At 35.9% G+C, this 144,179-nt stretch overlaps 7 protein-coding genes across 9 annotated transcripts; 3 read left to right on the top strand and 4 right to left on the bottom strand.

The window, feature by feature from the left end:
- Positions 1-3,427: 3,427 nt before the first annotated feature.
- LOC117340002 lies at positions 3,428-65,919 on the bottom strand. Of its 3 annotated transcripts, none has more exons than XM_033901744.1 (11): positions 65,784-65,919; positions 26,387-26,557; positions 21,272-21,360; positions 16,094-16,243; positions 15,228-15,420; positions 14,014-14,952; positions 12,289-12,567; positions 10,899-11,081; positions 10,532-10,620; positions 8,653-8,793; positions 3,428-8,159 (listed from the first exon to the last, which is right to left on the bottom strand). In XM_033901744.1, the coding sequence occupies exons 2-11, from the start codon at positions 26,528-26,530 to the stop codon at positions 6,431-6,433; spliced, it is 3,936 nt and encodes a 1,311-aa protein (XP_033757635.1). In that variant the 5' UTR covers positions 26,531-26,557; positions 65,784-65,919; the 3' UTR covers positions 3,428-6,430. The 3 variants fall into 3 exon arrangements, with proteins under 3 accessions (XP_033757635.1, XP_033757637.1, XP_033757636.1); XM_033901746.1 differs by lacking the exon at positions 65,784-65,919 and adding an exon at positions 54,346-54,497; XM_033901745.1 differs by lacking the exon at positions 65,784-65,919 and adding an exon at positions 36,387-36,498.
- Positions 65,920-71,064: 5,145 nt separating this feature from the next.
- LOC117338874 (beta-1,3-galactosyltransferase 5-like) lies at positions 71,065-72,255 on the bottom strand. Its single transcript, XM_033900237.1, has one exon. It carries the CDS (start codon positions 72,253-72,255, stop codon positions 71,065-71,067), a length of 1,191 nt encoding a protein of 396 aa, XP_033756128.1.
- A 3,400-nt stretch (positions 72,256-75,655) lies between these two features.
- LOC117338875 (lactosylceramide 1,3-N-acetyl-beta-D-glucosaminyltransferase B-like) lies at positions 75,656-78,560 on the top strand. The gene is made up of 2 exons (XM_033900238.1): positions 75,656-76,178; positions 78,415-78,560. Exons 1-2 carry the CDS (start codon positions 75,656-75,658, stop codon positions 78,558-78,560), a joined length of 669 nt encoding a protein of 222 aa, XP_033756129.1.
- Positions 78,561-83,725: 5,165 nt separating this feature from the next.
- On the top strand, positions 83,726-98,604 carry LOC117339315 (endoplasmic reticulum-Golgi intermediate compartment protein 1-like). The gene is made up of 9 exons (XM_033900842.1): positions 83,726-83,821; positions 87,495-87,629; positions 88,077-88,168; positions 88,660-88,790; positions 89,705-89,818; positions 90,484-90,538; positions 91,118-91,218; positions 94,236-94,357; positions 94,947-98,604. Exons 1-9 carry the CDS (start codon positions 83,802-83,804, stop codon positions 94,978-94,980), a joined length of 804 nt encoding a protein of 267 aa, XP_033756733.1. The 5' UTR covers positions 83,726-83,801; the 3' UTR covers positions 94,981-98,604.
- A 2,659-nt stretch (positions 98,605-101,263) lies between these two features.
- Positions 101,264-106,691, bottom strand: LOC117339759 (C-factor-like). The gene is given in 5 exon segments (XM_033901474.1): positions 101,264-102,040; positions 102,484-102,606; positions 102,609-102,660; positions 104,140-104,539; positions 106,472-106,691. Coding segments are annotated over 4 exon segments (783 nt in total). The 5' UTR covers positions 104,467-104,539; positions 106,472-106,691; the 3' UTR covers positions 101,264-101,759.
- Positions 106,692-107,569: 878 nt separating this feature from the next.
- On the top strand, positions 107,570-111,104 carry LOC117339758. Its single transcript, XM_033901473.1, has 3 exons — positions 107,570-107,703; positions 108,697-109,608; positions 110,511-111,104. The coding sequence occupies exons 1-3, from the start codon at positions 107,674-107,676 to the stop codon at positions 110,694-110,696; spliced, it is 1,128 nt and encodes a 375-aa protein (XP_033757364.1). The 5' UTR covers positions 107,570-107,673; the 3' UTR covers positions 110,697-111,104.
- A 1,929-nt stretch (positions 111,105-113,033) lies between these two features.
- LOC117339508 lies at positions 113,034-123,158 on the bottom strand. Its single transcript, XM_033901151.1, has 6 exons — positions 123,025-123,158; positions 120,104-120,267; positions 119,648-119,847; positions 117,273-117,360; positions 116,505-116,705; positions 113,034-115,372 (listed from the first exon to the last, which is right to left on the bottom strand). Exons 2-6 carry the CDS (start codon positions 120,204-120,206, stop codon positions 115,209-115,211), a joined length of 756 nt encoding a protein of 251 aa, XP_033757042.1. The 5' UTR covers positions 120,207-120,267; positions 123,025-123,158; the 3' UTR covers positions 113,034-115,208.
- Positions 123,159-144,179: the final 21,021 nt, after the last annotated feature.

A 144,179-nucleotide genomic window follows, 5' to 3' on the forward strand; every position in this document is an offset into this window, starting at 1 on the left:
ACTCGAGATCCTTGTGTCATAGTTCTAATCTAATCGAAGACCGCCTGCGAACCAATATGAGATAGCACACGTGTAACGTTAATCCTACCCAGCGATAACATTGCCCTATTCCAGAACCTGAACATACAGCTTTCTTACACAAAATAATTTCTAAACCCAAACAACCGCAATAAATATTTGGCAGTCAATTGACCAATTACAATCCAGTTACTTCGTTGCAATGGCCCTTTTCTGGTCCAGATGTACCCGACTCTTCTCTGGTTCAGACCTGTATGACCCTCCTCTCTGGTTCAGACATGTATGGCTCGATTTTCCCTTGTTATGACATGTATGACTCTCCTCTCTGGTTCAGACAGTCATGACTCTTCTCTCTGGTTCAGACATGTATGACTTATCTGGTTCAGCCATGTATGGCTGTTCTCTGGTTCATACATGAATGGCTCTTCTCTCTGGTTCAGACATGTATGACTTCTCTGGTTCAGACATGTAGGGCTCTTCCGTGGTTCAAACATGTACATTTTTATGGCTCGATCTTCCCTTGTTCAGACATGAATGACTCTCCTCTCTGGTTCAGACACGTATGAATGACTGTTTTCTTGTTCAGACATGTACAACTCTCCTCTCTGGTTCAGACATGTATGGCTGTTCTTTGGTTCATACATGAATGGCTCTTCTCTCTGGTTCAGATATGTATGACTCTTCTCTGGTTCCGACATTTATGACTCTTTTCTCTGGTTCAGACATGTATGACTGTTCTCTCTGGTTCAGACATTCATGACTCTTCTCTGGTTCAAACATGAATGACTCTCCTCTCTGGTTCAGACATGTATGACTCTTCTCTCTAGTTCAGACATGTATGGCTGTTCTTTGGTTCAGACATGAATGGCTCTTCTCTCTGGTTCAGACATGTATGACTTCTCTGGTTCAAACATGAATGACTCTTCTCTCTGGTTCAGACATGTATGACTCTTCTCTCTGGTTCAGACATGTATGGCTGTTCTTTGGTTCAGACATGAATGGCTCTTCTCTCTGGTTCAGACATGTATGACTTCTCTGGTTCAAACATGAATGACTCTTCTCTCTGGTTCAGACATGTATGACTGTTCTCTGGTTCAGACATTCATGACTCTTTTTCTGGTTCAAACATGAATGACTCTCCTCTCTGGTTCAGACATCCATGGCTGTTCTTTGGTTCAGACATGCATGACTTCTCTGGTTCAGACATGAATGGCTCTTCCCTGGTTCATACAGGTGGATAGATAGTACATCATTACGAAAGCTCCACATGGTAACACTAGATGTGTGGTTTCTTTCCAGGTAACATGAAGACACCATTCAGGATGTTTACCAACAATCCTACTGAAAACATGCACAATTGGAGACCTGATTTGTTTTATCATAACAGTGACTGAAGATATGACAGTGACATGCCGCACAATGTAAAGTTAAACAAAAAAAACCATCTTTAAAGACTGCTAATGAGACTGGCAAATAATAAACTACAGAAGAAAGGAACTTTAATTTACCGGTGTATCGTACGTAAGACAGTGGAGGGAGTATTTACTTCAATGGGGATAGATTAAAAGAAGGTGCATTTACTGGTCGATTCTGGATTGCTATAACTACTTAGTGTTGAAGGATACATCCTCATGATAGATGAAAAACAAATACAGAAAAATTGGCTTTAACAAATTTCATGGAACCTTGAGAAATAATTTGTTATAACTGAAATTTGTTATAGAGTTTCTGAAGGTTAACATCCTAGTGAACGTTTAATACTTCTGCCTCAGATTCCACATTCAAGCTAGACTAGGCCTTAACATACATGCACCAGCCTATGTAGTGATTTGCTAGGTGATGCCTAAATATGGAGGAAACCTGTCATCAGTCCAATCATCACAGGACCAAGTTTAAAAGAACGGTCTGAGAGTTGTATGGTCTTTTCATACAGACGCTGATGGTAGTTTAGGCAGATCTAGATTGTTATCACATTCCACATCACATGTAGAAGACATCACTGATACGGAAATGCTACAGTAGTTTTAGCGATAAGATTGCGGTTCATAGTCACACTCTATTTCATAATAAGACATGGAAAAGGGATGGTTTGTTATGGATACACATCCTGTATATATATTCAATGATATAATACTTGAATGCTATTGTTATGGTATTGTTATAGAATGTACCCCCTCAGGGTAGTCTAAGCCATGAGGTTACAAGAAACAGGAATGTTTTTCTATGAATCCTCCTCGTAAATGTCACTGGTAAAAGAAGGGTTTCACCTCCCTATAGACAAAGCCCAAATTGAAAGATATTAGTTTTGAAATATTCAGAGGAGCAATTCAGGCCAACTTGGTTATTGTATCAGAAACTGATCATCTAACTGGCTTTTGTTCAAAGATACATACCGAGGTACATGGTGAACTGCATTTGGATAGCAGATAATTATGGTCAACATCACTCTGCCTCCTTTAATATCACAAAGCATATGACTATCCCTATTGTGATAAACCAAGAAAGCAGGCCATATCCAACATCACATGCTACTCCACAAGAGGAAGGTCTTAAAGATAGTCAAACCATTTTGGTCCATACATTATATTACCAAGAAGAATGACTGTTGTGAACGATGTTGTATACTGTATACTTGGACAGTGTAATTGTGAACTTCACCTTGTTTTTTTCCTTATAAATGCTATACTAAGACAATGTGTAATGTGACACCTATGTTGATTGGTACAATAAATTAGGTTTTGAATTTTTTAACGTACGTACTGTAGACGATCATGTGTTAGAGTCAATCATATTTTAGTGTTTTTTGGGTTGAAAATATTCCGCTAATGAAGTTATGATTACAATAATTGTAGTTTCTGTATCAAAATACTTTTCCTCTACAGGTACTTTGGATGTGCCGAATCATTATTGCCAAAATCTACTTAAATTAATTGATGTGAGAAAATTTGAGTATGGCTAAAATAAATATACTTCTAGTATGTCTTCATTTATCTGCTCCTTGCTAGGGTGTTCGGCTGATGATAAAATAAAAAAAATGTATTTGTCTGTACATTTTTTTGTCCATCATCAATGTGATAATGAAAATCCAAGAAGACAGGTGATTGCCACCTATGTATAGAGATGTACATATGTAACAGCATGCACATTTATAACACTTTGGTTTGTTTGGTTTGTTTTTGTTTAACGTCCTACTAACAGCCAGGGTCATTTAAGGACGTGCCAGGTTTTGGAGGTGGAGGAAAGCCGGAGTACCCAGAGAAAAACCACCGGCCTACGGTCAGTACCTGGCAACTGCCCCACGTAGGTTTCGAACTCGCAACCCAGTGGTGGAGGGCTAGTGATAAAGTGTCGGCACACCTTAACCACTCGGCCACTGCGGCCCATCTATAACACAATTTCAAAACATGTATATATTAGAAGCACAGCTTTATTTTTAATCTACATTGTGTAACAACTATAAGTAAAAAGCATAAAAATTGAATTTGAACAATATCTAACATGAATATATATTATATAAGATAAAGGCAAACTAGTGTTTGTTATGCATTGGTGTTAATAAGTCATACCATGAAACAAAAACAAGAGTTATCCCCCTTCTTACAATATATGGGGGTAGATTAAAAAGGAAGGTGCTGCATTGCCGACAAAGAGTAAACATGATGGATTTAAGCTTTTGTATATTCTAAAAGGAAGGTTTGATCTTCTCTTTTTATGTTTTAAATTTGTATTTATTTCCCAAGAAATTCAACATTTAGAATGCTGTTTATTAATTGATTTCATTTTTTGGTGTTAATGATATATCATATAGGTAACATATTATGCATTTTGTGACCAGCAGTGCATATATGCTGTCGGCAATGTAGCATATTCAACCAAGTGCTATGAAATGAAACTTGAGCCATATTTGTGAAATAGGTAATCATTACACAACAAAATGACTTTCCAATGCCCTAGAACGATTTTCACCTTTATGAGTACAACAAAATGACTTCCTTATGCTCTAGAAAGATTTTCAGCTTTCTGAGTAAACAGACTTTGTTTTTGAGGAATTACACATACAATGTATTTGAACTTGTTGTTTGATGACATCCTTGATGGAAAACTCTCGTGCATAAATTTTTAAAATTACTCTTCTTAGATTTGTTTTAATGTCCAATGAATATGAAGAGGCACATAGTGTTGGAAAGCTAACAAATTGTAAACCAACATTTCTTGCACCTGTGGCAGGAACAATACTGTAATAACAGAATTAGTTGAGTATATCCTCAAAATATCTTTAACAGGAAGGAAAAGATGATGAAGAATGGTGGGTTTATGTCATTGTAATTGTGTAGGATTGCAAACATAATATGTAACAGACATAACTAGATCATAACATATAGAACCATGGTTTAAAAATAGTAGTTTATATCATTTGGTCCAAAGGATGTGAAAGTCATCAATTTTAACTAAATTTACATGTTGTTTCTCTCTACTACTAAAAACTGTATATTTGATAAAAGAAGTTGTAAAAATCAGTAGAAAATCTGAAGTTTACATTTCAACTGTTTTTGGATTTTTTTTAATGACAATAACAACCTCTAGGATTACAACTATTCCAGGAAACAGATAGGTTTTATATATATAGCTTCCTCCAACCCAAAAGTAGATAGTCTAATGGCAGAATTATTTTCTATAATATGTCATAGAAAAAAAGACGCAAGATTTATAGTTTTTGTATTTGGGATTTTCTTATTTTACAGCAGCAAAATCAGGAAAGAGTTTATATCGAGCCTAATATGATAAAGACTCCACTATTCACAAAAAATTGGCCTGCTAATGAAATTTGATCAACTTGATGATAAAGTGGCAACACATTGATAAGAAAGACCTTTTCAAAACTTGTGAGTGGTAGAAAAATGGCAGGACTTTATGTATATATTATATTGTAACTAATATGGTTGTTTAATAGGTAAATATTTTAAAGAACAACTTTTATGTATGAGACCATACTGGAGTAGCACTTCCACATCCTGATTTCTACAAAACATCCACCACAAAGCATTCTATAAAACTTAAACAATACAAAAAGTAATAAAAACATTACATCATATGAGCAAGCAAAATTATACCAACAAATAATTTACTCCAATATAAGAAGAATATTTTCTGTATCATAGTACTTATTTGTACTTTACACAACCTGCGTATATAAATGCCTCTAGTTTTTCCTCCGCGGATCTTCACCACTCCTTCCAACAAGTGTTGTTAAGAAAATTCCACAGCATATGTAATATACACCCTGTGCCTAGGGGAGACAACTCTGATCGCAGCGATTTAGGGCACCAAGTTTAACCGTTTTAACATTTATTTGGTGAAATCTGGTGATTATACTATCTGATTTATAAAGATATTTAATCAGTATTGATGGAATAAAATTAAAGTTTTGAAAATGTCTCTTTCTTTTTATCATGGAGTAAACTGAAAAAAACACACCCACTAATATAATAAACAATATGTGATCTAATATGTTTGCCATAGACCAAAACATATAAAATACATATAACTATATTGTCTTATGAGCACTTGGTGTGATTGCACACTGGAAACAGATAATTGGCAGGAGTTAAATACACAAGATTCATCACATTTTACTTCAATTCTTACAAAACTTAAATAGGCAAGAATTTAATTAAATCTTAGTTTTGTTTGAAAATATAACATCATTTTGTATTTAGATTTAGCAATCTTATTTCTAACAGAAATCAATTAGAAAATCCTGGAATATTTTCCAGTTTTTTAAAACAGTGATATTCACATCACAGAGAAATGTCAAATTTTCTTTCAAGTAATAATTGTTTTTTTAACAAAATACAAGCAAAACAGTAACTTTGACTTCTTCAAAAGCCACCATTTTCTCATCCTTATAAGAAATTTCCTAGTTGTCAATCCATTTCAACATGTCGATTTTCACATAAAGCATATTTTCACATATAAGAAAGTACTGTACCTAGTTGTCGATTTTCACATTAAGACTTCTTCACCATCAAACATACATTTTCTTATCTTCCTGTTTAAATCAAGAATTTCCACGTAGACGAAGTAGTAGTCTAGCTAGTACACATTTGGTACCTTTCAAACATCTCTTCTTACAACAGTCCTTAGAAGTTGTTTAAGTCAAGCATTTCCAAGTAGACAACGGAGTGGTCTAGAAAAACTTACAAAATGAATATCTCTCCTTACAATAGTTGACAGAAGCAAAAGGGTTCTACTTGTCATACAGCAGGATGTCATAGTATTGTTCAATTGTAGATATGTTCTAAGAGGTGATATAGTAAGGCGGATGAAGTTTACCAAGCAGGTAGAGTGTAAATTGTTCTGCGATAGGTAGTTATTGTTGTATGTTCCTACATACAATCATTAACAAGCAAGTCTATACATCAATATTGTATTCTAAAAGCGTTGCGTAATTGGTGCGGTCACCTCCATAATTTGCGTTTAAAGTGACCTTGACCGATTTGTTGTGATGGTTCTTAAAACTGACATCTCCTTCCCAGATTCCTGGCTGGTTGCTAGACAGGTGAGTCCAGTCTGAATCCACAACCATGGCGGCTGCCTCAGCACGTGGAATGAGGACACGGAAGTTGGCGATGCGCTCTGGACCCTGAAGCATTTCCCTGTATAGGCGTGTGGGAGTCCACATGAAGCAACCCTCTTTCCACTGGGCATACTGTTTGGGGAAGGGATGTGGCGCCTTGGGGGCATTCTGACAATTGAGGAGATAATTGTACACACCTGGCAGCTGCTGGCTGGGATCCTGGGCAGGGATGGCATACAGTTGTAACTTATAGAAACCAGTCGTGGGGATGGTGACCATGAAACTTATTACAGAGCCTTGCGTCTGGGTGAACACAAATTCTGGGAAATCCTTTTCTTGGTCAACGCTAATCAAGTTAGCTGTGACACGCATCTCAGTGGCGAAATCAAACTGGATCTCTATGTAGTTAGTCTCCAGGTGGATTACAGGATCATGATGGCTCAAAGTGTTTAATCCATACTCAGAGAATTTAGACTGAGCACCGAGATAGCCAGGTGGTAGCTTGGGTAGGGGCGTAGTTTTCACATCCTCATGACATTCCACTAGATACTGTGCAATATGGAACAGGGTTTTACCTTCTGTACTGGGATCATTTCCATAAATTTCTAGTCCATACTCACCACGTGAAGGGACAGAACAGGTAACATGGGCGGTATTACCCACAATTCTGTGCATAACATAACAATCCAGATCAGCATCATCGTAAGAGATGTGCTTGAGTTTGGCCATAAACTGCATCTGTTTCGGGATGCGGATCTGTAGCTCAACCTTGCCCTCTCTTGTGATGATATTTGCAGTTTGTTGATAAGTTGCCAGACCGTATTTAAAGAAGGCAGAGCCAGGCCCCCAGTGGAGTGTGGCACAGGGAGGGAAAGGCTGGGGAGGAGGACAAGAAACCTCCTCCTGCACAATCTTGTATTCGCATACCTGTGCATAAACATTGTCTGTGTTTTCTGGTGTATCCTCTTTAGCATATATGTACAAAATGTACGACCCTTTCTCTGGTAGACGAAGCCTGAATGACCCAATTCCACCAACACTTTCATGCATGCCGTACCTATTTAACTTCATACCCTGGAATTCTTCCTCTGAATTTTCATACTGAATTGTGAAGTTGAAGGCAGCAACAAGCTTATGAGCTGGGTAACGTAGTCGTACATTAATTTCTCCTCGGCCATAAATAACAGCAGTCCTATGGCTGACAAATTCCAGGCCATATTTGAAGAACTGCGGTTTCATGTGAGGCATGTTCTCAAATTCCTCCAGGCTGACAGGTCGGTCGAGCAACTGCCATTTTGGATCATCTGGGAAGTGAGTGTAAATGAGCTGATGTGGGTCAGGCAGGAAGAAATATTCATCCAGCTGGTAGTGGAACTCTTCCACCTGGGCCTGTTTACCAATGATACGCCGAGCTGCCCAATGAGCATCAAGTAAACACCAGGTTCCGTAAATGTAGACGGCCGTCCAAGAATGCTGATTAGAGCCGGGCATAAACTTTTGTCCCGGACGATAGTCAGCTCCTTTGGCATAACCGCTGATGATCTTTGAGTGCAGGCCGGCATAACTGGAAAAACACAATGGGAATAAATGATATAATGTCTACAAAATGGAAGTGCTAATGTAAACAGTTACACTCTTTTTTCTAACTTTATTTAGAAATTAAACAATGTAATTTTTTCTACATCCTTTTGTGCACAGTATGCAAATTAGTCAATGTTTGATATATCAAATGGGATTCATTGCATTAATTTCTTCTGTAAACGTTTTATCAATATCTAATGGTCAAACAATTTTCAAATATTTTTTTTCTATTAAAAATCATTTGAAACTATAAGGTGGCAATAGTTTAGATTTTTCCCGACTTTTCCAGTAAAAGATTAAGATTAAGTCACATAAACTGCAGAAATGTTTTATAAATACTGTCAGAAAAAAATATGCAATTATCTTCACAAATTAAAAAGTTTAGGATGCATACGATCTTTAACCTCCCTAACATCTTTGAAAAGGATTGGGTAATAGTTATGTCAGTCTCATAGATTTAAACTTGATGGACATACCAGCACATTGTATCAAACACCATGGCATAAGTTGTCTTTCCAGTCTTTAGGCCCATCAACACCTCCTCTGGACTTCCCTTTTCCACATTGTTAAAATCGATCTCCTTCAGGTTCTTGGTGGCTAGCCAGCGGAAGATTACTCTGTAAAATATAAATATATAAATAATATATATATATTAATAATATATGATGTGACCTGTATTACAGTACAGTATGTTATGATGTGACCTGTATTACTGTACAGTATGTTATGATGTGACCTGTATTACAGTACAGTATGTTATGATGTGTGACCTGTATTACAGTACAGTATGTTATGATGTGTGACCTGTATTACAGTACAGTATGTTATGATGTGTGACCTGTATTACAGTACAGTATGTTATGATGTGACCTGTATTACAGTACAGTATGTTATATGTGACCTGTATTACAGTATAGTATGTTATGATGTGACCTGTATTACAGTACAGTATGTTATGATGTGACCTGTATTACAGTACAGTATGTTATGATGTGTGACCTGTATTACAGTACAGTATGTTATGATGTGTGACCTGTATTACAGTACAGTATGTTATGATGTGACCTGTATTACAGTACAGTATGTTATGATGTGTGACCTGTATTACAGTATAGTATGTTATGATGTGACCTGTATTACAGTACAATATGTTATGATGTGTGACCTGTATTACTGTACAGTATGTAATGATGTGTGACCTGTATTACAGTACAGTATGTTATGATGTGTGACCTGTATTACAGTACAGTATGTTATGATGTGTGACCTGTATTACTGTACAGTATGTTATGATGTGACCTGTATTACAGTACAGTATGTTATGATGTGTGACCTGTATTACAGTACAGTATGTTATGATGTGACCTGTATTACAGTACAGTATGTTATGTGTGACCTGTATTACAGTACAGTATGTTATGATGTGTGACCTGTATTACAGTACAGTATGTTATGTGACCTGTATTACAGTACAGTATGTTATGATGTGTGACCTGTATTACAGTACAGTATGTTATGATGTGACCTGTATTACAGTACAGTATGTTATGATGTGTGACCTGTATTACAGTACAGTATGTTATGATGTGTGACCTGTATTACAGTACAGTATGTTATGATGTGTGACCTGTATTACAGTACAGTATGTTATGATGTGTGACCTGTATTACAGTACAGTATGTTATGATGTGTGACCTGTATTACAGTACAGTATGTTATGATGTGTGACCTGTATTACAGTACAGTATGTTATGATGTGTGACCTGTATTACAGTACAGTATGTTATGATGTGTGACCTGTATTACTGTACAGTATGTCATGTGACCTGTATTACAGTACAGTATGTTATGATGTGTGACCTGTATTACAGTACAGTATGTTATGATGTGACCTGTATTACAGTACAGTATGTTATGATGTGTGACCTGTATTACAGTACAGTATGTTATGATGTGACCTGTATTACAGTACAGTATGTTATGATGTGTGACCTGTATTACAGTACAGTATGTTATGATGTGTGACCTGTATTACAGTACAGTATGTTATGATGTGTGACCTGTATTACAGTACAGTATGTTATGATGTGACCTATATTGTATGTTATGATGTGTGACCTGTATTACAGTACAGTATGTTATGATGTGACCTGTATTACAGTACAGTATGTTATGATGTGTGACCTGTATTACAGTACAGTATGTTATGATGTGTGACCTGTATTACAGTACAGTATGTTATGATGTGTGACCTGTATTACAGTACAGTATGTTAAGATGTGTAATCTGTATATTACCGTACACTTTGTTATGATGTGACTTATAAGTACAATATATGTCACAATGTCACCTTACCTGACTTTTTCGATCTCGTTTGTAATATTCTTGGAGTAGATCAAATCCCACACAAGGTCTCTAAATGTTGGATGCTCACTCTTCGATACCTAGATCACAAACATAGTTGGAGAGTGTTATAATTTGTGGCTGGAACAGTTACTATACTTGTGTATTAAAAGTTACACATGTTGCTGTATCTATTCTACAGTATGCCCAGGGACCAATATATCAATGATGATAAGATGGACTTATTATTAAAACAAATGCTGATAAATACAATAACTATCATAGCATTTGCTCTTCAGATGAAACCCAGGTGTTGTTTCATTTTTTACTAACCTTGTGTAAAATATCATTTCCCCCCAAAACAAATAGTTTGAAATACCTGTATCGCATGGTCGTCAACTGTATGTAACACCTGGCGATCAATATTCTCCAGACTGGGCTTCTGCTGTGCTGGGGCTGCAGGGGCTGGGGGAGGTCCTTCCTCGGTCTCCATCTTGACTGGGATCAATTTGAACTCCTGGGGTGCCGAAGGTGGTTCCTGGCCCACCGAACGCTTCTCAACCTGAAGCAGAGGCAGATTCATTTCGATTAATGATTAACATGAAGTTCTATTGTTTCCAATATATCATCAAAGCATGGAATTATTACTTATCTTTGAATCAGTGAAGTAAACAAATGATAAAAATCCATTATGTTTGACTTACTTTGATACTGATAACACACCATCTATGTAAACATGCATCATTTCAGTTGCATTTTTTGCTGTCAATCCAATTAAGTTTTAAAATGTATTAATGACAAATATTGCTACATATCTCACAATCAAAATTTAGAAATGGCCATTTACTGTTATTAAGATTTTCTTTTTGGAATAATGAAATGAAGAAAGCAACAGTTTTCCTTTGTACAATATTTCATAATAATACACAATAAAATCATCACTGTTTATACCCTACATCCCCACCAGTATTTTGCAAGCGGATAGACCATATGTGGATTAGGATTTATTGTAAATGATTAATAAATGAGCAGTATATATTTACCATTTTTCTTCATATACAATGTAAATTTGAAAATTTTCTTCTTGATACTAGATTTCACAATTAAACAAGAATAACATGTGATTATATGTCACACTTGTCCTTCTTTGTCAATGTAGTAAGTTTTAAGCAAACTCCGAAATTCATTAAGATTTAAGTATTTAAAAAAAAAAAAATATATATATTCCCCACATAAAAGTATGGAAGCACCCTGTATACATTATAGACATGTGTAAAACATATATCAAATATTGGAAAATCACTTATTTTCAAAATTCACCTACATATGTCATTTTTACCCCAAAAATAACTTTTTTTTGAAAAGTGAGAGGAAAATAAATCTGATTGATAATAGAATTAATATTCCAATTAGGCTATAATTAAATAAACTAATTGTAAATCAATTGGAGATGCAGTAAATATTTATTTCTCAAAATGTTATGTTATCTGTAGGGTGTGTTGTATGATGTCCATAAACAGAAAATAACATTGATACTTTTTGAGAAGCTGAGCTAACATAAAATTTTAAAATCCGATTCCCTGCATCACTAATTTTCAGTCACTTAACTATCAATTCTGGATAATAATCTGTAAATGAAGGCTGTGTTGAGATGTCCATTATGTGGTCTAACTATATCCAAAGTTTGGTTAAATTTTGACTGATACTTTTTGAGAAATGGATCTAAATGCAAAACCTATTGTTATTTATTGCCCATCAATGATACTTACCATGATTGGCTGACTGGGAGGAATGTTGATGACAGTCTTTTGCTGAGTGGGGGGTAAAATGACATTGCCAGCACCTGGGGTGAAGGCAGCCTGACCCCCGGGCTGGTTCTGACCGTGGGGTTGGGACATTCCGGGGTAGTGACCCTGCTGACGACTGTCGGGGACGGTGCCGTACAGATATTGTTGTTGTAGGAACTCAGGTGGTGGGGCAGGTAAACTGTCCAGGTCAATCTCGTTCTGACCACCACCCATGTTCATATCGGATACATTCTGGGCAAGCTGTAAAAGTTAATCAAACAAAGCTCATCATAAAAAACTTATAAACATACTTCTAGTCATCCTTATACACTGAACAAAACTTTGAAGCTACATGTAATCTTTCAGTTTAATTTAGAAAAAAAAAAAAAAAATCACCGTGGATACATCCATAACATCTGCAACAGATAAAAACTTTAAATAATATCTTCATAATCTTACGACATGCCAGAATATAAGAATATTTGTAGTGTTTATTTGGGATGGGATGAGTCAACCAGACTTAAATATTGTTGTGTGTGACGGAGATGGCTGAGACATAATTCTCTTTGTAAGGCTTATCTAGTGTCAACAAGGCTCACTGATCCTACGACAATAAAACACTTAGATGCTATAATGCTCCCCATACAACCACTCCTGTCAAACAAATCCACATCATAAATCTCCACTTAACACATTACTGCAAGATTTACACAATACTTAATTTTTTACTTAATATGGAAAAATATCTGCCATCAGGATTTGAATTTGTGTTGACAATTGCATACCTTTAATGAACTTTTAACCAATCATTTACAGACAATCAAATTCACCTATGTAAACTCCAGTACCTCAGATTGTGAATTATTAATACTCTTCATAGATTGATCAAAAAGATGAATTTTCATCATTTCTGCTAGTGTAAATTATTCATATACTAAGCTGTCTGTTCAGCAATTAACTGTCTAATATATCCTATACGTCTTTCAAAATATGGAATTTTTTAAAGGTAGTAAAGCCAACGTTTCCATAACTCTGGTCAGTCAATGCTCGATCACATGGTATAAGTCAATATGTTTATGTTACTATTTTTAGTAACAGTAAGCCAATAGCTTTAAATGATGTCATTTTGATTGTGATGTCACATTGTTCCATGCTAAACAGTCTTTTTCTTTGCACAATTTTCTTACTTTTCATCTTGTCGAATAATACCAGATACCACCCGAGTTCTGATAAAATCAATTGTCTTTTTTAAGGTAAAAAATATATAAATATATAAAAATAAATGCTGACACTTTAATGTTGGAGCATGAAAGTATGAATTTGAAATCTAAGGGGTAATGAAATTCACAATTTTACAGGTTACCATTTATCCATCAATGAAAGTCCAAATGTGTGTCTGAGGAAGATTGATGAAATGATAGATACAGTTATTAAAAATGTAAGTACGCCCTGTAATGACCAACCCGATCTCCGGACCTGTGGTTTTGTGAAGGTCAGAAATATCAAAACACCAACAAACTGTCATGAGGTCCCTAGAGGGCAAGGACCAGACAATTTTCAATTTTGATTTACCTATAGAAAGTTCCTGCAAGATGTTATTAAAACTGATTAAGGGGTTCACGAGAAAATGTAAATTATTTATGGACATGTGGCACACTATTACATCCAATCATGTAAACATGAAAACAAACAAAATGGAAACCATACCTGGTTGGGGTTGACGTATGACAGGGTTGCCTGGTGAGCATTTGGTACCACACGCCTCTGAGGAGCCTCCTGGTAGAATGCTGTGGCCTGTTCCTCAGGTTGAGCATAGTGTACAAAGTACTGGCAGATGTGTGTGTAGGTGTCACCATCTTTGGAAGGGTCATTCCCGTAGATCTCCAGGCCATATTCACCTTGCCTTGGTAGTGTGGCTGTCACATGGATCTCGTCACCTATTTCTGTTTCCGAAATGCATCTTTCAAGAGCTTCATCACCCATACCAGGATGGCGGAGTTTACAAAGAATGTAGGTTGGCCTTGTCTTTCTGAAGGAGAAGGCAACATTTCCATCAGTGGTAGATATAACAGCATCTTTCTGGCTAGGAACAAGGCCAAGTTGACTGACAGGTACTCCGGGACCCCAGTTACTGTCTGAACAGTTGGGGAGAGGACTGGCGTCATGCGCTGTTGTGTCAGCAACAACCTTGTATTCTGCTGATGCGGTAAAGACATTCTTTACGCCAATGTCGCCAGTCAAGAGCTGAGCGAAGATGGTCAGGTAAAAACTGCCGGCCTTGGGAGCTCGAAGTACAAAGGTTGCCTGGTTGTTCTGCGTTTCCTGCAGAGCATAATTCTTCAGCTTGTGGTTATTATACATTTCGTCTCCATTTTCTGCCATGACAATTTTGTATGTGAAATTTGTTGGCTTCACAAATCCACAAGTGATGGCGATTTTACCATTCTGTGTCTTCACAACTCCCTTCTGATGTGACATGAAGAACATGCCACACTTAAAGAAGTAGGACTTGACCAATGGGAGGTCCTCAAATTGAGCCAAAGTGAGGCTCTGCGAAAGAAGTTGCCAGCGTTCCCTCTGTGCCCAATGGCTGTAGATCAGCTGCTCTGGGTCGGTCATGAAGTAAAAGTCATCATATTCATACACCTATAAACAAACAAATGATATACATGTAATATAATAGAATAATATTGAATTTAAATAGATACATAAATATTTTTGTAACTTCAAAGGGAGGTAATATAGAAGACACATTCCTGTGTTAGAGTGTACCTCCCTAATAATGGAATCCAAAGTCCAAGATTAATTTCAGGTTCCTTACAATGGAACCTTTCAGAAAACAAGGTACATGTAAAATTCAGTAGAAGTTATATAATAATAACATAAATCCCAGATTACTTTTTTCATTGACATGCACTTACCAAATTTTCTTGAGAGTTCCTTTCAGAGATGAGATAGCGTGTAGCCCAGTGAGAATCGACGAGGTACCAATTTCCATCAATGAAGCAAGCGTTCCAGCTATGGTTATACTCGGCCCCCTTAAACTTATCCCCTGGGTGATAGTCCAGTCCTTTGGCATACCCTGTCAGTACAGCACAGTACAGGCCTGCATACCTAAATCAAACAAGGGAGATAATCAATAGAAATCTAGAAAAAAGTTATATTTAAGATACACCTACTAACTTCCACTTTTTATTATTCACCTATTCACTCAACTTAGCATCCCATGCTCTAACAAACTCCTTTTCATTCTCCAAAAAGATACATGTGTGCCTTAAGTGCCTTGTTACTCACTCAAATTACAAGCATTCTGACAACAGAAAATAGTCAAGGGAGGTAACAGTGATAGACATGTGTAGAAGTTCACAATTATTTTGGTCTTATGATGCTAGATATTTTCCTTTGGTCAACAGCCAATGACTTATTGGAGAACAGGCCATGATAAGTCAAGCATGCTTATGGCCTAATAATATATGCATGCACAATACATCACACTATTAAATCTCAAGTGAGATGGTTTAATTGATGTTGTCAGAATATAATTATAAGTTATGCATCAACCATCATTTTCATCCCTATATATTATTTTATCACATGTATTAAATATTTTCAAAATAACTGCCAAAATAGGATAAGATTATTAACAAGTAGCTCAATAAATTTCGTCCATCTTAATATGGAAAACACCTCTTCAAGTTGTGGTTTTTTGTTTGTTTTTGTTTTTGTTTTTACATTTTATTCTAAATCTCAGTCCAGATACAAATTTAAACTACTACAGCTTCCTTACCCACACATGGTCTCAAAGATCCTGGCATATGTGCCTTTCTTGTTTTTGAAGGACAGGAGAACCTCCTCTGGTGAACTCTTGGCAGGATTGGGTACATCCTTGAATTTCAATGTATGCATATTCCTGCAGGTCATCCATCGAAAGATAACTCTACAAAAAATAACAGAATTACATGTACATGTATGCCTCATCTGTCCATGGGCTTTGTCCATAAACTCCAAAATTCACAAAAGTTTCAATATTTTTCTAAAAACAATCAAAACAACCTCCACTTGATAGCATGGAAGCACCCTGTATACATTATAGACATGTGTGAATAATGATGTATTGAAAAATAAATATAGAATTTTGCAAAATCACTAATTTTAAAATATCAATATTCTGTCATACTCGTGAAATGGGAAACTATTCAATTTTCTTTTTATTGCATTTTTATGAGAAAAAAAACACCAAAATTTAAAATATCGAAAAATTAATAGTGGCAACAAGTGTGGGAATCGTTAACATAATTCATGACGTCGTCTCTTTGTGATGTAACTCATGTCATCATGACAGCGCCATATAAGCATTTTCTGCTGTTATTGGAGAATCTGTACATGAAAAAACGTCAGGTGAGTATTTTGTCAAAACCTCAGTCTGAATATTTCTGAAATACAGCAAAATAACCCATTTATCTATCTTCTGACACCAGGGCTGGGGTCAACACATACCACTGACACCAGGGCCGAGGCTAAGACATAACCTGTGACACCAGAACCTGGGCCAACACAACCTCTAGATCTGACACCAGGGCCAAGGCCAACACATAACCTCTGACACCAGAGCTAGGGCCAACATATACTGTAACCTTTGACACCGGGACCAGGGCCAACACATACCGTAACCTTTGACACCGGGACCAGGGCCAACACATACCGTAACCTTTGACACCGGGACCAGGGCCAACACATACCGTAACCTTTGACACCGGGACCAGGGCCAACACATACCGTACCCTTTGACACCGAGACCAGGCCCAACACATAACCTCCAAGACAAAGTAAGGGACAGGGCTATTTCCAAAACAATGAAATTACTTTTTATCAATTCTAATGAACATCAATATGTATGGGTGTATGAACAACCTTATCACTAGGCATGGGCTTACTGCATTATAAATACGGTAATTTTACTAGCCAAGTTGTAAATACCCCTACTCCTTCATAACTATCTCGCTATGAATAAAATAGATATTTCAAGTACACATTCTGACCTCTTCATTTCCAAGTCTTATCTCATGTCAAACAAGATTTTATACTATAAAGTTTAGTACTGCACAAAACCTGCACAGAACTATTTCATCACTTCCAATAAATTTTCTAGAAGCAGGGGAGTTGATAAGATGTCATAGTTTCTCTGGGACTCCCTACAGCACAATATCATGCTATAGCTTACAAACGCTGACATGCCCCTCAGATGTATAACTAAAGTGTTTATTAGAGAGAGGTTGTATACACAATTTTATTACATGGTCGGCATTGCTACCAATTTTTTTATCACACATCAGATAATTAGAGACATGTCTGGAGATCTTTGATCAGACTCTCATCTCCATATACACAGCTCAGAGATATCAAGTGCTTTACACTCTACAGCATCTGTATGTTCTATGTCCTGACTAAAACTATTTTAATGATAAAGCCAGGAAAATGACAGACTTTCAATATTTCTCCATAAAACAGATGACGAAAGGAATATGAAGCACATTCATTTTAAGCTCAAGAAAGAAAAATAAGAAAAAAAATGAAGACTATTTGGAATGGTTCATCAAATCACCTGATGGTTGTTAATTTTGAATATTTGGGAATGAAATGGTGTTGGATAACATATCATAAATATTAAAATGTCACAATTCAATACTGACATTAAATAATGTAGAACCAATCAGGGAAGAAGTGTAGTAATAAAAGTAAAATTTTAACTTCATTATGGCCCGACTTGACAGAGTCTGACAAACCATGACCATAATACAAAATGGGGCAAACTTCAATCTTAAATTTTCCTCAGTTTCAGAAGAAATTGACAAAACACAAGCGAACACAATATTTATATTCCATGGAAAATAGAGAATTTGACATGTTTCAAACACAATACATGGGTTGGTACCACCACATGGCCAACAGGTAAACAGTTTCTACCGATTCTTACCACAGCTGTTATCTGGCTGTGTAAACAGTTAGATGGATGTTTCAGATCACAAACTCCAAACTGATAGAGTTACATATTCCCATCAACCTCAAAGATTCTTGGAGTGCTCTGTAGAACCTATGGCCTATTTCAGTTCAGAATAAGAAGAGTTCTTACAACCAAAATCCATCACTTGATGAAATACAGATGTTGTGTCTATCTGAACAGATATATTATTTATAAACACATTTTAACTAATTTGACTTGACTCCATGAGATTATGATGACCTTACCATTTCCTGATACATAATATACCAGTATACGTATCTCTAATCTACATCATCTTTGAATTTTTTCTTCACGCCACCATCTCTCTCTTCAAAATTATAACACAAACTCTATATAGCTTAAAATGCGTTCACTTCTAACCACATGTAATAGAATGAGATATGTCAATTATGATCATCCAATTTTCTATTTCCAATTTGTGCTTTACTTTTCCTTTTGAAAGTCATCGATAAGTGATTTGATTATCAGATTGTTGTTCCCCTTTTTTTTCATAGAAATTATTTTTCCTTTCGCTAATAAGGTCATTAGAGGTAGTTGCATTGACCTAATTAATGTGATATCTAGCTTCAACCCCATTTAGACCTACTTAATGTAATATCTTATACCTCACTTTGACCTAAATAATGTAATACCTTAATCACACTTTGACCTTTTATGAGACTTAATTCATCTGACAAGGGTCAAAAGGGAACACAACATCATCTGACAAGGGTCAAAAGGGAACACAACTTCATCTGACAAGGGCCAAAAGGGAACACAACTTCATTTGTCGAGGGCCAAAAGAAACACGGACTTCATCTGATACGGGTCAAAAGGGAACGACAACTTCATTTGACAATTAAGGGCCAAAAGGAACCACTGACATCATCTGATAAGGGTCAAAAGGGAACACAACATAATCTAACAATGGCCAAAAGGGAATATGACTTCATTTGACAATTAAGTGTAAGGGCCAAAAAGTAACACAGACTTCATCTGACAAGGGCCAAAAGGAAACACAGACTTCATCTGACAAGGGTCACAAGGGAACACAGACTTCAATTGAGAAGCTTGACTTCATTTAAGTTTATCAAAAGACAACGTAAGGGCAATTGAATCATATCATATTAAGGAAGTGAAACAAGTTTTTTCAAACAACAAAGCTACAGGTTTTCTGTATATCGTCCAATTGGTAAACACTTAAAACATGAATTATCCAATTGATCTCAATATTTCAGAAGACACACATTGTTTTGTGTAAAGTCAGGATTCAGATGGATCAAGGAATTCAGACGATCCCTGAAATGTAGAGCAGCTAGTCAACATATATTGCCCCTGATTTTAAGCAATAAGAAGAAGAGTAAACAAGAAGGTCCCATCCCTCCATTTCCATAATAGTTCTTGCCGATCATTGTAAACGAATGATTCAGAGGCCACCAAGAATGCATTATCATGAAATTCCTTTACAACCTTCACACCGTAATGACATTACAGGGATAGCATCGGAGGATAGACTGCCAAGGGAGGTTTTATCATAGCCGCTATGTCTGCCAACAGACAGACAAGACCAATGGTCTATTTGAAATGGAGAGAAATCAGTTAAACATGTTTTGCTGTGGAGTTGGATTTTTCACCGAAATACCTATACACTATATATATGATCTCAAATGTTGTTTTTTTTTTAATTTCATATCGGATTTTATCTTGTGAGTCTAACAAGTTTTTATTTTTGCAAGCATTGGCAAGTAAAAAATTAAAACTTTGAGACAAGTTTCATAAAATCTCACATGGAATGAAAACAAACTTAATTTTTTTTCATTATGACTTAACTCAGAAAACTTACATTTTGACAGGTTGCAAAGACAAAATGTGGAGGGCTTAATCAAAAGGAGACAGCCATTTTGTTGCGCCATTCACAATTCATGACATCACGTCATTGTCGTTATTACGACGTCACAATCAATTTCTGACTGACACAGCCAATGAAAAATGCTCCGGGTATATAACACAAGTGACATATGTAACAAATATCATGTGGGTGAATTCACTGGATAACTGATTGATTATGTGATAAATAATCATGTAAATTTATATATAATGGAGCTAATCCAGTCACCTTCGTTATGATACAAATAATGTTGGATTAATGCTACTGTTACATTTGTATAAAGGTTTGCCTTTTGTAATTCTCTGCCATTATTCTCATGTTGCAAACCTATCACTACCTAATGTTCTTACATAATGCAGTCCTGGCCTGCTAGAAAAAAACACAGATTTCTGAAGAATGACTATGCTGTAGAAGCAAAATTGCACTACTGGATTTTAATGGGACAATGCTTTTACAGTTGAGTAATCAGTTCACTTTGTCTCCTACTGTTCTATGTGTGTTACATCATCATGTTGTGATTTTTTTTTTATTCATTTTCAATCCTTCTATGAGAACAAGGCCCAACTTTTGTTTCTGCTGTAAGAAGACATCCAATACTTTTACCAGGGACTAAACAGCTGCCTTTGTTCATGAAAAGTAATAGACGATACATGAAACAAGTACTACATCCATACTTTACTCATCGGCTGCAAGCAGATGTAATTTAAAAGCTCTGTTGTAAAGATAATTGTTATCTGGTTACCAAAAATATCAAGTGAGAGTGAGGATATAGCCGGTAATGCCTTCCGTCACAGGTACTTACGGAAACCCAGCCCTCCTTGGAGCAGACGGGGCCAGATAGCTGGTGACCTACAACATATCTCTGTCACATAAACTATACATAGGGGCACTGTATGTTATACACAAGTGTTCTGGATAAAGTGTTTCACTACTTAAAATGATCCTTCCCTTAATAAAACCTCCCTTCTCCTTAAACCATTTCATCACTCTATACCTGGCCTCTTCCCTGTATAGACATTTCCATTATTCAGCTGGAAATCAGCAGAAATTGGTAACACAGATTTGAGTTGCCTTACCTGGCTTTGTCAAGCTCGGCCTGGAAATTTGGGCTGTACACCAGGTGATAGATCAGATCACGGAATGTAGGATGGTCTTGTTGTGATACCTGGAGAAAAACAAGCAAATTGAAAACTGTGTTCATGTATATTTATCTGCAAATAAGCCAAAAATAAGCCCCTGCCTACAAATAAGCCCCCATTCTCATTTGGACATGTACTGTTCCTCATCTACGATTCCCTATCAAGTAACAATCACTTTACAGTATAAGAATGGTAAGGTGGAAGGGTGTCACAGCGGTAGGGTGTCACAGCGGTAGGGTGTCACAGCGGCTGGGTGTCACAGTGGTAGGGTGTCACAGCGGCTGGGTGTCACAGCGGCTGGGTGTCACAGTGGTAGGGTGTCACAGCGGTAGGGTGTCACAGCGGTAGGGTGTCACAGCGCCTGGGTGGCACAGCGGCTGGGTGGCACAGCGGTAGCACACTTGCTTTTCACCTATAGGCGGCCAGGGTTGAATTCCCCTGATCAGACATGAAAAGGACTTGTTAAGGACTTTAACAACATACCTTGACTGAGACCATGGCTGAAAAAAGGGCCAAAAACTAAGTGGAGAGACTGACAAGACAGACAGACAGACAGACAGACAGACAGACGGACAGATAGTCCCCTGGTTTCACAGGTAGGGGACCCCTGATCATAAACAAGAGGCCCTGGAGACTTAACGGTCACCCGAGTCCTGATGTGTACACTCATAAACATTGTCTTGCTTTTAAACCAATACTAAACACATCTCAGCCCTGTTACCTTGAAAGTAGGTCAAGGCCATTCATTTGAACAAACTTGTTAGGCATTTATATCTGCATACTCCTGGACCAATATCATGACCCAGGGCCTCTTGCTTATTGAGAAGAAGTTGAAAATGTATATTGTTTGCGATGCACAATGCTGGACAAAAGGCGATTGCAATAGGTCTCAGGTGACCTAATAAAGTTTACATTTACAGAATAAGAATTATGAAGTGTTTGAAATGAATTTATTGCAGTTCCACTTATCAGTAATACCCACACATGAATCTAAATATGCTGCAAGAAATTAGAAAATTTTGAAATGTCTAGCATCAATATGTTGAGAAATGGAGAGAGAATAGCTCTTGAATCACTTTCTCTGAACTATCAGTAAAACATTACAGTGGTGTACCAGTTTACATTATGTACAAGCCTGTTTGCACTTAATCATAGAATATGTTGTGATTGGCTGCAGTGGTGGTAATAAATCAGAGATAGTGTTTTGATTGGTTGAGGTAACTTGTCAGACATGGTAACTAGGTGTAGAGAATCGCTGATGCCACGAAGTTCCACCAGATAAGATAGCCAAATCATTACAATAAATCTTGTCACAACTGGAGCACTTTTTTAGCCTTCTATTTATTGTTACAATACATCGTTTTTGGTTTTGTTTGTGATAACAGAGGCTAGAAATAGAAGATGAGGAAGTACTGTCAGTGAAGGTTTATATCAAAGTCAGAACTACAAGCCTTGTTAGCTGGCAAAAAAGTCATTGTCAGTCAACGTATCTACCTATAGTAACAGCCTTTGTTGCTCTCCATATTTACCTATAGGAACAGCCTTTGTTGCTCTCCATATCTACCTATAGGAACAGCCTTTGTTGCTCTCCATATCTACCTACAGGAACAGCCTTTGTTGCTCTCCATATCTACCTATAGGAACAGCCTTTGTTGCTCTCCATATCTACCTACAGGAACAGCCTTTGTTGCTCTCCATATCTACCTATAGGAACAGCCTTTGTTGCTCTCCATATCTACCTATAGGAACAGCCTTTGTTGCTCTCCATATCTACCTATAGGAACAGCCTTTGTTGCTCTCCATATCTACCTATAGGAACAGCCTTTGTTGCTCTCCATATCTACCTACAGGAACAGCCTTTGTTGCTCTCCATATCTACCTATAGGAACAGCCTTTGTTGCTCTCCATATCTACCTACAGGAACAGCCTTTGTTGCTCTCCATATCTACCTACAGGAACAGCCTTTGTTGCTCTCCATATCTACCTATTGGAACAGCCTTTGTTGCTCTCCATATCTACCTACAGGAACAGCCTTTGTTGCTCTCCATATCTACCTATAGGAACAGCCTTTGTTGCTCTCCATATCTACCTATAGTAACAGCCTTTGTTGCTCTCCATATCTACCTATAGTAACAGCCTTTGTTGCTCTCCATATCTACCTATAGAAACAGCCTTTGTTGCTCTCCATATCTACCTACAGGAACAGCCTTTGTTGCTCTCCATATCTACCTACAGGAACTTCCCTTTAATTTGTTGGCCATTGTATCAACCAAAGGAAACTGCCCCTGTTGGTCTCTCTGTCCACTTTATGAAGCTACCCAAGTTGGTCTCTCTGTCCACTTTATGAAGCTACCCATGTTGGTCTCTCTGTCCACTTTATGAAGCTACCCCTGTTGACCCCCACATTGACCTTAGGATACCCTTCAGTTGGTTTCCAAATCTATCATTAAATTGATGCCCTTATTGGTCTATATACCAACCTTAGGGTACCTCTTAGCCCTAGATCTACCTGCCGTTAACTGTCCCCATCTGCCTCCACATCTACCGTAGGCAAATGTCCCTGTTGACCTCCACATCAACCTTAGAGAACTCTCCCTGTTGACCCCCAACTTGACCTTAGTGAACTGTCCCTGTTGACCCCCACATCTACCTTAGTGAACTGTCCCTGTTGACCTCCACATCTACCTTAGTGAACTGTCCCTGTTGACCTCCACATCTACCGTAGGCAAATGTCCCTGTTGACCTCCACATCTACCGTAGGCAAATGTCCCTGTTGACCCCCACATCTACCTTAGTGAACTGTCCCTGTTGACCCCACATCAACCTTAGTGAACTGTCCCTGTTGACCTCCACATCTACCTTAGTGAACTGTCCCTGTTGACCTCCACATCTACCTTAGTGAACTGTACCTGTTGACCCCCACATCTACCTTAGTGAACTGTCCCTGTTGACCTCCACATCTACCATAGTGAACTGTCCCTGTTGACCTCCACATCTACCTTAGTGAACTGTACCTGTTGACCCCCACATCTACCTTAGTGAACTGTCCCTGTTGACCTCCACATCTACCTTAGAGAACTGTCCCTGTTGACCTCCACATCTACCTTAGTGAACTGTCCCTGTTGACCTCCACATCAACCTTAGTGAACTGTCACTGTTGACCCCCACATCTACCTTAGTGAACTGTCCCTGTTGACCTCCACATCTACCTTAGAGAACTGTCCCTGTTGACCTCCACATCAACCTTAGTGAACTGTCACTGTTGACCTCCACATCTACCTTAGTGAACTGTCCCTGTTGACCTCCACATCTACCTTAGTGAACTGTCACTGTTGACCTCCACATCTACCTTAGTGAACTGTCCCTGTTGACCCCCACATCTACCTTAGTGAACTGTCCCTGTTGACCTCCACATCTACCTTAGTGAACTGTCCCTGTTGACCCCCACATCTACCTTAGTGAACTGTCCCTGTTGACCTCCACATCTACCTTAGTGAACTGTCCCTGTTGACCTCCACATCTACCGTAGTGAACTGTACCTGTTGACCCCCACATCTACCTTTGGGAACTCTCCTTGCTGGCCTGCATATCTACCTTAGAGAACTGGCCATATTGGACCCTACATGAAGCTTAGGAATCTGTCCCTTTTGGCCCCCACATCTACCTAAGTTAACTACCTTAATTAGGTGTAAATGCTGGCCTCTGTTTCCATATCCTCTGTAAGGAACTTGAGTTGGGTTCCATTTACATCCTCATCATTTTGGTATCAATATTGACCTGAAGGGATTGATATGTCCTTTACAGGTCTTCTATGTCCTCATTCTTTTAGTATAATCTATCATTTGTCTTTTAAGCTAGGTTAGTCAAAAGCTCTCTAAAAGAGCATATATCAAGGTAATATTCAAAAGTTTTGCCTTCTTCCTAAACTCTGCAAATACCAGCAATGTTACTTTGACACAGAAGTTATTATTACAAACGTAACGATAAAGTGTATTGTTATTATACATAATATGAAATCTTCGAGCAAAAGTGCATTGCAAAGCAAATGTGGAAAACACATTCTCTTTGACCTTGACAAACATAGTCAATGACCTTGACATTTAATTTTCCATTGCTTTGATCCCTGACAAAGTTTCAGTGTTTGGACAGATGTGGAAACCCAGAAAAAACATAAAATATATATAACTGTTGTTTGTTACTGCAATCAGCCTGTCTTATCTTTCTGTGCCAGGGAAGAATGCAGCCCACCTCAATCATTAGAGGGGAGGCAATGGCAACTTGAGCTGGCTCGGCTTGGTTCTACAGTTCTAGACCATCATTCTCCGTGCCAATTTACATAGTCTTGTGTGCTTAACTACTTTCACACAACATCAAACAATTCCATTACCTTTCAGCATTAATTTGTTTATGGAATGTAATGTACATGTAAATATTCTATGGTATTTTCCCTATCTTTTTATTGCCAATAACAGACAAGTTTTACATTACTGATTTTCCAAGAACAATTATCAGAATACAAACACAGAAAAACAAGTTTCATTGTATTGTTGCTTTCACAGGGATTTTCAAATATAACAATTGCTTAAAGAGTTACATGTACTATAATCCTAAATAATTAGCCAACAGTTAAGGGAGCAGAGAAAAGTGGCCTTCATAGAGAGGAGGTATAATATGCAGGTTCAAGGAATTCTCATTCTGAAGTTTTAAGTTGATCAAGACAACAAAGAATGCTAACATAATGATGAAACCATATTCCAAGCTCAAAATTGATTAAGTGAATGCAAACAAAAATATAGACTGCATGGAGACTCAAAGATATTCTCTTGAAATCTGCCCAGATAATCCATGCATAGTATGTGTACATTTTGACAGCTTCTGAAATCCTAACTAATCAAGTATGAATGCTTTTGTCAACCATCAAGTTCACTCATGAAGATTAATTTTGAAGTTTGAAATCCTAACTTTTTAATATTTCTGACAAATACCAGTATGTATTTTAAGAAATAACTTTTTAATCTTTGAAAAGACTGCAGTGAACTAAGTGAAATATACCTCGATGGCATGTTCATCGATGAGTTTGAATGTCTTCACATCGGGATAGATATCAAACTTCCTGTAGCGGGAGCGGATCGGTGGGGGAAGCTTGGTGTCTGGGGCCAGGATGGTGGCTGGCTGGAAACTACTCGGCGCCAACATCTTGTCACTGTCCAGCAGGCTTCAGATCTGTAATGTACAAGAAATATGAATCTTTATTATAAGACTGGAAATTGCTCAAGTTTAATACAGAATTTAGAAGAATTATAATTTTCTTTTAAAATTGAATTCTTATATATCATATTTGAATTTGTAGGGAAAATAGATATATGATACTGTGTCGAAAAAATGTGGACTCAAGTGGAACATTTAATATATATTAATGTGATAAGATCTTTAATAAAATCACATTTAGTTGAAAAAAAGGTAAACGCTGAGTTTTGTTGGTAATGCAATGATCACCACTAATCTATTTGTCTGAGCCAGTGATCTAAGGTCTTTTCTATTCCATACCAAATGCCCAGTAATTGAGAAATAACACAATCCTGTCATTTTATCTGGAGAGGAAGATGACTTAATTGATACCCCAGACATTGACTAATTGTAAATGAAAATGTTGCATCACTGAAGTATTTCAGAAAAAGACCAATTACAAAGTGTTAATTTGCATGTAAACATGCAAGAAAGCCATTCATTGCTGTTTGTGGTTTTGAATAACCCTCTGGCCTGCCCTGTCCAGAGAGCTATAGTCACATAAGTATTGAAGAAAATCAATATTGTTTCCTCTTGTTTTGACATTGGACACCTACAGACTGCAATGCAGAACTATACCCATCATGCCAATATTCTTTGAAAATATGGAGATTTGATATCTCACAGGTCTATGTTGTTCAAATCAATCAGGTTTGTAGCTGACAGTCAGCCTATAGCTATCACACCCTGGGACACCTGGTCAATAAAACTACCATAAAAGGCATATAAATTGTCGGAAGTTAGTGCTGGGTATATCATCCTGTTAACCTATCCGAGGTTGAGACTATACTTTCCAATTTCCGGGTTAGGCCTTCAGAGAATACAACCGAAATCTTCTATTTACAGAGTACTAAAAGTCGGCACATTTAATTTCCTATTTTCTCGTTTAACACTCCAGATCCATGGCCTTTAACTGTAGCTAGCTTAATATAACTGAAAATAAACTTGAAGTTTAGGTTGATAATATGTCAGAATGAGTCCTATTTTTCTCATGAATATATCAATGTTCATCATCAGACAGCCGGACAAAATTCAGGAAATCAAAGAAGCATTTCTTTGAAGATTCAATTGATACATTAAATCAAACATCTTAAATTCTTTTTAAATATTTTAGATTCTATGTTTTTTAAATACATGTTACGCATATATTTTCATTTCTATTCAGACCAATAGATTAAGGGTAAATACCACAGCTTGCCTTTAGTTCATAATCATATTTACTACATTATGCATTTGATTTTCCTTAACTATATGCAGAAGCTATATTCTGATCTATTGCAGGGTCACGTGCGATCTATTGAACACATGTGACTCTTTGGAATTTGGTCACGTGTGAACTATTGAACACATCCTGTGACGTTTCGGAATTTAGACCTACCCTTTCAAGCGTTTATGTCACTCATATGGCAACACTACCAGACGACCGTCAGGCCTTCAGGAATGTTGAGATTTCAGTGATTATAAGTGTGTTTTTAATGATTATGTAATAAAACAAGCATATCATGGATATTTGTGCAATAGTCCAAAATATTTCACCCTTGGTACTGGTAATCAACGGATATTCTATTGCAAGAGTCCCAAGGCTAATGCCGAGTGCAATAGAATATCGGTCAATTACCAGTAGAGGGTCAAATATTCTGGACTATTGCACAGACACCCATTATATATTTGTATAATAGTTCTCCAGAAACTCCAAAAGAAACTCTAATAAGAAACGTAAAAGAAAAGGTTAATAAGCATATACTTGGCTCTTTAGCTCATTAACTAAGTAAGTATTTCAAAGATGAACATTGATAGGTCGAGATACATTAACATCTTAATCTACTTGGGAGATCACTCTTATTTAATATATAAGTATACTGTCTGCCTAAAGTCTATCTCTTGATGCTTCAACAGGCAACTTAAAATAATTTTTTTATAATAACAAATTTTCTAAAGAAAATGTAATTAAATGTTAAATATAGAATTTGCAATGCTCAACATTTTTATCATTCAACATTCAATGTGCTGTTTATATCTAGGTGTTGTTTACGTGAGATGAATATATTGCATACATTAATATTACAGCTTGTATAGAAATCACCCCTTCAGTAAATGGTTGTATGGATCACAGGTTGTATTGAAACCAGAGTGTTTGATCCTCAACACAACAAGAGTTTATATGACAAATGGCTCAGGGTTTAATAATAATAGTATATATATATTTCACAACTGGTTGTGTCTGATAGGCAACAGATGGTGGTTATATTCTAGTTTATTAACATATCACTGTATAGATTTCTGTCAAACTGAATTTATAATATTCAAATGTGGCAGAATTGCAGTTATTATAACACATACAATTCTCACACTCAACAAATTTTATTATACTGTATATGCAGAAAGTGGAAAAATAACTTGTTTGACATTTTAAATCCTCACAATATATAGCTATGGTCATATAAATGTGATGTCCACTTATACAAACTGATCATTCATTATCAGGTACCATGTAACAGTGTAGAACTATTTGGACATATGGTGTAGCATTAAGACACCATAGAGAAACCACAGGTAAAAATGCATTCAATGATAGTTTATACATGCAATGAAAAAACAAATTTAGGAATAATCATTTATCTTACAGTAGCATATCAACATAGAGCAGGGTACCACATCCCAATTCATTTTCCCTTGAATTTCTATACCAAACAACAATTCCAGTCCTTAAAGACCATACATGTAACTAAAGGTGCAGCATATGACTCAGTAATCCACTACTGCCCCGCTACTGCCCCACATGAATTGTGATGTGGTACCCTTTGGGTCAAATGACCTAAAACTAGTAAAATTTGTACAATAGTATACAAGATACAGCTGTATTTCCTTAACAAAATTTGAAAAAAAGGAACAAGGGGCTATAACTCTGTTTATAAAATGGTGCCTGGCTGCAGTCCTAATTTTAGTGCACAACACCAATCTCTCTTTCCACAAGATACTGGTGCACAAACTTCCACAGTTGTAGGTGGAAGTGTTATTAGATAATGTTTCAGACAAACTGACACACACCCTGAAAGACACTCTATAAAAAACGTAAGTATGTATCTCCTCTGATTAAGTACCAACAGGGAGCAAAAAGATCTGGTACACAGATAACCAACAAGTGAAAATATGACTGATTGGATAAGAACACTTGTTGACATATCTGGTGAATTCAAACATTCTTGCAGCATAATGTTCAAGGCTCAAATTGAGGCCAATTATTATTCTCTGTGATCATCAATCAATCGATGAGTGATCTAGAGCAAAAAGCTTTCAAACTATGAGATATTCCACGATAAATCTTTCCCTTTCTGAAAATCTCTTCATTTCCTAAAATTAATGAATCCATTCATCAAGTCTGAAGCTCTCTCATCCATCATGATCAATATCCTGTTACCATGGATACCATCTATTTGGGATACGGGGATGTGCTAGTGCCACTTTTAGATTAGGTACTCACCAAATACACTTACAAACAAATTAATGTGCTCCAGCACCCTTCAATTATATGTAATCAATTACATGACCAGAAAGCTGGGAATCCATTTAGAGTTACACATCCAGAAAACAAGGTACTGGTAAGTTTTTATGACCCTGGATATTAATTCCAATAGAATTTCATGAGCATGTATTAATGGTTTTTGAAAGCTCAAGAATTTAGTTATTATATAATTAGACTCATATTATTTATAAATTCAAGAACATTTCCTGCTTAGCGCTCAGCATTTTGGGAGTGGGACGACTGGCTTGTCTATTGTCAGTATAATGTGACTTGGTGTTGTGTCCCGTTGGGTGTCTTAAGCTTCTGCAGTATTCTTTGGGCAGATATAAATGTATAGCACTTTGAAGTAGGCATCTGTAGGAAGTTCTGAGCTATCACAATACAGCCTCCCAAAACAATGCTCCACACAGAGGAGACTGTAGCTGTAAACCTATGCAGCATGCTGGTTATTTTCCAAATCAAATTGAATTACATATAAAAGCTACATTGTAACTTGTAACAGCAATAACCCAAATATGTTAATTAATACATTAAGTCTATCTCAGAATTAGCTAACAGCAAACTAACACTTGTGTTTTCATATTCTGTACTATCATCTTTTTTCTATGCTGAAAATAACAAATCAAATTAGTATTTTGAAGATACTGTTTTGGACTGGTATTGAAAACCCCCCACTAAATATGCACTATATATGCCTAGTCAATGATATATATAGAGTACAATGTATCACAATAATGTGATCAGAATTTCATTACAGCTCTGTATATTATACTATATATAAGCATTCCTTATTTCTAAGATAACACAAATGCTGATTTATAGTGCTTGCATGTCAAAAACTGGACAGGAAACCAGGCAACAGAAATTTGGACAACATAAAAAGGGTAACAGCCCATGGCCACTTACCCAAGCATTCAAACAGTGCTGTTAATGAAGCATGTATTTCAGCTTTCATTAAGATATGTTTTTTTATCGATTCCACTGTCACTAACAGGTTTTAGTAATAAAGACTGTTACTATATTGCCTGTGTGTTCCGTTCCTTATGACTATTACCAATATAGTTTGGTATTGATTAAGTGATATAGTTTATCACAGTAATTTTATCGAGTTCTTTTTATCTGGTGTGCTTGCTTATGACTGTTAATTACAAAACAAGTTAACAAAAAGTGAACAGGACAAGAGACAATCAATTTCTATTTCCGTTGATTGTGGTACATTAACTTGTGAATATACTTTTGTCAATACATGATTGATGTATTACAAATTAGGATGATTGTTATTTTCAATACTGCTGTCTCAGTGGTTTTCACTCTTTACGTTGATTAAAATAACACTAGTCATACAATTACTGATAATTCTTTTTATGGAATAGGATCATATTTATTTTGATACGATAATTTGATACAGTTGGGAAATCAGGAACTGAAAATTTTCTTACAATTTAATTTATGGAGTGTTAAATTACTTTCAATGTATTGTTAAATGCATCCATCATCTAAATAAATAAACAAGTATTATTGCAAGCATCAAATCAATATTTCAACACCATAACTGTATGGTTATTTTTCAAATTCATTTATCGGAATATAATTCCATAGCATCTAATAATTAAGTTCATTTAATCTTTGAACAGCTTTCAGTCGGCAGTCATATATGGGCTCATAATGCCAACTGGACAAAGGCAAATCTTATAAAGTGCGCTAGCAAGATTAATACGCCCTAAGTATGATAATCAAATTAAGCCCACGCTCTTCTTTAGCAAGATTCATACACCCTAATTGTGATAAGCCCAACCCCTTCTTTAGCCAGATTCATATACCCTAAGTATGATAAGCCTAACCCCTTCTTTAGCCAGATTCATACACCCTTAGTGTGATAAGCCCAACCCCTTCTTTAGCCAGATTCATACACCCTAAGTATGATAGATTCATACACCCTAAGTGTGATAAGCCCAACCCCTTCTTTAGCCAGATTCATACACCCTTAGTGTGATAAGCCCAACCCCTTCTTTAGCCAGATTCATACACCCTAAGTATGATAGATTCATACACCCTAAGTGTGATAAGCCCAACCCCTTCTTTAGCCAGATTCATACACCCTTAGTGTGATAAGCCCACCCACTTCTTTAGCCAGATTCATACACCCTAAGTGTGATAAAGCCATGTACCCAATTCTGTAAGTCAAATGACATGTTGCCATCCTAGCCTTATAACAGGGTAAATATAATATATGTACATGTATGATCGATGGTTCCGGATGGAACATATGTGTATATGCGACAGATCCATACAGATAGACCTGATACAGCTACTATTGGGGTCCCAAAGGAATCAGATGTCTGCCTCGTTGTATTGACAGCCTGTGCTCTGAGGCTGAAGCAACAAGTTATAGTGAGCAATATTCCAAGATACTTGCCAGACACAACAAGTCTCTGGCTGAGTTTCAATTAGTTGTAATGGCCGAACAGTACTCCAGCATAGAAAATGTCCATCCCTGCCAAAGCAATATAAACTGACCTACTGTGAAAATCTCCCTAGCATGGTGAGTTTGTATAATGTTATATTAATTAACAGACATAAGTCAAGCAGGTGTTGAAACACATCCCACACCAATTCGTAGAATTATGCATTTAACACATTTTCTTAAACATTCACTGATGTTTTAACCCATACTTTAACAAATATTTATGAAAATGTCTACATTGGTTAATTCACTTATATGAAAAATCAGTTTATGGCTAACAAATCTAAATAAACAGTGCACAATGTTTACACACCCATTCCAATCTTACACCAGAAAGCAAACATAATTCCTTCATTTTTCCTTGTTGTCCAATTATAAACAGAAAATCATAAGTTATATATGATAATATTAATTGAAAATTGATTTCCATTATACATCTACACTATATACATGTAGTAAAATTGATGGCAGGATGTTTGACATTTGATTGAATGTATGATAAGTGTCATTATCTGTCAGAGTTGGTGTGGCAGGGCATGCTGAGGATATAGCCCAGAGATTCAGAGGCTGAGTATATGCACCATGAACTAAAACTTCCCATTGATCTCTATCTGTATTTCTACTCAGCTGAACTCTCTAACACAAAACAGGAGCCTGATGATGACCTCTGTGAGGGGCTGGGAAGATCTGTGTAAGGGAAATGTGTATGGCCTTGAGGCCCAGGCACTAGAGGCAGTGGTATGATCAATGTAAATCTTATACATGTATCAACAACAAACATGACGCTGTAGTTTAGGCATTTATTAAACATTCAAGAGAATACATAATTAGGACATGAGACAGATGTTGGGACACGATCCTCACTGGACTACAGAAATGCCATATTGCATTAGCCTTTCTGATTAAAAGGACACGATCCTCACTGGACTACAGAAATGCCATATTGCATTAGCCTTTCTGATTAAAAGCCTGCTAAGATTAATAAATAAAAATATTTGGTGTTTCTGGAATCCTCTGGTTCTTTAGTGTCTAGCCTATTTGGTTAGCCAATGACATAGACTGGCCGCCGTGTGTTTGTTAAGAATCGCTAAATTCCAATACTAGATTATCTGCCCCTAGTTTGAAACTAAGGTCTCTTGAATCAGATATATCCTTGGGACTGAAATTATAAAGCTCAATTTTATTTGTGATTTTAATATTCTACAGACAGCGGGCCAGTCCAGCCAATGAAACTGTAAGTTCAATGAATATCTGTTGAGATTCATACCAAAGGAATCTTAACAAAGGGAGGCAATAAAATATTGTGTCTAACAAGGTTTTGGTTTATTTTGTTTAACGTCCTATTAACAGCCAGGGTCATTTAAGGACGTGCCAGGTTTTGGAGGTGGAGGAAAGCGGGAGTACCCGTTGACCGACCTACAGTCACTACCTGGCAACTGCCCCACGTAGGTTTCGAACTCGCAACCCAGAGGTGGAGGGCTAGTGATAAAGTGTCGAGACACCTTAACCACTCGCCCACCACAGTCTAACAAGGTACTTTATACCCAATACTTATCATGGTACTACCATCAACACGATTGCTGTCACAGAGAGTTCGCTATTACTACACAGGAATCCTCATACATAACATGTAACATGCATGTGCAATTTCTAACAGAGAGTGCAAACATATGTATATGTTGCATTTACGAGATGCTTGAATACAGATGCCAAAAAATACAGTGACTTAGTACATAGTACATAGTAAATACTTCATCACAGCAAGAGAATACCTGATCGGTAGTTTTTAATCATTTTTTCCAGCCAAAATAACATTATTTCTACTAGCTGAAAGTGCATTATATAATCTCAAAATCTAAACTGATTTAACTCTTTCAGTACCGTTGTCGACATTAGTCGACATAAAAATGTGCTCCCACTTCCTCGTTGTCAACTATAGTTGACATAATTTCAAGCTCCCTCTTCCCCACTGTCGACTATTTGACAGGCTAAGATGATGTTATTAAAGTGTTGATTTGTTGAAAACTTCACCAGACATATACAATTATCCAATGCAATGACATAAAATGCGTTCAAAACTTTTGAAACAAACATTTTGGTTAATAAATTCATTTTTATCTCATTTGGGTTAAGTGTTTTTCCGTTAATGTAAACAATATGGATATGGTGGCTTGCTACATTTACATTTTAGATAGCAGAGTCTAGGACGTTTCAGAGTGTTCAATCTGACATCTAGATCTTATTTTAAGATAACACTAACCTTTCTGTTTCTATATTAACACACCGAAAATGCACATGTAGTCTGCCATTTTGTTTAAACTTCTTGAGCGAGCCTAATAACTACTTCCGGTACGGAATCCAGAAAGAATACAAAGTACGGAAGGAGTTAAAGTAGGGATTTTTGATGGCTTCCCTAGTGAAATTATTCCATGTTAAAAGCCAATTCCCAATCTTTGCAGGCAGTTTCACTCTCAAGTTTTTGTCCCTATTCACCAATCTTCTTCCCCAAAAAGCACTGATGTATCTTGACAGACTTTGATACAAAAAAGCCTATTGTCTGCATCAACTAAAACATCAATCTTAATGTCTACTACAACCTGTTAAAAAATATTGCTAATGTTATTAAAATTCAAGCCATACCCTATCTAATCTAATAAGCACCCCCACCCTCCATATAAATATACACTTGTTTTGGGGGCAAATGTCACATAACCATATTACCAATTTTCCTGTTAAAGTGTCTTCATTATGGCAGCTATTCTTAGCATGATGGAAAGTTCTGGAATCAATCCGATTTTGCTAAAATATGATCAAAAGGCCAGGATACGCTTAGAGTTAAAATGCTATATTTATACAGAAAAAAACCTCCAGGAATCTATTAATTTGTTCATCAAAGTGTCCGATGCTGTGCTGTAACATTAAATAAGCCAGTATATAGACCAAAACTTGCTAGTATTTAATTGTTTAAATTCTTAGTGCATAACACACTCAATATAAAACCATACCCCAAGAATGAATGACCCTATAACAGCATACAATATCAAAATATCACAGGAAATCCAGGCACCCAAACATGCTAAATCTAATTACTTCCAACATTTTAAGGACAATATTCATTACATGCAAAATTGTAATTGGAAGAGGCACTGAGTCTTCCTATTAATCATCACATGCCTAGAATGTTTAAAATATCTATCTACTGCAACAATATTACCCTGGTAACATGGTGGTAGCTTATAATTAACATTTCAATGAATGAAGGCAGACAAGGAGGCTCTAGACTTTCATTTCCTACAGATACACTTCCTAACAAAATAAGGAACTTTAATCAACTATATACAGACAGGATGGCACAGGTTCGGTACTTGTATGTTACTATATATAGTAACACATGCAATGGATGGAGAAATATAATAGTTAACCTGTGACAAATGCTTCCTCACAAAATGCAGTTGGTAAACCAGAACTACATCCTCAATGAGTTTGACATAATAAGCTTTAGGGAAGTATTCTATTTCCTTTACTTTACCTGGATTTGACTAATATTTACATCATGGCTGTTGCCCTCCATGAATCACTTACCCTTCCTGAACACCTGGTCTGAATTTCCATGCACTTGTTTAGAGTCTCTAGCTACTTGTAAATCTTCCTATTTTTTGTGTTACATAAGTCTGCTCACATGTTATCAATTTTTAATGAAGTTATGGTATGATTACATATTGGTAGTTTCTTGATTTTTTAAATTTAAGTGTTTCCATGAGATCAGACTATATGTGTACCTTATAATTTACTTGCTTGAATCCAGTATATAGATCCACAAAAGAGTTGATGTAATCCAAGACAGAAATCACATGAATACCAGCCACATCTCACTGAAGTAAAGACTTACAAGTAAGCTTGTGTGTTGGCTTTATGAAAAACAATATCATAAGCAGTATCAAATTTTGTCTGTCAAGTATAGTAAACAATATACATAGGCGGTGAGTCATACAGGAGGAACAATGTAATTTACAATAGATGTGTGGGTGTGTAACATATATTTCAAACTTGTGTGTCACAGGGGGATTTCATTACCTAACATGTAGGTTCATAATTAAGTACCAGTACTTCAGAGTGTAGGCATCACTGGCCTAAAGCTTCATAGCATTGGATCGGGATTCAATTTGATCAAGGCATCTTCATAAGACTTCAAATTACCTAATGAAACTAAATATGTTGCAAAATCTTGAGAGTAGAAGAACTTGATAACCCTTATAGCCTTGAATTAAATCCATTTCAATAATAAAGCTGATCATGGGTTTCAATTAGAAATGTGTGTAGGTAAAAGTTCATTCTCACTCATCTAATACACAATCTTTATTACTAGGCTTGATTATATGTTAAGTCATTATTACATAAATGTCATTAAACAATTTATAATAAGTTTTTTCAAGATATTTTAAAGTCCCCATTACATAGCTCATCTCAGGGTAAAAACTACATAAGTATACATACACTTAATCTCCTTTAAAACTAAAACATCATTTACAGAAATTTAAATGCTCAGGAAACAAAAATATTTTTCTTTGTGATCTCACCCTCATCATAAAGTGTAATTTATCACCATTTTGAAATTTGAAAAATGTTGTAGAATTTAAAAACACACAAACACTTTGTTTTGTTGGCACAATGTACATAATGACTAATACATCATGAGGTTTTGGTGTCCAATTACCAAAGCAATGCAATTACCCTCCTGATGTAATCAGTCTTCATCGGCTCTATTATTATAGTGATTGTAGCTTACTGTAACTAAAAAGTTAACTGATGAACATCAACTTACAAGGTCATAGGTCAAAGATCATAGGTATTTTAACTTTACCTTTAATAATTAAGTCAAATCATACAGAGATGATGGAATATTTTTTATCCAGGTAATTCATAATGTCATTCAAGTTAAGGTACAGATGTCTACTGTGTATATATCTCCTATAAAGAAGAGTTCTAAACTCGTTTGTAATTAGACATAAGTTAGTTTGAAAAACTGAAACTTCAGCAGAGCATTTGTATAACAATGAATATAATTTTTACCAAGGAAAAATATGCGAGAATACCAACATGCTAACAAAACTGTAGTTCTAACTCAAAATTGATATAATGAGGGCAAAATACAAAAACATACCAACAAAATATAATTTTCCCCACAGACCTTAGAAAAACTACCAGTACAAGAGGACCAGGTATTCTGGAAGGTAAGAGTCTTTTGCTTATGATAGATGGCACCACCCATGTAAATCTAGATAACATCAAATACAGACTTACTTATGAACTAATGAAATGATACAGAGAAATCGTATGTAAATCAGAGCATTTGTTTATTTTCTGGGTTCATTGCCACATGAACAACCAGGGTCATGTTAAGAGGGGTTTCCTTGTAGTAGTTGGTGTCTACCTCACTGAACAACAACAATACGGGAGGCCCAGTGCATGCCTCTAAAGTATATGTCAGGCCCAAGGACACAACCATGACAGTATAGACTAGCCCGCATTTCAGCTTCCTGAGGAACACAAATCAACACGGGTAGGGAGTGTTGAACCATATCATGCACCTCGGATCTTCACCTGAGATTAAGTGGCCGGGGATCTAACCGACGAAGCTATTGCGGCGGCATGAGATCAGAGCAGGATATATTTATTCCAGTATATGTTTCAATGTGAAGACTCTGGGTTTACAGCAGAATCTTCATATAAAGACCCTGTAATAATGATCACAGCACGACGACTTCATTATTTTTCTGCTATCTTGCATTTTTATCTCGGTCAGGGACACATGATATATTGCATCACTTTCCATCAACCTCTCGAGTAGACAGACATAATTTGCATCTCCACATGATAAGGGAGTTACATAATAATGACAACATGTTATTATTACCTTGTTGGAGACACAAAAGCTACACCTAAATTAATACTGCATACTTTTGCATACCTCCAGTTAAAGCAGCTAATTAAATATAAGGGCTATATAATTATACCATGCGTGCATATGGATGCAAATGAAACATGGATAATTGTCATGGTGACTTAAACCAAAATAAACACAGAGCTAGTATAGGAACAGAAGATTACTCAAGCATGAACACAGTAAACAAGCTGACTCAAATGGCTTGTAATCTAGGTGTTATGTTCTGTCAAGTATCTAGTAAAGTGTTTTAGTTACTTCCCTTTGAGTTCAACATGGGCAGGTAAGGGAGGCAGATTGGTAGGGTCGCAGTATCAGTAGCTTCAAAGAGGGAAACAGAGATGATCTAGCAGTTCCTCTTGGTTCTATCATTTAAGATAAAGTGTCAAAATATATCCAATTCTGCTCATATTCTAACCCCACAATTTCCAATTCCAAACACTATTGAATGTTGATCATTTACTGCCAACTAAAGTTTCTTAAAGAAAACAGCAATATTCAGCAATTTATTGCAGACATTAAATCTAAGCCAACAAAATCTGCTGACATCCTACCAGATTTCTTACCCAAGTTTTAACACTACCACTCTGTAACCCTGGTAAATACTAGCCGCAATATACCGCTCGGCTAGAGAGATCTTCTCTTAAGCTCGATCGGTTCAGCGTAAGACTAGTAAGCTAGAGGTCCCGGGTTCGATCCCTAGCGGAGGCAGTGATTTAAATTTAATTAATCCTGTGCTCTGTTACAACTCTTTTATGTAATGCTGATTAATCTGAGTAAATACAAATGGCACAGAAGACAGCCTAAACTGCCAGTAACCCAGATAATGTTTCTTTAAATACATACAGACATAAGTTATCAAATCTATTTTATGATATGTAATTATAGGCTTTCATATGCAGTTGATGTATGTCTTTGATGTAGTTATACTTTCTAATAATAGCAAACATCTCTGGAATTAAATTGTGCATTAAATTGCCATCACCATTTTAAAAGTGGATTGAAATGATTTTCATCAACAAAGACTATGATCATACTGCAAAAAAAAATTGTAGACATTTGAAGTGCTATAAAAGGAGAGATATAAAGAAATGTTCTAGTTATGGATTTAAAAATTTATCAAAGAAATGTTTTCTGAACAGTAGTGGGCTCATAAAGGATCAATTCTTTTGGTGTTAGACAATATGAATTACTGTGCTGTAAGGAGGTGGGGGTTCTTCCCAAGGGTTATTAAATTGTGCTTCAGATGTAAATCCAAAAAACAAACAACAGCAGTAACACATCAAGATTGCTATCTGAAATTATTTACCTCCACCGAAGGTTATATATCAAGTGACACACAGACAGACATCAAACTTGTAACATGACTCATGCTCAAGGAACTCCTTGTTGTAGAAAACATATTGACAAACAATATTTTTTCTGAGGTGCTGATTTTCTTGCTTCACTCCAGCAATTCAGTGTCAGAAACAGCCGCTGTTGTTGAGATCTAGTTATCAGTGTTTGAAGGTCTGGACTGACAGACATTAATCACAGCTCTCATGGGGTAACTTTTACCAGGGGTAATGATAAATTTTTACCTGTCTGTCCCACTATACAACTGTTTTATAAGAACTACTGGGTCTTCTGACATAAATCCTACTCTATTTATCATATAATTACCCAACAATAAACACATGCGAGGTAATTACCCCATACACCTACATTTATTGCAGTTCAGTAGAAATGGTTATCAGGTCCCTAATATGAGTCAAAGTTAATACAATGGGCCCCTGTGGATATAAGAGGACAAATATTGTATCTTAAAACAAAATGTTTAGTTCCTCGACAGACCCATGTCTAACACAGAAAGAAATGTATTTCAGATTGTATTTCATCTAATATATGATAGAAAAATGATTTTTAATATTTCAGAAATGTAAACGTCATCTCATTTCAGACTCAATATATCATACACTAAGTGATTATAATATTATAACGGTACCTGAATACCCAGTGGAAAATAGTTAAAATTATCAGTTATCATCTCCATAACACAGTAGAAGTTGCTTATATCTGATATCTATAGATCTAGTCAGGAACGAATCGCAGACATTGCACGAAGAGAACATCATTCTGCTGCCAAGTTCACAATCATGTTAAATCTGAGTGTCGTGTATGGGGAAGGGGATTTTTTTAAAAGTGCAAACTTTCTTAAACTACAACCTGTTTTCCTGTGAGTAGCTACAGCTAGCTTCTAGTAGGGCTATGATATATATACATTGGATCTATAACATCAGTGGAATATTTACACTATATTTTAGCAAGCTTGTAAACAATCTATACACCCAGTTTTAGATCCTGATTGTTGAACAGATTTCATTGAGAAACAGTGGCAAAACAAATCATGGGAAACTGTAAATAGTTCAGCTTTATCATATGGAATGTACTGTAATTGTCTCCTATGTGAAATTCCTCAGAATAATTACACAAATACTGAATAAGTCGTGCATGATAATACTTCCAACTGGCAGTTTTTTAACCTGGAGGGTGAAAATTGATTTACCTGTTGACGAGTTGGTGGATTACCTGTGGGAAAGGCTAGGTATGTTTACTGCTTATTCAGCTGTTACTGGCGTTAGGGGAATACAAATAGCAAGATGATGGTGTGCGCAGTGAAAGCTCTCAACAATTACATTAGCATACAGACCATGCCAGAATTGGTCATGAATAAAAAAGGATAGGGACGCAATGAAAGTGTGCAGTGATTTAAGACAAAATTAGATGAAGAAAGAGCTAGCTTGAGGGAGGAAATGGGAGGGAAGACAGCATATGCTCTCTAATAAATCTAAAGGAAACAACTTTGTCTTTAAATACTGTCTAAAATGTAGATAATTATAAATCTAAATGAAACAACTTTGTCTCTTTCAAGTTCCGTCTAATTGTGGGTAATTAGCAGTACAAATCTAAGGGAGATAACTTTGTCTCTTACTGTTGTAAAAAGGTAGATAGTTATAAATCTAAGGGAGATAACTTTGTATCTTACTGTTGTTAAAAAGGTAGATAATCATAAATCTAAGGGAGATAACTTTATCTCTTACTGTTGTTAAAAAGGTAGATAGTTATACATCTAAGGGAGATAACTTTGTCTCTTACTGTTGTCAAAAAGGTAGATAATTATAAATCTAAGGGAGATAACTTTGTCTCTTACTGTTGTCAAAAAGGTAGATAATTATAAATCTAAGGGAGATAACTTTGTCTTTCTGTTGTCAAAAAGGTAGATAGTTATAAATCTAAGGGAGATAACTTTGTCTTTTACTGTTGTCAAAAAGGTAGATAGTTATAAATATAAGGGAGATAACTTTGTCTCTTTCTGTTGTCAAAAAGGTAGATAGTTATAAATCTAAGGGAGATAACTTTGTCTTTTACTATTGTCAAAAAGGTAGATAGTTATAAATCTAAGGGAGATAACTTTGTCTCTTACTGTTATTCAAAAGGTAGATAATTATAAATCTAAGGGATATAACTTTGTCTCTTACTGTTGTCTAAAATGTTTGTATGTAAGGGAGACAACTATGACTCTGAATGCTGTCTAAAGCTAGGGTTATTATATAAATCTCAGGGAGACAGTTTTTTGTCTTTAAATGCTGTCTAAATGATAGAAAGTTATCTATCAAAATGGTCGGCTAAAAATTCAATTTGATTTCGCTCAAATTCTGTATTAAATGCATAGTACATGTACACATACCAAGAAGGTACATATAAAAATATTTACCTTTGACTTTATTTATTATCCCTGCTGAAACAGGCTCTTCCAATTTTCCATCAAATTTCACAGACACAGCGATAATTCTTCTTTACATCAGATATAAGTAGCTACACATCATAGGAACTTTTAACAGCACTAATACACAGGGCGTAAAAGCCATGTTGTTATCTTTTAATTCAAAATCCATCAAAGAGATTTGTAGGAACATTAAAATACATGTAAAAAGTGGCACAACAGGATACAGGAATAGATTTTTATCGGTCTATTAATATATATTATGCTTTTGCTTGCAATATTTGTTTCTGGAACTAATTGGGTGAAATTACTGCTGTATAATGCATTCAACATTTGAAAATGTTGTCACAGTTTGCAAATCAAAGTCGAAAGTGAGTTCACAGAAATAAATCTCCAGACAGGTTTCTGTTTCATCAATGTTTTTTATCTTAAAAATTTCCATAGGACAGCAATATTCCAGTTATAGAAAAATTTTGGATATAGAAAATTTAGTTCTGTGATACTTAATTACGGACAATTTTATGTTATTTCTTAAATCAAAGAATTTCCTTAAGGAATTACTGGGGCCTCGGCAACTTGTTACATCAGTGCAAATATTTGAAATAAAAAAGCGTATTCCTATGATATTCACTTTATCCATAGTAAGCCGCTAGTAAGCCACTAGTGAGCCAGAGGTCCCTACATGGGCACCAATGTCACAGAGCACAAGTACATTATACATGATTAATTAAATTTAAATCACTGCCTCCGATCGAACCCGGACCTCTGGCTAACTAGTCTTAAGCTCAACTGATTGAGCTAAAGAGAAGATCTCTCTAGCTGAGCGGTATATACCAGGGTTACATTTATTTATTTATAAAGCTGAGGGTACAAATTTACAAGGCACAGTTCAAGAAATAGAGGATATCTAACAGTGTCTTCAGTAATACCAAATACATTTCACAAGTGTGGCTAATATTTTCATATTTTTCACAACACACTTCTGAAAGATTTCAAAATATTAGCTACACTAGTACTTGTGAAATATATTTGACATCATTAAATATGCTGTTAAATATTCTATTTATTACATTTTATAGCAAAATATACAAAGGCAGATCAATCTCTCCCAGAATTCTTGTGGTCCCCTGTCAAAGGCTAACAAATATGTACGCAGAATCGTGATTTTATGTATTCTCCCCTGTCAAAGGCTAACAAATTTACGCAGAATCGTGATTTTATGTATTCTCCCCTGTCAAAGGCTAACAAATTTACGCAGAATCGTGATTTTATGTATTCTATCTTGCATTATGACGTCATATATAGCATGACATAGAGAGCTATATGCAAATCTTAATTTTCTCCATCTTCATTTGAAAGCAGTGTTCTGATTGGTCAAATCAGAAAACACTTTTATAGAATGAATAAAAATGTAATAAATAGCTAGTATTTTTTCCAAATTGCTAAGCACAATGAGCTAGGACATTTATTAGGTCATTACAAAGTATATCCATATGATCAAATTACAGGAGTAAACTGCAGGCCATTTTAATGGACAATTTATATAACAAGACAAAGTGAAATGTTCAAAATTCCACATTTATTGGATACAAAATCAATATCTACTTGGTGTTGTTTTAGAAATATGCATTGCATATGTGCATATTGTATTTATACACGACCAGTTTATTCCTTAGAGAATCAGCTATCCTATGGAACGTTTCATCTGTAGCATTCACAAATGCTGCAACTCGATAAATTCTTGCATATGGGCTAGCTCATGTCATAGTTCAAACTGAATTCAGACTTGGGCTGCATGTATGTACTCGTGGAAAGCATACAACATTTGTGAACATCCAAGATAATGATGCATGAAATTGAATCAAGCAAGTACCCGGGTATATTTATTAATCACAATAAAGAATTGTACATAGGTCTTTATTAAACAAACATTTCTTTGGTATTCATATGCGTGCTAATCATATCCATGTGTATCAATCACAATATTGGAAAAATATTCATATTTTCTGCATTTTTCATAATGGATCACTAATTTTCAAATGCACCAATTTCAATCCCTTTCTTTTAAAAAAACCTCTTAGACCAGAAAAATGTTTACTTTATCAATATATTTATCAAATTGAAAAAGTACAAAAGAAGCTAGCATGTTTTGAAAAAAACTGATTCATAAAGAAATTGTGTACAAAATATAATGCTAATTCTAGAAAACAAATATTGGAGACAACTCTGAACCAAATGGCATGACTCCATTATGCAATGCATCATATACCCTTAAATTTAGAGTTTGCAGAACTTCATTATATTATGACTTCAGAACAATATCGTTCAAGCAGACAGGAAACTTTCAGACTTACTAAAGGCTCTGTGCAGAAATCATGACACATTTTCATGGGATCTCAGTAACTTAATATAGTTCAAGTCAGGCCATATTCACACGAATGTTAGACTTGTTCACTTATACTAAAACCAGGTGATTTTATATTTGTTTAAGGTTTGATCATGTACAGTCATCTTATATGAGTGTGAAATAAATTAAAATCTCACTTCAACAGTCTGCAGAATGTACAGAAGTTTTCACATTCTCTAAGAATGATGCTAATAAAAGCTAAATATAGAAATTTCTAACACATAAATCTTTCAAAAAGATTAAAAACTGAATATTTGCATTTTGTTAAGCTTATATCAACTGAACCCAAAATACATTTTAAGAAAACATACCTCAGTCAGCAAGCCAACCAGGATAAATTAAAAAGCGAACAAGAGGCCCATGGGGCCTGTATTGCTCACCTGGTTGGATTAGACCAAATGTCAAAATAATGTTCATATTCAATTTGTTTTATTTGTAAATCTCTAACAATGCTATATATGGTTATAGTGTGGGAATCCTAACTGCTTTAAAGATTAATGAAGTCCAGACTCTCTAAGGTCTGAAAAACCTCAAGAATTGTTTTTAGAACGTGCATTCATAACTTTATGACTAGTAGCGATTTAAAGGAATTACCTCTATTTCCCCTATTGGGCCCGCCCCTTTGGCCCCATTGGGGTCAGAGTCACCATTTATGCAAAATCTGTTCCCCTTAGCTTCCCCCAAGGATGTTTATGACCAAATTGGGTTCAAATCCATTCATAACTGTATGACTAGTAGCGATTTAAAGGAATTACCTCTATTTCCCCTATTGGGCCCCGCCCCTTTGGGGTCAGAGCCACCATTTATGCAAAATCTGTTCCCCTTCCCCCAAGGATGTTTATGACCAAATTGGGTTCAAATCCATTCATAACTGTATGACAAGTAGCGATTTAAAGGAATTACCTCTATTTCCCCTATTGGGCCCCGCCCCTTTGGGGTCAGAGCCACCATTTATGCAAAATCTGTTCCCCTTCCCCCAAGGATGTTTCTGACCAAATTGGGTTCAAATCCATTCATAACTGTATGACTAGTAGCGATTTAAAGGAATTACCTCTATTTCCTCTATTGGGCCCCGCCCCTTTGGGGTCAGAGCCACCATTTATGCAAAATCTGTTCCCCTTCCCCCAAGGATGTTTATGACCAAATTGGGTTCAAATCCATTCATAACTGTATGACTAGTAGTGATTTAAAGGAATTACCTCTATTTCCCCTATTGGGCCCCGCCCCTTTGGGGTCAGAGCCACCATTTATGCAAAATCTGTTCCCCTTCCCTCAAGGATGTTTCTGACCAAATTGGGTTCAAATCCATTCATAACTGTATGACTAGTAGTGATTTAAAGGAATTACCTCTATTTCCCCTATTGGGCCCCGCCCCTTTGGGGTCAGAGCCACCATTTATGCAAAATCTGTTCCCCTTCCCTCAAGGATGTTTCTGACCAAATTGGGTTCAAATCCATTCATAACTGTATGACTAGTAGTGATTTAAAGGAATTACCTCTATTTCCCCTATTGGGCCCCACCCCTTTGGGGTCAGAGCCACCATTTATGCAAAATCTGTTCCCCTTCCCCCAAGGATGTTTCTGACCAAATTGGGTTCAAATCCATTCATAACTTGATGACTAGTAGCGATTTACAGGAATTACCTCTATTTCCTCTATTGGGCCCCGCCCCTTTGGGGTCAGAGCCACCATTTATGCAAAATCTGTTCCCCTTCCCTCAAGGATGTTTCTGACCAAATTGGGTTTAAATCCATTCATAACTTAATGACTAGTAGCGATTCAAATGAATTACCTCTATTTCCCCTATTGGGCCCCGCCCCTTTGGCCCCTCGGGGGTCAGAGTCACCATTTATGCAAAATCTGTTCTCCTTCACCCAAGGATGTTTCTGACCAAATAGGGTTCAAATCCATTCATAACTTTATGACTAGTAGCGATTTAAAGGAATAACTCTATTTCCCCTTTTGGGCCCCGCCCCTTTGGCCCCTTTGGGGTCAGAGCCACCATTTATGCAAAATTTGTTCCCCTTCCCCCAAGGATGTTTCTGACCAAATTGGGTTCAAATCCATTCATAACTTTACAACTAGTAGCGATTTAAAGGAATAACTCTATTTCCCCTATTGGGCCCCGCCCCTTTGGCCCCTTGGGGGTCAGAGTCACCATTTATGCAAAATCTGTTCTCCTTCCCCCAAGGATGTTTCTGACCAAATAGGGTTCAAATCCATTCATAACGTTATGACTAGTAGCGATTTAAAGGAATAACTCTTATTTCCCCTATTGGGCCCCGCCCCTTTGGCCCCTCGGGGGTCAGAGCCACCATTTATGCAAAATCTGTTCCCCTTTCCTCAAGGATGTTTCTGACCAAATTAAGTTCAAATTTATTCATAACTTTATGACTAGTAGCGATTTAAAAGAATTGCCTCAATTTCCCCTATTGGGCCCCGCCCCTCAGGCCCCTCTGGGGTCAGAGCCACTATTTATGCAAAATCTGTTCCCCTTCCCCCAAGGATGTTTCTGACCAAATTGGGTTCAAATCCATTCATAACTTTATGACTAGTAGCGATTTAAAGGAAGAACTATATTTCCCCTATTGGGCCCCGCCCCTTTGGCCCCTTTGGGGTCAGAGCCACCATTTATGCAAAATCTGTTCCCCTCCCCTCAAGGATATTTCTGACCAAATTAAGTTCAAATTTATTCATAACTTTATGACTAGTAGCGATTTAAAGGAATTGCCTCAATTTCCCCTATTGGGCCCCGCCCCTCAGGCCCCTCTGGGGTCAGAGTCACCATTTATGCAAAATCTGTTCCCCTTCCCCCAAGGATGTTTCTGACCAAATTGGGTTCAAATCCATTCATAACTTTATGACTAGTAGTGATTTAAAGGAATAACTCTATTTCCCCTATTGGGCACCGCCCCTTTGGCCCCTTTGGGGTCAGAGCCACCATTTATGCAAAATCTGTTCCCCTTCCCTCAAGGATGTTTCTGACCAAATTAAGTTCAAATTTATTCATAACTTTATGACTAGTAGCGATTTAAAGGAATTGCCTCTATTTCCCCTATTGGGCCCCGCCCCTCAGGCCCCTCTGGGGTCAGAGCCACCATTTATGCAAAATCTGTTCCCCTTCCCCCAAGGATGTTTCTGACCAAATTGGGTTCAAATCCATTCATAACTTTATGACTTGTAGCGATTTAAAAGAATTACCTCTATTTCCCCTATTGGGCCCCGCCTCTTTGGCCCCTTCGGGGTCAGAGTCACCATTTATGCAAAATCTGTTCCCCTTCTGCCAAGAATGTTTCTGGCCAAATTTGGTCAAAATCCAATAAGAACTTTTTGACTAGTAGCGATTTGAAGCAAATGTTGACGGACGGACGGACGACGGACGACGGATGCTGCGCCATGACATAAGCTCACCGGACCTTCGGTCCAGGTGAGCTAAAAAACTGATTCATAAAGAAATTGTGTACAAAATATAATGCTAATTCTAGAAAACAAATATTGGAGACAACTCTGAACCAAATGACATGACTCCATTATGCAATGCATCATATACCCTTAAATTTAGAGTTTGCAGAACTTCATTATATTATGTCTACAGAACAATATCGTTCAAGCAGACAGGAAACTTTTAGACTTACTAAAGGCTCTGTGCAGAAATCATGACACATTTTCATGGGATCTCAGTAACTTAATATAGTTCAAGTCAGGCCATATTCACACGAATGTTAGACTTGTTCACTTATACTAAAACCAGGTGATTTTATATTTGTTTAAGGTTTGATCATGTACAGTCATCTTATATGAGTGTGAAATAAATTAAAATCTCACTTCAACAGTCTGCAGAATGTACAGAAGTTTTCACATTCTCTAAGAATGATGCTAATAAAAGCTAAATATAGAAATTTCTAACACATAAATCTATTCAAAAAGATTAAAAACTGAATATTTGCATTTTGTTAAGCTTATATCAACTGAACCCAAAATACATTTTAAGAAAACATACCTCAGTCAGCAAGCCAACCAGGATAAATTAAAAAGCGTAGGAGTCCCGGATCAAGATATATGTGTCACAAAACCAACAAAACACAAGTACATTTAGATATTCAAGACACACCCTGTACAACAAATCAGAAACATGCTGTGATTTTTAAACATCAGGATACAAATCTGTGTAGGTTAATTCTATAGATAACTCAAGTAGTGAAATTTTTACTCTTTGTTGAAAATTTCATGTTGTCCCTGGAATAAAATATAAGTAAACAACTTTAGAGACATTCTGAAATTCATAAATATTGTAATGACTTGACAAAATACACTAATCTTAAAACAAGTGTAGGCGTGGGGGAGGGGGAGGGGGAGGGGTTGGAGGCAGGAGACATCCCAGTGATTATTGTAAAACCCATTTCAATGTCATTTCAATCTCGAGAGGAATTTACACACACAATCAGCATTCATTGAAGATTTTTTTTCAGTTATAGCAGCATTTTTAGGCTCTCAAATTGAAAAGAATATTACATGTCACTTATGGAAATATCTAATTAGCCTGTCTCATTAGTTCTAGGTTTTTTAGTGTCTACCATCACGCAATATTAGGTTATTCTAAATTAGCTATTAGAACAGATAGGAACACTTCTTGGCTAAGTCTGACAAATAAGATCATGAACTAATTTAAAACCCAATAAAAAAAATTCAAATATCAATGGTGTTTCACTTTTTTCACAGGTCTTTATCAAAAGTTAATTTCACAAAAGTTTCATTTTCACCAGATATTGATGTCATGACCAACACGTAACAACATATTTGGTATATAAGATGAGATATATATCAACTACTTACTAACTCCCAATGCAGCATATTACCTTGCTGCAATATTCCAATTACTTTTTCGCAATAGCAAATGCGTTGTCATTTTCCTGTCACATCTATCGACATAAAAAGGTTGATGAAAAGACTGATAAAAGATACATGCACATGGATTTTCCGCACTCTAATCATTATGTTAAATTATGATTGTGCTAATTACACTTCCTATATTGTATTCTGCATCAAGCAAGGGTCTGCTAATTCATCAATCCACTAATGTTTTAACAAATATATGCTTTGTTTAAAGAACATTCATAAGGTCTTAACAGCATTTCTGGATCATAGCATTAACATAATTATAAGTAAGTGATATTTATAATCCCGAGGCTGAGATTTAGAAATGAAGGCAAACGTTTGTCTAATTTACTGCAGCATTACATAGTATATAATCCAAAACTGACAGAAGATGGTCTTTTCTGAAATCTTCAATAAGATCTTATCATCATGTCTATGTTATTGAAAACATTATGATCACACGGGCCAGTTTCGTCAATATTACTAAGCATAAGGTAGTCCCTTAACTTCAAAATGTCCATAGGAAAGCAATACAGCGAGTCAACATAAAAACAAGAAAGATATCAAAAGCAACAGCAAAAATAAGGCACCGCGAGGGTTACGTTTTATAGGGGTTAACTACAGTATATAATGACTAAAAGGATATAGAAAATATCAGAAATTATAGATATGATTATTACAATTGTTTTTCTGTTCCGCTGTATTACGATTGTTTTTCTGTTCCGCTGTAGGGGCAGCAGTGGTCAAGTGGTTAAGGTGTCCTGACACTTAATCAATAGCACTCCACCCCTGAGTTGCCAGTTCCAAACCCACTTGGGGCAGTTGCCTGGTAGGTACTGACCATAGGTCAGTGGCTTTTCTCCAGGTACTCAAGCTTTTCTCCACCTCCAAAATAAGGCATGAAATGAACCTGGCTGTTAATAGGACGTTAAACAAAATAAACCAAACCAAACCAAACCGTTCCATTGTGGATGAAGGGATGCATATGGACCTTAACAAATCCAAACATCCCTACGTAAATCTCATGTGGAGGCCAGACATCCCAGTTTTACTGCTGTATCAAAATCTGTCGTGGCTCAGTGGTTAATGTTTCTATTAATAGCCTTTCATCCTATTTGAATAATCTCATATGTTGTGCTCCAATAAAACTGCAGACTAGTATTATTGAAATCAATAATTGTCCTTAAGTCCAGGTTGTGGTGACACTCCATCCATCTGTCAGTTGAATCGCGATGACCACTCCAGCAACCTCATGTATTATTCAGCAATAACAATCAGCAGACGAGATATATGCGTTTCAGCAATACTTGATCACAATTGAAACAAGGTACAATACCTTTATCCACTTCTGAAGATTTAAATGAATCTTAGAAAATGAAAACCAGAAAAGCTTTTGAATGAAAAAGGAAGCCATATTCTACAATTATCACCCTCCAAAGGTGGATAAATAACTGACTGCATCCGAAGGAAAGTCTATTGTGTTCTGCCTATATATTGTGTATAAGACTTTCAGTCCAAACATCTTATATAAGAGTGATTATTATTAGGATGCTGTAATTTTTTTTTAAATTTATTGGGTGTTAATTAGATATTTTTTATACCAAGGGTGCTATTTTGTACATTTTTGTAAGAAGTAGTGTATAAATATATGCACGGTCATCAATAGTATTATGTTTAATAGTCTTCAAAAATCCTCAAATGAGTCCAAGTAAATGCTTTTAAAAAGCATGTCATACTGATCATGTCAGACTGCAGAACCAGCAGGATATCTATATTTCCGTATAACACTTGTAGATGTGTGCCATAGCATGCATGACCAGATCTTAATTACAGAAACAGACAATTGCTTTTCAACAACCTAGAATTGCAGTAGTGACCTCTCTCTTCCCCTGGGTATAGTTAATGCCTGACAGATGGTCTGTACATTTCTGGTTTCTGCTAGCTGGCCTACCTTCTGTATGTAATCTAGCTTATAGTTTCTCTCAAACCATCAGTTAATTCTGGAATGGGGTGGTAAATTTCTGTAACATTTGAAGTAAAAAAATTGACATCAGGTGTAAAAGCATAGTTACAATAGTAGATAGGTTAGTTTTATGTTGTCCATTCTGTATCTACACATGATGGGTAATATATATGGTGCTATGTAGGATATTAACTGGTGTGGCTCGCTGTGACCCTTTGTGTACACTGGTAGATAAAAAATGTGGTAGGTATTGTCTACTGGTGATGAGGTGTCCAATACACACATTCCTTTGTAATGACCTCACAACATAACACATCTGATACAGTAACCAAGGGTCCTTCTTCATACCGATATACTGTAAAACCGCAATAAAAACCAAGGATCATTTATAAAAGCCTTGGTATTATACAATTCTTCTAATTAATATTTACAGTAAAAACCTCCATTTAATACTCCATTGTATGGCACTGCCACTATATAACCCTACCAATTCAGTTGGGAGTTCACCAGCTTATGAACTGCCAACTGAAATTTGAATTTGAAAATTTCCAAAAAAAATCGCACGACAAATAAAAAATCGCAGATGGTAAATATAAGCATTGAACGGCTTTCAGTTGGCATTCATAGTCAATATGAATGCCAACTGAAAGCCGTTCAATGCTTAAATGAATTCGTATGCAGCAAAAACTTTTTTAAGATACAATAATACCTCAATATTTAATCCTAAACATTTAAACTTTCCATGGCATCATTTGACCTCTTCAATGTTGCCTTTGTCCGGGATCCTTTGACATCTATTTCAGACCTGTAACCTCTAATGGTGACCCCTGCATGACCTTGTCAGATCTAACTTTGATGACCACATGCTGACCTATGACCTTCGATCTGTGACCTTGCAGGACTCCATGCTGATCCTGTAGGTAAAACCATGTAACATGCAACACATGCCCCCAAAGTAACCCAGGCTTATCATGATTTACAAGGGAGAAAGGAGATTATAGGGTTCAGCACTCTCACAGGAACGTGGATTCTTCTTTATATCTGAACACAACAGATAATCTCATTAAAGGGTGAATGTTTCTTGTACAAGGAACTTTGTAGGATGAATTCAGGAAGGTTGTTACCACAGAGGATAAAATGTGATATAATATCACTTTCTTAAGATGGAAAAAATCAAAATATTTCACAAATCAGATTACAATTGATTACAAGGGTTCAAAACTGTAAAATGAACTAGCTGTTTTCCTTACTTCCTTTGTTGCTGACTGTTTTCCCTTCTTACCTTCCCCATCAGTTGGTGGAAAGCCCTAATAATAATCAAAATACCCCGGTAATAGAGATATATATAAAATTGATATAAAAAGCATTGGAATGTTTTTTTTTCAATTTCAAAATGGCATATATGTTTTGTAATTTTGCAATATAAAAAAATTTAACCCACTCTCCACAACTTGCAAGTCACTTGGAAAGTTAAATTTACAGACTCTTCAGTCAAGTAGCACTTTAGTATCATAATAATATATACACGTAATACACTTGTTCTTATATTAGTACATTTAATCATAATTACAAGTTCCCTATATAATTATTACAGGTATAATACTTTCCAGGCATACTAAAATGGAGGTACAGAATACCAAGGTATATATATCAAATCAATAAACCCACATAGATAACATTGTATAAACACAACTGGACCCAATATAATAGACTGGCCACCGTACCCTAACTGGACCCAATATAATAGACTGGCCACCGTACCCTAACTGGACCCAATATAATAGACTGGCCACCATACCCAAGTTTTTTTTGTTATGAATTGCCAAGCTAAATTCTAATACTAGATTATCTGCCCCTAGTTTGTAATTTAGGATCAGACATATCCTTGGGACCAAAATCATGAAGCTCAATTTTATCTATAAATTTAATATTCTAGAGACAGCTAGGGGGTCAGTCTACCAATATACTGTTAACAATTTCTTACATCTTACGGGTAAACTGTGAACACAACAGGGCATCTCACCAGTCTGAACATCACTACAGCTGTCCGATAACTATAACACGTACCTACATACTAGACAAGCCCCTGTCTCTAGAATATTGATGAATTACAAATATAAACTGTATAAACAAGTCATGTAATTTTGATATAATACAAATATCTTTGATTCTAAGTTTCAAGAAAGGGGGGAGATGAGATGCTGTATCAAAAGGGGGAAAAAATAAAAAAAAATTGGGGAGCTAGATCACTACAAAATAACCTTTAGTTTCCATGTACTAGTTCCTGTATAGTAAAGTCTAATGCTACATGTATATTTTTATGTATGTCTATAATGTTATTTCCCACTTTTTCAACCTTGTAAGAACAAACTGAAATTCTGGAAATGCATATACCGTATTTTATCCTCAAATTAAAGCCAAGGGAACCATCACAAACCCTGATGGGCCTACTGCAGGACAATGAAAAAGCTATTGTTTGGATTTCATTGAACTGCAACAGATAAAGGTGCTTGTACGTCCCACCTCAGAATTAATACATCAAAACTGATTTTCTGAAAAACTTACCACTTCTAATATATCTACAATATCTGTAAACAACATGGGAACAGCAGCTGTAAACTATTTTAACCACATCAGTGCAGTATTCAGCAGCATTACATATGATATAATTAGATTTTAAATATAATAAATGCACATGTACATAACTATATGCATGTTTCAATTTGTTTGGAAGACAGGTTCAAACAAATAGTAAATAATATTATCATGAAACTTGATTATATAACTTACCTTTTAATTAAAAAGTGTACAGGTAATTTTTAATCCTTCGAAACTAAAATATCAAAATCACAGATGCAGCATGTTAGGATTAGTTAAAGTATCCTCTAAATTAACCTTTTACAGAGAGGGTCAGAACAAACAAGATCCACGAGGAGAAGTTCCGTTGTTACACATACACTCAACCATTCCTCCGATTTCCAACACTCAGGAATTTATACAGTAATGGGATGACTCAAACACCCAGTACACACACTGGCGTAAGATCCCAGATACAGACAGGGTTTGTTGTAAATTAGCCAAATATAGATAGTGCTACTATGCCTCTACATGATGTGCGTGTGTGCGTGCATGGTGAGAAAGTACACAAGGTTATCGAGTGATTGCGTTAAAAGGATCAACAAGGCAAATTTTGAAATTCACTTAAATTTTATGAAGATTGTAACTGAAAATCAAAATCTGCTAAACAAGCAATTTTTCACAACTAATATTGTAAATCAAAATGGTGTAAACAAACGTTGCTAAATCAAGATATCCTTTAAGCAGTATATATCCAAGTTGCCAGTTAAAACGTTTTAATGATCTGTAATTTTGGGATTGGTCAAGAGCTTTGGGAAGCAATTAATTCAAGTCACTGACAACAAAGAAGTTTTTACTTCCCAAAAGCTATAACCTAAAACTAATTACTAAGTTTCACTCGTTACTAATAAAAAATCACAAGTTTACTGTGATATGGGGATGCATTTATATGATATTGAGGGTTGAATTTGAAAATATGAAATTGGATAACTATCAATAGAATATACTCATATATATTCATAAATATTTTAAAGACTTACTAATTGACCGCCAGTGACCTTAAAAAATGTTGCCTCAGAGGATATTAATAATACCCAGGAAATTTACAGTGAATTTTTAGACTGACTTTTGCACACACAGGTGGAGTTTCCTCTGCACAATGAAATCTACAGATGTGTGAACTTAAGTTACAGTTTGGAAATGTTTTCTACCTAACCAATCATAGAGTAACAGTTACATTTCATAATCTGAAACTGCATCTTAATTGAAACAATTTCAATTCAAAATACAATTAATTTCAAATTGATTTTGCATTGAGGCCTGAAGATCTGCCTCTGGCAATCACAAATGTACATGTATATTGATACACTGCTGTACATAATGGATGAGGAAAGAAAACATTTGTTTTAATCATTCAAATTGAAGATAACTATTAATGCACACAAAGTAAATGCATGCCTGTAAGTTTATACCCATAGTTTAAATATGATAAGCCCTACACGACAATACTGAAAGTTAATAATATATGTAAGTGTTTACTTTAAATCAATAGTTTGCCAGACTGTTTACTGCTGACAAAAATAAGAATACAGAAAATGTGCTTAAGTCAAATAACATTTTGGGGATCTAGTAAAATACCTTCCTAAGATATACTTTTGCAAACATTTAGAAAATTCAATTCATAATCAAAAATCAAAAACATGTTTTAACACATTCCAGTTTGAGCGTATCATCAAATTAAAAGATTAATGGAATGATGATTGGTGTACTAACAATGCTTGTCATATTCAGAAACTACAATTAGCATAGAGCAGGGGTATGTAGTTTCGCACAGTACATAAATTCGCACACCTGACGATTTTTGGCATTTTTTCTCCAAGTGGTCGAGGACTGTGCTTTTTTGTTAATATGTTGACTAATGCCAAACTTTTGTGGAACTTTTGTTGTTTTAAATACCTCTTTTCAGATTAAGTTCGTTTTGATAACAAAATTTAACTTATACGACTCTCTGCCGATAAAATGAATATCGGATGATTAAATATTTTATTTAGAATAATCCCAGTTGTTGATTAATGCGATGTGAATATACAAATATTTAAGGAAAATATCATTTGATCAGATCATACCAGGCAGATGACATGTTATTGTCTTAAACCTCAAAATCTTAAATATTTAAAGCCCCCTCCCTCAGTGTAAAATGTAAGTATTAACGTTTAATGGGAATTAAAGGGCTTATTTATGAACCAGATTTTACTGTCTTAAAATTAATGATTCTGAAAAAATGAAGGCGGCTTATTATTGGGCTTGTGTGTGGATAAGTATAGTAAGCTTCCATACTGTAACTATAGCGACCAAGTTCTCTTTCAATATCCATGTAAAACCCCCATGTACTAAATTGTATGTGCAGTTAGCTAACAAGGGGAGATAATAAGTAAATCATCAATTCTTACATTATATATACACAAGATTCCAATATACATGTATTTTGTTCTTGCCTTTGACCTTTAAAAGATGTATCTACCACTTCCAGATATTGACTTAGTTTTCCTGTTTATAACTTACAACACCGAAGTGAAGTAGCTCAACTGGACCGTATAATGAGATCGTACTACATGTGTGGTAAGCCAGTGGTAGATGTCGACATTACACACCAAGCTGTACAGAGGTGTAGTACTGTACAGACACTCGATCTGCTTTACTTACAGCTGAATTATTTACAGCATTTTGCTATACAGAATTTCAGCAACATATTCCAATATTCACACAGGATATATTCGTTATATATTCAGGAAATAATGAAAGTATTATCAGATTTCTGTGAAATATCTACAATTTTAAAGCAATTTATTGTAGTCCAGGCGTATGTTCTTCAATCATCACAAAGAATATGTGAATGACCTAGTTATGAATACAGATCCACTTGACATTTGCATATTATGGCATTTTTGATACATTACCTCAGGTTTTGAAAAAAGATCATTGTTCATCTACTGGCAGTGAAGGGAGAAATAAATTGGCTTTGTATATTGTTCATGTAAAACTGACTGTCTAGTCTTACTTCAATTTGCTGACATTTGCAGCCAAAAAGATTTAATCTCAACTTTTTCTCATTTTCAGGTAATTACTTGCTGTTCATGTTTTTAAGACTTTCATCACAGTCACATAAAAAACACACTGGATGTTAAGCAGAGGCAGTCGATAATCCAGTCATTTTCCTTACCAGCCAGGAGTGAAATGTTTGAGAGCAAGATTAAAGTGGAACTGAACTGGGCTGAATAGTTATGGTTCAATCAGATGAAATGGCAATAAGAGTACCAATTCAAGAGTTCAGAGGTCCCTGATGAAATGGCTATAGATTACCAATCCAAGAGTACAGAGGTCCCTGATGAAATGACTAGATTGCCAATCCAAGAGTACAGAGGTCCCTGATGAAATGGCTATAGATCTGGAGTACCAATTCAAGAGTACAGAGGTCCCTGATGAAATGGCTAGAGTACCAATCCAAGAGTTCAGAGGTCCCTGATGACATGGCTATAGATTACCAATCCAAGAGTTCAGAGGTCCCTGATGAAATGGCTATAGATTACCAATCCAAGAGTACAGAGGTCCCTGATGACATGGCTATAGAGTACCAATCCAAGAGTTCAGAGGTCCCTGATGAAATGGCTAGAGTACCAATCCAAGAGTTCAGAGGTCCCTGATGAAATGGATATAGATCTGGAGTACCAATCCAAGAGTTCAGAGGTCCCTGATGAAATGGCTAGAGTACCCATCCAAGAGTTCAGAGGTCCCTGATGAAATGGCTAGAGTACCAATCCAAGAGTTCAGAGGTCCCTGATGAAATGGATATAGATCTGGAGTACCAATCCAAGAGTACAGAGGTCCCTGATGAAATGGCTAGAGTACCAATCCAAGAGTTCAGAGGTCCCTGATGAAATGGCTATAGATCTGGAGTACCAATTCAAGAGTACAGAGGTCCCTGATGACATGGCTATAGAGTACCAATCCAAGAGTTCAGAGGTCCCTGATGAAATGTCTATAGATCTGGAGTACCAATCCAAGAGTTCAGAGGTCCCTGTTCAGAGTCCTGGTTTGGTTGTTGCATTTTCTCCTTTTACATTTTGTGCCCAACTAAATACCTACAGAAGACGGCATAGGGTCTTATGTGTGTCGTGGCCATGGGAGTCTAGGATCTAATTGTTAAAAGGACGAGGAAGGTAGCAGAACTGGACTGAGCATACAATAGAGGTCCGGGTTCCAATCCTGGTGTGGTCATTGTATTTTTTCACTCTCTCTGTTACAGCCTGTATGAAGTTAAACACCCTGTAAATTACTAAATTATGGGTTGTACTTATTCTGATTAAACCTGCTAAAGTCTAGTGTAAGTGTCTAAGTGTCTGGTGACAAGTAGTTTTTGAGTTCGGGCAAGTGAAAAATGTTGGTGTACTTGCCCTGGGCAGATGAATTATTGTAGTGGAATTGGAAATATTGAAATATATTATAAACATAACAATTAGCTATTGAAACTACTTTATTTTCGTGTTTGAAATGAAAATTCCGAAGCCGATGAAACTAGGTCGCCAGAGGCACATTCAGTTCAAAGACATTTTAAGGGCATTTACGCTGATGAAAATAATAGAAACTGCATCTGAAGTATGAAATAGGGATGGAAAGAGTTAACTTACTGCAATCTATGCCTAAATGTTCCTATAAGACAGCAGCAAAAAGTTTTAACATGTGAAAACGATCTTTGTTTATGTTTGCTGGAAGTACAATTTGGCAACTAATAATGAAGGCGGAATCTGGACCTAAAGTTCCGGAATTGAAAAAAAATTAAGAAAAACTGTAAAATTTGAATACTTATGGTTCACAATTAATTATAAAAATAATTCTTTTAATTTTAGATGAATATTTTTGAAGAAATAAAATACTGAGTGATTGTATTTCTAAATTGTGATTGAAAAACTCTGTTAATTAACACTCATACGATTCAAAATATTCCTTTTTGTATCACATATTGGGGCAAGTAAAAATTATGATCAGGCAAGTGGATTTTTGGGCTCTACTTGCCCAGGGCAAGTGGTGTGAAAAATATTTTTACATCCCTGCCCTAACTACAAACTAAATCACCAACATGTCAAGCCAGTTACACCCTAACTACAAACTAAACCACCAACATGTCAAGCCAGTAAGTAGTGTGAAGAGGACACTTCCTGTTGTGATTTGACCAGATGATAGAGTGTTGCTACTAATTTATAACTGCCAAGGTCCCATGCATGTGTGCCTATATGATCACATTGTCATACAGGACCTCATAAGGACATTTAATCTCCCACTAAAGTTTACATTTATCTGACAGTTCAAACACCCCGGCTAATCTGTACAAGCCTCAATCGGGCATGTTTACATCCGATGTGTGCCACAAATGTACAGTAATATGGCTTCTTTTCTAGTCTACTTCATTGTTTTGATAATAAAAACTAAAGTTACAGCTTTTATGCTGACGTATCCTGCAATAAAATACCTTCTCAATCACCTTTTAGATATAAATATCTGACAGAATATGTATCGGCTAGTATCCACTGTTAGAATCCATCAAATCTAGCAGGAGTTGCTTCAAATCTAAAAACCACCTTGGTAATGCTGTTCCATCCACTCTCCCATTGTTATAACCACCTTTGTAATGCTGTTCTATCCACTCTCCCATTGTTATAACCACCTTTGTAATGCTGTTCTATCCACTCTCCCATTGTTATAACTACCTTTGTAATGCTGTTCTATCCACTCTCCCATTGTTATATAACTGCAGAATTAGGGATATAACATGCAAATCGAAAGAGCACCTGTTGAAAAACAAGCAGAACTTCCATTTAAATCTCGTGATCAGCTGACTTCTGTTTCAATGACCTGTTTCCTATTAATTGGCATCAACAGTTACAAAATCTAAGACCTTGGTTGATTTATAAGACCGATTAAATTAGAAAGTCTGTTTTTATATGGACATCAGGAGATTGATTATTATTGGAAGATTTTTTCTGATATCTACACCTTAGTGGATCCACTGGTAAGGGATCTTCATAAGCTGTTAATGCTAGACCTTGTTTGTCTTGTATGGAATTAAAACTTGCTTGCTATAGACAGCAGTTGAGACTGGTTTTAACAACTCTTCATTAACACACTAAATTTCATTTAAAGGTTCTTTAGGTTTCAGGTGATTGCTACAAACTTTGATGTATTTATTATTATAGATCTGAATCAACTGAAAAGTTTACAAGAAATTTTACATTTTTGAAGACAAAACTTTTTTCAAAATAGTTTACATTATCATCATCATCATTATAAAAAGAATGTTTAGTATCATGGATTTCACCATCAAAATCTGCAAGGCATTGAGCTTGAGATAATTTAGGGCTGCCAAAATCATTTTATGTAAAACTGATATTGAGATGTTAGGCATTTAAACTTTCAAAATGAAAGCTTGCAAATTCAGCAAAACATATCCCACAATGCAATATGACCACTATATTCTGGAACTGATCCAGTTATCATTCTGATGCACTGCAGAGGAAAGACTATGGAACAAGATGTGAAAGAACTTAACACACAATATTTTGATTTAATAAATATAAATAAAATATAATTTTCATGGAATTTCATTTAATTAAAAAAAAAATACTTCGCAATTATATATACACAAACTTTGTTTTATTTCAAAATTTGTAATGTGTATTTACCAGGGTAGTTTATAAACAGGAATGTTGAAATATTACTGTCTTGCAAATTGCTGTATGCTGACAATGTGATATCAGGGATTTCACCTGTCAGACACAAGACAAATCAATAAAGCCACACTAACCCGATCATGCACTATATATCATTTGTAACATCATCAATTAAGACCAAAACAAATCATTAGAATGAGAAATTTATACTATAGACATGAATTCAAAGTTCCCAATCCTATATTTTTTACTATCTTCCAGTTTATTTTCGTACATGTACACCAGATCACCTAATATGTACGTCAGAGGTGAAGGACACATATTGGAAGAAAAACATTCTCATTTCCACTCCTACATTGTTTTGCAGTTGAAATCATGACTGGTGATGAAAACTGGCCAAGAGTCTGCAGAATAAATCCTACCTTCTGACACATTTCCCCTTCTCCCATCACCACAAATTACATCAACCACAAGGTATGACGCTATAGAGGTGTAATATTTCAGAAAAATATCCAACAAAAAAATTGTTGCCAAATAACCGAAGCGATGTAAATGCTTTTTCAACTTCAAGCTTTGAATTATATATTGACTATCCATATTTAATTCTTATCTTTTGACTGTGAGCTGTATATCAATCCTCAAAATTGTAGCTCAAGGATTTTTACATAGCACACTAGTAGTGCACACTCATCATAAATTATTAATACTGTAAAAAAACACCTGTATTTAAAGCAGCTGGCATATTGGACGATTCTCCTATGACCATGTATCCATGACAACTGATCGTCATGGCTGAACAAATCTTCAGAATGCATGTAAGATTGTTCAGATAACATAATCGATAAAAAACACATTTAGTGATTTTTACAGCAGACTTTGATACAGGCTGTCGGTTAGCAAGATACCAAGATCAGGCCATCCAGTCAACCCTTGATGTTTGTAGCCACTTCAGAAGTCAAAATTGATTACATATGTCAAATAGATATGTCTCTTCAATCCAAAGAATTGACTGTATGATTTCTGGGAGTCAAAAACAAACTCTCAATGGTCTACTTGAAACCCTGCAAGATACCTGCATATGTATATATACCAACACCTCCACAGTCTGGAATCTGTGTCTTAAATATACAACATTTGTGCAAAATCAATGACATCATCCATAAAAGTTCCCATAACAGTGCACATCCATGGTGACCCACCATCACAGATGGTCGGACATACGCAGGAGATACTTTCACCTACTCACATAAATATTTATAAACAATTTTGTATAAGGATAAAATGGCTGACAATCATAAAAGCATCTACCCAAATAATGTCAATACTTAGGGCAGTAGGCCCTTGTATTTGACAAGCTTGTCCAGTTAAAACATTTTTTGAGATAAGGTATGACTTAATTAAGGATGTGGATATTTATGCAGGAGGGGGTAGATGGGGGGAGCGACAAAAATGTTGCTTTTTAGTGGAAACATCAGGATTTAAACCATATAACTTTCTACATATTTGTTCACAATTGGAAAAAGAAATGAAAATATCTTATACTATAGCAAGATATTTTCAGTTTCCTCCCATATTATACACATATTTCTCTGCACAGATTTATAAAATACACATTGTAGTCACAAAACCACACACTAGAGTCACTTGTCCACTTTAACTTGTAAGGATAGTTGGTTCCGCACCAGACAGCTAATATTATATAACTTTAAACAATGTTGACGTTATTAACTGTTCGGTTGAGACTTCTATAAGCGTACGTCATATCCCTAACATCAGATGTTCCTGGTAAACACACTTTACATTTACAGGTATTCACCATACGACACAATTATCATCATACAAACAATACACACACATACACCTGTATGTTTGAATTAATACAAACTCGTCATTATAGCAGTACATTGCCATAGTAGTTTGATGTTGAAATGTAGATATATAATAGATTCTTTACTTAGTTTTTGTCAACTAAAACAGCTAACACAAGAGTTCCAAGCTTACGATGACTGCTTAATGAAGTGTCTACTGAGGACAACTTCTTCCATATCATAAGAACTCAATATTATAAACCACCGTTGGATTAAGATATTGGCCTATTGACGATGGAGATATGGGTTTTGAAACCAAAAGACTCAATAAAGCTTGTATTCAATCCATTTGCCAATCCCAATGTCCCTGAACTGATCCCCGAGATGAATGCTTAATCAGAAGCTATAACAGCATCATTATTTATGGAAATTCTAAACCTCTTCCTGGATCAACAGAATCCTGCTATCTTATCTTTGCTATCGTTTAATCTATTTTTTTCATCCAAATCTTTGAATACTGAAACAAACTTGCAAAATAAGACCATTTCAGACCTGTCAGTGCATTCACTAAATATTGTTGCAAGACTTTAGTCAGGAGGAATTTTAAAATGAGTTTACCTAATCCATCCTGTCTTTTTAATGATAATTAATTGGTGAACATATGACATGATGAGCATGGTGTAAGAATGCTGCCTTGTATCTACAGTATTTCCACTCAGACACACAGTGATCCTGGATTTCCCTTTACCTGTCGTTGACTATGGCAGTACTATTTACAATACACATACTTAAGGTCACAGCCTCACACAGGTATGTCTATAGTCTAGACAGTGTTACTTGTACACGTACATACTTAATGAATGATGTAGTACATGCATGTCATTGGAGTATGTACTAGTGTATAGTATAGTAATTTGTTCCTTCAATTATCTACTGTGATTAATTAGCATTATAGTAGCTGTACTTTTTAAGAATAAATCTTGACGTCTAACTTATTATGTACTAAATGCAAAGTCATCTTACAAATTGTAATATGAACTGCATTGTGACAATGAAGTTCAATTTCTAATTGAAGTCCATGGTTAAAATCATGTATCCACACGATGCAGGACAGCTGAGAAATGTTTTAAGTCAGATGTGAACACTGTCATATATATGTATCTATTTCATGTATTCTGGATCCTCATATTTATTCAAAATTCTAATTAGCATACTATAATCTAGATACCAAAGTCATATACTTAAAACACTTATAAATATAGATAAGCCCAAAACTGCATTTATAATTTAAGTAAAATTGCTATTGCTTATTAGATTAATTTCTAAGTAATTGAAAATTAACCTGTATACATTTATACCAATACTTTACTATAGTTCATAAACATTGTATACATATTAAATGTAGTGTTGATTACAACACATACAAAGTTATACATTGTATAAAGTGTGTACAAAGTATGTTTTAGGCTTCAATACACGACTTGCATTACGTCATTTGATTAGTAATAGGTACATAATGGGTACGAGTGATGTATCGGATATATCACACGAGTGCGTAGCACGAGTGTGATATATGCGATACGTCACGAGTACCCATTTTGTATCTGTTTTATCCAATGACAGCCGAGGTTTTGTCACCCACGTGCCTAGGGGTGGGGCTATAAAATTGATCAGAACCTGTCACTGTGATATGTTTCCCGCCAATTTCTGACATGTTTTGTTGTCTGTCACAGTAGCCCATTTATTTCTAGTGAGACTGTCAACCATGACGGATCAGGTACTGATCACTGATGTCGATGTGTTCACTGACCTCGACGATATAACATTATCACAGGCCGTAGACAAGTATGAGTATGAACTGGAAGATAGTGACACGGTAGCTACTGACATTGGATTATTTGATACCAAGGAATTAACTCAACCAATTGGTGTAAATAAACTGAATGGTAATGTGAAAAACATGTGAAAGACTGCAGGATTCGAGGGAAATTACACAAACCGCTCCGGAAAGAGGACCTGCGCTACTTCCCTTTACCAAGCAGGTAAGTCTAAAATCATATCGTTTGAACAAATTGTGAAATGAAATATTTTTCGTAAATTTCGACGTTGACAATGTCACAAAATCCTTTCAAAATCTGTGAAATTATTTAAATACATCGATGAATCGGTTAATCGGTATTTTTAGCCAAGCGTCCTGTTATCATTTTCATCACTATTTTGTTTATGATAGGATTTTTGTGCAACGAAAGTATATTGTTACATTTGGCGTAATCTGTATAACCATTTTTTTTAAATGACTGAAATTTTATAATATGTATCATGTAATGTATGCGGTTTTTTACTGATCTGTTAAAAATATATATTCTACTTAATAAAATATGAACAGGATTTTATATTCTGTTTTGTCAGGTTTTGATGAACAACTCATTATGGACAGAACGGTACATCGCAGCAGGGCTGTACGTGCATACAAGGTGAAGAAAGAAGACAGAAAAAATTTAAACGGCACTCGTATTTCATTAAATTTTGTTTGAAATTCATTTCCTGTCTTTGTTCGATCATTTGTCACGCCTACATTTGAAATTGGCCCCGCCTCAAGACTGAGGCATGGACCAATCAGAAATGCCATGTGATATTTCAGATATCACATATGTGATATTTGAAATATCACATAGTATGCAATATATCGCCAACAAAAGATCAAAGAAAAACCGAGGCGTCATTGGATAAATTAAATTAATTAAACACATCTCTGAATTAACGTGTGAAATGTCACGCAGCAAGCATTGAACGCTCGAGTATAAATAAATAATCGATTTCAAAACAATTAAGCAAATCCTAGCGGATTAGTTTCCGTCCCCCGTGTATAGACAAATGTTGTGTCGAACATTCTGACCTCACCCGACACCCCTGATTCGATCTGAACGCTAACCCAATCAGGCTGTGCCAAAAATGGTCAATCAACCAGTGAAATGAAATAGGAAACCGGAATTAGAAAATACTTCCGAATAATGCCGGTAGCTTCAGATCGCCTGCAACCGGTGCCGACTTGGAATAATACGTGAAATACCCCACTTCTGGTGTGATATATAACTTAGAGGCTTGTGGAGGGATCACTTACCTTCTTATGCACCCGTGACAACGTTTGTAAATAAGTGGGTTGGGTCCTTCTGCCTTCGGGATGGAAACTGTTTTGATGGACGCTTCGCCGGGCCCGTCTGTGCTACATGCGCACTCCGTCGAAAAACTCACCGAATGCCAGACGAATGACCCATATACAAAGGGAGACAATTCGTTGTTGTTTGAAGTAGTTACGACAGGTGGTGAATCACGTTGTTCAAAGTTACATATCATCTCCTTATAAATATCTAGAATATTTAAGTATTTTTCCTGTGCTTTCTCGTTCTTTTCATATATATACATTATGACTCTGGAGGGACCTCGTTACCGATCATTTAATTAAATGGTCAGAAAACGAAGAGCGCGTCCCAGGAATTCCTACACGTATTGGTCAGAATTATATGCCCAGCCAATATTTTTTATTACGTGTATAAAAGTAACTAACACAGAGGAAATAAATCGGATCATAAGGTTAACCTATGGAAACTTGATATGATCTCGGTTTTTTATCTGTTTAATATTCATTATCGAAACTTGGATGCCTATAGCTTGTGTCATCACAAATAGTACAATGGAAATTAGAATGTACCGATAATGAAGATAATCAACTCACGATCTATTTTTCCGTTTAGACCAGAGAAAAACATTCAATTTTGAACTTCAACCTGACATTTTACGGTTTCATAATTCCAATTAAGTGTTGGTATTAACAATTTTGATGAATGACATTAAAATAAGAATTTATTGGTACTAATAACACCAGAGACCTATATACTAAATTAATATAGGTCTCTGATAACACGAATAATTGATGTAAATAACTTGACTTATTTTCAAATTGGTATTGATTAAATCAGTGAAATTAAGTTACGCAGTGTTTTAAGAGAATTGTGTATCAATTATACAAATGATCGATGCTGAAATTATATTTATATTGGTTCCGGTATTTATCGTGAATTGTCTTCAAATCAGTTCAGGAAAGTCGGCTAAATAAAAAAATAACTAAAGAAAAAGTAAAAGAAATACCTATGATAAATCATAACGAAAAAAACTTATATATGCAAGATAACAAGAATCTTCTTAAGCACTTTCAAGAGAATTCCTGTGCGTATGTAAGAAACTCAGCAAGTGTTACTGTTGATAGCCAGGACCAATAACCAATCTAATTAAAATCAGACTTGTAATTACCTCTTCTCGCGGTGGCCGAGTGGTTAAGGTGTCCCGACACTTTAACACTAGCCCTCCACCTCTGGGTTGCGAGTTCGAAACCTACGTGGGGCGGTTGCCAGGTACTGACCGTAGGTCGGTGGTTTTTCTCCGGGTACTCCGGCTTTCCTCCACTTTTAAAACCTGGTACGTCCTTAAATGACCCTGGCTGTTAATAGGACGTTAAACAAAAACAAATCAAACCAAAACCTCTTCTCTACAATACACTGTAATACAACCTTGTATCGTACAGCAATGAAAATTACAAGTCTAATTTTAACGAGATTGTACCAATAACATAACCAACGTGAAGTTTGAGTCACAAGACAAACATCCCTATTGTACAATGTATTTGCCTTGTCTAAGGCGGCGATCCCCTATGTGTGACATGTTGGATATTGATGAGATAAACGTCTTGTAACACAAACTTGCATAGGAGCTATATGGTAATGGCTATGTCAAAGACAGTCTGGACAATTCAGATTTATTTGACTTGGGTTGGTGGTGAAACGCTTTTGTTATTTATCTAAGTGTCCGAATAGATCCGCATCTGCTCTCCAAGCGATTTTGTTTGTAATTCTGTTCGCGTTTTCACCATTCCGCATTTTTAATGAAAAGCACACAAAACAAACAAAATCAAAACCACCGTTTATTTTTCATCGTTTAATGAGCACACAGACCATTTTCTCCATCTCTCCTTGGAATGGCAACAAACTCTCGGAGTTCTCAGCACTGCAATCAGATTCGTGTGAAATTGATTATCAATAACGAAACAATTGTGTAGCCTTATTTTTACAGCATTCATGAAATAATAGAATTTACAGTATCGAGAAAAACAAAAGATGTTATAAACTCAACAGGAGAAGAAATTATTACAGTACTTTTTTTCTTTCTTCATTTTGATTCGATTCCATGCACGCACAGCCCGTAGATAATAATAATATAACAAAACGTTTGATTCACAAGATATGCATCCTTATTGTGCAACGGCATCGTCACAGGACACAAATATTGGCATGTTGGATATTGGCGGGATACAAGTCTTGTAAACCAAACTCGTATAAAAGTGGTGGTAATAGATATGTCAAAGTCCAGAAAATTGAGAAACGCCTTTGTTGTCTTAATGTCCGAAGGGACCCGGATCTGCTCTCCAAACGATTTTGTTTGTTATTCTATATATCTGTTCACGTTTTCATCATTCCCTGTTGTAATGGGAAAAAATAACTAGAATACAAGTCAACAAAATCAAAATCACTGTGTATTTTTCAGCGTATAACGACTGACTTGGCTGTTTTCTACATCTCTTCTTGAAATGGCAACACGTTCGCGGGGCTGTCAACACTGCAATCAGATTCATGTGAAATGGTGGATTATCTATAACGAAACAATTTTGGGCTTGCATTTCACGTAGCCTCGTTTTTACAGTACTCATGAAATGAATGGAACTTACAACATCAAGAAAAACAAAAGAGGTTAGAGGCTCTGCAGGATCAGAAATAATTACAACACTTTTATTTTTTCCATTTTGTTTCCATTCCTAACGCGCATAGTCCGTGTTTTTTTTAATACCATAATAACAAATTCACTCTAACAGATCAAAGAAACTAAAATTCTGAAATGCTCATGCAGTAGATATGAATTACATCCGAAAGCATTATTACAAAGTGTTTTTCATAGTTGATATTATCAAATTAAAGTTTGATTCACAAGATATGCATCCCTATTGTGAAACGACACCATCATTGGACACAAGGTCTGTTAGATATATTGGCGGGATACAAACTTGTGAAACAAACTTTTGATATTGTTCGAAAACAACATTATCTGCTGTCATCAGTTTGAATAATTGAAAAACATTACATGCAATGCATACCACCCTTCTCTAATTTTCAGCCAGTTGTTCGGTATTTTTTCGGTAAGCCATTTTCAGTCAGTCTGCCTTTCCATTTAAACTTCGTCGACTCTAAACTTTAAATATGGCTGATTATTTACTTACCAATTTCGCGCATGCTCAATAGACATTAAATCGCCTGCGTTGTTGAGATTGACAGGTAATGTCCATTTTGGGGCGTGGTTTCACTTGGCATATGTTGCGTGTAAAGATGACAAATTATCAGTAAAATATACATGTCGATGTTGTTTTATCGGCCAAAGTTTAAGTAATTTATTCGTGTTGCCTTTTAAAGGTATCGTGTTGATTAAACGAAATTTATACATCCTATACTATCTGAATATATCAGATGTAAACAGTTTAGACTGATGATCTATTATTAATGAAAACTTTCGATGTTCAATTCCATTGTCATTTAAATAACAATACATTTTTCTATTAATCGCGTTGATGTGACCAAATGACCAAACAGTGGGAGTCAGCTTTTACACATTATTGCGAATAATACGGTATTATCTAGACCACAGGGGCTTGGCAACCCAACAGATATTTTCATTATCAGTATTTTACACATATACGGATCGTGAGATAAGGTATTTGTGTGTATGTCCAGTCCCTGCGATTTAATCTGGAAATGACCCCTCGTATATATGGACATTTTACCTTGAGCACAGGGACTTGGCATTATAATCCTTAGTCTACGGCCAATTCATATGTATCATATGTACATATAACACCTGTATATGATTGGGATTTCGTGCCGATCTCCTGTGGTCTTGAGATAATCTTTGTAATTGACTATAAGTCGAATAATCGTGTAGTTTCGATGTCAGGAAACATTGTAATGGATGATAGCGCGCATTTGATTCAGCAAACAAGATATGAATATCGAGTGCGAAAATTTTGTACTTTGGGGGATACATTGTAACCTACTGTATATGCTTATATAGGTCCTTCTCTCAGCCGCCTTGCCGTACTTCCCTGTCAGGTCAGGTGAAAAGAAGGAAATGGAAGCCGTCTGGATCAAGGCACAAGATGTTTACATTTATACAGTGGTACATACATGAAATAAACTGTGGCACACCAATGTTGATTACGTCATATTGGTCAGTCCGAAGATAAAGGTGATCCTGTCTGGTGTTGATTGTTGTTGGTTATTTCGGATGTGTGTTGTTTTGGTAAAATGGGATATTGCTGATCGAGATTGATAAGTTGCAGAAGTGTACACAATGTTTAGTATAGTATGGCTTCACGCGACATAGAACACACACGATGAGTACCCTCTTTGACAGAACGGAATACACCCCCTCCCCGCCCCTTATTTATTCAGATTATGTTAAAGATATCTCGACCATTGTAGAGCCATAACCTTTATAAATGTCTAGCTCCCGACTTAAAAAAAAACCTCTCCTGTATCGATTTTTTTACTGTTCCAGAATATTTATTTTCCCATCCTCGTGTCTTGTTATGGAATATACAAGGTATTATAAATGTCATAATATTGCAGACAAACGTCACAGGGACTCGGCACATATTCCAAACCCCAGATGTGTGTCATATCATATATACAATACTATTTGGGACAATAAATCGAGAAAGTCCCAGTGCAACACACCAACACTCCCATAGAAAATAAGTACATCCTTATTTGGACAGACGTAAACTATCCCCCTTGACGGTAAAACATTTTTTGTAAGAATACTATATACATAATATACTCTTTATACATTTAATATGGAGCTTGGGTTCGGGTTTCATGCCATGTCCCTGGGCTTCTGAACACAAGTTTTACAATTTTTATTAATCAAGTTTTCGAATCAAAATATACAGATATGCGCATGATACAACATACATTTTGTACATGTTCAAATATAAAACACTGTTTCTAAAATTTTACTTAAAACATCAGTTACAAAACATAGAACATGAAAAAGTAAAGTTAAGCTATTGAAACGTGTTGCATGCTGCACAGGATCTGGGTACAGGGTCTAATACTGACTGGGGCTGTAAACATGTACATACATAATCTGGGAGATAAGTGGCGGTGCCCTCCTTCTTAAAGTTCCTATCTACGTGTTATAGAGATTAAGTCATAACTAAATAATCATAGTTTAAATAAAGCAGGAAAACAGGATTGCCATATTTTTTTCATAAACTCAGTATCCGGTATGCGAATGATTTTGTGTTACGACGTGTCAATGCTACCATCCAGCCCTTGGCTGTTTATAAGAAGATGACATTTCCACGCCTGTAGAAGTTCCTTGGGTTTGTACTCATGCGATACAAGCGTTTTCCAAAAGCGGTCTGCAGTGAACCAGACTTTGAACATGGAGAATAGACTACAGGAAACAGGCCTCACCCTGAGCTTAGAAGCCACTATACCAATGAACACATCGTCAAATTTGAAATGATTAGTATACTGACTTGCAATATGAATGTCCACGGCAAAATCCATGGACATTACAATAGCTCCGGCGCTGATAAACTCCGGATAAACGGGGTACCGAAAATCCCGTTTAGAGACAAACCACTTATCACGCATGTTCCGAACGGGAACTGGATTCCTGTTTAGCCAGCCCATATAGAAATTCCTAGACCTGCCAACTGTATGTAAAAGTTGGACGAGGAGATCGGAAGCAACATAGAAATCGTCATCCACTACCATAACGTACTCGGCTTGTTTACATTCGTTGACCGCCCATTTAATTCCACCACGTGTTTTCCACGTGTTGTTGTAATACATATCAAAGTAATCCATTTGGAGAGTATCTTCGTAGTATAAAATTTCATTCCTTAAAAACTCATGATATCGATTCTGTCCTCGCATTATTCCAGTTAAAAACAGCCTCCGAACTCCAAATTTCTTACAGACCTCTGCATTGGCCCAAGTCTGACGAATCACTTGTCGTCTATCAAAATGGCGTAGGGCAGATTTGATGAGGAATAAGAGAAACACTTTTTGTCCCTTTTCACATACTTTAGTGGGGTTTCGTATGAACTGAAATGGATATTCATTAACCTTAAGTGGGGCAACGTAGCCTCCGCTTTTGTATACGTTCACCAACTCTCGCATGTTCACGTTGAGAGGATACGTATCGTTGAATACATTCGATTGCTCCTTTGAAATCTGGCGTAGACTTTTTGTCAAGACTTCATGCCATATTTTATTGTCTTTAGAGTAAATATAATCTGGCGGAAAATCAAATGAAAAATTCTGTATGGCATCTAATTCATCTAAAGTTGCACTTCCTTTTGCAATGCATCTTGGGTCGGATGGATCTTTTGAACGCCTAGACGAACCATAAACGTAAATTAAAATGTAGACAAATGTCATCATAACTCCAAACACAATAATGCTTCGACCAGAAACTGTCATTTTCAAATAAATCACTCCACCTCACCTGTTTTTACGGTTACCGACCTTTGCAATGCCAACTGTCACCACAAATACGTCACTTCCGTTGCAATGATAAAATGTTCCCGATTGAAAATGAGAGGTGCCAATGTTATCGATCCTAATGTTACCGGCCTACACAGGGTCGAAATGAACACATCCATTTCGTATATCTATTTTGTTGTTGTTGTGAATCCATGTTTTTGATTTTAAATCTTCAGACTTTTCCCAGCGTAACTCCAATAATCCAACAAAATGTCTTTGACATTATTGGTCATTTATAAAATGCATAACAACATATTTTCAGTTGTCAATAACTGTTGGACCAAAGACGTACCTATATACATGTATATAGTTCTCTGGTTGGACACCGATTCCGCATTGGTCTGGAATACCATTAAAATTCCTCAGGTACAGTAGAGACACAACATTTCCTGTGTGTGCCTGTACGGGTTCTTGTTTTGGTTTTTGATATCTGAAAACATAGGGACTTGACACAAATTCCCAACACACGGTCCGTATTAAACTCATATCAAACGCGGTGAGATAGGGATTTGTACCATGTCCCTGTGTTTAGAACATACTCGGTGTTGTCTGTCATAGCAAACATTGTTATAAACGACACTGGCTGATGTATAAATGCACAATGTTGTGTTAGATTTATGAAACTAATTTTATTACGGCCATATTAAACAAACACGAACGGTCCCCGATAGATATAACACCGGTTAAAGCATACGTCTGCTCGGTGTCCTATCGTGATATTTGTGGTGATCAGAAGAAAAAACGTTAACAAATGGTTTTGTTAAATTGTGTTAAGTTGACTGTAGTTTTAACTGTGCATGTTTAGATATTTATCTCTAATATAGTATACTGGTGTATCGGTGTTTCGATCGGTCGATACCAATAGGTTTAATCTACATTAACGGTCCAAGACATTTTGTCACGGTGGAAGGTATCCGGAAAGTTTATGGGCCGTGAAACGCACAACAATGCGAAATACCAAAACGATCTGAAAATTTGATAATTGAAGTTTTAACTAAAAACGTAAAAACCAAAATCTTCAACCGCTTTGAAATATAAGACTTAAATTTTTGGACGATTCGATTTTTTTTTAACTTTACCAATTCGCTATCCAAAGTAGAAAGAAAATATTGTGGTTATTCTATATTAATTATATTTGGGTTTTGGCGAAATTCTCTTAAGAGTTGGGGCCGCGGTGGCCGAGTGGTTAAGGTGTCCCGACACTTTATCACTACCCCTCCACCTCTGAGTTGCGAGTTCGAAACCTATCAAAGGCCGGAGGTTTTTCTCCGGGTACTCCGGCGGCTTTCCTCCACCTCCAAAACCTGGCACGTCCTTAAATGAACCTGGCTGTTAATAGGACGTTAAACAAAAAACAAACAAACTTGCTCGTTTTATAATTTTTGTCAAATAAAATGATCTCAGAATGTAAGGTCTTCGTTCCTAATGATTCCAAAATTCTTTTCTTTCTTTGTCTGAAGTGTCAAACTGTTCAGACTAGATTTCCCGGTATATGCATATAATACAGTATCTTGATGGAACTCCAGTAGTTAAGTATTACACTCCATACCATTCTGAGCTAGTTCAGGTCACTTTGATGTTCAACTTCCTCATCGGGGTTATAGATAGTTCTACAAATCTTAGCATCTTCTCTGAAAGATGATTGATAAATTGCAAAGAGTATGTGCCCTAAAATCGGTCCCTGTGGCACACCAGATGACATACATAACATAAAACATAAAAGAAACTACAATTCCATGCCATAACTTCACCACTGATCCACAGGCGCTTGCATAGACAATGTGATTTTCATTTTTTTTTTATATGACAGAGGTATGTGTACTCTGTAAAGTACAGTACACATACCAATGATATCATTTTTTTTTTAAATTCTCATTTTCTATGCAAGCGCCTGTGCACTGATCTGGTAGGCTTAGCAGACGCCGGTGGGGAACTATATCGAAGTCAAGGGTAAGGAATTCACCAGCATGCAAAGTTTAGTAATTTCATTCAAAATATCGCCAAAGAGATCATATGAATATAGTTATTTCACAACCTCGTAACTATTGGGTACGTAAAATATCAGACGGTCTAAGCAGTGATGTAGTCAAACAGTAAGTACAAAACACTTCGACCACCATTTTGCAAATAATGTCATGTTATGTTATGCGATATCATTGCTTCCGGTCGGCATAGTCAACCAATCAGATCGCGAGTTTCATAAAAATAAAATATTTACAAGATAGTGGTCGAAATTTGGTCGAGGTATGTAAAACATGCTGTCACACTAAATACGTCCCTGTATAACATCAAGTTTCTTGATTTATCATTGATTACAATTGAGTCTAAAAAACATGTTTCTTGGCTTTTTCCCGTCAAATCTCTAAAAACTATAGTACCCCCCCCCCCCCATACTTGTGTATAGTTAACTTTGAGACTGATCATTGTCAGGCGGTCGTTTTGAATTCGAGTTTTGAAAGTTGAAGTTTGTTATATTTCTCTGAAAGAACAGCATATAAAACAATGTGACTTGGTCATTGAAGAAATCCTCAATGGGTATATTTTATAATTTATATTACATAACGACAATAAATAATACAGAATACGACAAAAAGTGGTCAAAGAGATAATACCCTAAGGTATCTGTATAAATCCGCAAGGTAATGCTACGTATGCGTGTGTAAACTGAATCATACGCCCCATATATGACATAATGCAGATCGCACTGTAGTTTCTTGCTGGGGGGTTCATGGGGTCATGTTACACGGTACTACTGTGCTAATGTGCCCCCATACACCCTCCAGTAAATATTGTTAGCATGTCTTAAACTAATACGTATGAATACATACATAGATAAGTACTATGATCAACCAATCAATGGTCTGACAGGCATATCTTATACGTTACATTTTACATAATTCGTGTTTAATCTGAAAGAACCCTCGGCCTTGAGTCTTATCAGTGGTGTATCACAGCAGTAAAACTAACTAGACCACCGTTATCAGCCACTATATTTTCTGTTATCACTGACCGCTCGAGCTTGTAGAGTTGTTTATTTCCTGGCTGGATTTGGCTATGTGACCACAAGAAGATGAGTTTTCTAAAACAAACTCTAACGTCATTCGCGTTACTTTCCTTTGTATCTATTCTGATATTAACATTGTTTTATTTAAATATAGGATCGGAACGCCTGCCAAAAGGATGTATAGCCGCCAAGAAATGGAGCAATTCGACCCTGTATTCATTAGAAAGTTCAAGATGGCGGACAGAGCTACAAATGGGTGTTGAACGACACAAGGCAGTGTCGATACCTTTCTTCAACAATACAAACTATACATCATATCCGCTCGATATCGACATGGTGAAGTTAGTGAGAAACATTCGGGAAGAATTGCTATACCAGTCACCTAAAAAGATCAATGTGTATCCATATTCGTTTATAACAAAACCGGAAGTGACTTGTACAAACAGTACAAAGTTGTTGATTGTTGTCAAATCAGCTCCTAGAAACAGAAAAATTCGACAAGTTATTCGGGACACCTGGGCTAACGAAGAGCGTATTTACGGGATCAAACGAGTGTTCGTTTTGGGAAAAACAAACAGAGGTGTCAAAGACGTGGAAGAGGAAATTAAAATTCACAGAGATATACTACAAATCGATTATGGAGATAGTTACTATATGAACACGTGGAAAACACGTGGTGCATTGATATGGGCCGGTAACTCGTGTCAGCAAAGTGATTACGTCATGTTGGTGGATGACGATTACTATGTGGCCACAGACTTGTTGGTACAGCAACTGGAAGTAACCGGAAACGTGAATGAATATCTGTACATGGGATGGGTCAACCCGAGGTCATATCCATTTAGGTCAAAGGGTAGTAAGTGGTATATATCTACAGCACAGTACCCGTATAACATTTATCCGCCATTCGTCAGTGCCGGAAGTATAGTAATGTCAATGAAATTCGTCATGGATTTTATTACAGCAAGTCAGTACACTAAACACATCGTTTTTGATGATGTTTTCTTGGCAATTGTAGCTAATAAGTTGGGTATTGCTCCGCTAAACAACAAATTATTTTACACTGGAAAAGTGGACTATTGGGATACCCAGTTTTGGAATACCCTTACGGCACATGGTTATAATCCAACCGATTTAAGAAATGCTTGGCAATGTCATATACTTTTGAAAACAAATGGACTTAATACATAGCTAAGGCATAAGTTTCCTTAGTTTGTGATAAACTATGTTTATTAAATACTTTCATGATACAATGTTTTCATGTAATTCACGTTTATTCACGGGTTCATTTCTTTAACATATAGTTGCGCTAACAAGGCGTTGCATATGAGCAGTGGACCACATTCTAGAGAGTATAAGGAACGACAGTTCTGTGTTGCAATCTAATTATAATGTAGATATATGTACAAATGTCAAAATGTACCCATTCTCACTACGCTATCTGAACATCTAACGACATCGCATAAGGGGTCACGTTCTGGTGACCTTTGTTATCTTAATATTTCACTTTCAGTGCAAATTGTGAATTTTTCGATGTCACCGATCTCACCCATTTGTCACATCATGCCTCTGAAGCTAACCATTTCGCTACAGCATGTATATAGTTACAATGTATATGCTTGGTTTGACGAAATGACTTGAAGCAGATTGACAGATTATATGAAATTCACTTCCAAGCTTCTGTCGGTTGTAATTTGATTTGTTAATCCAAAAGGTCATCCCGATGTGACCCCTTATGCGGTATCGTTATATCTTCATGTAACGTAGTATTAGCATCTCTATTTTAATTAGATTGCTCTGTGTAGATGTTCGGGAACAAAACGATGATTGAAAATGGTCTCTCATTTAAATACATCTACTGTAATATGAATTATCCGGCACAAAAGCTCAACGAAAAGTTTATAAACTGCACAAACACCGAGACACACATTTGCCCAGACGCTTATATTATTATACATGTATAACTCTTCACAAGCGATGACACCAGTCTTTAAATCTGACAGTGCGAATTAGAATGCTTCCAATTGAGATGTTACATACAAAGGGGTAGTTTTCAGAGATGGTTTCTGAAATATTCCCCTACGGTGACAGTTTATTCCAGACATCGCATTAACTAGAATTTCACACGTGTACTGTCGGCATTACAAATAATCAAAATGTAATCGGTGAAATATATACTAATATGAAAAGGATCTCTAAGAAATGAGGAATGCCAAGATAATTAATATTTTGATGTAATTAACTAATTTTGTTTAGTATAAACTTTATTTCGTTTCATACAGACAAGACAAAATACAACAAATCGCTTCAAGATTGAACTGGATATAGAAACAAGTTGTAAAGCTGTTGTTAAACCACTTCCCTTCAATTAAAATTTACAATGTCGAGATGGACAAGATCAGCAATAAAACAAAATGTGAGAGAAGATTTGATTGAATTTATAAAATCCGTAAGTTTGATTCGTCTACTGTTTATTCATCTACTAAGTATACGAGGAGGAGGGTGTGGAGGGATGAAGGGACAAGTGGGTGGGTGGTGAGCTTGTCTGATAAATATTTCTTGATGGTTTTAAACCTAATTAAAGCTTTCATGATTATGATTATGCATGTTTTCAAATTGATGAAGAAAAATCAAACATGATAATAAAATGATTTTTCCTTAGGTACGTGATTTGATTCCAAAGTGATGTTAGTATTGAATATAAATATAAATAAAAATAAATATAAGTATTAAATATAAGAAATCAGAAACGTTTAGTAGTAACATTCTTTCTGTAAGGTTATAATGAGATATTGGATGCGGAGATTATCGTATAGTGGGCATCGCAAAAGATAGTGGATGAGCAGAGAGGTCTATCCATCAAGCCTTTCATGTAGAGCACAGGGGCTTGGCACGATTTTCCAAATGATAGTCCATATTTCCAAATGATAGTCCATATATATATGTATATAGTATCTATATACTATATACATATATATATAGACTATCATTTGGAAAATCGTGCCAAGCCCCTGTGATGTAGAGGTAACTATTCAAGGAGCTGCATTCCATTCTGAGTCTTGCATGTATGATCTGAACATGTCTACTTTCAGTGGAGAAGTATAATGGAACTTTTATGGAAGGTCCATGTAAGTGTTTCTTAAGATTCCGCAATGATGAATTCGCATTAACATCGGAAGGAAGAGAGTTCCAGCAGTTTAAGACGGATGGAGTGATTGCCGATCTAGAGAAAACTTAAATTTCCTCAAGAAATTAAGCTTAGAGGATTTATATCTCGTAAATGGCATTTCTTGACTTCACATCGAGCACGTGCTATCTCTATTTATCGCTCTATTTATAACGTACATGCAATAAATATTGGTTACCTGGACGTTCTCATTAACTGCTTGCCCTACACATTTTATTTTCGTGTAACAGCAACGCTGTTTACAGCCTTCAGACTGCTCTTAGACTGCCGCCGTTTACTGAAATGCTTTGACTGATTCAAATGGAAAGTATACACCTATTAAAGTCTACGTTTTACCCGAGGTTTGATGGTATATCATATATATAGAGGACATACAGAGGAACCTCACGGGAGACAGATACCGGGTAGCTGGTATTTGAGTTAGGGGTGAATGATATTTTCACGAGGCCCTATGATCCAGTATGACCACGTCCGTTTGGTCCGGAATGAACTATATTACCTCAGGGCTCGAATCCAGATCGATCGCCACGTTCCTTTGACCAAGAACGAAATATGTAGCCCATGGTCCGACCCCCAAATTAAAATATTTAACCAAAGGGTCCCCCAGATCAAATGATCCGGTTCCAGTATGTGTTTAGAGACACAGGAGGTTCCGTTGTACGCGATATAGTCCCAATTATGGCTGTAGATTATTTGATTGGCTGTATGTCGACTATTGCCTGGATAAGTTGTTGGGAGTATCGTACTTAACACACTTGGTTAGCGAAGTTGGGTGTCCTCTAGTCTTTCACGTGACAGTACAGTGTGTTCTAGGTCCCCTGAACTTGCCATGGGAGTGTCATAGGTAAATGTGTAGGAATTGTAACATTCACTTACAATTTCAGTTACAATTTCTAGTTCTGGTATCGAGTGGTGGGTCTGCAACGGATATGACGATCATTATCTCTGGTGACACTGTTCATGGCTGTTACAGCTATCACATCGAGAACAAAGTACAGAACATGTTCTAGGAGAAAGAATCCCACACCACCACAACAAGAGAGGAAGAAGATAGATTGTGGTTCAATCTAATTAAAATATAGATGGTCATTTCCACTACGTTACATGAACATCTAATATAACAACATCCCATAAGGGGTCACGTTCTGATGACCTTTGAGATATGTGTATTTCACTTTCAGGGCAAATGGTCAATTTTTCGATGTCATCGAAGTAAAACATTTCGTCACAGCATGCATCTGAAGCAAACCATTTCGGCACAGCAGGTAAATACATGTTGCCCTATGCTTTCTGGGACGAAATAACTTGAAACAAATTGACAGATTATGCAAGCTATGCATTCTAGTCATGCTAATTCGGACACATAAAATTCACTTCCGAGATTCTGGAAGTAGTCATTTGATTGGCTAATCCAAAAGGTCATCCCGACGTGACCCCTTATGGGATGTTGTTAGATGTTCATGTAACGTAGTGAGAATGACCATCTAGATTTTGATTAGATTGGTTCAATTAACATAGTTAATATGGGAAATTGCGATTCTGTTAATATAAATGATATATGGTCCGCAAAGATTAACCAAAAAAAATGAGCATAGTCATTACCTGGCGTATATTTCCTTTTGCTTGATGGGTACCAAAGAGGCTTTAATTGATGTAGATGTTAAAGGGACATCACGGTAAACCAATTTTTATTTTGTATTTTTTCATATTATTGGGTATATCTTTAAAAAAAATATCCTTATGAACAATAACCATTCGAATTTGATGATATATGTATATAAAAAACATCAATTATTAATTATAAAAAGGTTATCACAATTCGTTGATCAATAGTCTGAATATGCAAATTTTGTGACATATACGATAACACGCATGCGCACAACACACTAAAACACCTGAAAACAAAAATGGCTTCCAATGTGAATCGACTGCGGTTGAAAACGATAACAGCTTCCGCAATGAAGAGAATAATTGGAAAATGGGTCAAACACAATCCTAGAATTAAACTTGGGAAGCAGTACAATAGATTGTAACAGTTCAAACATGAAAACAGCAGTAATACGGACGCCGCTCGTATTCTGCTTGATTGCTGGATAGTAGGTCATGACAATCTCGGTAATATTTACACAAACTCGGTAATATTTATGCAGTTTGTACCAGTACATCGCTACTGTCACTATACTATATGTACGGTGTTTACACTTATTTACACATAAATATATGTGCCGGAATATATACAGAACGTGTTATTTAACATTTAAACCACTGTATAATATCGTTGTCCAACTTATCCAATTCGCCTTGTAAACTATCGTGTGTTTGTGTTGCCTCGATTTCAAAACAGTTACATGATGATTTAAAAATAATTTCCGCGCTAAATTTAGAGGGGGATTCCCAACTAAATCAAGTGGTCAAGCTGGACATGAGGATCGACTGTGAACATTGGGACAGCACAGAAATATAACTGGAAAGGAACAAAACACGTACATTCATTGAAAATTATAACGTTTTTACCGTGATGTCCCTTTAAACAGACTAAAAAACAAAGATTGGGTGCAGATATAATGACTTATTGATAAGGACGAAACGAATGCACGGGATTTAAACACTGTCCGGTTATGTTTTATGTACGCCATGTTTGTAGTTTGTGTTCTATATTGTCCCCGAATCAGGAAGAACGTGTCGCCGAAAGACACCACTGGTGTCAGCATTGTACGATAGTGTAGGCATTTCAAAGTGGACCTCTTCTTAGTGTATGTTCTGTACTTGCATTCAGCACTAACGATCTGTGGCTAAGCCAAGTACACTGTACAAATTATTTGTTTTCCGAAACTGATTATGATGACATCATTCCCAGGACATATACAGCTGAGGGTAAGCTAACATAGCCAAACTATATTTCTTGGGGATTTTGTTTATGATGACCAATGCAATTGTCTGTGTACAATATAATTTTCAATCGTAAGGATAAGACTTTACTACAAAACAGTTTTATGATTCTCCGTCGACCCTGCTCCCGGTTTCATCAACGTTCCTTAACTTTATAAAGGAACTTCCATACAGTAATATTTTCCATTGGAAAGCATTTTTGGATTAGGGAAACAAATCTTAGGTTAAAAAAGTCATTTACTAAGGAATTAAGTAAAGGAAATTTTTGATGAAACTGGGGTCGAGAGGAAAGATTCCAGTGGTTATTGACTTTAGACGTGGACTGCTATGAAGGGGACACGTCTGCACATGTGAGGCTTCCGATATGGTATGGTACTGTTTCCCAGTTGGTTCAGAACCAGGTTCAGAAACATGCGTATGCCCTTGGGGATCGTGCTGCACCAATTGTTGCTCGTGAACTGGTTGTGCGAGAAGATTGTTCCACTTGACTGTTTGGTATCGTATCTTTACTCAGTCTCTGCATTAGAACCAAGTTTTATCAATTGTTTATTTGACACAGAATAGACATTTGTCAAACTACATAAAATGCATTAGCGGGCTTGTGATTGTCTACACATCCTTCTCGTCATTCTGGAGCCCCTGTGGTGACCCTCTTGGTAGGCTATTTTTCTTTCCAGATGAAGATTGACCTACCTAATGATGCTGGATACTGAGAATCTCCTATACGAATCAGGGTTTGGTGTCGGCTTCCTTGTGTTTTAAAGATTGACGATATACCTGTCTTTAGTATCTTGGGATACAGTCGTCCATGACTGTCTAGTTGAAGATTCTTGTTAGGGGTTGATTGATGGTTTCCACTGTAAGAAGCTGCCTTTCCTGTTTGTACAGATTGTATGGTTTCACACATAAGGAAGCGGCCTTACTTTCCTGTTCGTATATAGAAGTTGTATGGTTTCTCGCGTGAAGAATGGGCCTTTCTTTCCTGTCCGTATAGAGACATTATAGTTTCCCATGTAAAAAGGGACCTTTCTTTCCTGTCCGTAGAGATTGTATGGTTTACTCTCAAGCTGATTAGACTTGTAATTTCATTTCCACACTCCACACCTCTACGATACTCTACGATACACTGCAATACAATTTGTATTGAAGTGTATCGAAGAGTATTGTAGAGGAGCGTTAATTACCAATCTAATTAAAATCTAGATTTTTATTCTCACTGCGTTCTCACTACGTACGTTACATGTAATGAGATTGGCCATCTAGATTTTGATTAGATTGCGTAAATTACAAGTCTAATTTAAATTAGATTGGGTCTACTCTGTAAAGAAGCGTTCTTTCCGAGTGTCCGTAGAGATTGTATGGTCTATCGCGTACTGAAGTGGCATTTCTTTCCTGTCCGTGGATTGTATGGTTTACTCTGTAAAGAAGTGACCTTTCCTTCCTATCCGTAGAGATTGTATGTTTTCCCTGTAAAAAAAAGCCTTTTCTGTCCGTAGAGATATTGTATGGTTTCTCTCGTAAAGAAGCGACCTTTCTTGACTGTAGGAATGGTATGGTATGGTATCCCCTGTAAAGGAGTAGTCTTTCCTGTCGGCAGATATTGTATGGTATCCCCTGTAAAGAAGCGGCCTGCCAACAGCTGGTCTTTTGAAGGTTACTGAGGTTTAACGCTATGGAGACCCTTGATTCGTTTTATGTTCAAATGATGAAACCTTTCTACCAGATCTACAAGTTTGGAATAAACCCCTAAATCTGGCATAATTAGAAGTATAACATATTGAAATCGATTTATAGTAAAAACGAAAAGTTCGACAATCAAAATTAGTCCCTACCGTACTGCTTTTCTATTTGAGTTCAGGTGATGATGTTGGCAACATTATTTTAAACAGGAGATGCTGTTCGTTAATTAGTAGCGTGGTTTCAGACAAAAATATATATGAAACCATATTACTTTAAAATATGTAGTATTATTCTTTGTTTTGCTTTTGATATTGTAAATGGTTTTGCTTGTGATAAATTAAAACGAACAAAATTGCAGAATTCTTACCGCATCAAAGTCAAAGGGGGCATAACTCTTACAAAATATAAAAACGCGCACCTGTTACACATTACATTAGCCTGAAGCCTACTTTCCCTTTATGTCGGATTGATGTGGTTTTAAGTAAATGGGTTTACATTTCATCCAAGACATCCACATAGTTCATAGTATGAGCATTGATAGCATATGCATATATATTTTGAAAATACTCCAAAAGCAAATTAATAATTATTAATTCCATCCTACTTTCGTTTCATCAAAGCCAATCAAAATCCACCAAACACAAACAACGTAACTTCCGTTCCTCATCTACCGGTTGGAGCAATTTACTCTTGCCAGCTGGATACGTCAAATTTATAAACAAGATGCAGTTCGACATTCGGAGGTACGTTGTGTAGTAAATTGCTCCCTATATTTGTTGGCATAAGTGCAAAAAAAAAACAACAACAAGGATTGACGTCGAGACCTCGGGATGGACCGATGGACTTGTTTACAAACCCATGTCTCGCTTCGGACTGCATACGTGTTACTTACCCACTGGCTATACAGATAGATACCAGAGTTATCGTTGTTGCATATTAGTGTTTTTATTTTATGTAACTGTCAAGCGTTTCGTTATTTTTAGCTCTTATTTAAATCGATGTTTCCAAAAGGATTATTTCTGAGTATTAAATTAAATACAATCAGTTTGTATTAAATTAAAACTAAACATGCATATGGCCGTATATGGTTTTATTAATTAACCACGTGTAAGTTTTGTATATTGATCTGTTCATGAAATACTAATTATTGTATATGTTTAAATAACCGAGCGTTCTGTTTAGGCATAGAATATACATTTGTACATGCTATGATTGAGAAGTGCAGGGGAAAAATTTAGATCATTATAATGAAGTTCACATTCATTCATACTCATATAACATACACAAATATAAGAGGCCGCTGGTCGGCTCTTTTTCTATCGGATATGATTTTGCAGACTGCGCTTGTCAAAAGTATCTCGCCGTGTAAAACCTCTAACATTGTTGGAGTAATTCATTCATTGACAGATACTTTTGTAAAATCTTGTAAAATGAGCTGGTCAGTGTGGCTTGTATATTGCCTAACATACGGTCTCTCTAACTTAATTAGCTGACAGAGCATGCTTCCTTGGCTCAGGAGGTAAGAGCCATGGATTATCATGCTGGTGACCTGGGTTTGATTCCCTCTGGGGGTCTTGGCAAAAAATGTATTTTTCCCAGTTCTTTCACATATTTCATTTCATGAAATTAATTTGATTGATTTTAAAATTTCTCCAATAGTAGAGACAAAACAGAAATGTGAATAAAAAATAAACAAAAAAACATGTATAGCCACTAGCTGCCTACATTTAGATACATTAAAATAGTTATAGAGTGTTCTCCAATGGTAGTGACAAAACAGAAATGTGAATAAAAAATATATAAAAAACATGTATAGCCACTAGCTGCCTACATGTAGATACATTAAAATAGTTATAGACAGTCCCTCTATATTTTGAAGGTCCTGGTTTAAACAACGATCCTTCGTCTCCAGTCGCGTCATTAATGTGCCTTAGCTTGAGCAAATCGCGAACTCTTCGCTGAAACCAACATGCCACAACGATAGATTAGTTATTGCTGAACATGCAAAAATTGATTAAAATTAGATTATCTATCGATATCTCTCTCCCAGATCGGATCGAAGAAGTTCATGCTCGTATCTCTCGCCATATTCACGCTTCGCGCTCCGAGTGCGTCGCCGCACTCCCTAATATACAAGGGGACGCAAGTCCTGCACCCTCCAAGTCCGTTAACCTTCTCCACTGTGATTTGGAGTCCTGGTCTGGTCGCTGTATTTGTCTATTCATATACTCTTATGTCACTGCAAAGATGTATGCTATAATTATGAATTCCCATCTACTTTCATTTCTTGCCTTCACCTGTTAACTGTTAACACACATGAAATAATATTGATGTTGCTAAAATAGAGGTTTATGATTCAGAAGTTTGTGATGTTTTTTTAATTCTGTCACAGTTGAATACACCCCTTACCCATGGCCAGATGCTTGAACTTGTAACCCCCTGTTAACATACAAAGTAACTTACTACATGCATAAGTTTTTTTGTTTTGTTTTGAAACATAATGTTGTTTGGGAATGCTGTCTATATTGGTATATGTTAGCTGTCAATCATCATAAAAAATGAAATGTTAAATCTTGTCAGTTTGAAGTTTTTTTTACTCATAACAAGAATAAAATCTACATATCTACATAAAATACATGCAGTTGCAGGTTGATTCCCCGTTTCTGTCATATGTCAGTCCAAGAAGTATAAGCTTAAAAAGACCACTTTACATGGAAAGGAATTACCTTTATGAAACAAATGATAAATATGACATCTGCTTTACATGTAGATTCTTTATGTTAGTTGCTTTACACAGAAATCTTACAAAGGACTTGACATTATTGTATATACTGTAATCCGGGATTTGAATTTTTAGGCTTGTTTTAATTACTACTTTTTATAGGTAAGTCACCTAGAGGAGCAAATTCCCCTCTGAATCAAAAAAAAAATAAAACCTGTTTTTTGGAGCTAACAAAAGTTAAAAAATTTCGCCTTAGTGATTTCTTAGTCAATTTATATGGCTTTAGATGCATATTTTTTAATAATATTGCATAATTTCTGTATATCTTAATTTGATTACCGGTATAAAAATATCTACAAGTTTAACTCAAAAATGATGTATTACTGAAATTTACAAGATAATTAATTGTTTTCTAAAAACTGAAGACAATTTTTGCCTCAAATGACAATTGTTGAATTCCTGAAAACATTTGCAATCTTTTCCCCTATCTGAAAACATTGTGGTTTCTCCCAAAACCTGATTGGTTCCTGGTTATACCTAATAAAAACATAGAAACACAAATGACAAAGGAGGAAATCTTGACTTATGATTCATGCCCTGACAGGACCTTGAACTCACGATCTACTGCACCTAATTACCAAGCCAGAATTAACTGAAGCTGACAACACTATATACATCAAGTCCACATCCCCTAAAAAAGGATGTTTTGATTGTACAGCGATGGTCGGCCTGGTACCCTGACGTGATCATGGTGACCAATCATCTATTAAATGATATGAATACCTGGATGGCAGCATATAACATATATGGATGTGAATTGTTAAAGTATTATATATACAAATGTATTCAACATAGATCAATCATAGCCGGAAATTCAAATTGTCAGTGTATAATTCAGTGTGATTCACTGAAGTAACCCCAGTAAATACTAGCTTTTTCCTACCGACTTGGGTAGTGAGAATTTTTCTTAAGGTTATTCTGTAGAGCATTGGTCTAGTAAGCCAGCAGTTTTTGACTCCCTGGTATCTACTAAATACAAGGCCTAGGGAGAATAACCGCAACATACTCCTGATGAAGACCCTGCGATAGGGTCGAAACTAGTAGACCAATAAAGTCTCCACTTATCGGTTAAGCTTGAGTATGTTGCGGTTATTCTCCCTTGTTTATAATTAGTTTATTTGCTATAACTGCCCGGCATACCTTTAAGGTATCCATACTCAACGCGAATTTCCACACTAAGAATACCCACTGATGTCCATCTGACGTTGGCTCCTCTCCCCTTCGTAGTACTAAATACCAGGATGTAAGCTATTTTAGAAAGTGGCTGCTGCCAAATCTCATTAAAATCAGGTCTCTCATTATGCAGCAAATCATGAAGTGATTTTGATCATGGTTGCTGCTACCACCTTTCCTTATCTCTGGCTACCAAGATCTGATAATTGTAGATGACATGAAAGATATTTTTCCAGATACAAGTCATTATCAGTATCATTGTCCATTGTGTCTTGATGGGTGATGATTAAAGAAATATTACCATTTAGAATAATATATTTTTCTTTTTTAAAGGCTTAAAAAAACTCTTATCTCTGATAACTGTGATCATCAGTAAAAAAACATGCATATGGATAGATGACTGAAGAGTTAACTTATTTCCAGTGATGGAGATTAACATTTTTTTTTTTATTTGTTTCTAGGTTCGACATCTATCGAAAGGTTCCTAAGGACTTGACCCAGCCGACCTTAACAGGAGCCTGTATTTCCATCTCTAGTGTTCTATTTATAATTTTTCTATTTCTATCAGAGCTTTCGCTGTTTATATCTGTTGAAACGTAAGTATTTACATACAGTATTACAAGTACATCTGTATATCACAAGAAGTTAAATTTGATCAGGTACGAGAAGTGTTACGATTAATCAATGATTAGTCATTTTATCTCTGAGTAAACCCTATTACCACATCTCATGATTTTGTTATCTGGTTTTTAGATATTTTCATTTCTGTTTATGACTGTTCAATATATAATTAATCAATAATCATTTGAGAAATCATAATGATCAATCATTAACTTTAAAAAGATTCCCTCAGAAATAATTCCCCCCCTTGTAACAATTGTGAATGAAAGTGAATTTGGTGGCATATGGATGAAATTTCATCGAAATTATTTTGTATGTTGCCATAAATATATGTTAAAAACCTCTTGAAAAAATTTGAAAAAATAGAAAAAAAATAGAAAAAATTGCCCTGATTAATTATCTTTATGATTTTTATATTTCAGAGGAAGTGAATTAACTGTTGAAGACCCGGTAAAACACTCGGAGAAGATTCCAGTGTTTCTCAACATCACTCTACCAAACCTTAAATGTGAATGTGAGTACAAAACAGTTTGAGTGTATTATATATTGTATATTGTAATACTGTATAATGTGGAAGCGAGTATTCTAACATACTTCCTATTTAGCTCCTGCTATATCATGTTATATAAAGGTATTAAATGTTTGAAGGAAGAGTGAAAGAAGGGAAAAGAAGAGAAAGAAATCTGTCTTTCATTTGACTGATATGGATCATTCAATGGTGGGCTCTCATGTTATTAATGTGATCCAAACAGTTTGACCAAATACATGTAACAATGATGTTGACCATTTTTGCCTTTACTACGAATCTCAACATTTTAATATCGGCAGGTCCATCAAAATATATACTTCAAAAGTTGATAAACCTGTTTGTCTACACAAACAAATGTCCCCTGCTATTTATAGATTTGTAACAGAATGTCTTTGCCTAGGTCAATTTGATTGGCTATTGTCCTTCAAATCAATCTTTAAAACATTTTTGACTGGTCCATGCCGTTTTTCTTCCAGATCTTGGATTGGATATTCAGGATGACATGGGGAGACACGAGGTTGGTTTCCAAGATAATACCCAAAAGTTTGAGCTGGTGACGGAAAGTTCTGAAGGATGTCGAATGGAATCTCACTTTCTTGTGAATAAGGTAAAATCTTTAATGATGGAATTTTGTTTGAATCTGACGATGCAATTTATGCTGTTTATCAAAAACCAAATCTCTGGTTGATACTAGGTGCTTCATATAGCTACTGACTAGGGAAAATTCTCTTGGGCACAATTTATTAGGCTATTAGGCCTGAGTTTGACCCCTGTTTAGGACATTGAAAATGATAACCTCATTAACATTGGCCTCCATATAAGACCCCATTATGAGATAGTACTTGACAAAATATCTTAACTTTGCTGTTATAAGCCTCACTAATTCTCCTAGAAAGCTTGTGACAATTTTTGTCTTTGGTTGGAGTCGGAATGGGGTGTAGGTCGGAGTATAGGGTGCCATCTTGGTGAAAGATAAAAAAAAAAATAGAAAAAATAAAATAGCTGCCATCTACTGACGCCATTAGGGACACTTTCTATTTAGATTATTTGGTAAGTACTGGTGAAATAAACTCTGATACTTTTGTGTTCTCTTGAAAAATGGACGTGTCATTCAGATTATTTAATAGTTGATATGTCCACTGCACAGTTAATTAAAACCACATATAAGTATAAGGCTTCAAACACCATTAAATGTCTAGAAATGAGCATGAACAAATTTGTTTCAAGATCATGCAAAATAATTTAGATTAGGGCTCTCCAATTGTGTTCTTCTTTTCTGTCTAGACTGTCGTCGTTGGGTTGCTCTGAATAAATTAAAAACAAAAAAATTGATGATGATTTGTTCAAACTGTTGGTTTGATTCTTTGCAGACATATAATGCATGTATGAAAACACTGTTGTGCATCAAAAGAAAAAAATTATGAAATTTCTGAATCTCTCAAAAAATTTCAGTTAATGTTAAAAGTATAATTTTGTGTACCTCATCATTTCCAACTCAAAAAAAAATAAAACCTGTTCCAGATTCCAGGAAACTTCCATGTGTCCACACATTCATCCAAAGTTCAACCACAAAACCCAGATATGACACACATCATCCATAAGGTTCGGTTTGGAATGGATGTCCAAGAAGACAAGGTAGGTTTCTAAAACTCGGTCACATATTATATACCATGTAAGAAAAATCTCTGGCCTAATGTGCTATAGATTATCTGAAACTATCAGGAATCCGGTTTGCCTGTTTGAAATAGTCCCTGGTAAATTATCTGTTGTAAAAGTAGAGCTGTATTACGGTCTATATATTGTATGTATAATGCAAGACTGCAGTTTCCTCAAAGTTCCGTAACTTACAGAAATTTCTCAGCTTAATATTCTCCATGGGATTGCATTACAGAATTCAGGAAAGTTTCTTTAACCAATATATTTTTAGTTTTTCTTGGCTTTAAATGAGTTTTCCCTATAAAAAATAATGCTTTCCTACGGAATTTTTTTAATTAAGTAACGTTAATCAAACTGCTGTGTCAGCTGATTTTTAATGAGATGGCTAGAGATGAATTTCTCTCCACACCTTTGGTAGAGCACAGGAATTAATCAAACCTTTACTATATAGGTGTACATGTATATTATCATCATTCAATTTCAAACTACAAATACCTGTGGGTAGAGTCTGTACGTGTCCTAGACAAAGGTCCCAGGTTTTGAAGGTACCAGAGACATTGCATTATAATTACCTTTAATAAATAAATAAATTAAAAACAAACACATTTCTTCATCATTTTTCTTCACATGTTGTTTATTGACAGGTTGTGAAGGGTTCTTTCAATCCTCTAGAAAACGTCGACAGGCTAAAAGCTAATGGTAAGTCATTATTAAACACATTTTTCCTCTCTAATGCCAGATGTATTTACATATTAAGATTATATTATGTTATAATAAACAACTCTATCTCAAATCAATTTAATCACAAAGTTATCTGTTAAAATACTATACATACCGTATTTATCCAAAATATGAACAGAAACACCATCTGAGTAAAGATGGTTAAACCAGGCTATATTCACATGAACTGTGTCTGCTATCATTATGTTATAAAACATTAAAGGTATTCAATATGATGGTGTGTGAATACACATTTAAAGTAGTGAACATTGATTTTAATGTTGTTATAGTTGATATATATGGCAGAAAGATGGATGGTGGGCAAATTACATTGGAACAATTAACAGTCTTTACAAAAACAAAGAGAAAAATTTTGATGATTTTTGGTATAGATGTACCTCAAAACAACACCTATCTATATATCCACTCCCTATCAAACTTGGATCCAATAATTCCAATTGGAACAATCCAGTCTTCCATAATTCTTAACTGAGGGAAACATTTTTTTTGTGTGCTGAGGTCTTTGGAATGAAGTTAATTTACTTTTTGAATTTACAGCTTTACATACCCATGACTACATTGTGAAGATAGTTCCTACTGTGTATGAAGACATCAAGGGAAACGTACATTTCCCATATCAGTATACATACTCACACAGAGTAAGTAAGACTTTATCTACCGGTATACATACTCACACAGAGTAAGTAAGACTTTATCTACTGGTCTACATACTCACACAGAGTAAGTAAGACTTTATCTACCGATATACATACTCACACAGAGTAAGTAAGACTTTATCTAACGGTCTACATACTCACACAGAGTAAGTAAGACTTTATCTACCGGTAAACATACTCTCACAGAGTAAGTAAGACTTTATCTACCGGTATACATACTCACACAGAGTAAGTAAGACTTTATCTACTGGTATACATACTCACACAGAGTAAGTAAGACTTTATCTACCGATATACATACTCACACAGAGTAAGTAAGACTTTATTTACCGATATACATACTCACACAGAGTAAGTAAGACTTTATCTACTGGTCTACATACTCACACAGAGTAAGTAAGACTTTATCTACCGGTCTACATACTCACACAGAGTAAGTAAGACTTTATTTACCGGTATACATACTCACACAGAGTAAGTAAGACTTTATCTACCGGTCTACATACACAGAGTAAGTAAGACTTTATCTACCGGTATACATACTCACACAGAGTAAGTAAGACTTTATCTACCGGTATACATACTCACACAGAGTAAGTAAGACTTTATTTACCATATACATACTCACACAGAGTAAGTAAGACTTTATCTACCGGTATACATACTCACACAGAGTAAGTTAGACTTTATCTACCAGTATACATACTCACACAGAGTAAGTAAGACTTTATCTACCGGTCTACATACTCACACAGAGTAAGTAAGACTTTATCTACCGGTATACATACTCACACAGAGTAAGTTAGACTTTATCTACCGATATACATACTCACACAGAGTAAGTAAGACTTTATCTACCGGTCTACATACTCACACAGAGTAAGTAAGACTTTATCTACCGGTCTACATACACAGAGTAAGTAAGACTTTATTTACCATATACATACTCACACAGAGTAAGTAAGACTTTATCTACCGGTCTACATACTCACACAGAGTAAGTAAGACTTTATCTACCGGTATACATACTCACACAGGGTAAGTAAGACTTTATCTACCGGTCTACATACACAGAGTAAGTAAGACTTTATTTACCAGTATAAATACTCACACAGAGTAAGTAAGACTTTATCTACCGGTATACATACTCACACAGAGTAAGTAAGACTGTATCTACCGGTCTACATACACAGAGTAAGTAAGACTTTATCTACCGGTCTACATACTCACACAGAGTAAGTAAGACTTTATCTACCGGTCTACATACTCACACAGAGTAAGTAAGGCCTTATTTACCGGTATACATACTCACACAGAGTAAGTAAGACTTTATTTACCGGTATACATACTCACACAGAGTAAGTAAGACTTTATTTACCATATACATACTCACACAGGGTAATTAAGACTTTATCTACCGGTATACATACTCATACAGGGTAATTAAGACTTTATCTACCGGTCTACATACTCACACAGAGTAAGTAAGACTTTATTTACCATATACATACTCACACAGAGTAAGTAAGACTTTATCTACCGGTATACATACTCACACAGAGTAAGTAAGACTTTATCTACCGGTATACATACTCACACAGGGTAAGTAAGACTTTATCTACCGGTCTACATACTCACACAGAGTAAGTAAGACTTTATTTACCAGTATAAATACTCACACAGAGTAAGTAAGACTTTATTTACCAGTATAAATACTCACACAGAGTAAGTAAGACTTTATCTACCGGTCTACATACTCACACAGGTTAAGTAAGACTTTATCTACCGGTATACATACTCACACAGAGTAAGTAAGACTTTATCTACCGGTATACATACTCACACAGAGTAAGTAAGACTTTATCTACCGGTATACATACTCTCACAGAGTAAGTAAGACTTTATCTACCGGTCTACATACTCACACAGAGTAAGTAAGACTTTATCTACCGGTATACATACTCTCACAGAGTAAGTAAGACTTTATCTACCGGTATACATACTCACACAGAGTAAGTAAGACTTTATCTACCAGTATACATTCTCACACAGAGTAAGTAAGACTTTATCTACCGGTATACATACTCACACAGAGTAAGTAAGACTTTATCTACCGGTCTACATACTCACACAGAGTAAGTAAGACTTTATTTACCATATACATACTCACACAGAGTAAGTAAGACTTTATTTACCATATACATACTCACACAGAGTAAGTAAGACTTTATTTACCGGTATACATTCTCACACAGAGTAAGTAAGACTTTATCTACCGGTATACATACTCACACAGAGTAAGTAAGACTTTATTTACCATAAACATACTCACACAGAGTAAGTAAGACTTTATTTACCATATACATACTCACACAGAGTAAGTAAGACTTTATTTACCATATACATACTCACACAGAGTAAGTAAGACTTTATTTACCGGTATACATTCTCACACAGAGTAAGTAAGACTTTATCTACCAGTATACATACTCACCCAGAGTACGTAAGACTTTATTTACCGGTATACATTCTCACACAGAGTAAGTAAGACTTTATCTACCGGTCTACATACTCACACAGAGTAAGTAAGACTTTATTTACCATATACATACTCACACAGAGTAAGTAAGACTTTATCTACCGGTATACATACTCACACAGAGTAAGTAAGACTTTATTTACCATATACATACTCACACAGAGTAAGTAAGACTTTATTTACCGGTATACATTCTCACACAGAGTAAGTAAGACTTTATCTACCGGTCTACATACTCACACAGAGTAAGTAAGACTCTATTTACCATATACATACTCACACAGAGTAAGTAAGACTTTATTTACCATATACATACTCACACAGAGTAAGTAAGACTTTATCTTATATAAATATTATAGATATAGATAATCACAAAATTTGTTCTTTGAATTTCATGTCAAAATTCTTTGATATGCTTTAGACATATTTGGTCACACATGTTTGTTTCCATTCTTCACAGGATATGTTACAATATGGACATGGGGGTAGAATCATGCCAGCCATTTGGTTCAGATACGACCTTAGTCCCATCACAGTACGCTACATGGAGAAAAGAAAGCCTTTCTACACATTCTTACAACTGTAAGTATATTTTATCATATGTATAACATAACTTATGACCATTAGAATATTGTCCATTTAATGCTTAAAAATAATTTTTGTTAAATCAACATTTCAACACATTCCTTACAGATGTACTGCAAGTGTACATTATTACTTATATATAATATAGCGTATCTAATGTCGGAGTATACTTTCAATTCAATACTTAATCATTTTTGTTTGTTAAATTGCAATATAAAATTAGACTTGTAATTCAGCTCATCTACTACACAGTACTATAGGTAGAGGGTTGATCTTACTTTAGCCATGCTGTTGGGAGTTAGGGAGAATCTCTCTATAATATTAAAATTGACAGAATTGTTTTGCAGAGTCTGTGAGAAAAGGGAAATGGTACTTTTCTGTTTAAAATTGGATGATTAAACAATACGTTAAAAAACATGTTTTCAGTAAGATCATTTATTTTATTTTATTTCTTTTTTTTAACATTTAGTCAGTATATCAGGATCAGGACATGTGTTCATACAATATTCTGCAGGTACATGTTATGATGTTCTATCAACTGTATTTACTGATGATTAATCTTGTTCACATTTTTATATTTTTACAGATTTGTGCTATCATTGGAGGGACATTTACCGTAGCTGGGATCATTGATTCCTGTATCTTTACAGCTTCAGAAATCATTAGAAAATTTGAGATTGGGAAGCAGAGCTGATTCTAGAGATTTTTTAGGAAAATGTCACAATCAATTCTTAGGAGATAAATTACAACACAGTTCAAAATGACATTCCAGTTTTTTTCAACATTTTTATTTTCATTTTTAGAGGGATAATTTATATTGTTTATTTTATGTTTTTGATATTTATTATAGAGAACTATAAAGATGTGTTATGTAATTACAGTAAAAACCTGTCTAAACAGACCATCACTCACTGGGGACGTTATTGACAGGTTTGCAGATTACACAGGTTCAGTTTACATGGTCAGGTATACATATGTATAATCATATTCCTTAGATATCTGATTTATACAAGCTAGTCAATCTAGAAAATAAACAATACGAGCACCATTATATTAGTTTTAATATTTATGGATTTGGTTTTGATACATGGAAAGTGTAGATGCAGGAAAACTGTTTAAATCTGGTCTGTACAGGTGTATATATCATACAGGGTTTCAAGGAAGTCGCAATACAGTGTAAATTCATGGTGCTTGATATCTCAAGGATCACGTCAGATAAGTATTCTGATTTCATCATTTGGACATTCTGTCCAAGTTTTCATTTGACATTTGAATGTATTATTGATGTATTTTTAATAAGATAGAGGAAGAATGTTCAAGTTTTCAATTTTACATAATATTTCATTCCTGTCGATCATTCCCTTTTTAGAAATTATTTTATGTATTGATGTATTTTTGTACAACATTCCAGACATCGATATTCTTCTACTTGACAATTTCTAGCTGAAATCTATAATTTTATGTATACCACCTGTTGTGATTTTGTATGTATCTTATTAAATATGTGTTGTGGTGTTCTGATTTTACATGCATTCTATTCTGGCTCATACCGCAGTATACTGTTGGATTACCTCCCCTTAGCGTTTTTTCTTTTTGTTCATTTTGACTATTTTTGGTTCTGCCTCTTTCTATCACGTCTGGTTTTAACCACTTCATATCATAAACACAAACATGGTGTCTCAGAAAAGAATAATATTTTATTTTATGTATTAAAGTCAATTTTCCTTGCAATTTATGAAATAAGATTTTCTCAGAATGTAGAAACATTTCTTGCTTTTTCATCAGTGAAATTTGAATTTTTTTATGGTAAAATGATGATATTTCTCTAAAAGCTAATTTTAATATGAAATCTGAATGAAATGGCCTTAGTGCAATGTCATATATATTGGTGTACCATGTCATGTGTTTTGTTAATCGTCAATTTAAAAACCTCTTGATGTTGTCTTCCAATAGGGAAAAAATGGCCAACATCTTGGTTTGTGTCAAAACGTGCAAAAGTGATGGAATCAAATTGGCATCATAGAACAGTTTCTTGTATCACTTGCCCTAAAGCAATATTGTTTGTGCATAATTTTATTCATTTTTTGTATTAATTAAAAACTCACTTACATTCAACTTGTACAAATTAAGAACTCATAGTGAATTTCGAACATAATGAATTATTACAGTTGATCTGAAATATCACAAGATGACATTTTAATGAAACTTTTGTCCATTATTTAGCCAATTTGTCATTTATAGATCTAATTTGAGTAAGTGGATGCTAGAATTTCTGAAAGTCCAAGTAGGCACATTATACAATTTAATTTCTTGATACATGTACATTGTAAAAAATGTTGAAAATTATGTTTGGATAAAATAGATATTTTTAGCTTTTTCTGCTTTTCTGTATATAAGATCGCTTAATTATATATAATTAAGATTTAGTGTTTTGTGTAGAAACAGCTTTATCATACTGCCCTGCTTTAGTTATTTGTATTTTCCTGATTACTGCTGTAGGTTTCATAACGTCCTTGTTACCTCTCTCTGACATCAATGTGTCGCCAATTTACACCTTCAGTCATACGCATGATCATCATTAAACATTTCAATATAGAAACCTAAAAAAAAAAACATGATACCAAAATCTACTTTGAGAAGACCACCAATGTTTCAAAAGTATTATTGAATGCATATCCATTCCGTACAGCTGGGTTGCGAGTTCGAAACCTAGGTGGGGCAGTTGCCAGGTACTGACCGTAGGCCGGTGGTTTTTCTCCGGGTACTCCGGCTTTCCTCCACCTCCAAAACCTGGCACGTCCTTAAATGACCCTGGCTGTTAATAGGACGTTAAACAAAAAACAAAACAAACCAAAACCGTACAGCTGATCTATTTGAAGATATTTAAAGAGGAAGGGAGATAACTCTGGTATATTGTAATTACCCATAGATTTTAAACAAGCCCTACATCCTTAATGAACCCATTGCTGATCAATATTTGAAAATAAATATATATCTATGTATTTTTTACATACTGCTGTATTTTTTTGATAAAAAAACCCACATTGAACTATGAAAATGAAACGCATAAAGACAATTTTGTTTTCACATTGTGAAAGTTAATTTATATTAAATATGTTATATCTATACTGTCCACATTCCATTCTGATACACTCAAAATAAAACATTTACTGATTTTAAAAGTGCCTTTGAATACAATGGAATGGCCTATATGTAATTAAACAACTCTTCATTATTTTTCAGAAATATTAATTCTGCAACTTGAAGTCTTAAATGTATATTTCGGATACTTCTTTTATTTTTATCATAGATGTTTGTTTCTTGCTGTAATTTTTATCATAGATGTTTGTCTCTTGCTGTAAAGAAAGAAAATTATTGAGGTTTAATGACCAGTAAATTTTGAATTAAAGAATAATGATTCTGATCATGCTCCTTGGATAGCATACACTGATCATTGAAAAATAACTATCTGAATTTATGTTACACATGTTTAACAAACGAGAAATGTAGCTGTTAATTTCCTACAATCTTTCATACAAACAAGTCAGTATATCGTACCGAAAAATTGCATTATTTCTTGTACAGAATAAACCCTGGCTTGATTGAAATCTTAACTATCTTTAGCCAACAGACATATACAAATGTACGTGTAAACAGAAATGTCTGCCATGAATTTATGGAAACTCATCTATATCTACAGTCAAACTTTGTTAACTCAAACTCGGATAAATCAAATACATGTACCTTGTTTAGCTCAAGTATTACTCCGGGGCCGCTCAGGGGCCGCGGTGGCCGAGTGGTTAAGGTGTCCCAACACTTTAACACTAGCCCTCCACCTCTGGGTCGCGAGTTCGAAACCTACGTGGGGCAGTTGCCAGGTACTGACCGTAGGCCGGTGGTTTTTCTCCGGGTACTCCGGCTTTCCTCCACCTTCAAAACCTGGCACGTCCTTAAATGACCCTGGCTGTTAATAGGACGTTAAGCAAAAACAAACCAAACATTACTCCGGTCCCGGCCAAAAAACTTCCTTGTTTAGTAAAACTTGGATAACTTGGTATTTAAAACTTGTAAACATTTGTATATTGATGAGTGTAGAGTCTGAACAATATAATCTGTATTATTGATACTCACAGGTGTTGGATTACATAGTATGATGTCATTAGAATATATATTGCATAGCAGCATTGGTCATAGGCTGTCAATTGCTGACAGTTTTCTTTCAATAAAAAATGTTCGAAAGGTAATTGTGTCCAATTTTTGTGTTTTTACACTTTTTGTGGTTCATTTATACGTATACCACAGTTATCATACAGAGTCCAGCTAAGGGAGTAAAATATACATTTTGCACAATAAGTGACAAATATCGAGCAAGTACAGGTATTATATATGGTGTTTTAAATTTTTTCCAAGGAATATGATATTCTTTGGAAAAACTTTTAAACAATTTCGTTGAAGAATTTGCCTCTCCATTTTGGAATTATATACATGTACATTGTACATATATTATATATATATTTGTTAAACTCTTTGCTTCAGCAATGAAAGAGGAACATTTGTCTCATATGGTTATGAAGTACAATACAAGAGGCCCAGAGGGCCTGTATCGCTCACCTGGATTTCATGAGATATGAAACAAGAATGATGATTAAGTATATTTGTCACTGGTATTGCTATGTCAATATATCATAGGCATTTTATACGGCTACGTGAAGATTTGATGTAAAAAAAATGCATTAATCCATGAAATGAAATTGAATTTTGGAACAACCCCATAGGGATGCTACCACATAAATGTGAGTGATATCCATTGCTTAGTTTCAGAAAAGAAGTTGTTTAAACCAATTGACCTCTTTTGACCCCGCCTTCTGCATCCCGAGGGGAGTGGGGGTCAGTTCCTTCCTTTATAAAATTTTGAATCCCTACCCAAAAGGATGCTACCAGGCAAATATGAGCAATATCCCTTGCTTGGTTTCAGAGAAGAAGTTGTTCATATCAATTCAGCCAAATTGACCCCTCTTGGCCCCACCCCTCAGGCCCCCGGGGGGGTCAGCCTCACCATTTGTACAATTTTGAATGCCCACCCAAAAGTGATGCTACCAGGCAAATAAGAGCAATATCCATTGCTTGGTTTCAGAGAAGAAGTCGCTAATATCAATATAGCCCAATTGACCACATTTGGCCCCGCCCCTCAGGCCCCTGGGGGGTCAGCTCCATCATTTGTACAAATTTTAATCCCCACCCCATAGTGATGCTACCAGGCAAATATGAGCGATATCCATTGCCTCTTTTCAGAGAAGAAGTCATTTATATTAAGAGAGGCAAATTGACCCCTTTTGGCCCTGCCCCTCAGACCCCTTGGGGGTCAGCCCCACCATTTGTATAATTTTGAATCCCCTGTCCATAGGGATGCTACCAGGTAAATATGAGTAATATCCATTGCTTAGTTTCAGAGCAGAAGTCGTTTATATCAATTCTGTAAAACTGACTCCTTTTGGCCCCGCCCCTCAGACCCCAGGGGGTCAGCCCTGTCATTTGTACAATTTCAAATTCCTACCCCAAGGTGATGCTACCAGTAAAATATGACAGATATCCATTGCTCGGTTTCAGAGAAGAAGTTGTTTATATAAATATAGCCAAATTGACCACATTTGGCCCCACTCCTCAGGCCCCTGGGGGGTCAGTCCCATCATTTGTACAATTTTTAATCACCACCCCATAATGATGCTACCAGGCAAATATGAGCGATAGCCATTGCTTGGTTTCAGAGAAGAAGTCGTTTATATCAATACTGTATAGCCAAATTGACCACATTCGGCCCCACCCCTCAGGCCCCTGGGGGTTAGCCCCATCATTTGTACAATTTTGAATCCCCACCCCATAGTGATGCTACCAGGCAAATATGAGTGATAGCCATTGCTTGGCTTCAGAGAAGAAGTCGTTTATATCAATAGCGCAAAAATGACCCCTTTTGGCCCCGCCCCAGGGGCCCCCAGGGGGTCAGCCCCATCATTTGTACAATTCTGAGTCCCCTACCCATAGGAATGCTTCTGACCAAATTTGGTCAAATTCTGATGTGTGGTTATGAAGAAGAAGTCAATTGTTGACGGACGGACGGACCAGGTGAGCTAATAAATGTAATCAAGTTAAGATATTTTGAATCTGAAATAATTTCAATATGAAAATTCAACAGCAAACTGGTGCCTGTTCTAATATGCATTTGTGTAAAATGCATACAGGTACATTTCCATAAGGCAAACACTGTTAGGGTTAAGACAGAGACAAGAAAAACAAAGGGCCACAACTCTTTAAATAATGAAGCAATGTGAGAGCCGATTTCTGCATGTAACACTCCATCTTCACATGACAGGAAGACAAAAAGGTGCTTTGGTTACTTAATGCCTTGCCCCACCATACTGTCAAAAACTTTACTGTATTTATCCTGCAATACGCCCAGCGGACTAACACAGTTTGTTTCAAAAAATCTTTTACTGAACTGCATTAGCCATGTGTGGGATTATTCTCAGGCATGGGCTTATATCTGGATAAATATACCAGGATGAAAGGTGAATGTCATTGATAAAAGCAGAGACTGTAAGACATATATAGATATATATGTCTATATATGTCTCTGATAAAAGTTACTGTTATAATGGTTTCTGTTGGATAGGTCTTCTAGGAAGTGCAAAAGCCTTTTTTAATTGATACATGTTGACCATATACCGGAATGGAATAACTGGAAATGAAACAATGAAATGTATCTGATTAAAATTCAATATCAGGGGTCAAAGGTGAAGTTCATCTGTGAAAGTTATGATGTCTGGTAGATAATGACTGAAGGCAGTGTTTTTCTTATTCTTTCTTGACTTTAATTTGCTAGAATAAATAACATCACAAACCTGAATATGCCGATATCAAATAAATTTATTTTCTATGTAGATTAATTTTCAATGTAAACAAAAATATGCAAATATGTCACAAAATGTGTTAGACATAGTTACTGTTTGTAATTATGTCTATGTCATAAATAAATTTAATTGTAACAATTAACACTTGCAAAAAATTGAAAATGACAAGTGGTAGTAAGGAGTAACTGACCAATCACAATGTGTTGGCTTCTATAGATCCACATCAGATTAAATTATATATATCTTTATTTAGCAATCGACTCAGAGAAAATATATTTGATATTTGGACTAATTTAATGCCTGTGCTTCTGCTGACCATGATAATGTATTCACGGCCTGACACAACATTGTTATTTCTCAGAAAGTGCTGATGAGATCTTAACTTATGGAACAACTTCCCATTAGATTATACATAGTAAAGTGTTATCTCCAATTCTGTAATTTGAACTGATCTCTATGTTACATAGTCTCAGATTGAACAGATTTAATTGCATCTAAAAAGGAAAAAGTGTTCTATCATAGAGAAAAAACTTTCCGGTGTCTGAAGTTGTCAGACTTTCCACAATGTCCATCAGACAGTCAACACTGTATTCCGTAGTGAATAACTTTGACACATTTTTGTGGTAGGGTCGTGATAAGTCCGTGTCAACGGTCCCAGGGTGGAGAGAAACACATATGACAGATTTGCTGCCTCTGCCTAATTCTATACTCAGGTTTTTAGTACACATGTTCAGGGCAGCTTTGGACATCCGATAACTGTACCATCCTCCAAGCTCTGAAAAAATATAGAAAAAAAAGATTTTAAGAATTTCTGATGATATATATATTCAATGAGTATTAAACTTAACTTTTATCTGATGATGAAAATACAATTAGAACTCATAGACTGACTCAAATTTATCTTGTAACAAGAGAAAAATATAAAAATATACAACGACCATACAGAGGCATGAACCTGGACCTCCGAACTCTAGACAGACGATTTAACTGTTTGAGCTACCGGGCCACTGGCGTTTAGCCTAGTCCAGTTCCGCTACATTCCTCTCTCGTTCAACAAAGTCTTCCACTCTGAAGACACACCCGAGACCCTATACCCCCTCTGGTATTTAGTTGGGGCGCCAAATGTAACAGGACAGGAAAATGCAACGACCAGACCAGAACTTTAACCCAGGGACTCCCTAGTCACCAGTTAACTTACGTGGACTTGGGTTAACTTACGATTATCTGTGATTGATCCCACTTTGGCGGACATGTTGACTAGAATTGAGGAGTGCTTCTTTTTAGAATCAGGTGACTTCATTCCAAAATAACCAGTTCCTGACTTGAGGAGTGGGGCAAATGTTTAGCCATCAGCAAAGGTCCAACAGTATTTGTATCCAAAGTTTCAATGAGACCCTGAAAATATATTAGAATATTCTTATATTATGCTGCCAGTATAACCATTTTTAGCTCACCTGGTCTGAAGGACCAAGGTGAGCTTATGCCATACCGTGGCTTCCGTCATCCGTCCGTCGTCTGTCCGTCCGTCTGTCCGTAAACAATTGACATCTTCTTCATAACAACAGATGGGAATTTGACAAAATTTGGTCAAAAGCATCCCTATGGGGTGGGGACTCAAAATTGTACAAATGGCGGGGTTGACCCCCGGGGGGTCTGAGAGGCAGGGTCAAAAGGGGTAAATTTGCCTCAATCGATGTAAACAACTTCTTCTCTGAAACTAAGCAATGGATATCGCTCATATTTGCCTGGTAGCATCCCCTTGGCGTATCGTAGGGATTCAAAATTGTACAAATGACAGGCTGACCCCCCTGGGGGCTGAGGGGCGGGGCCAGAAGGGGTCAATTTGGATAAATTGACATTAACAACTTCTTCTCTAAAACTAAGCAATGGATATCGCTCATATTTGCCTGGTAGCATCCCCTTGAGGTGGGGATTTAAAATTGTACAAATGGTGGGGCTGACTCCCCTGGGGGCTGAGGGGTGGGGCCAAAAGGGATCAATTTGGCTAAATTGATATAAACAACTTCTTCTCTGCAACTAAGCCAAATTGACATTTTTATAATTACAATAAAACTAATGTTTATATACCCATATAAAATGCTTATAACATATTGACATAGTAATACCAGTGAAAAATATACTTAAGCATAATTCTTGTTTCATATCTCATGAAACCAGGTGAGCGATGAGGCCCTTTGGGCCTCTTGTTTTTAAAAATTTCAACTGTAGCATTCAATTTGAATAATATTGAAGGTTCAGATAACTGTGTTCCATAAAATGAGCAGTTTTGAAAACTCTAATTATATATACATATACAACTTCTCTCTTTTTCTGATGAATTACTGATTTTCCAGTCAATAAATGTTATGTTGATGGATCAATATTTATGCTAAGACACATGAAAATTGGTAAGTAACCAAAGCCATCTACATGTATCATATTTCAACATCAAGAAAGTCTTCAATTTTAAAGATGATTAAATGGCCATACTATTAACTCTATACTGGAGTTTTAAACACCCAATTTAACCATACATCATTCTGCCATTCTTAGGTGGTACTCACAGTGAAAATGTGACACTTGTAGCTGAACAAAGTGTACAAGATATGTCCCAACCAACAAAGTGATAAACTAATGTACTAAATGACTGAGTGCAAATCTATAGTCCCAGGCTGTGGTGTCGTATTATCCTACAAGAGATCCTGGGGACCAAGCCATTATAAACTTTGAAAGTCGAGCAGACCTCTTAAGAGAAATTCTAGAATAATAAAATGATAAGTTTCACTGCAAAAACAATAGCTATGGCTGAGTTATTTCTAAGCCTCATGAACTGCTGGATAAATATGTGACAGTACTATGGTGAACTATAACTACCTTTCTAGAGATTTCCCGTAAGCTTGTTTCTCCTCTCCCACTTGAATGAAGCATTCCAGCACTGTTGATAAGCAAGTCTAACTTCCCATATTTTTCTTGAGTAAATTTTGCCACGTTTTCAATTTGTTCATCTTTGGTGATGTCTAACACACACAGATCTAACCGGTCTGGATTCTCCGCTTTCAGTTGCTGAAGTTCTGTTGAATTGTTTGGTTGACGACATGTTGCTATCACAATGCTACTTGGATGACGTTTAAGTATTGTTTTACAGAACTGTAGGCCAATTCCTCGGCTAGCCCCTTGGATGAGAGACACAACTGAAGCCATTCTGTCTGATCAATACTGTATCTAGTGTTTCCAAGGACTGAATGAAGTCAGCATCCTTATGTCAACTGCAAATCTGAAACAATGGATTATATCACAATTATCAAATGGCCAATAATTTTATATATCATCTTCATGAGGCATCTCTCTTCTTTATATTCCATTGTAGTGATATCGCTCAAACAATTAGGTGATAGGTCACTAAAACAATTAGGTGATAGGTACTAAAACAATTAGGTGATAGGTCACTAAACAATTAGGTGATAGGTCACTAAAACAATTAGGTGATAGGTCACTAAAACAATTGGGTGATAGGTCACTAAAACAATTAGGTGATAGGTCACTAAAACAATTAGGTGATAGGTCACTAAAACAATTTGGTGATAGGTCACTAAAACAATTAGATGATAGGTCACTAAAACAATTAGGTGATAGGTCACTAAAACAATTTGGTGATAGGTCACTAAAACAATTAGGTGATAGGTCACTAAAACAATTAGGTGATAGGTCACTAAAACAATTAGGTGATAGGTCACTAAAACAATTAGGTGATAGGTCACTAAAACAATTGGGTGATAGGTCACTAAAACAATTAGATGATATGTCACTAAAACAATTTGGTGATAGGTCACTAAAACAATTGGGTGATAGGTCACTAAAACAATTAGATGATATGTCACTAAAACAATTTGGTGATAGGTCACTAAAACAATTAGGTGATAGGTTCTAAAAGAATTAGGTGATACAATGTAGGTCACTAAAACAATTAGGTGATAAGTAACTAAACAATTATAAATCATGTAGGTGATATCACATATTAATTGAAGTGATACCATGTATACAGCCTGAATCGGTGAGATCACTCTGATTTATAATGATTATATCGCCACTGTGTTATAGTCATATCCATCACAATGTAATGGTGATATCATAAATTCTTAAAATCAATTGGTATTAGTCATATTACCATAAATAGGATCATTTCAATTTCAGCATTTTATGACTATTTTCAATGACTTATATTCAAATGAAGATTATGGTGATATATCAACAATTAAAAAACCTGGTAAATGTGTGATATATCCCATAATTACAATTAATCACTGTATTGTAACACTTTTTGTGCCTTGTCACAATAATAAGTGAATCAATCATATAAATTGCAAGGGGGTGACACCACCATGGACCGGATCTATTACAAACACATGTAAATGTACAAGCACTGCCCTTACAACACCACAAATATAATGTACAGCAATCTTTACTATATGTTTCATTCACTTTACCACAAACCAGTGGCTCTAACATGATAAAACTGTATATAACTTCCCATATTGTTACATGTAGACTGTTCAACATGGTCACCTGTGTGTGTGATGCGGACTACAAACGCACCCCATATAAATGTATCAGCAAGCATTAACAAAGGGGAAAATAATTTGATTGTAATTCATCAGACAATCTTCTCCTGATGTCACCTTTTTCTCTCTCTCTCCCCTCTCTCTCTGATCAGACAACTTCTTCTGATGGTACCTTTTCTCTCTCTCCCCTCTCTCTGATCAGACAACCTTCTCCGGGGATCCTGATGGAATCCCTTCTGTCCCCCTCTCTCTATCAGATCATACAACGTTCTCCTGATGGTATCTTTTTCTCTCCTTCTCCCCTCTCTCTGATCAGACAACCTCCACCTGATGGTATCTTTTCTCTCTCTCCCCTCTCTGATCAGATAACTTCTCCCGATGGTATCCCTTCTCTATTTCTCCTCCCTCTCACTCACTCTCTCTCCCCGATCAGACAACCTTCTCCTGATGTCATCTTTTTCTCTCTCTCCAATCAGACAACCTTCACCTGGTGGTAATCCCTTCTGTCTCCCTCCCTCTATTAGATCATATGTATACAACTTTCTCCTGATGGTATCCCTTCTCTATCTCTCCTCCCTCTCTCTCTCTCCAATCAGACAACCTTCACCTGACGGTACCTTTTCTCTCTCTCTCTCCAATCAGACAACCTTCTCCTGATGTTCTTCTGTCTTCCCCATCTCTCTCCGATCAGACAACAATCTCCTGACGGTAATCCCTTCTCTCTCTCTGATATAAGGCTACCTTCACCTTGTTGGTATCTCTGGAATCTTATCAGGTGGTCAAAATTTGGTCAAATTGTCTGCTACATGTTAAATATATTAGGTACTTCTCTCTCCCTCCTTTCCTTACTGCAAGGCTTGCTTCCAGCCTTTTCATTTACAATGTATCATTATCTCAAGTATCCTGATCTAAACCCTGAAAGATTTATTGATTATCACCACAATGTTAAAGTGATATACATGTACACAACTGTATCACCATACTGCAAGTGATATAATTAATATAATTGATATAATGATGAATAGGCAATATTATCTCATTAATAGAAATATCACTTTAATGATTGGGTGATATCACCTAATGCTATCACTCAGGAGTAGCCAGGTCAGATTTTGTTGTCCACTTAAATATGAACCTTGTTGCTTTGAACTTGAATGTGTGAACTTGAACTTGTGAACTTGAACATGTGAACTTGAACTGGTGACAGCTTTGAACCAGTGACCTTGAAGTGATATTGATTATTATGATGTTGAACTTGTGAACTTTAACTTGTGTCCTGGAATGTGATTTTTTTATGAACTTGGTGACATAAATTAGTGAAATATCCAAAACATTGTACACCACAAACAATTACATAATTATACTTTTAGTTAGGTTTTTTTCTTCTCTTCGATTAATTTGTCTATGGTGCTTAAAAGATTTGATTAATGGAATAATGTTAGGCCTAGTCCCGATTATTTACTGTTACAGTACCGTACTAAGATTTGTCTGTCAACTGGTTAATGATTTATATAATACAATAAATTCTACATGCAAAATATTGCCAGGTTATATATAGTATAAACTAAATATATATATGCATCTAAATGCCATATACACTCCTCACATCCCACATTTGAAATATCTAAACTTTACTATGTACTGTACCTGATTATTGGCAGTTGTGTAACTTTTGCCATCCGTCTCCGTCCCGAATATTAGTATGCCATTGTCAGATCATCAAAACGCTTCGTTTGGTCAGGATTTCATAACTGGGCGTTAAAGTGACACATACATGTATATACAGCTCATGATCAGCGGGGAATACAAATGATGACGATGGGTTAATAGCTGTGAAAACAAAAATAAGATGTCTTCGGAAACTGTGTCGGCACAAAAGGTTAGTAGAAATTCGCCTAGATATAATTTGCATGGAACCAGGCCTGTTTCTAGACTATACTGGAGACACAATAGTAAATAACAGCTGTGTGAGAATATAGACAGATCACCAGTTTTGACGGATTCAGAAATCGTGTTATCGTCAATGGGATGCAGTTATCCATATGCATCATGTCATATTAAATGGTTTTTCATCATTATCATCATGGCCATTATATTAGCAAAAATAATATCATGGCATGAATATAATTAGTTTATCATATTAGACATCTTAATTTTACAAATGACCATGTACTCCCATTTACCTCAAGATGCAGGGGACTGTGGTTAGAGTTGCATCTGTCATCAGACTTTGGTAATTGTTATTTCTGTACAGGTCAACACTATAGCCACAAGCATCACAGTTCCTAGCCCGAGTTTCCTCTGGCCCTGACACCATGTCTGGTGTAGGGCCCCTACACCAGACATGGTGTCAGGGCCAGAGGAAAGTCGGGCTACACCACCAGACATTGTGTCAGAGCCCAGAGGAAACTCGGGCTACACCACCAGACATGGTGTCAGGGACAGAGGAAGCTCGGGATACACAGTTCCCTGTGTCTTGTCATTAAATCTGTGTACATTGTTGTGGAGCACTGGGACTTGTCTTAGTTAGTTGCATGATTATATATATATACCTGTGATGGCAAGTGGGTGGATTCAGGATTCAAAACATGGTGTTCAGCCCCCAAAGGAATGTAGGCAAGCCCTGTTACTTTAACAGGCATATTTCTTTAAAATTCTTTAATAAAAAAGCTGCATTGTAAGTGAAAATACTCTCTGAAAGTGAATCTTTTTATTTCGAATTAGAAAAAATACAGGGTTTGAAACAGAGACTTATATCATTAACCAGATCACATACCGGTACTCCAACTACACTTACAAGATATTTTTTTCAAAAAGTAGAGTAAGTCGAAATCTCTATCATTATAGATCTGAATATGTAATCTTTTGATAGAAGCTGAGCTCCAGTTTGAAAGAGAGGCTAAAGAGATGCGGACGTTACCATTCTTCTCCTATCAGTGCTCCACCAAGAAAGCGCATCAGTTATCCAGTTAGCACATTACAACAAACACCTGTGATAACAGAACTCGACGGGAAGGGAGACCACCATCAGGGCACCCTAGGCCTGTCAACTCCACCAAAGTCAGCAGCAGCAGCAGGATGCATTAACAAGGAAATAAGACCAGACTTGACACATGTAAAGCCCAATTATTCAACCCCTACAAATAAAAAAGATGGATTTTCAAATACTGTTGAGAATTCCTCAACAACCTATGGGAAACACTCGCTCACAGCTCCACATACATTTTCAAACCCTAGCCCTATATCATTAACTCAAAAAACAAGCACAAATGAGATTCCAAGCACATATTTTCCAGTGTCTAATTTAACTGTTTCTGCTGTTGACATCCACAGCTGTTGTAAACAGAAGTCTGGAGAAGACACAAGGCATTCATTTCTGTCATCAACACCAGATACAACATGTACAGGTCTTGTGCAAAAAAATAATGTAAACAATGAAGGGGAAAATGAAATTTCTGAACTAAGATATGAAAGGACACCCATTCGCTCAAGAAATGTTTCATCATGTTGCAGACCAAGCCGATTACATTTCCCTGGGATGTCCAATAACAGTTTTATTGATAGTGATACTAGTACTGGCAGTAGTCCAGGTGTCGGTAAACAGTTAGAACAATTAGCTGGATTTCAAATCACGCCATTGAAAGAGACACAAAGTGCTAATAATTGTGGGTCTAGTGATGATGCAGAAATGCTTCAGGAAGAATATGAAAGACTGAAAAATACATTGAGAGAAAAGGAGGAAGAACTACGGAAATTGAACATGGTGAAAATGTATAGAACTAAGGTGAGAAGAATTTTTTTGGTTGAACTGGGATTTCCTTCCTTCATTTGTACACATATACATGAATTATCGGATAGTCTGAGCTTCTGAGTCCAGTTGTTCAGTAGCATGATTAGCTCAATCTTTTGTTTTATTTTATTGAGGTTGTCTCCCTTCCTTCAATTGTACACATATATTGATATGTTAATCTGAGCTTTTGAGTCCAGTTATTCAGAAGTTGATTACCTTAATCACTTAGTAAGTGAAAATCTCAAGTCTCCTTTACTTCAAAGCCTGAGTGTGTATTCTTTAAAATGGGCAGATAAGAAGAAATTTATGAGTGCTAGTTTCATAAAAGTTGGTCAAGTTTGTTTTACCAGAAGTGATTTTATTGGGATTTTAAAATTGTTGTTAAACTGTGTTAGCCTAGCTAATCATCTTTTGAAAAACTGGACCCTGCTGTCAATTTTATCTTTAAGTATTTAAGAGAATTTATTCATAACTTAGCAAGATTTATTTCCCTTGTCTAGATTTTTGATAGCAAATTTAGATGATGTGCATTTGTGACTGGCTTGTATTCCTCCTCCTAGAATCTAGATACATTATACCAGAATTGATATGTATAGGATCAACAGTATTGTTGATAATTCGATTCCTATATGCTTTAAAATCACCCGAAGGGCAAGGGAGCTTATACTGTGATCTGGGGTCAATCTTCCATCCCTCCAGCCAGCTGTAGTGTCCTGGAATTTGAAAAATTCCATTTAGTGCAGTAATTTGCTTTCATTGAAGCCTAAGCTTGCACAATTGGTTCAGCAGACCATGAAGAGGTCTTGTATTATACCTATGGTACATATTGATGCATTGTTACTGTACCACACTAAAGATCACATAATACAAACATTTTGAATTTTCACTTACTACAGAATGACTTGGACAGCCTTGGAGTGTTGGTCAGAAAATGGCGAATAACCAGTCAGCAAGCTTTGATCGACCTACACAACAAACTTCCGGAGCCCAAACCCTCGCTCACACAACTAATAGATCATCTAAAGATCGAACATTCTATAGTTCAGTTCAATCCTGAGGAAGAAGCTTTTAGTAATAGTTAACAAAATTTAAAATTGTACTATTACATGATTGTATTTACAGGTAATAAGATTAATTATATAACGATTCTTCATAGATTGCACACAGTCGTAAAGGTTACTTTAAAACCATTAAATAAAATAAAATTTTCTTATTGATCTTGTGTATACATTGAAATTGATTTTAGATGTTGACAAATTCTTAAGAATTAAAACCAAGAATTTCTGTTCTGACATCAGTTTGCTTTTCCTGCAAAAACTCAACAGCTTAAATATAAAGAATATTTTCTTTCTTTTAAGAACCATGTTTTAAGTTACCACTTCATATTGAAAAATTAATCAATGTTGACTGTTCTCATATTAAAGTGTTTTTATTACTGTTTTGATTGTGTGAATCCTATCAACTTGTTTCTATTTATTAAAATTTATTACATACAGAACTGCATGTGTTTTATTTTTCCCCATGATGTTTATAAGATACAAACCAGCAAGACTCGACACATTTTGCCGAGATAGAGAATTCTATGCTATCCTTATGGAAGAACAAATGCTGTGATACATATGGATGCTAGGTAACCATAACATTTCAAAAGAATTAATAGGTCTTACAGGTAAAATCTGTATAAATGTTTGAAGATTAGGTGATAAAATTGGACAACTTACATTTACGATCCAAAGAAGGCATTTTGAAATAAATCAATTTGTCATTGGCTTTTGAATTATAAAGTTCTTTTGGATATCAGTAATGTGGTTTGGTTTGGTTTATTTTGTTTAACGTCCTATTAACAGCTAAGGTAATTTAAGGACGGCCTCCCGTAAGTGCGTCATGCATGCATGTGGTGAGTGCGTATGTGTGTTTTGGGAGGCTGGGGTATGTTCGTGTTAAGTCTCCTTGTGGTAGGCCGGAACTTTTGCCGATTTATAGTGCTACCTCACTGAAGCATACTGCCGAAGACACCCAGCAGGGCCCCCCACCCGGTCACATTATACAGACAACGGGCGAACCAGTCATCCCACTCCTTTTATGCTGAGCGCTAAGCAGGAGCAGCAACTACCATTTTTAAAGACTCTGGTATGTCTCGGCCAGGGACAGAACCCAAAGCCTTCCTCACAAGGGCGAACGCTCAACTAAAGGCCAAAAGTGAGGCAGTGTCAAGGGAGATGTTAGGAAGTAAAAATTCTTAAGAAGAGAAAAGATAAGATCCCAGATTTGTTAGATACCACTAAAACAAACTTATTTGTATTACATAGGGTAATTAGAATCAGCTTTCTCTCATTACCCTAAATTTCCTGTAGCTTGTTGGATGTATGTATATTAACTTATCCTCATTCATTTCTGGAGAATCAGAAATAGGCTAAAAGTGGTTCAAAAAAGCCTTTCCTAAAAAAAAATTTCCATATTATATATATAACGCACATTATGATTTGTTTGCTTGCAAAGCTCTGGCATTCAAATAGATCATAAATACCATACAAAAACAGTTCAACGCTGAACAGCCAGAACATGGTCACATGCTTTTTGGCAAACAAAATAGTACATACATGGAAAATTAAAAAAAAAAAACTCAATTTTGTTAATCATTTTATTATCAACGTAATGCGCAAATAGCATATTTTGATAACAAATAATGTAGACAAAATAATAAGTAGTTAAACTTAATTATCCTGATATTGTAGTTCCGGTTTGTGTTGTATTAATACGCTGATAAGTGTAGCGCGTGATGGATGGCATTTAAACGTACATCAATGCCAGAGCTCTCAAACAGACTATATAGTGACAATGCCAGACAAATGTAAATATTTGAGAATAAACACTGTACAATACATCATTTAATGTGAGAAGTGATTTAATTAAATGTAGATTGATGCCAGCTGAAAGTTACAGTTTAAGATGAAAGATGAATTATTATTGTTATAGAGAAAACTATTCTCCTGATACATGTATATAAAATAAATATTCCTTTGTAATTGTTTCAAAAATGTTTGTGAAAATATTAGAAAAGTAATTAATTCACAAATTAGAATGAATTTTGAATTATGGGTCAGTATAAAGTTGGCTGTAACCTCTAACATACCAGGTAGTATAAATAAATTGTATTTGTAATAGGTTCAGTTACCAAAGGCCATCATATCACTAAAGCCATAAATGATACAGATGGAAGTTCTGTCAGAGTTCAGAATACACTTCAATACTATATTTTGCTAAAATGATCAATTATTTACCCAGTAAAAATTGTGAGTTGTGTTTGTGAAGAAGACAATATAGAAATTGCTAAATTTATCAATTCAACAAGTTATGGAAGACTATATATGCTTATCAAGCATGTACACTGTTCATGGTGAAAAAAGAAATAACTTTAATTCAAAATTGGTATGTTTTTAATAATTTTATTTACATACTTTAAAAACTTATAAAATATGAATGCAAGAAACATACAAAGAACAATTAAAAATAGCATATTTGATTATTTTACATAATAAAGCTGGGACCCTCTGACAAAGACTATTTTAAAGTTTATTTGATATATCCTAACCAACCTTCAACCCTGTCTAAAGTAATCCAAAACAATGCGTTTACTAATTAATACTATAGTGTCAAATATTCCTCAAAATTAGAACAATGTCTATTTGTACACTATCTTTGTAACTATTATTATTTGAAGATATTTCTTTCAAAATCTTTATTTCTCAAATAATATTTATTCTAATATGCCGCTGTTCTCATGAGCACTGCTGATTCACTCTCTAACTATTTTCCTAGCATTAATTTAATAAGCTTATATTTGACATGATTAAAAAGATATATTTACAATGGTAGCCGACAAAAGGACCTTCTTGGGAGATCATTGTTTGGTTTCCCTGTGATAAATTCTAACACCCCCTCCCCCTCCCATCAATGTTAGTTACTTCACGTTGATAGCAAAAATGGTTTGTGATAAAATGTGAGACAACTAATGATCAGGAGATTCACCAGATGCTTCTACTTGTATCAAAGTTCAGGTAATTGACGATTGTTGTTATAAAACACATGACAAAAGATATGACAGATATGAGGAAATGGAACATGGTATCATGAAATGACTCATTAAAATCATTTTATGGAAGTGTGTGTATAGCTGCCCTATTTGCATTTCGTGGTTCCTAGTACACTTAATCACACTTTCTCCATAACTAATGTATCATTATGTTAACCCCCTTCCCAAGTCTAAATGCAGAATCCAAAATATCTTTGTACATAGTTAAAAAAAATGAACTAGTCACACATGTACAAGTAAAACCTCTATTTTTTGTACTCTTTCACAATTTTGGAAAGAGGTTAAACATCAATTAAAAGCCTGTTCATTACTGCATGAATTGGTGAAATCTGAATTTGTCCTTCAAAAACCAACCTGATTACCAAAGTCTCCAAGCCATGGTCTCTGTAACTCTCGATAGTATCACATTTGACAAATTACCCTGATGGTTTTGAAAAGAATAAAGTCAGAATTCTCTATTCAAATTCATAAAAGACAAGTATTTATTCATTAGACAGGCATTATGCGCATTTAAACAATGTCTTGCGGAAAGCCTTCAGTTCCTAACTTCTAGATATAAAACACTTAAAAACAGTATACCCTAAATGAGGATATTTTCATGTACACTGGGTTTTTAAATTCTAAATACACGGGTGTTTTTTTTCACATTGTAAAAGCATGATGACTCTGAACTTCATTACAACATCCAACACATAATTAATCTTTATAAGCTCCAGTTTCATCAATGAGATTCTAGACCATGCCATGACATAGATAGGTTTTTCATAATGTGTATTTACAGGGAATATTTAACTGACCGTAATAATTAGCAAGACATAAAAGCTGTAGCGAGAGGCCTGTAAGTTTGTCCAACAAATGCTGTCCTATATCAGGTTGGTAACTGTCCCAGAAAGTTGACAGTCTCAAATTTTAAAGACATCTTTGTCTTTTATGAATGCGCGCTCCCTATGTAAAACATGATTTCCCAGTAAGGAGATGAACAAGGTATCCAAATTATCAATTTAAAAAAAAAAAAGATTTTGATTACTCCCCAAAAAACACAAGAAACTATTAATCTTTATCATGAACATCAGGGTGGCTTTCAGCTGTGTTCCTAGAGGGAATGTAACAATACAAATACTAATGTCACTTAATCCTAGTTTTAGAGCGTAATCTAATCTCTCACTACAAATCATATGGTCACACAGTTTGGGTTATATACATAAATGAAAACGGACTTCAAGATCATGTTAAAATCTGAAGTCTTATTTAAGACTCAGCCAATCACAGATAATGTCATCCTAGATAATTGGCCAAGCAAACACTTGTAAAATTGTTTCTGGGTCCTGGAGCCACAAACTGAAATGAAATGTGTTTTAAATATTTCATTTTGTCTCCCAAGAACCACGAAAACATATGAAATGAGACAAATTTTAAACACTGTCTAGCTCCTGAAATCTATCTGACTTAGAGATCACAACAATTTGTTTTAAGTCCACAACAGCATCAAAATGATGTTAATTCATGGCGTGTCATGCATTTGTAGTTGTCCAACATTTGGAAGAATGTCTATGGAATCGTCCAAAGGTAAAGAGATCTCAAACAGTTCCACATCGGAGGGGAACGGAACAGAATTCTCTGGCTCTGGCACATGTAAATCCTCGTCACCCAGCTCTGGCAAATCACCTATGAAGAACAATATATTACAAATCCATTAGTTTAAAATCCTAGGGTCATATAAAGATGGGAAATCCATAAGTTGATAGTTGATCTTTTTCATAACATAATATCATTACAACAGCATTATACAATTATAACCCATTTAAGACCCATACAGGAACCAGGAAGGCATGTCTTATATAATATTACACGGGTCTGTTCCATGGGAAAGGATATCTCAACTTGAGTGTACATACTGCCCATGTTTGATTATTTTTCTTGCATACTCATTAACAATCGAACTTCCAGTCCTAATTAACATCAACATAATTCATCTACTAATCAACAAGAGGCCCATAGGCCTTATACTGATTGATGCTGTTTTCTTTTAAACTAAGATAACAAATTTGACCTCTGTGACCTTGAAAGAAGTCCAAGGCCATTCATTTGAAGAAGTTGTATCTCATGCTACTGGCCCAATATCATGACCCTAGTCCTAAATAGCAAAAGGCCAAAGATTGGACCCAATGTGGAATATTTTTAAGATCTTATTGTAACTGACTGACAACAGACAATTGCCATAGGTCACCATAAGCCTTCAACTCAGGTGGCCTAAAATCCTAGGGTTTATACAGGGGATTCCCAATTCACAACAAATCTATGATGCCACGGAAACAATACAATGACTTCACAGGGCATGTCGAATATTTTCCCAATCCAATGCGAGATATAATCATCTCTTTCCTAGCAACAATGGGATCGCTTTATGATGTGAGAATGCAGTTACTCGGTGCGGGTCATAAAATGACTAATTGTTTAGCCCCCTCTAGAATCATGAGACGGGAATGATTGTTCCTCTAATGTCTTTTTTTTTAGTGAACCAAAGACTGAACCAAAGACTGCTGTATCCAAAGTACCAGGTTTATATGGGGAAGCGACTATTAAAAGTGGGGTTTACTGCAGAATCAGATTTTCTTTTCAGGAATACTGAAGAGAAAAATACATATAAATATGTAATATTTATGCTGTATCAACATTACTTTAGGTAATTCTCTTTTCCTTCATAATTCGTTTTCTGTGTAGTTTCTTCCCTTTCTTTCTGTGCTTAGAAATTTGAAGCTGTGAATCTATGTTTATCATGACTTGTATAGCTACTCACAAACAGAAGATGGAGGTTCTGGCATATTTTGTAGGATAGTGTCCAAGTTATCCATCCGTTTCTTTCGTTCTTCCTCTTCGTCTGTTTCATCACCCGAATCGGGAAGGTGACTGAACAGACAGGGTGGACGCCAGCTGATCAGTTGTGATATGTATGTGCTAATTCTTTCTGACTTTGGCCAAATATCCTCGAAATCATCATCTGTTGATGTCCAAGATAATGTGTCATGTTTCATGTATTTACATGGTACATCTTGTTCCAAGCAATATTACATCTCGTGATGAATACCAAATGTCCAATATATTACAAAATGTTTGAGACTTAAATTTCAAAGGACTTTACTAACATTCCATTAATACAAATAATATAAAATTAATTGTCTCAGATATTTTTTTCTTTGCTGATAAACATCAAAAAGAATTGTTAACAGTTTGAAATACACACTATTATCTCATCAAAGCAAAATGCCATTTCATTATTTACTGTGTGTAAAGTTCACACCTCCATTATTTAGCACTTCATTATCTCAATTATATATCAATTTATCCCAAACACATCCTTCATCAACACCAGTTCAGACTCACATATGGTACATTGCCATTTATACATTAATACTATAATTTACTGCGCATGATTACATAAGCCAAGATATACCACTGTAAAAATCAAAGCATAGTAGGTTTATTCCCTATTTGTCTTTGCTTTGTTCAAAACTGGAAGTTTAAAAAAAATCACCTTGCTATATCATCTAAATCAACAACACTTTACCTTCAATTTCTGTTGGAATATGCATGTGTTCGATTTCCTCATAGTGAGGCTCTATGGGGACAGGTTTTTCCTTAGTCAAAGATTTGGACTGAAATAGAATACATTACTATTAAAACAACTACATAGACGTCAAGATCCCTTGGCTATGGAAATATTGTATTACATGAAATAAAGTGGGCTACATGCATAAAAATATGAAACACATGACATAGCATTTAGAATCATTATACAGTATGTATTTGTGTTCAGTCATCAAGTTCATGTGAAAGTAATCAACATAAAAAGTAACAATTCAATAATTATTATAACATAATATACTGTACAGTGAACTATCAAAATGAGCTGATCATGCTGATATTCTCCCTTTCTTTCTACTGGATAGGTCTAACTAAACATGGTTGAAATATGCACAGAATATGATAATAATAAAACTTGAGTGAGGGGTTTAGGTAATAAGTCTACCAATCAAGTTTCATCAAAATCTGATAATTCCTTCAATAGATATTGTGTGGGAAAGTAATCAGCAAATCAGATCATAGCAGCCTCATTAATTATTCGCGGAATATGCTGATAATCAAACTTGAACAAGGAATTCAGGTAATAAGTCTACCAAGCAAGTTTCATCAAAATCTGATCATTCCTTCAAAAAACATTGTGGCCGCAAAAGGCGAATCGGGACAGACGGAACCCATTGGTATATCCATGCAAACTTAATAGCGCTTGGGATAACAAAATCTGCTTGCCTAAACCCAATCCAGTTTGTGTAGATAGGAAGCACAGAAATACATAAAACAGAATTTAAACTGATCTGTAAGATTCAATTTGTTATTGACAAGGTATATTGTCAAATCTATATGTTTATGTAAAAAAATCTTCATCCTTTTGACAAACAGCAGATCAAGAGATATTACAACAAACATTTCAAAATTTAATGAATATCTATAATTTCTACAGTTTCTGAATTGATAACCTGAGTGTGAGCAACTTTATTTCTCGATAACTTGAGTGTAGAATATGTACCAGTTTGTTGCATATTAATATTTGTAAATACTGACGGACTTCTTTCCACAATTTGCACAAACCAAGTGTCAGTGTTAACGAAAGAAGCACCATTCCTAATTGCCATATCAACATCAAATTATATTCATTACTGAACACTACTCAATGGCCAGATTGAAAATGAAGTTGCTATGAAAAGTTGAAAACTAATCACAAGTCCTATTATCATTCCCAAGCCCCATGTCGACAATCTCCCATTGAGCATAGTTTAAACTTTGGAATCCTCCGACGAGCCCAAACCAAACCAAGAAAGTCTAAGGTTCGGTGGCCTTTTGATTTCCTGATGTCTTATCATCCTGACGACGATAATGATTTCGAGCTCACTATTTATATAGCTCAAAAGCCAGCTATCGGATGTGATTCACTGGAATGGTGGCAAAAAACTCTTAAAAGATTTTTGAAGTTTTTCAATGCTAGCTAATAAGTACCTTCCAGTACCAGGAACATCTGGGAGAATTTTTTCTGCTGCTGGGCATGGTCTAATTGTAAACAAACTGCGCAATCAACTTTCACCAGACCTAGTTGATCAAATCATATTTCCTAACAAAAACCGCATTCCAGCACCCGAAATGGATCGATCAGCTTTGGCAAGAGCTACATGTATAGCTGAGTTCATAATTTTATGTACAGGTATATGTGTCATTTCCATGACAACCATATTTTGCGACTGGTTCCTTCTGTGATCGGTCTATGAATTTTTCAACACGTTTTGTTGTAACTTTAAATTCTCTATACATATATCAATGCCATTTTTCTTATGTCGGCTATCATCAAATATCGCAGACTATCAATTGTTTAATACACTGCATGTACTGTACATACAGAGCAACTTTTGCAGTTGAAACGTGAATAAAATTATTTGCTTTTCACATAACATTGTTTATTTCAATTATTTATGTATTCCAAGATGTTAATAATTATATGATCTTACTTAATTCTCTGATCTAACAATCAACAGTTAACATTTCAAAACAACCTTCCAATTAACCTGTAAGTAGTTTTGATGATCCACTTTGACAACCCTAGTTCATATAACAATCATCTCTATGAACATAAGAAAAAGTAAAAACATTTGATTTCTGTAATTCCACACAACAATTTAGTGATAGCTCATGGTCATCTAACCTGTGAATTGTTGATAGTTTTATTGCTAATCTTACCTGTGTATTGTTATTAGGTTTATTGATTACTAATCTTACCTGTGTATTGTTATTGGGTTTGTTGATTACTAATCTGACCTGTGTATTGTTATTGGGTTTATTGATTACTAATCTTACCTGTGTATTGTTATTAGGTTTATTGATGACTAATCTTACCTGTGTATTGTTATTAGGTTTGTTTCCTTGTATTTTGAGTCCTTTTTTCTGTTGGGGTGCAGGTTGTTTGAAAGCAGGCTTCTGTTGTTTCAAACTTTGTGAATTGGTGTTTAAGCTTAGACCACGATTGCTGACATCACCTAAAGCCCTCCTGGGTGTCACCAACTGGTTTTGTGAAGAACTTCCAAAAACCTTTCCAACTATAAAACATTACATACAAGGGTTGTCAGTAGATCATCATACATTTTATAATAACATGCCTGATACTCATCCAATTCAGGTCTAAACTTCCATTAGCAAAACTTTTAACAATTGGCAGACAGCCTCTTCTTTTTATTTATTTATCAATAAATCTTGGAGAAGGAGATCTAGAGGTTAGATAATTAATTATATGTATGTATACCATGTACATCAGTCTAGATATGAGCAGAGACAATTTTTCATCTTGACACCAACCTCCAAGTCCAGATGATGCTCGCTGTTGCCCCTTGCCCGAGTGAATTCCGAGGGATCCAGCATTCTCCTTATCAACATAGGGCATAAAAGTCATGGACGCCATTGTCTTCACTTTTCAGCTCACTTCAGAACAAAAACACTTGTACTGACATGTGTACTTGTATCTACAATTAAAATTGAACAAGACTATTTTGACATCTTGGAATTGATATGAATAGGATATACGTACTGTATACATGATTATCTGGACCTGTGAAAGTATGTTATTTGGATACAACCAATTTTGCAAGATGAAGGTGCTTTGTCAATATTTTTTAAAAGCTGCATATTCATCAAAATAAGCATTAGTACTTATACCGGGTAAAATACGGTAGTCCAAATTTAAACTGTTTTTTTTTTTTTGGTAAATGACCAAGCAACAATATAATTGGTCCATAAAACCATTTCTGGCCAAACAATATTGCAGAGAAAGGTGTTCACAAAAAGAAAATCAAACCCAAGCTGAAAAGTTACAAGGACAGTTAATTCTAAAAACCATTTAGATATAACAAGCTGGTTGCAAAACACATTTTAACTTAATTATGACAAAGTAAAATGTCTATTTGTCTTTGTCTATTGTTTAGATAATCAAAAGTATCATGTAGAAATTCTGGTTACATTAATTTAGCAAGTTTCAAATATCTTGTAACAAACATTCAACCAGATTTTGTCAACTAATTATATAATGATTTAATACAATTCAGTATTTAAACTATTAAATTCAAAGGTGCTGAAAACATTCAATGTAAAGTCAGTTTTATTTTGATATGGAAATTAAAGCTGGTGATAAATTTAAAGTAGCAACATCCATTGCTAAAATCATGACACAGTCATAATTTAAACAAAGATGTATTTAAACGCTTGATGGCAGCTACTAGATTGTGGGTGAGCTAGCGCTGTTACCAATTTGCAATCATGAAATAAATAAAGTTGATAAATTTAATATATATCACTATATATGTAACCCCATCTTCGCTAGCCAAGGCTTCTGATTACGTTACACTCCACGAACCCTTGGCGGATATAGTCGTGTTCAAACCGTCGCGCCCTGGAATCCCAGGGCACCCAATCAAATCGCGTTTTACATTCTGGCTTGGTTTCGCAGTAAACAAAAAATGCGGCACCCAGTACAGAGCTACATTGCCGACTATGTCATGGCATTTTACCTAAATACAAAAATCACAATCTTTGGGGGAACATTCGCAGTGTTTGATCAATTCATATAAGTCATTGATCACATATCTCATCGAAATGACACCAAACCTCGATGTGTGTTTGTAAACATCACCGATGAAGTAAATCGGTAACGCTTGTTTTGATTGGTCGAAAATTTCATGCGTGAAGGGTGGAAATTTCGAATCACCGCTAGAGGGCCAGAACTGACGCCTATATCTGCCAAGGGTTCGTGGAGTGTAACGTAATCAGAAGCCTTGGCTTGCGAAGATGATGTAACCCTGGTAAATACTAGCCGCAATATACCGCTCGGCTAGAGAGATCTTCTCTTTAGCTCAATCGGTTGATCGTAAGACTAGTAAGCCAGAGGTCCCGGGTTCGATCCCTAGCGGAGGCAGTGATTTAAATTTAATTAATCATGCGCTCTGTTACATTGGCGCCCATGAAGGGACCCAGGAAAAATACTTAGGGATGCTCCACAAGCATCGCTGTTACCCCTGGAAACTCGAGCACGAGTTCTTTCCTGGAGGGGGAGTATGTAACCCTGGTAAATACTAGCCGCAATATACCGCTTGGCTAGAGAGATCTTCTCTTTAGCTCGATCGGTTGAGCGTGTAAGCCAGAGGTCCCGGGTTCGATCCCTAGCGGAGACAGTGATTTAAATTTAATTAATCATGCGCTCTGTTACATATATATCACTATATATGAGTGTGCAGCATACGTGAATATTTACAGTAATTTCTTTTGCAAATGCTATATATAAGCTTATATAGCTATAGGCTGATCAGCACAACCTCCCAAAACCTATCACCATGGCCACTTGATAATGAATTAATGAAGTGGCGTTGTACAGAATAGATCCTTCTTTTTCATAGTAATAAAAAGACTTCCCAATACTTATTCCCCTGAATTCCAAATACTGAACTGAATTAGTGTCTGGAACAATCTATAATATATATATATATACATAAAATTACTTCTGTAAACCAGCCTAATCTGAGCGAACATGATCTTATATTTAATAACTTATCACCCAAATATGATTGTTGTCATAAGCTTATGTCTTTGCATTCAGCACTATGCAGGTATTAGGTAAATTGGTATGCAGCACCTATGACTATAAGGACATCTTAATTTAACAAACACTGTTATGCATCAGAGAGAAGTTCAGTGGTCCTGAATGGGGAGGTGGTCAATGTGTAAATTTCCATCTCGTCCATGGTTCAAATGGTAACGTAAGTATACTGTAGCGATGTTTATAAAGAAACGGTAACATGGTTTGGGCATCTAACTGGTTTAAATTGTTCTTGCATCGTCATAGTAATGTGTTCAAGCGATAGGTGGTAGTTAAAATGTAGTATATACATATCTTAATGATGCCGAAATGACCAATGACCCATAGCCATGCATCTATAAACAAAAATCCGATTCCGGGAAGCAAAAAGATCTACGAAACAGAAGAATCTTAATTTCTGTCTGTCCATCGCGTGACAAAATGTTTGAGTTTTAAAATGAGTTATGTAACTTTATGTTTTTATTTTAGGCAAACCTATAGGCCTACATTATCAACTGATTATAATATAACGTTATCAGTGGTTAGCAGCCCAGTTGTCTACTGCAGAATTTCCATTAGATTTTGACAACATTTACGAAATATCAGATTTTTACGATACATTTCTTTCGTTCTAAGAAAATGCTATATTGCAAACCTGTTTTTGGTCTTTCTCAAACCAATTTTGGGCGTTGACTCTCTTCTAATTACAGCTCTATGGATGTGGGTTCAGTACAAATCTGCAGTTGTTTGTGAAATCACACCCTTTGAAGTCGGCGCTTCCTGTTTCTATTAACCAATGAAATAGCTTGTTGTGAATCTAGGGGAAGTAACTGTAGAACCAATGTAAGGATTACTTCCCTTGGATTAGAACAAATATATAATAATGGGTCTCTGCTAAAATTCGAAAATATTAATTGAATAAAATATAATAGAATCAAATGAAAATAACAATTTAAATTGTTTCTTTTGGTCAAAATATGATGGCATAAAAATTGTTCATGTACCAATTGTTTTCCTATTTAGGAACTACATTAGAAGACTAAGCTTCAGTATATGGCCTCGATACCAATTTGCACTACAATGTACATTGTAATCGGTTTCTGAAATGAAATGGAAATTTGATATTCATGAGTGTTTGAGGTAGGCTAAAAGTATACTTTATAAAGCAAAATACATGATATCTTTTGCAAACATGTAAGCATAAGTATGTTTTAATGTATTATTTATTTTTATTTATTTTTATTTACCTTTTTTATTTTGTATCTGTGCATGTCTTTTACTGTTTGAGTCGATTTTAATAGCTACATTAGAGCTAATGTTGATTCTTTATGATCGGTACCGATTATAAATAAAGTTTGAATTGAAGCGAATTGTGTTTGCAAATATAGATATACCATTGTACTGCCCTCTCTGTAAGTACCTTAGACACTATTCAGAAAATATTCAGTAAGTCTGATTTATAGTTGAATATTTTAATTTTTACCGGATAAATAATTAAAAACACAACATTCTTTCTGCAGGAGAATTAAAAATGAGAACTGAAATCTGAGAAAGTACCCTTTCAGAAAGTTTTATAAAGGCCGGACAATTAACCAGAATATCACAAAATTGTATGAAGTACTTTTTAATTCCAAACTGACAATGAAAATGTTGGAATAACAACAAATAATGAAATGATATTGTAAAAAATCCTATACATACCAGATTATAAACAATGAACACGCATATTTTCCATTTACACACTTCTTATTTTAAATGGTAAAATACATGTATAGGCATTGAATTTCTTATTGAGCAAGGCATTTTGGAGTGAGCCTAGATTTTCGATACCCATTACAATCAAGGTACAAAATGATTTGCACAATTTACAAATAACAGGCCCATGGGCGTGAGCCTAGATTTTCGATACCCATTACAATCAAGGTACAAAATAATTTGCACAATTTACAAATAACAGGCCCATGGGCCTTAACGCTCAATCTTACTGAATTCTGTAATACATTTGGATAGTTGATGTTTTTGTTTTTATATTAAAATTGTACACAATTGACACCTGTGTACTTGAAAGTAGGCCATCATATATCGATATCATCACCCTTGGGCTCTTTGTTATTGAGAGGATTAAGTCGAAAATGTGTGTGTGTGTGGGTTTTTTTTTAACAACGGACGACCCTGGAACAAATACGATCAAAATAAGTCACTTTGTCTCAAGTGACAAACCACTGAAAAATGTATTTATGTAGTTTATTTATTTATTCATTTATCTATTCGTTGATTTTTACTTTTGTATTGCTTACTTTTTCTTCTTCTTTCTAATTGGCATTCCTTGTACCTGAATATTTCATAGCTTATTATATATGTAACAAACTGTACACATCCGTGAACAATATGATAACAAGGAAATTTGTTTCAAAATGGAATTTGAAATGATAAAACTCCCAATCAACATGGGTTTTTTAGTAGATACATATATTTCCTGTACTGCCCAGCTGCTAGAGCCAATGGAGGATTAAAACGGGCTTTTGATAAACTACCACACAAAATACTACTTTAAAAAAGTGGAAAATCATGGTGTACGGGGAAATTTCCTTGGCTGGATTCGTGAAAACAGAATAAATATTAATGAAACATACTCCTTTCCAGAAAAGTCACAAGAGGGGTAACCAAAGATGTGCTCTAGGACCGATACTTTATCTCATTTAGTTATGCTAACGACTTCTCTTCTCGTTTAGGACACCTTCATAATGCTCGCCTTTTCTAGGTGGTGGTGGTGGTGGTGGTGATGATGGTGATGACGATGATATATATTAGAGACGTACAATATGAAAAAATGAGGTAATACTTAAGTATCAGAGACAATGGATTCAGTAATAGGATGCTTGGAACAGCCTTATCAAGACCAATGTAAACCCCGCTACAGTCATCATATTAGTGGTCCATAATTCCAAAATGATTATTAAGATTGCTGTTTATAGACATAGACTTGTTTACATTACTTTTAAAAGAGCTCAAAGATGGAGAATTTTTATAGCGTTGTCCATAAAAAAATTCTTCTTCTTTGAGCTCTTGTAAAAGTAATGTAAAAGAGTCATTGTCTGTAAACAGCAATTCTAAAAACATTTTTGGAATTATAGACCCCGAAAATTGAATAATCTTCACTGTCGTCTCAGAAATCGAAGAAGCTGTCTAAATTAATATCTCTATAGAGCAAATCTCATAGATTCAGCTGTGTGTCAATTTGGACATCTCTGTTAATATTGTTATTATTTTCCTTTTTATCTCTCCATTGTATGCCAACCTGCGTAAGGTTTTGGTTTGTTTTTGTTTAACGTCCTATTAACAGCCAGGGTCATTTAAGGACGTGCCAGGTTTTGGAGGTGGAGGAAAGCCGGAGTACCCGGTGAAAAACCACCGGCCTACGGTCAGTACCTGGCAACTGCCCCACGTAGGTTTCGAACTCGCAACCCAGTGGTGGAGGGCTAGTGTTAAAGTGTCGGTACACCTTAACCACTCGGCCACCGCTGCCCCTAACCTGCGTAAGGAATACAGAACTAGCATGGTGTGAAGGGTTTATACCAACAGATGTAGTCTTCGTAGATGTGATCTCAATATCTCTCCTAATGAAACATAAATAAATAAATAAATTAAAAAAAAAAAAAAAAAATGCCAAAACTGCACAGTACTTTCTGGGAAGGTCGGGTAGATTTGGTTGATACACTGATGGCATCACTAGAAAAAATCTCCTTCTACTCGCCCACATCCTATTCTCCCCCTTCTCTCTTTCTTGTATCTCTGTATATATGAATTAGGAATTGATATCTACAATTTATGAGGCATAATACATTGTATTTGCTAATTACAAAAATACTTTGTCAATATCATATATAAGGTATTCGTGGATCATTAGAAACATCAATGCCCCCCCCCCCCCCCCCCCCCCTCATTATACTCGCATAATAATCAAATGACACGGCAATTCCGTGATTTGCAATTGAATTAATTAAATGAATATGATACATTGTGTAAATAATAAGATATATAGCATAGTAACACAAATGACAAAGGAAGATAATTGTATGACTCGTGCCCTGATAGTCTAGTCAATCTACGATTTTACCTCAAACTAATTGCAACAAAAACTATTTTTATTGATTCTATATCTATATCCATATATGAACACACTACAAAAAATCGAAATACAGAAAAAAATCGGGAAAGCAGTTATTTTCGCGAATAAAATATTGAAATTACGAATAGTGTCATATGGCGACTATGGGCCACCGTACTACAGAAGAGTTCACAAAGGGAGGTAATATGAAAAACTATGACATTGCAGACGACGCTTCTGAGATGCTTTTCGATTTGGGTAAGTCTATATTTTATACATTTGAATGTTAAAATTTGGTTAAGTCAATAAAATATGGCCTCAAGATATTGTTTTAACAGATCAACCGAAGCAAAAAGATCATAATATTATCTGGACGACCTTTATTTACCATGCTTGCTTACTGTTGTCAACGTAACCGATCACGACCTTTTCTTTAAAATAATTTTGCATTTAGAATATGTATTTGTTCACGATTATTCCATATGTTGTTTGAACATATTAAGCATCATTTTTATTATCCCTGCGTACGAAAAATAAATATTTTACACATAATTATAATGCTACTTTTTGTACGGTGAAAAAAAGTATGGAAGCCTTATTGAGCCAAGCGCGAGTAATTTTACTCGTTTTGCGTACTTATTTGCAAAGTTGAAATACAGTTGTTAACGCGATTTTACGTATACTCTAATAACTTTCTTTTATATTTTGATTAATTTGCTATTATATAGCTAATATTTTGCAAGGGAACTGGTATCTAATGATTTTCTGTCGGAAATTAGGCAATACACAAAATCTAGCGAGTAGATTCTAAATTTAGAGTTTGTATTGTAAGACAGTTTTATTCAAAGAGTTTCAATGCACTTTTTAAAGGCTACAGCTTTGGTAAAAACTAATTAATAATTTCTGTCGATTTGTTTAGGTTGTCATGGAATGCTGCGTGATTTGTGGAGATGGACTAGATAATGGTAAAGAAGTTGTTCAGCTCCGTCAGAAGGGAAGTGACACAATAAACAACGTGAGTACATTGAAAAATGCACCAGTAGCAACTTATCCTGGACAAAGTGTGCACCAGCTTTGCCGAAGAGACTATGTGAACGCTAATACATTAGGAATACGAGATACCCCAAACAAAGAAAATAACAACATCCCAGTCCGTCGTTCACTGACACAAACTTTTAATTTCAATGAGCATTGTATATTTTGCGGAAATTTCGCAAAAATATCGCATAAGAAACGTGGCTATGACGTCATCCAAGTCCGTACAACAGATTTTCAAAGAACAATAGAAGCGGTATGTAAAGCAAGAGATGATGAATGGGCTGAACAAGTCAAAACAAGACTGCTTACAGCACTTGCAGACCTTCCTGCAGCTGATGCTGTATATCACAGGAAATGTAGTGTTAATTTCCGCACGAAAAGACAAACACCAAAGTCCATTGATCAAACTTATTCCAATGGTAGGACTACCCCTGGGAGACCAAAGAAGGCCCGTACTGTTGGAAGACCAAAGGAATCAACATCGGAAGAAGCATTCTTGGAAGTTATGAGGAGATTTGAAAACAGTAATGAAGAACAGATCACCGTCATAGATCTTGTTAAGAATATGGAGGAACTACTACCAGCTAAAGATAAAGCATACAGCGTGGTACATATGAAAAAGAGGATCCTTGATCACTTTGGATTGTCTGTGATGATCACGGATATCAATGGTAAATGCAATGTTGTGACTCTAAAGAAGACAGTATCAACTATACTTCAAGATTTCTATGAAATGCCGAAACCGATAAATCAAGAGGAGGAAAAGAAGAACATCATTCTAACAGCTGCGAAATTAATCAAGGCCGATATAAAATCAATGGAAGCAACGACATCAACCTATCCAACTGCTGATGACATCTCATCTACCGAAAAGAACATGGCTTTCCTCCCAGACATCCTCAGACTATTTCTGACTGAACTTTTTAACAAAACGGATCCAGAAGTCAGGATTGCAGCAATTGGCCAAGCTATTGTGCAGTCAACGAGACCAAGGACGTTAATAGCTCCTCTTCAAATAGGTCTCGCGGTTCAAATGCATCATCAATTCGGATCAAGATTTTTGTCCGATATTTTAAACAAAATGGGATTCGCGTCATCATATTCGGAGGTTCAAAAGTATGAGCTTAATGCTGCAGCAACCCGTGGAAATGAAGTCAGCAAACTCCAAGACGGCTCATTCATTCAATACGTCGCCGACAATGTCGATCACGATATATGCACAATAGACGGACACGGCACATTTCATGGGATGGGTATTATTTCAGCCGTTACACCAGCAGCTCATAATATGAAGATCATACCACGACAAAGTCCATCTTTGCAAGAGGTGATACACCTGACGAAAATCGATATTGTAACACCCTCTAGTTCATTCACTAGTTTGAAATTTGAAGTTCTGAAAGACATGGCCATTCAAGACGACACGTGGAAGATGGATCTCCTCTCTGCGGTCAGTTGGTCCCTGCGATATTTGAGTCCAAGCTATGACCGGGCCTCGAACTCACTATTTACGGCAATTAATTACCTAGCAAGAAATATCCGCAGTTCATAACATGGGATAACAAATACACCAGCTGTGTCGATAAGGGGAGCCATTATATTTGCGCCCAAGAACGAATGCAATACAGTGGAATAGATTCAAATATATTATATTTATTGTTAAAACACACACTCTGTTCATTACACATGTATAGTCACCGAGGGGTCTCATTTTTTTTACCAAACTTTAATCTGGTCATGCGGGGATAGCTTTATAGCCTAGACATGGCTAGGATTTGTTACATCTGATATATTGACGGACAAATTGACATTTATCACAAATCTACCGGCAAGTCCCATCAATCCGTTGTCTTTTTATTACTACCACGGAAGCCATTTAAAGCAAATAGAGGGATATTTAATGGATAACATACGACAACATTAATCTACACTGCGACCCCATCACTCTATACCGATGTACCTATAAAATGCGTCATATCCTCAAATAAATTATAAGCCAATGTACTTTCTGTTAAGAGAAAATAATGACCAAAAAGTAAAGTGGTCATTTAACTACTGTTTCAGTTAACTTTCAATTATAGACTTTTGTCGGCCAGTGCAGAGACATAAATATAGCTTTCATGGAACCTAGCTCGGTGGCCGTTTGTATGTGTCAGGTAAGGTTAATTTGTGACCTCTGCGGAATAAGGGAGGCACAACTTTATTTCATATGTATTTTAATAATTGTTGAGTTATTCATTTGTCATGTAAAGGTATATTGAGAGTATGCTACATCTAACGAATCGGTTACATTGTAAATCTCTGAGCTTGGCACACGTTTACGCTTACCTTCAAATCTAATACAAAATACTACCAGATTTGTGTAATGTACCCAGGACTGCGAGGGTAACACTTACCTATAGACAATCTCAGCAATAAGTTACAAGTTAGATACCGACTGTCCCTACGACGTCTCTGCGACAATTTGCCTAGTGAGATAAAGACTGATAATTTGTGATGTCGTTCTCTCACTAAAATACATTTTCACAGCTGCCCCTGGAAGACATGGACAGTGTTGACAGATCAGCTCCGATAGAAATGTCAATTCTCCCTCTTTGGGGTCCCTTGCGTCTTGTAAGATAGCATTATCCTCTTCCTCACCGTCTCCTATCATAAGAAATTTTTTTTCATTTACTTCGTCTCCGATACCCAACAATGTGTTTGGATTTTACTTATCCTCCCCGACGAAGAGAATCGACAACAACCAACTGAATGGTGTGGTAAGTTGCAAAACTTCGGTTAAACTGGCGACTCTAAAGGTGAAATCGGTAAATAAGAAATACAAAGAATGAATGACACTTTACAAGACACAAAACCGTACCATCCATCCATCAGCAGTTAAACAAACTTGTAAAAGCACACGAAAATAAACAGAAAACCTACAAATGACACTGAGAAAACGGGCACTGAAAGAAATACATTCAGAGAAGGAAATAAGCAGTTAGTTTCAACATCTAATCGTTTTAATCTACTGAGATGTGAAGACCAGGAGCCGTCCATGGAATCATCTGAACAGAAGCATACATATGGTCGCGCGACTCGACAAGATACTGATCTGCCGCAGAATACAACATAGGTCGAGCAACCCACTCAGCCACCTAGACACAAGTAATCAACTGCAGCGTCAACGAGAGGAGGAATCAACCGTCCGCCAGACAAATCCGGAAATGAACATTCAAACTCCGAAACCGCCAAAATTACTGTCTATTGCCCATCGTCGGTTTGTCATCCTCAGTCGTTACAGAAATTGAGCGTGCAATATGCATGTGTGTGGTGGTTGCGTATGTGTGTTTTTGGAGGCTGCGGTATGTTTGTATGAACTCTCCTTGTGATAGGCTGGAGCTTTTGCCGATTTATAGTGCTGCCTAACTGAGGCATACTGCCGAAGAAACCCAGCAGGACACCCCATCCGGTCACATTATACTGACAACGGGCGAACCAATCGTCCCACTCGTAATATGCTGAGAGGGCAAAACAGGAGTGGACACTACCATTATTAAAGACTCTGGTATGTCTCGGCCAGGGGACAGAACCCAAAGTCTTCCTCACATGGGCGATGGCTCAACTAAAGGCCAAAAGTGAGGCATTGTCAAGGGAGACATTAGGAAGAAGAAAGTTGTTCAGAAAGAAGAGAAAAGACAAGATCCCAAGTTTAGTCGCCTCTTACGATCATGCGATGGGGGCAGTAGGCACAATTCAAACACCCTACCTGCAGGGCAATGATTCTGGTTATAAATGTGTTGTTATACCAGGTAATGAATTAGACCGCTACCGATACAGGTGTAGTATTAGAGGCGGTGTATGCCTACTATATAAGTCTTGTCTAAACGTACAGGAAATTATCATAGACAGTCCTAGAATTGTTGGACTTGACTTACACAACACTTGCACTGGTTTTCTGTATACATGCCCGAGTCTTCACAACCTAGTGAAGTTTTTAAAGAACAAATTGATATTTTAGGATCTCTGTATAACATAAATTTGGAGAAAGGTAAAGTGTTACTGAAATTGATAAATCGGGTGAATTAGACCAGAATGTGTTTTGGCAACTCTTCAAAAACAAAATTAGGAAGCCAAAATTTAAACAAACTAAATTGAGATGTGAATGGGACATTTTAAGAGATACTGACGATATTCTTTGAGGTTAGCCATAATGTACTTAGTCTTTATCAAAGAACTGTTGAATGAAGTCGAAAGCTGTGGGTGGGGCGCAAGGATAGTTATCAAAACTGTAACTGAAACTGAAACAGACGATATTTGTTTGGTGAGCACTAGTGTTACGATTTTGGTTTGGTTTATTTTGTTAACGTCCTATTAACAGCTAAGGTCATTTAAGGACGGCCTCCCGTGCGTGCGACATACATGCGTGTGGCGAGTGCGTATGTGTGTTTTGGGAGGCTGCGGTAAGGCCGGAACTTTTGCCGATTTATAGTGCTACCTCACTGAAGCATACTGCCGAAGACACCCAGCAGCACACCCCTACCGGTCACATTATACTGACAACGGGCGAACCAGTCGTCCCACTCCTTGTATGCTGAGTGCTAGTGTTACGAGCCTACGAATGATGTTACACATTTGTGAATCGTATAATCGAAAATTCATGTATTCAGCTTTAAAAGCAAAAGTGTTATTAGGCTTGGTAACTTGTTGAATTCCGGACATAATTCCATTGAAAGGACAAAACAGACTTGATATAAATTAAAAAATGGTACTATGGCTCTGTGCTCTTAACCTATTAACTGTTGCAGAGATTATAAAAATCAAAGCCTACACTTGTGCACTATACGGATACGTTATCTGGATAATTTCAAATACTGAGATATTGATGTTAGAAAGAGCGGTCAACATTTTATTGTAAAGTCAATCCAAGGTCTCGATAAAAGAACAAGAACAGATATGTGTACCCCCTTACTTGGATGGACACATAGATATTTAAGATGTTTTTTTTTGTATGAAATAAATATGTGTTCAAAATGGTTGTATACCAGATATGGTCAAAATACTTAAAAAGTATCAATTATTTGAGTTTTTTTAGATTGTTATTAGATGATGGTTTAATTCCTAATAAAGTATATTGGAAGACAATTGTTTATAAATCTGTTACTAATTAGGAAACACAGGTGTGGTCACAAAGAATGTCTGAGGATGCAGATTTGTAGTACTGTATGACTCGTTAAATCAATACTATCTATAGAAACTAGCACTGAATTACCCAAACTGTCTCGACAATATAAGTTATATAATTCGAAATGTAGATTTAAAATCCTTATGTCATTATTGTGTTTATTTTGATACTGATATTATGAACCATGTACTTTTAAACTGTTCACTAACAAAATCTATTTGTGAAAAATTGTGGTGTGCAATTGTATCTATTACAGGCATTGACTTTATTTCATATTTGCATTCATTGCCAGAATATATATTAGTTCACGTTTTACGTGGAGGCTCTATGGCCTATCAATTTGAAACATACAATGTATATACTGGAACAGTTCAAGCTGAATACAATATATCATGTAAAATGTATGCTTGACATGTACAGTGCTATTCAATACTAGTTTCTACAAACATAATCAATAGTTCTGCTCATTGTCAAACTTAAACTAATAAGTATAGCAAGTGTAATAAAATAAAAAGTCAAACACAGATTTGCTGTTTGACTTTTTATTTTATTATTATTTACCGTCACATGGACATTTCAACTTTATTCTATATATATTCTATGTCCATTGATCTTTATAACATGTCATGATTTTTCTTTAACATATACGTGATTTAAATATTGTTATCATGTCGTGCTCTTCAATTTGGAGGAAATAAAGACAATTATAACAGTATCACTACTTCCCCTACCACCCAACAGGGAAATCAACCAGGTCTTTTATGATGCCTGGCTTATCTGAACCCGCAACGATCCCCGGGGCTGCGACATTATCGGACATTGATGTCCAGAGATTCGCCATGACGGTCCGTGTCCACATGTTCAATGATATGCATACGATCCAGCACAATTTACAGAACTCCGTACAACAAACGATCGCTCCTCTAGTAGAAGAAGTTACCAGGCCCGAGACCGATATTGGCGATATTCGACATCAGCTTGACGACCTCGAGCAGTACGGGAGGAGAACCCTCGTGCGTACCAATGATCAGTGCAAAGGTATTTCTGTTAAAGAAGAACTCGCCTAATATCGTGGGCGTTTGCTTTCTTCGCGAGGAACCTTGTGGAATTAAAGACAAAACGTCTAGAATTAATCAAATCCGGTGGAAATCTGAACTCGAGCCGTACGGTCATGTGATAATCACAGAGTCGAAGTCAGCGTGGCTGGGCTGCCATCTTGACAGTGATTGGCGTTTTCTTTTCTTTTTCAGTTTTATATAGTGAATGACCGGGGCTTATGTGCCCTCCTAAGTGTACGTTACGTCCATGTGTTGTTTCCACCTTATGTTTAAAGTTATTAAATTATAAAGAATGTGTTTACTAAAAGTATTTTTTACTTTTGATTGTGTGGTTTTTAAAAGATATAATCAAATATTTTCGATTTTTTCACCAAGCAGTCTCTATTATTACAAGTGCAAGTGTTACGTGGATTCATTGCTTTTAAAACATCAAAATATTCAATTAATAAAAAAATATAGCCTTTTTGATTTCGGTTACATTAAAATGAAAATATAAACCTCAGACTTCCACCTCGGTTGATATTTTTCTCATGTTAATAAGACCATGTATCGACCTCTAAAAAAGACTATAGTTGTATACATTATCATATATAAACTGTATATATTATTATTATAATTTCTTGGAGCTGATTTTCAAGATAGTGGTTATCATTGTTACTTGTTTAATACAGACAATAAGAAAAACACGGAGATGTATCGCGAAGAGCTTAAAGTACAATCTTAAAGCAGTCCGATTGATATATGTGTAACACTTTATGACTCGTGCCCTGACCGGGCCTCAAACCCAATTGCCTTGCCAGAAATACCCACAGCTTATACCGCTGCGCCACATCGGCTTTCCATAAATATTTATTTCTTATTTCTTATTATACATTTTTAGAAGAAGAACGTATTGATATGATGTACAATGTCCCAATAGCCATAAAGTGGCTGGATGTTAGTATTGTTGTTTTTTTATATTATTGTGCCTCAAATACATGTTTTATTATGTATGCATTAACATGTGACACTTTGATGAAATATGGTGGATTACTTGGTAACTCTTTAAATTCAAATGCTTTGCTTATTTTTCTCTCATTTGCGAGCTCCTTAACACATATATTCAATAGTACCATAGTATTTAGTAAGATTTTCTTAGGAAATTTAGCGGTTTTTAAAAAACTATCTATAATTCTCCATTAATTATCGCACTAGGATCTACGATTAACACATGAAAGGTGTTTCGCTGAAGCCAATAAAGCGCTACTCCTCACTATACTCGAAATTTTGTATTCTCTGAAGAATAGCGTAATAACTCTGTTCAATATTATTCTTGGCTGCGGAGGTATTATTACGTTAAAGTACACGTAAACTTACCTTACTTCAGGGAAAAACTGGAAATCGTGCCCAGGTATTTTGGCACAGAGAGGTGTGTTATCGAAAACGCGATACTCTTGATCCTTACAAAGCAAGGAGAATGGCATTTATAATTCATTGAATGCACCCATTTGGTCTGGGTTTTGGGACACTACGAAGGTAATATTTTCATCAATGGTAAAGCCATAATCACTTGACCCAATACTATGAAGTGAGAAGTGATTACCTATTCCTCAAGCTCATTATAAGTTCAGACAGCAAGCACCCCTGTCAATATATCGATTGTCAACGACCTTGTCGTTTCGTAATTCTTCGGAAATCTTCGACTATTTCTGACGGGAAAACAAGAGCTTTTTAACAGTGATTCTTCTGGATATAACGTCACGAGTGTCATTACGTTGTCTTAAGAGTTTAGATAACCGCTTTTAATTGTCATTTGACATCTTTCATTATAAAAACTCCAGAAGTCCGAAAGTCAAACATTTTTTTATTCGATTTCAAGTCTATGGAAAGTTTTATTTATTTCGTAATATCATAAGTACAATATTACTTTCGTTCAGCTTTTTGAAGCTTTATAAAAATAGTTAAGCTTTGGTGAGCTTACATTCCCATTCAAGCTTACCAGAGCTATGTAGACTTAATCAAAGACCTTCCGCTGGCTCAACAAAAATAATAGATAAAAAAATATTACTCGTTCCAAATATTATAAACTAAAATTCGAGTATAGCCCTCCAGTTTCCCAAAGGAATACTTGAGCGTTTCAATACACTTTAATAACCCTTCAAACATTATTGTTTATTTACCAATTATATGCCACTTAATCCTAGAATGTCTGGCGCTCTAGTGGTGTCTGTAAGTCGGCAACCTCGCGTCTCTGCTAACCACGCATCACACCGTTATTAAAATGTATCATCCTGTCATTCTAACACGGGTTTTCAAGGGCCGGATAATCATCCCGATTGGCCATTCCGGAATTCCCTGAAGCCTTGTACGTTGATCTTGTCATCATTGCCGGCTTTCCGACGCCTTTTACTCCCAGTTTGATGATAAGTACACTGTATAATGGTTTTAGCATTCCAAGGGCCGAAAACAGGATTCCCGGCCAATCAAAGTCAGAAAATCAATGACTGATTGTTTTGGTTGTAGAGGTCAAAAGAAAATTTGAATGGGTTCCTATCACGTGAACAGGTTAATATAACAGACAGACACGACGTATAGAAAACAACACCAAACTACCAAGGGATCAAGCTTATTTCCAAAAATAGATCGCCTGAGATGTTTTTAACACCAGCGATGATGAAATATTGATTATCTGTGTGATTTTAACTGTGATTCTTAGACGTTTTAAATACGGTCTGTACTAGAATTCTGACAAATACCTCTAAATTTTGGATAAAAGGTAATGTCATTTGAAATCATCTGATCGCGACATTGTGTTTTTTCTTCCTTTGAGTCACTGCTTTTAAGGACAACAGAAAATACTGACATAATAACGAAACCGTAATTCCAACTCCAACTCGATGAAATTAGGGAAAAATATACCAAAAGAAAAAAGAAACGTTAAGAGAAATTGACCGGCTTGCTAAGGGGGATACAAAGATAGTATATAATGTTTCAACGGTGTAATTGAAAGATAAGAACAATTCTGTCGTTCAGGCTGATCCAAGGGTACTCCTCTAAAATTAATACTGTTCTATGCTCATCACTATCGTTAATGCCCCCTGTGAGCTGCAGTGGTTGTGCACTGAATTGATCCTCCTCCTTGGTACACGGTTCCATTCCACGTCCAGCGCCAATGTCAACTGAGCGACGTTGATTGAACCTCTTGGCCTACGTCTTATCCTTCTGTCCAACTCATCATAGTCCCAGTCTAGGGTGGGAATATTGTTTGCTGCGGCGAACCCTAGATATAAGGCAAGGTACTTTTTTGATGGAACGTCAGTCGACGTTGCTGTACTAAATGGACTGCATGCGGTGCTAGAACTTGATCCCTATAAAGGGCGGCCGTGATATTTCGTTGAGGTGGCTAGAGGAATCTTTATACAATGTGCAATCCCTCCGAATACCAAGACTGCTACTCCACCGAAACGATCTTTCCCGTAGCGCTTGTGGGCACGTCTATATACACGACATTGGCCGTCTGCTCGATCAAGAGAGAACCTTGACTCGTCCGAGAACATGACGCTTCTCCAACGTTTCATTGAGAAGCGATGTACGGAATGTGCGTTCAGACAAACATTCGTATGGCGCGTAGCTGAACAGTAATTTGTGGGCCGAAATATGGTCACCGTGATCTCGGACCGAATGTTCTATTGGAACAGGATGATGCCCTATTGCGTTCCCTGTCGTTTCCATGGCTGTGAGAAAACGGTTGCGCAGTTGCGAATGTCGCACGAGGCCGACCGGTTCGGGGACGGTCTGCAACCTTCCCTGTGGTACAGTCTCCGGACGAGAGAGCAAAGGGTCTATAGATGGACTACAAATTGATTTGTTAGCTGATGCTACAAGTCACCGTGCATAAGAAGTGCAAAGACAGAAAAGCAATCCTTCAGACTGGGCTCTGGATATCGTTGTTTTTTTCGCTATGATTTGAACAGTCGGCATGGGCAATTTGTGTTACGCATCAGTGAATTTGATTAGTGTACTCTAGAAAAGAAGCCTTAGCGGGCAAAACTTTGTCAAGTTTCAAAGGTGTACGTCAAGGATTTAGTCTACAATGCCGACTTTTCTGCGAGTGCGTTTCTTTTTCCTTTAAAAATACATACGTAAAAAAATGCAAATTTGCATATAGACGCCCATTATTGTGTAATTAAATCTACCCCCTCCCCTCCCCAAGTGAAAATGTACCTATGAGAAATGTTCCATTCAATATAAAGTGGTATTTTATTTTTGACTCTCTACTTGACTTTTAAGGTACATAAGTGGGGAATACTCCCGTAAAAAACCTATTTCATTAATCCAGCCGTTCAACTATCCGGCAACTTTTAGCTGGGAGCCGAGCTCGTCTGTAATCTGATTAGTCTACATAGAAATGCAGTACTCTGGCTTGTCATTTTCACTGAAATGTAGAAGGATGAAGCCATTTGGTAATTACATAAAATACTTAACACAAATTGTATTAACCTGAACGCCGACATTTTATCATTAGTTTTATAATTTTTTAAAACAAAACCGACTTCGTTATTGCAAGTTATTAGATAAAAACTACACATCTGTTATGCTGAAGTGTTCTCTAGTTCTCATTTTGAGAATGTGACTTAACCACTTAGATTTGACCCAGGAGCAGAGGACGCTGAGCCTCCCGGAACACCTGGTCTTATTCTTATACTTGTTGTAAATCTATATATTTTGTTCGTATTTGTCACCTTTTGATCGATTTTTTAGTTAAACTTACGACTTCGTTTTAATTTGGGTATTGTCTGTTGTTTCTGACATCTAGAATAACACAATCTATTTCATGACCTTGCTGAAATACATGGAACTTTGAATGGGCATGATAAAAACTATATCCTATTGATTTATGACGTGTCAGATGATCTATAGTGGGAAGTACCATAGGGTCGGTGAAACATATATTCATTGAAAAAAAACAACAACAAAAAATCCAACGCATTGCAGTAAAGGTGTTTATTCATAAAAATATCAACCATATTTTCGTGTTGCATGAATGTTCCTACACCATCATCAGACATGTAAACCATACAGACATACTTATCACTTTTTAAGGGCGAGCTCAAATATATATAATGACTGACAGTATCAACACAGGCGTCTGCTTCTGGTTAGTATTGATAGAAAAAAATATTAACCCCTACTCCTACTAAATCAACAAGGTTTAACTCCTGAAGATCTACAATGCATCGACTGTGGAACGAAAGTAGACCTGATTGTTCGACAATTATAGTTAGTATTTTTTTATCAATACTAACCAGAGGCAGACGCCTGTGTTACTAACACATACTCTTAACATCTACTTGTCAATACACTAACATACTGTTAACCTACCAATTTTGGCGCACTGTCGAATTTTAACAGATGATGATTTAGCACACCAATACTATTTCCCATAACATATGATGATTTAGCACACCAATACTATTTCCCATAACAGATGATGATTTAGCACATCAATACTATTTCCCATAACAGATGATGATTTAGCACACCAATACTATTTCCCATAACAGATGATGATTTAGCACACCAATACTATTTCCAATAGGAAAAGCATATACAATACCTTATTAGCGCAATCATAATTTAGCGCAATGCTGTCGCGCTGAAAGTGTTAAAATAAGATTACCGCTAAAATATGTAGCTTTACAGTAACTATTGCCGATATCCAGGAGAAAACCGAATGTAGAAGAAGAATTTATTCAGTAAATGAACATAATAATATCACTGTATGCAAATATTTTTTTAGCTAATGATAAATGTTCTTGTCGGGGCGAAAAGAGATCAACCTTAACACCAGCATACCATGGTTATTTATTTGTAAATAATGTTTCAAGTATGGACAATTTTCCATGGCCTGTGTTTCGAGAAAGGAAAGATGTATACACTTTTCGCTGCATGTTTACCCGAAATTTGCATGTATCTTCTGCTGGCATTTTTTTTTATTTGTTCAATACAATGTAATCAGGGAGTACCAACTCAAATATCTAAATATTGTTTCTATATTTGATATTATCTTATGGCATGATAAAATATTATAATGTCTATAGATAATGAAATTATACTGATGATTCGTGTACATGAACTTGATACACGTGTTGATATTACTATCAGTTTAAAAGATGTTCGGTAAACTTTCCGTAAACTTCGGAAAAAACGTATCATTGGTATTTTAGAAGATTAAAAGTTTTTACCTAGTTAAAGATACAACGTTACAAAATGACATTAAAATCGGATTCGCTTTGTGATTTCTTCCTAAATCATTTCTGATTTCAATGTTGAACTGCTTTAGTTAAGAGTGTTGTACAAAAGTTAAACAATCATCCTTTGTGTCTACTCCATTTGTGAGCTTAGCAGACATAAGTGTAATTGGACACACAAAGCAAATACAAAAGTATAAGTAATTATATCATATACTTTTCACATATTTTGAACTTTCCATACATTTTTTTATGAACCGAATAATTCGAAGTAAACTGAACGGCTTCCAAAATTATAATGATTTACTGTAATATTGTTTTATATTTTCAAACATGCAATGAACTATTGAAAATGTTAATAAAAATGCTTAAGTAGAAATTGTAATATTTTCCCAAATAACATTAGAACAGTATTTAGAATACAAAACGTTGTAATGTCTTCAAACTCAAAATAACTTGTAATTGTTTCAAGGAGGAACTGTTTTCAGCACTATAACGCGACAATACATCATGTGTTCATGTTTCGGAAGCTAGTAATACTATATGAATATTAATTTTTAAAACATACCTTTTCTAAGGAACGCTATATCTCATCCGAATTAATTTTATCTCATATGAAGTATAGAAAAAATCAACATATCAAATAACTGCAACTCACTCACGGAAACATGTAGATTATTCCAAATACTGCATACAGAGATTAAAAAGGTGTTGCTGTTATTTCTTTGGTATTACCTTCCTGTTCATATGTTTCAATAAACTTCAGGCTGAAAACTGTTTTGGTATTTATTCCTTAGTAATGTTGCTTAAAGATTTCTTGACCAGTTGCGCAATACATAAGCACACTTTGTTCAGATCAGAAGGTTTTGAGTTCAAATCTTCATGGTGGAAATATTTTTCGAAAGAGTGAAATTAACACTAATACTAAAGTATTCATGACTAAATCAATGAAGCTGAACAAGCAAGTCCGTAAAAAGTCAAATAGTTTCTCCGGAGATAAAAAAAAAAAAAGAACGGAGGACCACCTTACTGGGCTACAAGTGAATTGGCAGAGAAGATCGTCTATTTCCAGTTTTCATTAGAAAATGATTGACAGCATTATGGCCGTAACATCTTATCAACATGTGTATCATCCAAGCCTTGTATAAACCAGACGGCGTGTCATATCCGTAACACGCGAGGGTGGTGGCAAACAATGTATTCGTGTACGGAATATTGCCACTGTAAAAAAGGTTATTGCTAATTGGAGAAATATGTAATTTAAAGGCTACGATCCCTAGAAAAACATCGTCAAACATAAAATGTTTGGTATACTTGCTAGCAATATTTATGTCTATGACAAAGTCCATTGACATTAGTAAAGCACTAGCACTTACAAAAACTGGATAATATGGGTATGGATATTCCTCTTTAGAAACATACCACTTATTAGTCTTTGACCTAAAAGGCGTAGGTCGCAAATTCACCAAACCCATATACAAATTATGTGGTTTACCAGAAAACTCCAACATCTGAATCACTAAATCTGTCGACACGTAATAGTTGTCATCAACCAACATGACATATTCAGCATTGGAGCAATTTTCTGACGCCCATTTCAACCCACCACGTGTTTTCCACGTGCTATTACGGTGGCTGTCTACGAAATTCATTAGCAATATATCTCCATATAGGGCAGCTTCTGATTTCAGTTCTAAAGGAACAGGCTCACCATCGTTTAATTGACCAACGATAAATATCCTCCTTACTATGTATCCGTTCGTGTATGTGCTGTTTGCCCACGTATTCCGAATGACGTTTCTTTTTCTGAAATGTAGCATTGATGATTTGATGATAAACAATAAATACACACTCCCTTCAGAATTCCCAATAACATCACATTGTCCTGAAGGTGTAACTATAAACGAAAATGGATATTCGTTAATTATTTCCTTGGCCGTTGTTTTTCCTTCCATGTGTTCTTTTAGAATGACACGCATGTCTCCTTCCGTCGGGTACGAAGTATTTTTGAAAGGGTTGTTATACTTTTTAGTTATGTTGAAACTATGTAGAAGATGTTCTTTCCATAGATATTCGTTCGAATTATGGTAAGCCAAAGCACGTAGTCGGCCACTGATGGCTGTTTGTTTCAAATCGGTATAGATGTTAGCGGATTTTGCAGTCATGGTGCACACATCAAAATCATCGCTTCTCTCCCCTTCTCCCGTTGTTGTATACCGAAACGTGACGTTCAGATAGACAAAGAGATACATGCAAACCATAAGAGACCCTAGCAGAACAAATATAACCTTCCCAAGGTGTAGTCTTGAAATTAACCTATGAATAATAGCTGATTGGTCCAACGAAATGGTTGTCTTCTTTCTCTTGAAGTTGATATCTCGATCACCACTCAAACTTCTCCTCCTGAACTCCCCCGTGGGGACCGGTACTGTTAGTGTACTCATCCGGGATAGAAATATTTACATCTGATATATTCTAACTTTGATCTTGATTGAAATTCTGTGAAATATCGTCGAAGTTTTAGCTAATTCAGTTTATTTCCATGCTTAGTTATGATTAAATGATTACGAGTATTTCGTAAGAACTTTATTCACATCCCTGCACAATTGTACATTTAGAGACAATGTCTTTTCCAGCATTATCAAAAATTGTTTCCAAACATTGGTATTTTTTCACGTAATTCAAAGACCATCTTTACAGAGGTTAGCTGATATTGCTTTGACTCCTAGCAGTCTAGTATCTCAAAGTAACCACGTAGTGGATAAAATGACAATTTGTAGTAGTTGGCATTGTGCGTCCATAAATAAAATCCAAGACACCATTCACGTCTTCTGTACCTGAAGACAAAATCTTGTTGATATCCAAACAATTGTATTTGTTGAACGGAATGTAGTTGTCCTGACCTATTGTACTACGTATGGTGCAGTTATGTCAATACCCTTTCATGAAATCTGCCAACGCGCATGCTCAAACACGCGTTTTCACACCCTTAAAGTATCGAAGTACTTTGACCTTGCTATCGTCACGTTAGGCCGTAACACGTTCCTGAGATTCTGAACGGAATTTACAGTTTCATTCTCACCATTCAAACAGACAATCTAAACATTTACTTCTAATTACATATTGAACGACATTGTTTCTTTGTTTTATAAAGCGATGTCGGAAACTTTGACACATTTTGCCCAATCAAGCAATACGCATCTAAGTCTTTTTATTTCTCTCTGCTCGACAGATAGAAATACCAACTGTACCCTAGGCCGCTAGGTTCTATTTGTATCAGGACGAGTACTAATTATTTATTAATGATAGTTCGCTTCCAGAAGTCTGTCAATCAATCGGGTATGGCCCACAATTGATATGGATGCAAATGAAGGGTCACACAGAAAACAATCGTACATACCAGTACTGTGCAGTACACCCAGGGCACAGTGTACAGTGCCGATCGATGATTTAAAATTAGCAACAAGAAAAAGTCGAGAACACGAATGGGATAAGATGTCGACGCTATAATTATCCTTGGTCTTGTAATAGATCTTGTACTTGATTAAACAATGTTTAGAGTTCTCATGCTTGGAGGTGGTCACGCTATGTTGTTTGTGTAAAATATTGCAAATAGGAATATTGATTGTCATACACTCGGAATTTTTTCACAGGGATATCTTGTTCCATTATTACTGGATAGTTTGTAATTCTAGCGGAGGATTAAAGTTCGCTATTTCCGCAGTCATTAGATATAGCGCGAAAGTAAATACCCAGCGGATATTTATAAATTCCTACAAATGTAGGGAAGCGATGACTGCAAAATGTTTCCAATGCGGTTTTGCTTGAAAGGATGGGTGCCAAGTTGGACCCTTTGGATGCTATCACCGATACTCGTATTTTGTATATAAATGCCTTGGTGTTAGGTGGTCATGATAAGACATGCATTCAAGGTCAGGTCAGAGACCATTTTGAATTATGGGGGTAAAAAGCGGAGGGTCAATATCCCGACTGGCCCAATTTTGACGAAACTTAAGATATTTATGGAATTTTTCCTTATAAGCATGATGCATTGATATGTTGAAAATAAAACCAATTGAGAAAAATAACCCATAGTAAAAAAGTAGGTTACAGTTGGGTGCGAGTGGATTAATGGACTCTTTCCCTGCCTTGGGGGTGTGACAAAAAAATCTCAACCCGAGGGGGGTTTCATGATTGTCCTACCCCAGGCTT

This window comes from Pecten maximus, chromosome 12, assembly GCF_902652985.1.
Source record: "Pecten maximus chromosome 12, xPecMax1.1, whole genome shotgun sequence".
Taxonomy (NCBI): domain Eukaryota; kingdom Metazoa; phylum Mollusca; class Bivalvia; order Pectinida; family Pectinidae; genus Pecten; species Pecten maximus.

What these genes read in the sequence shown, in the direction of transcription:
- LOC117339508 (XM_033901151.1), bottom strand. Translation starts at nt 120,206, where the DNA reads ATGGCGTCCATGACTTTTATGCCCTATGTTGATAAGGAGAATGCTGGA. An exon ending in AGCATCATCTGGACTTGGAG is followed by an intron (nt 119,848 to 120,103) that starts GTTGGTGTCAAG and finishes AATGTTTTATAG; the next exon opens with TTGGAAAGGTTTTTGGAAGT. An exon ending in AGAACCTCCATCTTCTGTTT is followed by an intron (nt 115,373 to 116,504) that starts GTGAGTAGCTAT and finishes TGTTCTTCATAG; the next exon opens with GTGATTTGCCAGAGCTGGGT.
- LOC117339758 (XM_033901473.1), top strand. Translation starts at nt 107,674, where the DNA reads ATGTCTTCGGAAACTGTGTCGGCACAAAAG. An exon ending in AAACTGTGTCGGCACAAAAG is followed by an intron (nt 107,704 to 108,696) that starts GTTAGTAGAAAT and finishes ATCTTTTGATAG; the next exon opens with AAGCTGAGCTCCAGTTTGAA. An exon ending in TGAAAATGTATAGAACTAAG is followed by an intron (nt 109,609 to 110,510) that starts GTGAGAAGAATT and finishes CACTTACTACAG; the next exon opens with AATGACTTGGACAGCCTTGG.
- LOC117338875 (XM_033900238.1), top strand. Translation starts at nt 75,656, where the DNA reads ATGGTGAAGTTAGTGAGAAACATTCGGGAAGAATTGCTATACCAGTCA. An exon ending in TCCATTTAGGTCAAAGGGTA is followed by an intron (nt 76,179 to 78,414) that starts GTAAGTGGTATA and finishes GTCTACTTTCAG; the next exon opens with TGGAGAAGTATAATGGAACT.
- LOC117338874 (XM_033900237.1), bottom strand. Translation starts at nt 72,255, where the DNA reads ATGACAGTTTCTGGTCGAAGCATTATTGTGTTTGGAGTTATGATGACA.
- LOC117339315 (XM_033900842.1), top strand. Translation starts at nt 83,802, where the DNA reads ATGCAGTTCGACATTCGGAG. An exon ending in CTCACTTTCTTGTGAATAAG is followed by an intron (nt 88,791 to 89,704) that starts GTAAAATCTTTA and finishes AACCTGTTCCAG; the next exon opens with ATTCCAGGAAACTTCCATGT. An exon ending in CGACAGGCTAAAAGCTAATG is followed by an intron (nt 90,539 to 91,117) that starts GTAAGTCATTAT and finishes TTGAATTTACAG; the next exon opens with CTTTACATACCCATGACTAC.
- LOC117340002 (XM_033901744.1), bottom strand. Translation starts at nt 26,530, where the DNA reads ATGTTGGCGCCGAGTAGTTTCCAGCCAGCCACCATCCTGGCCCCAGAC. An exon ending in GCCGAGCTTGACAAAGCCAG is followed by an intron (nt 16,244 to 21,271) that starts GTAAGGCAACTC and finishes TATTTTTTGTAG; the next exon opens with AGTTATCTTTCGATGGATGA. An exon ending in ATCTTTGAGACCATGTGTGG is followed by an intron (nt 15,421 to 16,093) that starts GTAAGGAAGCTG and finishes TGTTTGATTTAG; the next exon opens with GTATGCAGGCCTGTACTGTG.